General features: G+C 30.9%; 6 protein-coding genes across 9 annotated transcripts; 3 read left to right on the forward strand and 3 right to left on the reverse strand.

The window, feature by feature from the left end:
* Window positions 1-5,557: 5,557 nt before the first annotated feature.
* LOC111634635 (membralin-like) lies at window positions 5,558-65,935 on the reverse strand. 2 transcript variants are annotated; one of them, XM_023379468.1, is made up of 11 exons: window positions 65,769-65,935; window positions 56,472-56,706; window positions 45,215-45,479; window positions 41,742-41,852; window positions 39,285-39,407; window positions 32,863-32,966; window positions 24,777-24,834; window positions 9,770-9,850; window positions 9,546-9,678; window positions 6,126-6,225; window positions 5,558-5,863 (listed from the first exon to the last, which is right to left on the reverse strand). In XM_023379468.1, the coding sequence occupies exons 2-11, from the start codon at window positions 56,688-56,690 to the stop codon at window positions 5,648-5,650; spliced, it is 1,410 nt and encodes a 469-aa protein (XP_023235236.1). In that variant the 5' UTR covers window positions 56,691-56,706; window positions 65,769-65,935; the 3' UTR covers window positions 5,558-5,647. The 2 variants fall into 2 exon arrangements, with proteins under 2 accessions (XP_023235236.1, XP_023235235.1); XM_023379467.1 differs by having other exon boundaries at window positions 9,770-9,853; window positions 65,769-65,929.
* Window positions 65,936-67,294: 1,359 nt separating this feature from the next.
* On the reverse strand, window positions 67,295-72,644 carry LOC111634666 (torsin-1A-interacting protein 1-like). The gene is made up of 3 exons (XM_023379499.1): window positions 72,461-72,644; window positions 70,924-71,052; window positions 67,295-68,404 (listed from the first exon to the last, which is right to left on the reverse strand). Exons 2-3 carry the CDS (start codon window positions 71,047-71,049, stop codon window positions 67,490-67,492), a joined length of 1,041 nt encoding a protein of 346 aa, XP_023235267.1. The 5' UTR covers window positions 71,050-71,052; window positions 72,461-72,644; the 3' UTR covers window positions 67,295-67,489.
* A 1,450-nt stretch (window positions 72,645-74,094) lies between these two features.
* On the forward strand, window positions 74,095-78,314 carry LOC111634662 (torsin-1A-like). Its single transcript, XM_023379495.1, has 5 exons — window positions 74,095-74,280; window positions 74,825-75,099; window positions 75,872-76,047; window positions 77,542-77,681; window positions 77,769-78,314. The coding sequence occupies exons 1-5, from the start codon at window positions 74,223-74,225 to the stop codon at window positions 78,023-78,025; spliced, it is 906 nt and encodes a 301-aa protein (XP_023235263.1). The 5' UTR covers window positions 74,095-74,222; the 3' UTR covers window positions 78,026-78,314.
* A 1,118-nt stretch (window positions 78,315-79,432) lies between these two features.
* On the reverse strand, window positions 79,433-82,659 carry LOC111634653 (excitatory amino acid transporter 3-like). Its single transcript, XM_023379487.1, has 9 exons — window positions 82,477-82,659; window positions 81,937-82,407; window positions 81,642-81,684; window positions 81,524-81,575; window positions 80,700-80,880; window positions 80,397-80,630; window positions 80,126-80,320; window positions 79,920-80,054; window positions 79,433-79,856 (listed from the first exon to the last, which is right to left on the reverse strand). The coding sequence occupies exons 1-9, from the start codon at window positions 82,527-82,529 to the stop codon at window positions 79,619-79,621; spliced, it is 1,602 nt and encodes a 533-aa protein (XP_023235255.1). The 5' UTR covers window positions 82,530-82,659; the 3' UTR covers window positions 79,433-79,618.
* A 3,445-nt stretch (window positions 82,660-86,104) lies between these two features.
* On the forward strand, window positions 86,105-90,418 carry LOC111634663. 3 transcript variants are annotated; one of them, XM_023379496.1, is made up of 2 exons: window positions 86,105-86,333; window positions 89,438-90,418. In XM_023379496.1, the coding sequence occupies exon 2, from the start codon at window positions 89,438-89,440 to the stop codon at window positions 90,038-90,040; it is 603 nt and encodes a 200-aa protein (XP_023235264.1). In that variant the 5' UTR covers window positions 86,105-86,333; the 3' UTR covers window positions 90,041-90,418. The 3 variants fall into 3 exon arrangements, with proteins under 3 accessions (XP_023235264.1, XP_023235265.1, XP_023235266.1); XM_023379497.1 differs by lacking the exon at window positions 86,105-86,333 and adding an exon at window positions 86,544-87,709; XM_023379498.1 differs by lacking the exon at window positions 86,105-86,333 and adding an exon at window positions 88,935-89,095.
* Window positions 90,419-92,890: 2,472 nt separating this feature from the next.
* LOC111634652 (torsin-1A-like) lies at window positions 92,891-99,488 on the forward strand. The gene is made up of 5 exons (XM_023379486.1): window positions 92,891-93,211; window positions 95,881-96,146; window positions 97,746-97,921; window positions 98,284-98,408; window positions 98,480-99,488. The coding sequence occupies exons 1-5, from the start codon at window positions 93,013-93,015 to the stop codon at window positions 98,734-98,736; spliced, it is 1,023 nt and encodes a 340-aa protein (XP_023235254.1). The 5' UTR covers window positions 92,891-93,012; the 3' UTR covers window positions 98,737-99,488.
* The last annotated feature ends 40,630 nt before the right edge of the window (window positions 99,489-140,118 follow it).

Here is a 140,118-nt window from a genome sequence, read left to right on the forward strand (position 1 = left end):
CTAGAACAATACTCAGTCACATATTCTTCCTTTTTATTAAAACAAGTAAAATAATTAATAATAAAATGGATAATTCATAGTTTAAGACGAACTTTTCACCTTAAATTTTATCCCTGAGGAGTCTGGAGAGGGATGCCAGAGTGGGAGAGAGATTACAACTTTATAAATCTTTTATTTTCAAAATCTAAAAAGTATGTACTGTACAATACATACATAAAATACATACATAATTTTTATTAATTTGAAATAATACTTCTTACCTTCATCATTTATTTTAGATATTTAGACATAAATAATTCTCAATTGGAGGGGTTTTTCTCAGATTTAGGGTTTGGAATTAAGACCCTATTAAGAACTAGAATTCAAAGTTTGTTTTGATGTACTGTACACTAGAAGTGGGAAATCCAGATCCTCTGCTGGAACTGGAACTGTTGGAACTGATCCGAGTGTGGAACCGTTAAGCTAGGTGGGTGTTCCTCGGAATTGCTTAGTCTATTGGACTAGACCGTCCCTCATCAGTTTTACATAGGATATAAAACGTTTGCCTCTCTCTATTCTTTGTTTTTTTGGTCGATCTACTCCAAATTATTCTTGTTTAAACTCGGAATCTGTGGAAAATATAGACTATTACGAAATGCGGACACCCCACTCTTCCCTCTACACTTGGGTAACGTTTAGCCATTTTCTTGATGGGACATATCTGTTGATTACTAATAAAACATATCTGGACACTCGGTGTGGAACTGTTCCTCGTAGTTCCGAGTCCGGAACGGTTCTTTTCGAACTCCTATTTAGTTCATAAATCTCCCATTAAAACTTACCGGAATTAATTTTGAATTTTTCTGACATGCGTACATAACGCCTTTTTTTAAATATAATTTATAATCTGTGACATGCGCAATAAGCTATTTCTGTAATTTTGAATTATTAGGCATGCGTGTTAAACGAATTTTCAAAATTTTGAATTATGACACACGCGCAGTACTTGGCTTTTTATTTTGAATTATCTAGCGGCTGTAGTCGATAAATTGCGTGTTAAAAGTTTAAAATAATAATAATAATAAAGTACATTTTCACTGCGGTATAAAGCTTATACAAAAGTTTTATAGGAATATCGTCTTATATACACTTTCAATTACGTAATATTTACATCAACTGTGACGTGAAAGACGGACGGTTAAACAGTGGAATAAAAAAAAAGCGGGAATTGCATTTCCGAGAAATCTTGACCCGAGATGATAAGAATATCAGTTGTAATTAATGAAGACGTAAGGGTGAACGAGTCAGTCGACATGTCGCGTGTCTGTCTGTGACAAGCAGAGGGAACTGCCCCTAGGGACACACACATACACACACAGTCGATGATTTAGCAGAGTGGCGGTCCGCCAATAATAATACTTTGGTTGGCCGCAACAAATATTGATGCACCGACTGCCCCTTCCATAAGGTAATGACAGCGATGGGACCCGACTTAATGAAACGCCTATCGGCCTCCCGCTCCGTCCACGAGGGCGGAGGAGCGCTTTAATTAAATAAATACACATTCGCCCACGCCCCAATCTGACTTTAGCTGGAGTTTTTACGGTTAAGATCGATGCTCCTTCCCAATGCCGGCCACGTCACGTGACGGAAGAGGCCAAGCGTATCGGCGATGACAACCCCCGACATATAGAAGGTGAGGCGGAAAGACAGCGTGTTAATTAAAGGTTACGCCTCATTGGCTCCCCTCCTCGTGACCCCGTAAGAGCAAGCGAATTCTCGTTAATTTTACTTCTGCCGGGGATCCGATTTTGGGATTATCGTTCTCGCTCGTTGTAACTAGCCGGACTCTCCGTACAATGAGGAAACCAGTTGTGGCTCTTCGCCCCCTCCGATAAACGAAACGTAACGTGCGGTTTATATATGAGGGGTTGGCATTTCGTTCTGTATAACGGCTCGTTACGTATTGGTAAAATGTATCGTACATATAACATTAAGATTTATGCAGGTTCGTATTTTAGCGTACTAATTACCAAATTCTTTCTAGGCAGATCTTAGCAAAGTGAGAGAAAAATTGTGGATTGGTTTGATGGAATACGGTAATGCAACACAAAGGGGTGCCGCCCGTGGACTTTCTACGAGAACACAGCCCCTATTTGGGTGTTAGACACGTGGAGAAAAGTCGGAAAACCCCACGTGGCCAGTCAGTTGATCAAGCCTCCTCCGACCAGAACTTCACTATAATAATGCATATTCTGAGACCCATGGTCAGTGTTTTGTCCATTGGGTCACTGGTGGGAGGAAAAATTGTGAAGTTCGCTCTTTTTCATAAGAGAAATTATCAGTTTACAGATTAATCACGCTTAAATACCGAACAAGCATCCAAAATGTTTAACTTATGAGGTCATTTTTAGCCACTAATTATCAATATCTTACCTAGCTTATTGAAGTAAAAACAATATACGATACTTCGTATAGGTCTGATTATGATATTAAGGTCAAAACAAGGAATTTTACGTAATTAAATTAAATTTTCCGTCAACATCTTTAATATCCTTTGGCTTCGAATTCCATAATGGAAGTACTGTATGTCAACGATCCAAAGCAAACTGTATAAAAATGCTGACGTAAGGACTTTTTAAATATTAAAAATATTAAAAAATCTAAACACTGGTGGTAAGAAATAAAGAACCACACCACCATAATTTTCTTAAGGTGTTGTCTATACTCTCACAATTAAGAATAATCGTCCATTGAATATTTGATTCCTAGTTACATGTGCCTAATCTTATACAGGAACATTTATTGTTCCTAATTAAAATTAGGAACAAGTAGCACTTAAATATAGTTATGATTACATTCCTCCAGCAATTCGAAACCGATACATACGTAAACTATTCTACAACATAACGTATATCAACTACATCATTGTCATAATGGTTTTCGGAGACCTCGCTACATTGTTCCTTCGGAATAACGAAACAGTTGAGGTTTACGTTCCTCGCAGTTCATAAACTCCAGAAAGATTGGTTTATTCATGACAGTTGGTTATGTCTCTATGACAGCTCATCATCTCACACTGGCTCGTACTAGACACGAGGAGAAAAGGATGAAATATTATCGAATTCGAGAGTAGAGACGAAGAGAGGATGAGGATACCTCCGACCAGAACTTCACTATAATAATGCATATTCTGAGACGTTAATTACGTCATCGCCTCACCTAATTGTAGATAAGGAAACTTATTTCGAGCAGGAAGATCATTAAGAAACGTCCTTCAGGAGGCCGACAGGGAGACAATTAGAAAAGTTATTTTTTCCGACAATAATGATAAGGCGGGACACGGGACAACCACTATTGATTACTAGTGTAATTTTAAATGGAAGGCGGGAGTTATTTAATTATATAAATATTCACAGAGTGTGGCGATGAGGAATAAATCCACGTGCTGTAACCAAGCAACTGAACACACTTGCACGGCTCGGCTTCGTTAACTCTTGGTCCGAGTTGGGAAAAAAAGGGGTAACCCCTTCAATTAAGAGCCGTGACGATGGCACAAAAAAAAGTTAAAAGGTGTCGAGGGGCCACTTTGGCACATGGCAGCAGATTTTCTCGATTAACAGACAATCTAATCTACCCACTGAATGGAGCAGAGCGTGAAGAGAGATCTTATCTCTAGGAGAGCCCTTGTAGATAAGAGCCGAGTTCAAAGGTCGAATGGATCGTTGATCTGTATGATGATAACCCAACCGGTTGCGATATAACGAGTGGTTCAGCTGGGTTAACGATAAGCTCGCCATATGCTAGTTTCTCACACCCACAATACAGATTTTGTCCATAGATATCGCATATCGATTTGTAAATTGGGATAGGGCATTTTCCCGTCTACAACCCTCCCAAAATAAAAAAAAAAGTTTCTCGCCGAGATCCCGTTTTTAGCGACTCTTTTCCTCGCTTTAAAATTAAGCGCAACGAGAAAATTTCGCCTTAACATGCGTTAAATGAAAGTAGATAATTAAAGGAGGATGTACGCTCGTAAATTTGGTCCACATCCTCGCATTTTGGAAGGCAAAAATTGAAAATCAGTTAATAAGTCATTGCATGCTCATAAAGCGGGATGTAATGCAAGGAGCAGCGGGATATAGTGATGTGAAACAATTAGAAAGCTGACAGTTCTCTCTCTCTTAATTAACTCGCAGTTAATTAAACGTTAAGTGATTAACTTCTTCGTTTTACTCCAGACTAAATAATCGCTTTGCATCTAAATAATTATTATTCGGTTAAAACACCACCTACAACGAATATTCTACCCAATTTCACCCCTCTCCAAACATTTATTAAAAATTGCTAAAGTGAAATGTTCTAAGTTAGAACGAATTTTAGTCCATTAGAGTAAGAAAATCCTAACAAAATTAGTGTCTTGCATGTAGAAACGTTTCTTAAAAGTTACAAGAGAAGTCCATAGAGATAGAGAGCTACAAGAGAAGTCCATAGAGGTAGAGAGCTACAAGAGAAGTACATAGAGATAGAGAGCTACAAGAGAAGTACATAGAGATAGAGAGCTACAAGAGAAGTCCATAGAGGTAGAGAGCTACAAGAGAGAAGTCCAAAAGTCCATCACGATAAGAAATTCGAAACGAAAACAATGTTTTACAATGTAGAAACTCTGAAAAGTTACTCTGAAGACATTTTGGATGGTGCAGAAAAGCTTTCATGTAGTGTTTACGCTACTTTAGTAATAAATGTTTTCTGTTGGATTTCTACGAGGGAAGGTTTTAATTAGCATTTTATTTATTTATTTTTTTCTGTTTTTCTTCTCGTCGGTCAGAGAAACGCAGAAACAAAGACACACGAGCGATGCAACAGAGGAACGTGATCTGGCAGGCGCCCGACAATTCCCGGCGGAAAAGCCCAATAACAAGCAGAGTTTGCACTTTGGTAGCTTCGCTCGGGCGACCTAATAGAAGGACGTGAGCCGCATGCCAAAAACGTGCATTTTCATTACATACCCGGGCAGCGACTCTACCAAAATTATTCATCCGTTCCGTTGATTCCGGTGACTGACAGTCGGAACCCCCAAGCGGAAAGCGCGGGAACTAGAGGCGGTTTGTTCGAGTCAACATCATGATCCGGTCCTTGTTGACACGAAGTGGCGAAGGACCCCGGTTCCTCGCTTAATAACCGGATCCCGATCGATGACCGGTGTTAAAAAAAAAAAAAAAAAAAGTCGCCCGCCGAGGGAGGAAAGGATGTGTGCAGCGGGTTCGAACCCCGGATTTCGGAAATGGAAGACGTGCGAGGGGGAACGAATGTCGCCGGATGGGAAAAGGACCGGCTGTCGGAGCGGGCGCTACACAGATTGCAGAAGAGACGATAAAGATAATATATAATCCGCGAGGTAGATTGTTAATAGAGCATACACCTGACAAGCATTACGGGTCTCCCCATCTCGGTTCTACACGGGAGAGGGCATTCATTGTGTGACGACGATGCCGGTCGATGGACATAACCACATTGGGTATTAAAATAAATACCAACTCAATACGGGGGTTCCACCAAAAAAAGACCTCACAGGAACTTATAATAATAATAATAAACAAGGAGAATAATCTTTATTCTTCAACAAGATGTACAGAACTTTTCTTTTTTATTTAAATAAATCTTGGAACTAAAGTTGGGTTGGACGGGGCTCAGCATCCCTCTCCTGCTCCCGATCTTCTCGAACTGAGTGTTCGTGACGAGGTTCGTCGGCGGGCCGATCGTCCCTCAATCTCTGTTCGATCAACCTTCCGATGAGGATGATGTTGTGTAGAGGAAGCTGAATGGCCCTGGCCTGGATGATGGCCGGAAGCTCGTACCGGTGGAAGAAGTAGAGCATGGCGTGCTGCAAAAGGGGGGGAGAGGAGATTCGCTTAAACAGGATATATGGTGACGGATGAGTAACGGCGGAGGGAATTACAGAAAAACACGCCCTTACACCCATCCATTTGTCACATTAGCCGTCCTAATCTCTCTGGCCTGACTGACACGTGTCACCTAATGAATACAGATCCGCCACGCCTAATTACGACGTCCCCCGGTGACGGGACGAGTCAGTCAATCTCCAGAAGCAATTAGCGGCGTAACGGGGTGAGGGGGAGCCTTACCTGAACGAAGAACCAAGAGGTGAGCAACGCCAGTCCTCCGTAGTGCCCGTTGAATCTGCAGTTGTAGGCGTAGAAGGCGTACATGTACAAGTAGAAGAACCTGCGAGAGAGAGAGAAAGTGAAAAGGAAGAGAAAACGGGGGAGAGGCTAAGTGATTTAGAAGTAGCGGACGTTACCTGCCGCACTATATCATCGAGGCCAGACACGTCCGCGTAATTGTCCCGAGATGCGCCTAGTAAATCGTTATTAGCGGGTGACGGTGGATAGAGTTTCGTGGACGATGTCCCCACCAATAAATACTTTATGTCTCGGCGGGTTGCGAGGCCGGTCCATCGTCTCGACATATTTCTGCACTCCGCGGGGACTATATTGGATGTGCAGCGCCGTAAAGTTGCGAGGGGCCCCCGCCGACGCGCGCAGACCTGTTACTTTGTAAATAAGGTTTCTCCCATTTCTGCCGCTTTTATTTCTCCTCCTCCTGACAGCCTGTTTTCTGTCCGGAGATGAATGTGCTGCGCCTCCTCTTCGCTTTCTCTTTTCACCCACCGCAACGGCAACGATATACCAAATGTAATAACCTGTTCCGCGCCCTCTCGCTCGCACCGTTTGCCCCACTTCCTATTCCAAACTACCTAAAATCCTCATCATTTTCAAACACGGTTTTAAATTATGAAATTTTCTCGTTTATCAGGGACTAAAACCGGAAAAAAGTCTTCCTGTTAATTTGGCCTGCTCTAAATCTAGATCCTTGTAAATCCGATCCTGTTGTTTACAACAATCTGCTAAGATTCCATGGAATTTCTACCATTCTCCAGGGTTGGATCTCCTCCGTTAGAGGAGATCGGATACGATTCGACTCGAGATCCGAAGGGAGGAAACAAAGTTCCAACTCCTTCGAGGAAGTTACAATTTGCATCGGCATTCGCACTCGAACAAACGTTGATTAGGAAGGGGCATTACGCGGATTCTCGAACCGCAAAGGGGGAGAAAGGGCGCGCTATTAAAGGGAGGTTCCGTCGGGAATGGAAGAGGAGCTACGCCCCGAACGGCCTTTCACCGGGTCAACAATAGGGAGAAAATTAGCGGGTGCCGGTCTGTTTACCCCGGACGTCGTCGGGGAGTAAACAGAGAACAAAGAGAAGGACAAAATGGCGACCGTCCGGGCGATTAAGAGGATCTGTAGCGGAAACGTCGAGTGAATCATCGGGTTAGTCGACTTAATCTGTTTCTTTGGATAACGAAACAAACGATGCCATCTTTTTCCATTAGAGCCTGACGTGCCGTAATACGGAGCCGACTAAGCGCCTAATGGGAATAAACTGTGTCCGACGCTCTGACGTCATTTGTGATCAAATAACCGTCTGAGCCGCGACAATTCCGCTTGACCCGGGGACCGTTCGTCCACTCGCCACGTTCCCCGTCGCTCCCCCTTCCGGTAGACGTCGGATCTCGACAAATCCCCCGAATTAACCCGGCGCAAAATGCTCCGCGTGCCTTAAAAGTGGCGTTTCCCTTCCGCTGCCGTCCCTCCCCCCCGTTTACGGCCCGCCCCGGAGAGGGAGAAACGGTCCGAATTTCCATCCGGATCTTTAATGGAACGAGCCACTAATGGCATTCTCCCCTTCCGTTCCTCCAAGTCCTCCGCGTCACATTTAATTCGAGCGCTCTGCATTTTGATTCCGAAGCATTCGATATTTCCGTCCATGAATATTTCAAGTGAGTAAAAACGCCCGTCGCGCCTTTTCCTCCCCTTCTTAAATGATTAAGAACAACGGGAAAAAACGTTTTGCCCGTAGCCAAAAGAGAAAATGAGTTATTTTCCTTTCGCTTTACATCCTCGGACTTGGCGTAAATACGGTAATGTGCGCTGAGAAGCGATATACCCCGCAACGGAACCCGACAAAATCCTTTTTTCTCGCACGCCCGCTAACAGGGGTGCCGGTTTTTTTTCTTCTTCTTCTTTCTCCTTCCCTCTTTCTAAATTCCGAAGTCTCCCATAATTTTTTCTTCCTATCTACGGAAAACTCATCCACCTTAATACTATTTACTGGAGGCGCATCTCTTTTATAATCAATCTAGCTACAAATTTATCAACGTTAAGTAGAACGGTTTACTTCCAACAAATTTTCAATATCCTCTCTCTAAGTCCAAGTATTTATATTAAAGATTTCCTCTCGGATATATTAAGTAAAACTGATACTGATCTTGAAATTGTGTCAATCTAATCATAGCATTCTCTTAATTGCATCTCCCTGCCTGTTACTTGCTGGAATTAGAGAGCTTGGAAAAAGGCTGCAAATTAAATTATACCTTCCCATTTTCGGGGAAAGATTCACTTCTGAGGACTGAAATCTGAATATTTTGCAAATGGCCAAGTAGGAATTCAGTTTATAATTATTTAAAGTATCATTTTAAACATTGTTCCACTGAAAACCACTGTAGATGTATTAATTTGCAAGCATCATAACAGATTAAATGGTAACAATTTCAATGCATTTCTAGCTAAACATGCATCTATTTCTGTCTAATTAATTGCATCAATTGATCGGTGAATTATACTTAACTTTTTTCTTTCTCCGTTCACAAAATACCTCATTTAAATTAGAAAGAAATATAATGGCCCAACTTCTGTTAGATCTGGTGCCAATTAGCTTATTGATAATACACAACAGCACCAAATTTTATGTATTTTATCAACGGCAAATGAAGCAAAATGCATACATAGCGTTTCAAAATATTACACTTAACTTACTATATTTCTTATCAGAAACCGTATGTTTCCCATCGATTAATTGAACTAATTGTCAATACTCGGACAAAAATGCGCCCGGCGAGTCTCCTTTCAAAGAGGAGATTGGTATCTCTGGACGCTAGATTAGTATTAACCGATTGCCTAAAAGTCTATGTTTGCAGGCTATCGGTCTTGTAAAGGAAACGAATGGTGTGGTTGTTTATTGTGACCAATGGATATTACCTTCTCCATTACTGCTTTGACCCAATAGAGGTTAATAGAGTCGACAGACCCAGTGTCGCTATCCAGTGGAAAAAATTAAGAGAAATTCATCCTAATTGAACCAACTGACTGTCTTTATTTGTGTAAATTAGTAAAAACTTTTTAAGGTGAGATAAAGGTGCAAACCTAACATCAAACTGAGACAAAAATTTTTTGTATTTTTAACTAAACTTGCACTTATTTACAATAATATATCATAATTTTAAATACTTTCCTTTCATATCTTACCATGAAATATTTGTTCTTACTTATAAGCCCAACCAGAAATCCCTCTTCTATGGCACTTTAATTCATTAAAGTAATAGTAATTGAATGTTAGCCGTTTAAATGTCTAATGGGCCCGGCAGCGGAGTCGAATAAACTCTTATTCAAAATGTAATTGGCCGAAACCCAAAAATAAAACTTACCTTAACCAATAACGCTTGGTTATGTTCGTGTGACAACAAATACTATCGTATTGATCCGCTATCCACACAATCAATATAACGTAAAAAGCCGTCGTGTTGTCATTAAAGAATTCTGACATAATAGCTTCCGTTCCTGAATAATTAAAAACATTCATAAATTTTCAAAGTACGGCGTTCAAAATTAATAACTATTCAAGTTAATGTATTTCGAAATAAATACTAACCGACCAGCGCCAGAATGACGGTAAGCAAAGGTACTATTGGAAAAGTGGTGGTGGTATCAGCTTCCAATGTGTGGAGTAAATCTACTGTAAGAAGAGAGTGTTTTAAAAAAAATTATAAAAAAAGAAATAAATAATAATTTAATTACATAATTAATTATATTAAAAATTACATCTCAATATACAAGTTAGAAAACTCTTTCTTGAGGATTTATGCAAGGGATTTAAAATATAGTTGAATATCATCAGACTGTATGCACGTAAACATTCATACTACACTAAATTTTATATGAAATGTATGTAAAAATATATTTAAAAAATTCAATTAAATAAATAAAACAATGCTCGACAGATAAAAATTAAAAGATTAATGTACAAACAAATATCTTTATTCACCTTGATAAACAAATCTTACATGTGTCTAATGTAATAAATATAACTCAATGTTGCACATTTACCTATCACTTATAATGGCAATCTGTCATTTCCACTTTGAAATCTCCCTTGCCCCAAAGCAATCAACTGCCAGATAATGAAAATGTCATTATCCATTCCGAGTGAATTTGAAAGAAGGAACATAAAGGAAAACTGATTGTCGACGAAACGAGAGAATCTATCCGTAAATGCTTTTACGGAGATACTCGGAAGCCCTATGCGGGGCGGACGACGCGGTCTCTTAATCGGCGGCCGCAGATTTAAGCCAAAGCATTAGCGCAAATTAAAAAGATAGCTAGGGTCGAAGAAAACGCCCGAATTTTCGTTTGCGCGCCGGCATCGATTCCGCAGATTCGTTACATAAGAAAATAAATGAGCAATAATTTTATTACATTCTCTGGAATGAATCAATTATGAAGTCTAATCTAATAGTGCAAATGTAACATCTGTCACTATATGCTCTTCTCAAGAAAGTTAATGAACCAATAAGAATTCCTATCACATTCCTATTTGGATGGATCTATTCATCAAGTTCTTTCACAGAGGTATTTGCCCTATTAGCAGTAATACCATAATTTACATGTATCATCAATCAGATTTTTATTATTGTTTATTTAATGTAAAAATAAACATATACTTTTCCTTCTGGATAACTTTAAAGTATTTTTACTATGGAATATTCAAGTTTCATATCTCTAAAGCGTATACAAAATTAATTAAATTCTTAAACACTATTATTATAAAGAAATAATTAACAAATTTTTTTTTTGTAAGTTTTACAGGATGCAATAAACTACGTTAAACTTAAATTAAAATGCATGATGTGTGTTAAACCTATATTCGTAAACTGACATCAGAAAAATAACAATATTGGGATATAAATTTCACATTTGATGACATTTCCTTTATTCTTCACATTAATTTTAGTTACTGTTTGAAATATATGTCAAATCAATTTCTTTCTTTCCATTCTTCCCAATAAAACCAGGGAAAAACATAAAATAAGAAACAACTGACTTCTCAAATCGATATGATTTTACTTTAAATGGTTCTAAAATCAAACTACTGTTAATATACAATTTAACATAGAAAATAAATAATTATATATTATATAAATTATAGAAATCGGGTAAAATTTTAAGCATTTTAAATACTAAAGACGTAATTATCTCAAAAAAGTAAAATAACCATCTTTATAAAGAGAAAATTTTTAAAAAATGAAAGAGGGAGAAAGATGTCATCAGGGAGGAAGTTATAGGAAGGGTGCCGGGTTTCAATAAACCCTCATCAAAATTAAAGATAACCTAGAAGATAGTTTATTGAAAGTCAACTCTCTTCCTTTACTTTCCTCCCACTCTTCCAGGTTATCTTTAACATGAAAGAGAAGGAGAAAGATGGCAGAGTTTTAAAGCAACACCATAATCTGAGAAAGAAGATATTCTTTCTTTAGCTTATTCTGTTTCTATATGAGATAATTGTTTTTAATAAATCTCCTCTTCTTTCTTTCCTCAACTTCTCCTGTTAGGAGATAGAAACATTTTTTAAAGTTTATAGCATTTTGTTTTATTTTACAAAATCATTAAAGGCTAAATTGCGCTAAAAATGTAATTATTTTATTCATTCCTGAAATCTCTAATCGCCGTATAAATAAGATAAAAATGTTTAATTAAAATATACATCGAGACTTCTAGTGCAAATACATGACACAACCCTGCGTTAAAAGATTATACCGACTAATAAACTTTAAATATAAATTTGAATATTTGAAAGGTTGCAAAACGCTATAAAAATTATATTGAAAACTTCAATTTTGTATGTTATAAAAGGATCGTCCTCAATGAAGTCATGAAAATAATTAGAAAATTAAATAAGTAAAGAACTGATAATTAATGTACCAGTCGACCCCCCTATAACATTGTTGATTTTTCTGTTTTAATATAAAACGGAATAATCAACAGTGTTATAGGGGGTTGACTGTAATTTCATTAATTTAAACAATGAAAAGAACTACACCAAATAGGTCTTTAACTCACTTAGAATTTTTTTTATAACTTGTTTATTTTGAGAAATGTAAAAGAATGAAATAAGCCACAATTTAACTACTACTCTATAACAATATAATAGAAAAATACAGATTATAAATAATAGCATAAAAATTACAGCTGCAAAATAAAATGTAAAGCAATGGTAATTAAAGATTACGATATTCTACATTTTCTCCCTTTCAAATTTTCAATTACTTTAGTTTTTTTGGTAAATAACAATACTTGGAAATGAGGAAACTTAAGTTTATGATCTCGGTTAGATTTCTATTGATTTCCTAAATTATTTTAAGTTATAGGAACTTTGATTAAGTTTATCTCCCTTCTGATCTCTTAAAGAGTTATTGCAGTCATTAACAATTCACCTTGTGTATATATAAATAATGTATTCTATATACTCTCATTAATTGGCTGTTTAAATGTAAATATTTAATAGAACCTTTTCTGTATTACATAGTAATATGCTTTGTATCCATTATACTCCATTAGTGTCACAGGTGTTTAAAATACATAGAAAGTATATGAATTTTATACTAGTATTAGTAATTTTTTAATTAATCAATAACAAAGAAATCATCTAGTTAATGTATGCCAAACAAACGTTTTCTCGATAAAGGCGACGTGTGCGCCACTGGATATTTATCCAGTGACACGATGATGCTTTTACCGAGAATAAGTAAATGAGAAAACAAAACATAATCTTTTCGTAGAATTAATTGTGTAAAGACAACTTTTGTGCAAAAAAAATTACACATTTTCATAAACATAAGTGATATTTGTACACGCAACAGATTACTTCTGAATTACCTTGTCTTCTCTACTTTTTCCTCGTGTTTTATACGCAAGTTACAAAGAGCCAAAAGGTTCCGCCCTGACCTAATTTACTTGAGAAAAATAAATATTTTGTATTATTTCTTGATATAGCTTCCTTGTTTGTAAACATATTTCTTACAATCCTTTAATAAAGTTTTATACCATTATAAAAATAGTCCAAGTCCTTCTCTTCAATTAGAGACTTCATTTCATCAGTCTTGAATTTTTCCTCCTTACAAATCTAATTTCAATTTTCAGAGCAAACAGTAATTGCTTTTGGCCAGACCAGCACTGTAAGGTGAGCGAATTAGTCGAATGTTGCATTTTTGAATAGCAGCCTTTGTACGAACTGATGTCTGCATGGTGCATTGTCCTGAAACAACGTACTACAAAACAGCTTACTATGTCTTTTTTTAATATCACTCAACTGATGCATTAAAAAAAAACATAATATTCTGTAGTGATGGTGGTATTGCATTATTTTAAATCACTCATAAGAATCCTCTCAGAATCCCAAAAAATTGTAGTTGTGATCTTCTTTTGAGAATGAATCATCTTTGTTTTCCTGGGCCTTGAAGAACCAGAAGAACCTTGACGTCATTCAATTGATTCTCTTTTTGATAGAGGATCATGATAAAAAACCATAGTTTAATCCCTACTAACAATTGAATCAATTACTTCTTTCTTTTAGCCTTCACAAAGGCATAAAAATTCTCTGAAATATCTCACTAACTGTTCTTTTCTGGATGGCTGAATGTCTTACAATCAAGGTGGCATCCTATTACTCTGGGGATCCAGGATTGAATCAGGACAGGTCAAAAAATCCCCAGGAATTTTTCAGTGGTCTGTCTGGGTATGTCAGGCCCCATCCCTCATCACCCAACTGCCCTGTTTTGGGATTGGCCGAATGCATAATGGGTTTGCTAAAAGAGGTTTTCTTAGTTCACATAGGACAGAAAGAGTTTAAGAAATAAAAAAATAACTGTTCTTTTTAAACTGAAGAAAGAAGTCTCAGTACATATCATGTACTAACCATGCTTATTTAGGATCATTGGACAGTGGTTTTTGATATAGCAATCTTACTGCTAAATTCTTAGTCTTTAGTTGTCTCTCTTTTAAAACTTTTTTCATAATATTGACTTCTACAGTAGCCAACCAGTAAGCTTTCCTTGGCATGGCTCACCTTCAAAGCACTCTCTTCCTAATTGGAATTGTTTTGTACATTCTTTTACAGTAGAGTATGAATAGCGCTTTGCTAAACCAAAAGTCTGATTTGATATTGGGCTTGATACCAAGATTCATTTCATATATTCATAATTATTGAACATCAAGAAGTAAAAGTCATCAAAAAGCATTGAGTATATAAAAAGGATGTGAAGATAAGTTTCGAAACTTACAGTAACTATGCCAATGCACAATGTCAACTGTAAATTCACAATGCAAAGAATTACACATCTAACAATGAATCTACATAGTATTTTACATACTACAAGTACCAACAGCACAATTCCCTGCTATTACTTTTGTACTGGCAAATTGTTCCCCTAACCAATTCATTTATATTTTATTCAACGCTAAAATAATTAGGAATAGAAATGAGTACTGCACGCAACACAATAGATGCACCTTATTTTTATATCCATCCGAACCCAATAATGAGAAATTTTTCTTATTCATTGCCATTGTCTGATCTCCCAAATACATGTACAGATCAATGCCAATGTTTAAGTCCATATTTGTATGGCTTTAAGCTTGCTCCTCTGAAGAATTGATTCCGAGAGTTTTCCATTCTAAGAATAACAAATTTTGGGAATTTGAAATTTTTGTTTTCAGCAGGATCAAAATGCTGTTATCTATTCATTAGTCTGTTCTAATAAATACCCCAAAAGTTGAGTAAATATGGGAGAAATAAGCTTCAATTCGGGGATCGGAAATCTTAACATTTTTGTCAAATTCCCAGAGCCTCCTGGAGAATCCAGCAAAATTGCCAACCTATCTGGCTTGTGGAGCCTAAAACCATTACCGTGTATGAGCACTTGTTACCGTTATTTTCAAAGAAGATAAAGAAGATGAAGAATACAATAAAGAATACTTTCAAACTAGACAGACAAAAACTGTATCAATCTACTTTGTGCCTGGGGCATTATCTATTCTGTGCATGTTTTTTTATCACTTCCTTTTGTTCATTATTTAGCTTTCTGAACAAAAACATAATATAATAAAATTGTGTTTCAGAAATATATTTTATTAACGAGAAGTAATTCTAATAAGCAAATCTGAATAAGAAATAGGTGCAGGCATATATAGTTATGTAATGCCTACAAATGGAGCAATTACCCCCTTGCTCATGCCTTGTCTGATATAACTAGAGCAATAGCATATATAAACAAATAAAGAATGCTCTATATAACATTATAAAATTTTTCTATTATTATAAATTCTCTTCTTCTATAAGATCATCTTCTGCTTAAGTATTTAAGACTCGTCATACACAAATGCAAAAAGCAAGAAAGTATTTAGCAAGAAGGTTAGCTTAAAGAAGAATAGTTATACAAGGACAAAAAGTTTAAAGCAAGTTATAAATTCTCTATAATATGTAAAGCCAGTGAAAAATCACTAAGAGATAATGCGCGACTGAAAATTAATTAATCAGATATACAAAGTTAGTACGGAGTATAGGATATTTACAAATAAAATATTCTGACTACCATTACACTTAAATAATAATAAACCAAGTTAAATTTAAAACTAGAAAGTGCTTCCCTCTGTTGATAAAATTATTTACTATTTTAAAATCAATAATCTTCTAAACTACCATATAATAAAGATCTTCGAACTTTTTGTTCAAGACGTTTAGACTGATAGTTTGTTTAAATAAAAACCTTTTATACTTGCAAAGTGGAGAAATTCATTTAGACAACATTACATATCAAATATGAAGATAAAACAGACCTGCACCTAAACTATTAAACATAAAAAATAGTAGTAGTAAAATAAAACGCTTCAGTTTATTTTATTTTTAACGTTACACTGCAAATATTTTCATATGGATGAATTTAAAACATCATTCTACAGTAGTCTTATATTGTGCAAGACCACAAAAGTATAGACTGGAATGTTAAAGACTTACTATAAAGTATAACAAAAATGTGCAGAGAAAATGTCACAATCTGAGATATAACCTAATTTTACAATACAATTTATTAATTAATTAAGATATTTATTTGTCAATTTTTCGAGCATGAATGTATCAAGCTCAAGTGCCGTAGCACAGCTTCAGGGAAGAATGTATGCTAAGCTTTGCTCTGTCCAAAAAAACATTCTTGATATAGTTAATACAATATGGTAATATATGATATAACTCCTACATATAATTAAAATTAGATTATTATTATCTATATATAAACGTCACTGTAATAAAACTGCATATTTATGTTATATTTCATCCATAAAAGTACATTAATCTTAGCAATAAATAATTGTGCGACTATAATACAAGAATTCTTCATCTATACACAACTGCTTGGTGTTTGTTCATCTGGCACTCGAGCCACCATTCATGATAGTCCTTCAAAAAACTAATGCCTCAGTTACGAGGAAAAGTATTTTGAATAAATAGTTAGATCTAACAAATAAATTTTTTAATATTAATTAAATAATAACAAACAGACCTTAAACTGAGTGGAAATTTTTTATATGCATACATTTCCAGCTAGTCTTTAATAGCCATCATCGGACATGGACTTTATATTTAAATATTTATTCAAGCAGATGATGGCTACAAAAGACTAGCCAAAAACGTTTGCATGTTACAAAGTTTCCGCCGAGTTAAAGTACATTTGTTATTACTTCGATCGTACAATGGCTCCAGAGCTAATATTAATTAAACAGATTTCATTCTAATTATTAGAATTATTCTCAAAGAGTCTATTGTAGAATATTATGATAACTTTAAAGGTTTTTGATTTCAACTTTTTAATTAAAAATGGAAATATATAGTGCAAGTTAAATGAATGAATTATGTTATAAAAGAGTTAATTGATAAATAAGGTCTCCATTTTTATAAAATTTGGGAAGCGGGAGAATAATGTGATTGTTTTCAAAAGTAGTAAAAATCATTTATTTTAACTGTACATATTGATTTTTAAACATAATCACCATTTAGAGTTAATGTACATTCCAAACATTCAATCTATAGGTACTGTACATTCCAGTACACATTAGTCTCAGCCACAACTGATGGTTGACAGTTTAATAAGCTTTACTGAAATGCCCGACAACCTAACAAGATGGCAGAAGCTAACAGCATTGTATTGGTATTTGCAAACTTATTTTCTCAAAATAACTTTCAGTTATTATAGACAAGTAGTTAAAAATGGTATTACAATAATATAACTGTGAAGGTGGACATATATTTTTGTCAGAGCTCATCATATCTGTGGCTCGAGGAGGGCCGTGTGCATTGGTCGCTGTGCCAATGAACTCTTGGGTGAATATCATAACACCTTTTAGTATGTCGCAGTTTATCAATGCACTGTTTGATGCATACTGAAATATACCCTATTATTGTATTCTGTTAAACATAAGGTTGGAAGTTTTTCTGCACTGATGCAAAAATTCTTTTTATACCATGTGGCACCACTCAACTTGTTCTGTACATCATTTTCTTTGAAAAGCCAATGCATTAACAGCAGTGTGTAGCGTAATGAATAAATCTCGAGTCTTTCTTTCAAAGATCCATAACATATTCCGTGTACAAAAAAACCTTTATGATTTTTCCTCAATTCTCAAATGGAAGCTTGAATTCCAGCATCCATCAAAAAGTATTGACCTTTTGACATCTCATTTTATTTTGGAAACAATTAGAAGTCCAATGATGCAAGATCTTAGAAAGAAAATGTGGAATAACCTGTAACTTTAGATTCTTAAGAGTTCTTGAATCATCATGCTAGAAGAAAAAACAATTCTCCTTGGCCTTCAGCAGATATTAATTTCTCTCGAGTGTGTAAAGTTTCACAATACTTAACTAAATTGATCATTTCTCCTTTCCCATGTAACATTTCAACCCTAAAAGTTCAATCACTGATTGCTGCTTTATATAGAACTAGAAAAACCAATTTATGTTTAAACTTGATTATTGTACAATAGTACAATACAGCAAACTGAGACTGCGCACATACTGAACTGTAAACTTATGGCTATTAAACAGTGGCAAACATGTATTTCTAAGCCTGCAATCCATGGAACACTGGAATTGAATACCTTATTCATTAATCAACCTTATAGTTATTGCACAGAATGAAATGATAGAGAAATGAAAAATAAAAAGACATGTTGAATGATGAGAATGAGCATTATCTTCTATCTTTCAAAGTACGTTATTACAAAAAAAATATTTTTCTTTAACACATTAAGAAAATCTAATTAATTATTCATTAATTAAACTACTAAATTTAGATTAAAGTTCAACGGTTAAACTTCTATCTTGTCCAAAAATTAATAGAATGCATTCACATGGCAAATCAACCTTCATCTTTCAGATAAAATTATATTTACTAAATTATAAAAATTTAAAATAAAAACAGACATTAGTTATATTTTTTTAAATATTTAAATTATTACAAATTAGAAAATTGAAATAACTTGAGATTTTTCATAAGTAATATCTAAATTCACAAATATGTAATACCGCCCTTGGCTTGTTTCTTTGTTTTATTAAGTTATGGCAATGCAACACTTGGGCGATCTGCCTAGGGGAATGTCTTCTGGGAGGTATTTTTAAGGATAACTGGCCCCTATTTTGGCATTACAGACGTGGAGAAAACCCAGAAAACTCCAAGTGGCCAGCCCATCCTGGCGAGGCATGAACCTATGACCAAACGGGGTGACACCACAATGAGATCTCGCACCATCTCAAAATCTTCCTACGGCAGCCTCTGGTTCAGCCCGTGAAAAAAGTTCTCTTTCCAATTCGGCCCGGGGGCAAAAACTGTTGGCCACCCCTGCACTATAATATAGTAATTCCCAAACTGGAGATCTTAGACCAGTGCAAACAAACATTAAGATGGTATCTACTAAAAGACATTTATTTTCACAAAAATATAGCATTAAAATCATAAGTTTTGCCATAGAACATCATTTATTTTTGATACAAAAACATGTATACAAGTTATTTTTCCTCATTAAGTGCATTCAAAATACACATATGCATGACAGTATACATATGGTATACAGGGTGCATAGTAAGTTCCTCATATGTGTGAGCAATGTACAACATACAGCAGAGAGTAAAAATGCAGTACAAAGACAGGAAAATGAGAATTACACATTTTATAAATAAACATAGAATAAATGAATGAGCGCACACAAATGAACATATGAGAAATACACATTTTATCATCTGTGCTTTCTATTCAAACTATTTTTTTGTACCAAATCATTCATACATTTTGTACCGAATCGTGGTGCTCTACAACTTTGTAATCAACTTTTTTCCAGTATTGCACATTGTTTTCGAGACAGAAGTGGTAATTTCCAAATTTTACCACAAGAGGTACCCCGAGCAGGCTCGTCTCGAAGCGCATTGTCATTAAACTGTAACTGTAAGTCACAGTTTAACTTATCTATCTGTGTTCATTAGTTATGTGAGTGTATAAAGACTTTACTAAGCACCGTGTATATGAGATTCTATAAAAGAGATGATCAAAATAGAAATAAAACAAGATGATAATATCAATATACTACAGAAAACATGATGACAGATGATTAATATTACTAACTCCAAATATTATAACATAGTATCTTCATACAAATCATAGAAAAAAGTTAAATTATATAATACTGTAGTTAAAAAATAAAAAGAAACTTATAAACTAATATTAATAGAAAATTCTTTTACTTGTTATAATATGCATAACGAATTGGCAATCCAACTGCAGCAAAATACTTCTAATTTTACATTGGAAACTAACAAAAGTTTATTAATTAGCATCAGCAACTCATAAAAATAAGCACCATTATCCGATAATTAATTAACCTTCGAAGATTCGAAGACGAGACGCTATATTTAATTAAGGTTAATTAGCGTAAGCTACACGCGCAAATAAAATTAAATTTAAAATATTTTAAAACTAAACTTTTATACATTTTAACTAAAGCAACAAAGAAAATAACAAAAAAAAACTTTCTTTAGCTGTAACTTTTATCTAGAAATTAAATTTACGGCTTAAAATAATCGTAAGTTATTTCAGCAATAACTTTTATATATTTACGTAAAAATAACTATAAATATTAAATAAATATATAATAAATTTTCAAGAATCAATTTTTTTAATAATCAAAGATTTATACATTATAATTTAGTATAAGATTTATTAGATATTATTATTATTATTTCAGTTTTTTAATGACTCAAATTAAATTTTCTTATTAACATTAATAATTCTGCTTCTTGCCCTTATATTATTATTATTATTTAACTTATTCTTACATAAACAAAGACTGTTGTAATTTATATTTCAGGGCTTATCACACACAAACGAATTAGTATTTGAAAATGATTTATTCCACTTTATTTATAAAGGCTAACGAATATAATTTACAGTTATTACAAAAATATTACAAATTAACTAAAATGCATTTTGGAACTTGGGTTCTCTCTTCGGTTAGATTATTATTACAGTAGAGCCTCGAAAACTCGGCCTAATGTGGACCGAAGGGTGGCCGAGTTTGCGAAAATGCCGGGTTATCGGGTATGGGGTTAAAAAAGGATAAGTATGGGTGTTTCCTCAGAAAATATTGTACTGTACTTGTATGTATTGTTTGCTTGTAAATACAACAGAGAATAAACTGCCCAAATACCCTTAAACAAAGGAAAAGTACGTCCTTTATGAAGGCAAAGAGCCTTTACTACATGAAAATAAAAATTAATGAATACACTGTATACAGTAATTTACCTAATAAGACAGACCCCAGAAAAATACTTTATGAGAGCTTTTATACTTTTATAAAGCTGTCTATAATGAAAATTAATTAACTAAGGATTTTTTGCCCTGCCAAGGTGTGGCCGAGTTATCCGGAGTGCCGGGTTATTGAGTGCCGAGTTTTCGAGGCTCTACTGTATTATGCGTAAGACAAATTTCGTAGGGTACTGCTCTAATTTTTACAAAATTTATTTGTTTTTATGTATAATTGTAATAGTCTAATAATCCGTGTGTGATAAGAACTTTGTGTGTGCAACGATCTTCATAAGAATAAGTTAAATAATATGAATTTTTTATTTTAGCATTAATTAAACATATAATACAATGTATGTTTAATTAATGTATTATTCTACAATGTATTATAGAAGTCTACAAAATTATAAAATATTCACAACGTATGTTTTGAATTATCTGAAATGCCGTTCTAAGCTTCTTAAAAACAAATCTAAAGAAAATAAAACAGTCTTCAGCCTCAAAGTAAACGAAATTTAATTTAAAATTTAAAAGCAGCAAATTTTTAAAAGTTTTTGTTCCTTAAATAGAAAGATAAAGTAAGCATTTATTTGAAAAAAACCCATTTTGTTAAGTTATGTTTTGACCCCGACTGAAAGTAAATTACCAAAAATTTGGAATATAGACGATGAAACTCTGATCCAAATTTTAATAAAATATATCTTTTAAACAATGACATGTTTAAAATAAAAGTTATGAGTTAAAAAAAATGGATAGTCTCTGCCAACTGGCAATCAGCAAGATATTATATTGATAAATGATCATAAAATCAGTACAATGACAAAATTGTGAAAATGTAAGATTTATCTGTAATGTAAGTGAATACTTTCATTCACAATTAAATCCTTTGGGAGCTACAGAATACAGCTCCAGTAGATTACTCATATTTATTTATTTATTTAACATATATACATTGTTTGAAAAATTTATTAAATTACTTATTGAATAATAGCCATTGTTGTTCAGTTTTTACCTCATTTGTAAAAACAAAACATTACAAATTAACGATCAAGAGTGTGAAGTAGTTATCCAAAACTAAAAATCCTCAAAATAAACAAAATAGAACATAAATAAATGGTAATAAACAGAACAAAATAGGGTTCCTCATCACAAGTATCATGGTTAATACAATGAAGTATTGATGTCAAACTTCAATATTAAACATTATTTGACTTTGGAATTGAATCAGAATAACTCATATCAAACAAAATGAACTAGCAATGATACAATTAAATGACAGTTTAGTTGTGTTTTTTTTTTTTTAATCAGATTATGAAACATCAAAATATCTATATAAACATAGACTACAAAGCAATTATAAGAAAGCTAACAACACAGAACAAAACAAAGATATGCCATTATGCAATTGACACTATGCCAAGAGTAGCATAATACCAAATGTCATATGGTCTGTACTTTAGTATACAGTAGAACAAACTTAAACTGCGCTATCATAGCTCACTGTTACAGCAATGTGTAAAATATTCTCTATTGTTTCAACAACTCAATTGACACAAAATACAAAAAGTAAATAGAAAATGCTTTTTATAGAAAAATACTTCCATAAAATTCATTTTTTATTTATTTTTCATATTTTGGATATTTTGTACTGGATGATTTAAACTGGATAAAAAGAACTTGTCTATTTAACATTTTGATAGCATTAAAAAAAACCTAAAATAATGGCAAGAAACATAAAAATACTTTACACAAATCATTATATCTGTATTGTATCTCTACAAAAGTCTAAAACCACTCCAATAAGTACAGAACAATAGTTACAGTGTCTGTTTAAACTACAGCATCTAAATTATTGTTCATCTAAAAATGGTATACAGTAATTTAAATACATCTGTATCTAAATTACTATATATTAGTTTTAGACTAACAAGCGATATCTACTTTTTATATGCTATTACATACTTTTCAATAAATGTTATATGACTATGATGGCCAAACTGGAATTCACAAGCCCTATGCTGCTCTTCTGGACCCTTACTGCTGACCAACTTTGGTGCTATTCCTCTATATATATATATATATATAGTCTACTGATTATATATAAAATACTGTTCCAATACAGAATGTAGCTCTCTCTCTGTCATATTTTTGATACATGGTATATGGCTCTTATTGTGAAAGATTTGGTCAAACCTGCTATATAATGTCAAATGTATAAAAATATTTTTGTAGTTTAATAAAACAGGATATGATTTATTTTTATTATAGCCATTATATAATGTAAAGAATAAATTTTTAATAGTATAAAATAGGTCTAGGCAATTTTTCTACAGCGAAGAGCCGCACAGCNTAGACAAAACGGGTTTTAACAAAGACATTGAGTATAAACTAGTTTCAACTAGACAAAACGGGTTTTAACAAACACATTCAGTATAAACTAGTTTTAACTAGACAAAACGGGTTTTAACAAACACATTCAGTATAAACTAGTTTCAACTAGTTAAAACGCGTTCTAACTAAAAACGGGTTTTGACTGTAACATATATATATATACATATGCTTAAACATTTAAATACATATATCAAAAAGAAACAAAAGTAAATAAATATATACATGTAAACAATAAAACTTGATGATATGACATGACAAGTGATTCAGACGCTGCAAAGTGAAGAAAACAAAACGCCTTCTCTTTTGTGAAATCACCATTTTCATTTATGGCACTTCCTAGAGTTAGACGAAAAAAAATTTGAATACAGATTGGACAAAATTTGGGTGGTTACTCTTAATTGGTGTATGTCGCATACTTCTCAGATAATAATTAACATAATTATAATTTAAAATGGTAACATTATTTATAGAAGGCCTTTATTTCAAGCATATTCTCATTGTCATTATATTAATATGTAATGATAATATGAATAGTTTACATATTTATTGTTTTTCTTCTCTTGAAGCTTTAAGTAAAAGTTTATTTACACATAAACTTTATTTTTTGAAGCATTAGTTGTTATATCCAACATTAAATAAGATAGATAGATGTAAAGGGGATCAATACAAGCAATTTTGCTTCTATGAACTGGGTTACCCAATATGACATACAGATGGGATATAGGTTCCTAAAGTTCTTCGCTGCCATAACTGTTTTTGCAGACCTATGTAGCATGCGTCTAGTGTGAGAAAGCCTGCTGTCATTGTTGCACACCATGTTTTGTGCAATAATGACAGCATAGGACTAAAATAGCTTGTATTGACCCCCCTCTATCACTCATTTCATATTGTCAATCTAATTTATTAACACTTCATATAATAAAATTCTTCTTCAGACTGCTTGCTTTAGAATACTCTTCTCTGAAAACTGGCATACATTTTCTATTATAATTGCACAAAATACTATATTTTTCTTACTGACAATCTTAGTGTCGCAACAAATAGTTCAAATTTCCACGAATAATACCTCAATTATGTAACTCAATCCATGAGAAAGCAAAGTTTAGTTTATGATACTTCCTTAACAGCTAATGAAGTGGTTTCAGGAATCAATTATAATTGTAAAAGTATGTCTACATTATAGAACAATATATGCATTTGTACAAATAAATTAAAAGAAAGTTTCAAACTGTTCTAAATTAACTTTATTTGATGTATTCTTTTATTTGAATGTAATAAAAAAAGCAGGAAACAATTTGAGAAAAAAAAATTCTTAAACTTTGCTATTATCGTCATCGTAAAAAAAAAAAACAGCAAATTAAATATATTACTTACCAATAAATACAAATACTTGATGATGAGAATATCTTAAGAGCATGGATATAGCAAGAGTCTGTAATTAAATATACATAAAATCATAAAGTTTATATTTTACATAATTAAGATGTAATAAAATTAAGCTACTGCATAACAAACTAAATACATTAATACAAAATTCAAAGTATTAATACTGGAACAACTAACATCAAAACTATACCATTTATACTTTTCCAGCTTGGGTCATATTATTTAAAATAAATAAATAAATGTTTTCAGTTTATTCAAAAACCAAAAATGTTTGTTTGTTTATCTTAAATAAATCCAAGGTAGAAAAGTTTGAAAGGTATGGTTTTGATATTGATACAAAATTTATTTCACAGACTCCCAAAAAGTAAAAAATCAGTACAAACTTTACAGTCCACTTCATTAGCTGTGTAGTTTAGTGCTTCTTAAACTGAATAGCACCCCAAAGTGAGTCAGGTAATACAAAGATTTGGTAAAAACCATCTCAGAAGCTGGAACAGGATATAAATACTCACAGACACAGACTGATGGAATCAGTACAGAAGGTGTCTGTGAGTATGTAAAATTTTGTATTACATGTAAGGAGTTGATTCCAACCAGTTTAATTTTGTTTGGGAATTATTTTCTTATTTATTTTTAGGCATTTTATTCTGTTAAGGATAGATTACTGCAGACAAAATTCCAAAACTAAAAACAAAACTCACTTTACTACAACAACTGCCAAGGGCAAATCAAATGCGCCATCAACTCGAAAATGACATTTAAGGGGAAGACTTCTGAAGAGAAGTTAAAACAATGATCTCCCCCCAAATTATCACCAAAAATTTGAAAAAAATTATGAGTGTGATGACATGACAAGGAAAGAAAATTGCTAGAGTTAAATAAATGCTAACTGTAAGTATATAAATATGCTCAAGTGGGCGTATCAACGTAACATTACCATCCCAGCACTATAAGAAGAGAGATGTGCTGTGAATAAGACGAGGAAAAGCTAAGGATCGAGAGAGGTTAAGGAAAAAGACTTTCAATTTGGATAGCAGATTAGAAGTTTCTTCTTAGTGAAGGTTAGGCAAATTAAATGTAAGATTATTTTGTGAATTTCCTGTATATAGCACAGTTTCATATTTCTTATCAGTTCTTGTGGAGATAATTTAAGATAATTCTAAGTTAATTTTAAATTCCCCAAGTGTCAAGAAAGTTTTTGTATACACCTTGGTTTTGTTTTGATTAGATAAGGTATCTTTTTATATTTGAATTTTTCCTAACTTATTTCATATTGTACATTGTCAGTCAAAGACTAATAAATAGAATTTTTTCATTTTTACATATAGTAAAGTAATTATTTCAGGCTTTTTATACATTAACAGATTCATTTGTATTTTGTTTTGCTCATTTAAAAGTCCAGGCCAGGCAATGACTGACCCTCATTTTTGGTTTACGTAACACACGTTAGGTAATTTATGGGCTTCCGAGAAGTTAGACGTTTCATATGTGTTTATGCAAAGTGGTGTTTTCAGCAAAATCAAGATATCAGTCAACTCTAAGAAATGTTGGAAGATGTCCTATGACCCACAGTATCATATATTCAGCAAATATATAATTATTTATGTAAAACAAAACAAGCACATCCATCTCATTAGTATGCAAATTTTCTTTTGTCTTTAAATGGTAATAAATGATAAATTAATAGAACTGTTTTGGAATAAATTGTTTTATGATTTATCATTAGTGATTTTGTGTATACTGTACATCTATTTTATACACCTATATAATGGGTTTACATAAAATTTTTTCCAGTAAATAAAGGTAGTAAATGGAAAAGGTTTAAGAAGGCCAGGTCAAGTATTTTAGAAGAAAGCCTACTTTATTTATGTTACATCTGAGATTTAGTTTTGGGCAACTACTTTACATTCCCAAACGTAAAAACAAGATTCTAAAGCATCACAGTCTGTCTTTCTGGTGAACACTATTAATTAACAACATGATAACAGACATCTGGAATAACTCAGACCAATAAAATCATTGCATTAACAAGCTTAAATCAATTTGTTGCATCCAGAGTTTATTGCCAATAGGTGAAACGAGAGACATGTTTAGAACACGTAAATGAGGTAGATGGCGACCAAGATGTCACTACATCAGATTAGTGTAACTGGATTGGAGTGAAGTAGTGGAGTGGAGAAAGGAAGGCATATCCTATTGACATGATAATTCCTATTAATCATACAAGTTAATGTATGATTAATAGGAATTAGTTCATGAAGAGTAATTTTTGTTAATTTGTCATCATTTTGTATATGTTAGGCTCAAAGACTGAAATCGCTCATTGAGCAAAAAAAACGACCACAACATGTTGTGGTCATTTCAAAACAGCCATGAAGCGAAATTCCGATCATAACTGTTTGTAAAACCAGCCATGAAGCGAAATTTGTGTTGTGGCATCTGTAATAATGGCCACGTGTTGTGGTCAAAATGACCACAAAGCGAAATTCACGTCATGACTTTCATGATATTTGACCACTACACATTGTGGTGATTAAGAAAAGCAATAACACATTCTGAACGTTAGCTGATGCAACTACGATACAAAGGATAGGTTGTAACTTGTCAATGGGCGTATTGCAAACACTTGCGGAGTTTTATTGTGTTCATTCTTGACCAGTGCTGCCATTTCTAGGGTAATTAACCTTTTCTAGAGTAATTTCAACCTCTCAGAGTAATGTATCGGGTAGTCTTATATTTAGGGTAAAACTACTCTGTGTTCTGAAGCTATTACTCATTGGTCCACAAGTTTTGCTGGAAAAAGTTTTAGCCTAAAACCATTCTGTTTTTCCCTATAACTGGAGGGTTTTAGGATAGGACAACAGAAACTAAAGATTTTTATTTAGTCTTTATTTAACATCTTTATTTAATTCAACTGAACTAAATAAAGATGATAGAACACCAAGTGTTTGAATTTATTACACTACATAGTGTTTAAGAATCAAATAAGAGTCACAGCATGGTTTCAGATTATCAAAAAGAAGCTAAAGAAATAATGCAGATCAATGCTAGGTACTGTACATGGGTGTACACTGTACAGTGATACTTCAGTTTTTGTTGATAATCTGTCCGAAAACAATCGGTGAAATCTGAAACGAGCAATAACCGAAGTCAACGAAACTGAGGCATTACTGTATATTATACCAGAGTAGGATTTCGCTTTTCTCAACCTTCATGCCATTAAGCCATTTGCACTCTCCATATCAGATGTAAATTAATACCTCTGATAAAGCCTAAAAATCCTAAGACATTTCAGTTATTAAAATATTCAAAAGCAATGAATTAAGAATTGTTCTGATTATTATTTCACAATAATAGTACAGGGATCTGCATCATAGAATCATTTTCCTTACTTTTTTTATTCGAGCTCGAGCTCGAAGAGTTTTCTCAATTTAGGGTAATTTTCTGCAGTTAAAATTGGCTTGATTGTTTTAGTTAGGGTGCCTAATGTTGATAGGGGACGTGCAGCTCCCAGAAATGTTTTAGCTGTTGTTATGAGCATTAATCCATTAGGTCTCTATCAGTTAGGAAACAAGGAAAGTCTTCTTGATCAACTTTATGCTCATAATGAATTTAAATTTCTAGGAAAACTTGTAGAACTAATGTTGTTTGGAATTAAAAATTGTAAATAAAAATGTTTCGAGCCTAGAATCAATATTTTAAGGTTACAAATCACTGTGCATCATATGATTCTGCTAACATTCAGAATGCGTTATGGCTTTTCTTAAACACCACAACATGTAGTGGTCAAATATCACGAAAGCCACGACATGAATTTCGCTTTGTGGTTGTTTTGAGTTAGCCACAATGCGTTGTGGTCATTCTTTTTGCTCAATGAGTGATTTTGGACTTTGAGTCTAACATATATACATTGTTTGAAAAATTTATTAAATTACTTATTGAATAATAGCCATTGTTGTTGAAAAATTTATTAAATTACTTATTGAATAATAGCCATTGTTGTTCAGTTTTTACCTCATTTGTAAAAACAAAACATTACAAATTAACGATCAAGAGTGTGAAGTAGTTATCCAAAACTAAAAATCCTCAAAATAAACAAAATAGAACATAAATAAATGGTAATAAACAGAACAAAATAGGGTTCCTCATCACAAGTATCATGGTTAATACAATGAAGTATTGATGTCAAACTTCAATATTAAACATTATTTGACTTTGGAATTGAATCAGAATAACTCATATCAAACAAAATGAACTAGCAATGATACAATTAAATGACAGTTTAGTTGTGTTTTTTTTTTTTTAATCAGATTATGAAACATCAAAATATCTATATAAACATAGACTACAAAGCAATTATAAGAAAGCTAACAACACAGAACAAAACAAAGATATGCCATTATGCAATTGACACTATGCCAAGAGTAGCATAATACCAAATGTCATATGGTCTGTACTTTAGTATACAGTAGAACAAACTTAAACTGCGCTATCATAGCTCACTGTTACAGCAATGTGTAAAATATTCTCTATTGTTTCAACAACTCAATTGACACAAAATACAAAAAGTAAATAGAAAATGCTTTTTATAGAAAAATACTTCCATAAAATTCATTTTTTATTTATTTTTCATATTTTGGATATTTTGTACTGGATGATTTAAACTGGATAAAAAGAACTTGTCTATTTAACATTTTGATAGCATTAAAAAAAACCTAAAATAATGGCAAGAAACATAAAAATACTTTACACAAATCATTATATCTGTATTGTATCTCTACAAAAGTCTAAAACCACTCCAATAAGTACAGAACAATAGTTACAGTGTCTGTTTAAACTACAGCATCTAAATTATTGTTCATCTAAAAATGGTATACAGTAATTTAAATACATCTGTATCTAAATTACTATATATTAATTTTTAACTAACAAGCGATATCTACTTTTTATATGCTATTACATACTTTTCAATAAATGTTATATGACTATGATGGCCAAACTGGAATTCACAAGCCCTATGCTGCTCTTCTGGACCCTTACTGCTGACCAACTTTGGTGCTATTCCTCTATATATATATATATATATAGTCTACTGATTATATATAAAATACTGTTCCAATACAGAATGTAGCTCTCTCTCTGTCATATTTTTGATACATGGTATATGGCTCTTATTGTGAAAGATTTGGTCAAACCTGCTATATAATGTCAAATGTATAAAAATATTTTTGTAGTTTAATAAAACAGGATATGATTTATTTTTATTATAGCCATTATATAATGTAAAGAATAAATTTTTAATAGTATAAAATAGGTCTAGGCAATTTTTCTACAGCGAAGAGCCGCACAGCAATGTTTTGACAAGAGAAGGTTAACTGAAAAACTAAAAACATCAGATTTTATATAAATTCTACTTAAAATTTAATTATATGCGACATTAATTCAAGTAACACAAATAATTTTTATTCCTTTTAAAAACGTAGATGACTTATTGCAAATTATTGATGACAAATACATTTAAGAATTTTGATAGTATGTGAGCCACACAAAAAAATCATGATTCAGTCCTTGGGCTGCAGATACCCCATGTCTGATATAAGGAAATACTAAGTTACTTTGAAATACACAGTATAAAATTAAAATATAATAAAATCTCTTTTGTATTTAATTTGAATTCTATTTCTTCCTATTATTTTAAGTCTGTTTTCAGTATTTGAAAACATTTTTCACAGCTGAATCAAAGAATTTTCTCTCCAAAAGGATGCGGACAGTTCAAAAATCTTTTTTTTTAAATAAATCAAAAGTTCTATCTATTGTATGTCAGTAAACTGTTTTGCATTTACTTCATTGTAGTGATAACATTTCATTTTATTTAATGAAATAATCAGTAAAAAGCAAAGGAAGAAAACATGCAGTAATTTAATTTATTATATTCAAAAAAACAATATAAAATTAATTACGATCATTATTTTACTCATTTTTTCACTATTGAATTATGAACATAAAAAGCTCACTTACAAAAATAATCATTATTGCAGCAGCCAAAATATACAAATAATATTCGTTCATCATTAAATTGACGAAGGTGTGATGCTCTCCGCTAATAACATTTCTTACAAATCCTAAATTAAAACAAAGAAGGGTTAAATATTAATTCTGTAAAATAAATCACTATTAAATACTAAATGAATCATTATATTATGTGTAATTTAAATTTATAAACAATTAAAAATATGAAAATATTCTGAATTTATAGGATTTAAAATCTAAATTAATTGTACATTTTTTCGTATATTTTTACGACTATTCTAAATCAAGATTCTGAACATCATCATATCATTTTAACATAAAACAGTAAAGTATTGTAATCAAATCAAATTTGACTTTTCACATTTTATGGAGATCGCAATGTTTTGAGACTCTGAACCAAGAAAACAGCAGATAAAACAAAAAAGTTATTGATGTGTATGTGTTGGCACCTATTTCATTTAATATCTCAGGAAGGGTAAAGATTAAGAAATGAAATTTGGCATAGTAACTTGTATATTAGGGACATTGATGTTATTAAATTTTTGAAAGGTGTTTTATTTAATATTTATGGGAAAGATCTATTCACATGTATTCATTGATTCTTTAAGAAGGCTGTTTAGGGGAAGGCAGTATATCAATGTTTTAGTGTATTTTTTGATTGTTTCAATGCTATGCACACTAAGATAGCCTGTTTTCCGTGTGCACCATGGATTTGAGGCAAGATTCAAATAAATGCTGAAAAAGTCATTCATAAAAATTTGAAAGTCAAACAAATACCTGACTATATTGGGCTATGTTAACGCTACTGTGAATAATTAAATGTTAAGTAATTTGGTGTAGAGCAGTGGTTCCCAACCTTTCTCATATGTCACAGGGGGCATCAGGATTCTTATTTAAAAAGTAAACTCCTATTTACATGGAAGAAGCCAAAAAGATCATTAACTCGGTTTAAAAAGTTCCCAAAGAACATGGCATTTTTTAAAGAGAAAAATAAAAGAACAGAAGACTTATCAACGTACATCTTCACTAGTATCACGAGACTTATCAACGTACAATGAAGCCACTTAACTTGTTCTTAGTAACAATGGAGTGGCAAGTTTAGATTCTAAACAGAAAAGACACTGAGCAAGGAAAGAGGAAAATTTAAAAAACTTCTTAGCTTAATTTATAAATAATAAGATATAAGAACAATTAATGGGCTTTCAAATTCACTATTAATAACTCATTTTTGAATTGCCCCCCTTAAAAATCAAATTGTCTCCCTGTCGGGAGTGTCCTCACCTTGGAAACCATAGGTATAGAGGTAGGTGTTAGGTAGCATCACTTGATAAATTTAATAATTATAATTAAATTAATACAAAAGTTACTCTAACACCTTATGAACGTGCAACCAAATTTATTAACTTTCTAAAAGACCTTTATCAAGAAAAAACTTTAAAATTCGAACCTAGTACATTTGCGTAAATGAAAAGCCTATTCGTTTATGCAAATGTACTAGGTTCAAATTTTAAAGTTTTTTCTTGATAAAGGTCTTTTAACAGGACTGAAAACGTTAGGAACTTAATAAATTTGGCTGCACGTTTACAAGGTGTTAGAGTAAGTTTTGTTTATTGAGAAATATGCAGTCTCGGATGAATTAAATTAATACTTTAATTAATTAATTTAGAGGGTTTTGGAAGAAAAGAATCGGCCCTAGGGAGGACTCGAACCCACAACTCCTGGGCTCTTAGTCTCGAGTTTTTCGTGTTGTACTCGAACTGACATCATCGAACTCACTCGTGTTACTATGACTCACATAATCGGTAGTCTCGAGTTAGACCCTTCGAGTGAACTCGAAAGGCGAGCGGAAGTAGGTCATATTCACTTGTTTATGTTTGTCGATAAGNATTTCATTTTATTTAATGAAATAATCAGTAAAAAGCAAAGGAAGAAAACATGCAGTAATTTAATTTATTATATTCAAAAAAACAATATAAAATTAATTACGATCATTATTTTACTCATTTTTTCACTATTGAATTATGAACATAAAAAGCTCACTTACAAAAATAATCATTATTGCAGCAGCCAAAATATACAAATAATATTCGTTCATCATTAAATTGACGAAGGTGTGATGCTCTCCGCTAATAACATTTCTTACAAATCCTAAATTAAAACAAAGAAGGGTTAAATATTAATTCTGTAAAATAAATCACTATTAAATACTAAATGAATCATTATATTATGTGTAATTTAAATTTATAAACAATTAAAAATATGAAAATATTCTGAATTTATAGGATTTAAAATCTAAATTAATTGTACATTTTTTCGTATATTTTTACGACTATTCTAAATCAAGATTCTGAACATCATCATATCATTTTAACATAAAACAGTAAAGTATTGTAATCAAATCAAATTTGACTTTTCACATTTTATGGAGATCGCAATGTTTTGAGACTCTGAACCAAGAAAACGGCAGATAAAACAAAAAAGTTATTGATGTGTATGTGTTGGCACCTATTTCATTTAATATCTCAGGAAGGGTAAAGATTAAGAAATGAAATTTGGCATAGTAACTTGTATATTAGGGACATTGATGTTATTAAATTTTTGAAAGGTGTTTTATTTAATATTTATGGGAAAGATCTATTCACATGTATTCATTGATTCTTTAAGAAGGCTGTTTAGGGGAAGGCAGTATATCAATGTTTTAGTGTATTTTTTGATTGTTTCAATGCTATGCACACTAAGATAGCCTGTTTTCCGTGTGCACCATGGATTTGAGGCAAGATTCAAATAAATGCTGAAAAAGTCATTCATAAAAATTTGAAAGTCAAACAAATACCTGACTATATTGGGCTATGTTAACGCTACTGTGAATAATTAAATGTTAAGTAATTTGGTGTAGAGCAGTGGTTCCCAACCTTTCTCATATGTCACAGGGGGCATCAGGATTCTTATTTAAAAAGTAAACTCCTATTTACATGGAAGAAGCCAAAAAGATCATTAACTCGGTTTAAAAAAGTTCCCAAAGAACATGGCATTTTTTAAAGAGAAAAATAAAAGAACAGAAGACTTATCAACGTACATCTTCACTAGTATCACGAGACTTATCAACGTACAATGAAGCCACTTAACTTGTTCTTAGTAACAATGGAGTGGCAAGTTTAGATTCTAAACAGAAAAGACACTGAGCAAGGAAAGAGGAAAATTTAAAAAACTTCTTAGCTTAATTTATAAATAATAAGATATAAGAACAATTCACTGTCAATAATTCATTCTCAAATTGTCCCTATGGGGAGTGTGCCCCACGTTGGGAACCATGGATCTAGACGTGCGACTAAATATTCAGATGGCACAACGCGCTGATTGGTCAGCTAAATGACGTCAACCTACTAAAATCGGAAATGTTGATCGATCAGCCTAAACTTTGTATTGTTGTTGTTGTTGTTGTTGTGAGAGCGGGCAGACATTATATAACAGTTATAGATATTTCATCTAAAACTTGATAAAAGGCACTTATTTATAATTTCACTAGCTCTTGTATCTATTGACATTAATTGAAAATTTTGCAATAATTTTAACATTAAACTAAGTTACGTGATAGCAAAGATTTTAATGCCGAGACATTTTTAAACATCAAGAAGTAACTTTTATCTGTTTTGTATTTTTTTTAAGCTTTTTTGTACATTTACTTTAATAATAAAATAATCAAAAACAACAAATATAAATTGCGAATTAAGTTTTTTTTTCTTACATTCTTTATTAGACAATACAGTATTTTTAACCTTAAAGAAACTTGTATTTAATGTTATATATATATATATATATATATATTATAACAGAATATGCTAAGTGGAAATGCAGATTAGTTAACAATTAATATATATTTTCACCTAAACATAATTCGTACTTTTTAATGCATAATTGTTAAAACATTTTAAATAATAAGTTATTTTTTTCTACAAATTCTCTAATCCGTTGGTTTGCTTTTCAAATCAAAAAAAACTTAAATATAGACACTGGATATATATTTTTCTACGCAACCAGGTATACGGCACATACAAGGCATCTAGAAATAGTTTTCATTAGTATGGTAATATTATTTTAACAAAAAACAAAAAGGATTAAAAAAAATAGTTTACTATGAAAACATTACAGTACAAATGTAACATTACTTTTTCCCGACACATATTGATAAACAATTTCCACGATGAAATGTATGGAAATTCTTATTTATAACATATATAACTATTACATTCAAAGGAATTTACGGTATTATTGATTGTTAAATAATTTATACAAGAATTCTATACTTTTAATTTGAAAAATGGTCATACAAATTTGATTAAACATATTTACAGATATATTCATGATGAAACTGGATACATGAAATTTCTGTAAATTTGAAAAGTATTGTTTCTTAACACACAGATGTTGAACTGACATTCAAAAGCACAAAATGTCTATTGACAGAAAGAACTGTCAATTCTAACTAAAACATTTTTTAAAAAAAATTCTGATAGGAGTGATCTATGGAGAATATTCTTTATTCAAAATTGTTCAACAACTTTTACATTTAAACTTTATAATTTGTTAAGCAAGATTTGTGAAAATTTCTTTTTTAAAGGTATACAAAACTTCGTTAATTTTATTGTTTCGTCTAACTATATTAAATGCATGTGACAAATTCAAAGAATATTCTGACTTATCTTAATTATAAATTTCATCGTTTCTCGAACTTTTTATGAATAATATTTGTAACAAAGTATAAATTTTCTGTTNTGTGTGAGATGGTACCACGTGACACCTTCAACACGTTGGGAGTTGTAACACGAAAAACTCAAGACTAAGGCCCCTGCTTGTGTGTGTGGTGTGTTGCCAGTTATGTTACTCAGACTTCTTCAAATCTTCGCTTCCAATAATTATATAATTATAATTGTTAAATCTTCTAAGGTATTATAATATGTAATAATCATCAAATTTATCAAGAAATGATGCCTAAAGCTTACCTCTAAACAAAATTATTGAACATTTAATTATTAATAGTAGCATTAATGTGGCCTGATATAATCCAGCAATTGTTTGGCTTTAAATTAATAATTGGGTTTTTAGATGTTTGTATTTACAAGAAAATTTTTGAGTCTAAACTCAAATCCATTACACCAGATATTGTAGTATTCTTAACTTTTTCAACTATACATCCTTAATAAACTTTATTAACCAATATGGGAAATCTTTGGCAATCCAAATCAATTGGAATGAAAGGCGGTTTCTTTTCTGTTAGTTTTCAATATCAAATAAAATGCTAATTTTAACTAATTTTTATATGCACCAAGCTACAGGGGACCATTTCGAAAATACAATATATTGCTTATAACAGGGTGAATAGTAAAGTCCTAATACACTGACACACAACAAATAAAAGACAGTAACAAATGCAGCACAAAGACATATGAAAATAAATAACACACACTGTAAATAAACATGCAAAAACTCATTTTATCATCCATGTTTAACATGCACATTAACATTTCAAACTTTCTATTCAAGCCACTCAAATACACAGAATGTCCTTTCATACTAAACCTGTCATGCTCTACAACTTCATAATTGATCTTTTTCCTGTATCGTGCAGCATTTTCAAGACAGGAGTACTAACATCCAAATTTTACCACGAGAAATGACACAAGTGGCCTCATTTCATAGAATGTAGTCACTTTACTATAATTATATGTCATGTTTGTAACAATAGCTATCTGCACTTATCAGTTACGTGGAACATAGTAGCCATTATGAGTTTGGTCAGGGCCACAATGGGGTGGTCTGGTGACGAAGGATAAGGCCAAACGTATCCAGACAAACCACCCCCAAAAAATTCCTCGGGTTTTTCAAACCCATCAGAATCCAATCTCAAGTCCCCAGAATGGTAAGCTGCCACCTTAACCTTATACATTTGGCATTCGGCCACTTTAAAAACAATAAAGCTAATAAATTTAACATAAGATTTTGAAAATAAGGCAATTATTTTTTTAAGAATTCCTAAAACAATAATCTATTAAGAATTTTAATCCAGAATTAGAAATATTTGCAGTACTGAACTGATATAAATTATATGCATTAAAAACAACTCAAAATATTGTCTAAATGTAAACCAAATATTCCAGATTTTTTTAGATAATATAAAATTCTACAATTTTTTAATTCAATTATTATTGTTAATTTGGAATAAGAGCTAGATGACATTCCCCAATTCCAGAATGTGTCTGAAAGTCTTTAGTCAGCATGACAAATCACTTGTTTGGTTGTATGCCAATATAAATTACATATATAATGCATTCAGAAGTGATGGAGCAATAACCTGAATGATATAATTAGTAACTTATCTGCCTAACATATTACTAATTACGTTGTTTGGGAAGAGTTGCATAGTTTTAATTTAAGCTCTAGGTCAATATTTTCTTTCAAGATTTAAATTTAATTTCTTGATTAAATTAGGGCAATTGAAAGAAAATATACAACCGGAAATAATAAATAAATTATTTCTGAGTCAATATTTATATTCAATTAGAATAATTTAATTAATTAAATGATTTCTGACTATTAAATTTAATGCAAACCATCATCTATTACAAATCATAGTTATAATTAAATTAATATGTATAATACAATCAATCTGATAATTACTTCAAATATCAAATGAATAGACAGATTCCTTTATTGGGTTAATAAGGCTAAATAGACTATATATCATATACCATGATGGCATATATATATGTCATACCATGGGCATATCATATGCTGGGATTAAAGTATAAGCTGAGTGAGCGATGAGGAGCTATGGGTGCAAGTCATCTCCAATCAACATCATAAATGACCTGTATAGTTATATCTAAATTAGTCATTAAATAGATCAGATGGAAGTCTGAATACTATAACTGGCAATACATCTGCACTGTAAAAATTGTAGGTTCGAGTCTCACTCTGGGCCGATCTTTTCTTCCAGAATATTCTAAAATAAATTAAATTATTTACTTATAATTATTAAAATCAATGGACAATGGTACCTAACCGACCTANTGCGAATTTTTTATATGCGCTTTTCTGTAGAACGTATCCACCGCATAAAACGAGACCTTACAGTATTATTATATCCCATGTAATTAGTATATTAGTATATCGCTATTAACGTACTTCGCGTTGAATTCTCATCGATGTTAAGCCTAACAAATTTTTTTTTAAAATAATAATCGTCGCTATTGTGTCGTTAAAAATTATTTTTAAATTATTTTATTGCTTACACAACAAACAACCATTCATAATTAGAAAATTAAGTCTCGTTTAAATACTGGCATCCCTTTTGTGGTCGAGCCAGTGGTGCCAGCTAAAACACCAAAAATTTAACAAAAATAATATTAAAGGAGCCAAGACACAGCCAAATATTATAGTGCCGCATCACCAGCGGACAATTGAATTTGCCAACTAGAACATGGTCGGTTAACCAATGTGACGGTTGATCGGGGGTCAGATAATCGATGCTCTACTGTAATTATTTAGCATTATAACGCCAATCAGTGTCTGGATATTTTTCAATCTGACATTCTTAAATTAAACAAATCTTTAAATTTACTAATTAATAGCACAAAAACTAAAGTAATGATTTATAATTTAGTGAAAATGTGTACTAATATTAATTTATATATAGAAAATCAATGCAATACAAAGTGTATGAAATATGTCACTCTTTTTAAGCTGATGTAATATACAGCAAAATTATTAATATGACATTGCAAATTGCTTATATTTGAATTTTAAAACTGGTGTATGTAAATCAGTTTTATGATTTCACATAGAAAGTATATTGAAGATGTGTTGCATTTCAATGGTAAGTCATGAAAAATGCTTTCAATGAGACAAGGAATGATTTTAGGCATAGGCAACCTAAACTTTTGCCTAAGGTGATATGTTTATATGATCCTCACACACATACAAATACGTGCTTATTGATACCTGGCCTTAATCAGCAGTTAAAATTAAATATTAGCTAGGATCCAGAAGCTAGTGAAATGTGAGTATCATGTCCCATACTTCTGTTGCAATTTATAATAATTTTCTAAATAATATTATTACGATTATTTAATTTAATACATAGAATATATAAATATTTTAAAAATATAATAAAAAATAATCAATGTCAAACTAAAATGACAATACTGTTATTTAAAATAACATAGAGTAAATTAAAAAACAAAAAAGAATTTTAAATAGGCAATGCTTAAATTACTCATTTAATGGAAAACATGACATTCTAAAACATATTCAGTGTTAAAATTGGCATCTCTTGCCTAAAATATTTAACATTTTTGAGATTTCAATTTTTCTGGTAATATACTCAGCATCCTTTACTGTTGAGAATTTATTCTTTACAAATAATCAATAAAGATTAAAGCTTTTAAAGAACTACACATATAATTTTACCCCTTTTTTCTTCTTTTTCTGCAAGTCGTTTCAAACTAGCCATCAATACATCTTCGTATCCAAGATATTCATCTAATAGTAGACGACTAAACCAGTCTCCGAAACAATTTTCCTTCTTTGAATCTAGAATGAAAAAAATTAATTTTCGAATAATTCAATTTTGTGAGTAATTTAAAATCACCACACTTAACATTACAACAATGCAAATAATTATAATGATAATTTTAATTTTTTTTTAAATATGAATATACTGTTGAACTCAGTTATAACAAACACAGATATAATGAGTTCATAAACACCAAAAAAATTTTAATTTATGCATATTTCCATACATTTTCTCATGGTTATAATACCCCATGGATTTACTGAGCAGATTTTCTGTAGCTATGCAAGCACACAAACATTCTTCATTGTTTAAGTAGTAAGAAATGTGATACCGAATTCTTGGAAGAGATAAAACTGAAAGGGTTACTCAATTTTATGAACTGCATCAATTACAGGCCTATTTATCACTGACCTTTCTTTTTTGAGACTATCCCCTCTTTCTCAACTGGCTTCTGGACCTACTCTGCCAGTTTACCTAATCATCAGTACAATTGTAAAATTATCATGTAATCTAGTTAGAAATGAACCCTTCTACAAGAAAGATATCTATGAAAAATATGAAAAAAAAAAATTTTTTTTTCTCTCAGTTTATGAATAAGTAGAAATTACTTGCAAATTAAAATGTGGTGGGCTGACGAATTTACAGTTTAATAAAACGTAAAAGAGACTAAAAATGTCTTCACTTTTTCGTCTGCTGCCATGTACTGTACATAACATCCTTCAAGTTAATTTCAGTGTACCCTTGCTGAATTGTTTTTTCACATTCTTTCACAAGCATTACCATATGCAGCAATGCCTTTCTGTAATATCGTTTGAAGCTTTCAATGACCCCTTGGTCCATCAGTTGGAAGACTGAAGTAACATTGGGAGGTAAGTAAACAACTTTAAAACTTTCCATTTTCTCTTTCTAGTGAAATGTTTGAAGGATGACTTGGGGCGTTATCAATCAACAACAAAACATTTCCAGTATTCTCAGTTTTAAGCTGATGCTTTTTGACTTCAGACTTTTTCAAACGTTCAGCTAATTCAGTATCAACCAACAATTTTTCATCCTGGATGTCCAATTCCCTAATTCCATGCCTAGATTTGAAATGCATTAGCCAACCAGTACTCACTTGAAAATCAGCATTACCCCCTAGTTTCTTTTAAGAGCTTTTTCATAAATCAAAGGGCCACTTATTGGTTGTCCTTGGCTATGTACCTGCATGAACCAAGTGTAAACTACAGTGTCCAAATCCTTGTTTTCTGCCATTTTCATGGTTTTTCTGTGCAAGCTTCCATCCTCACTATCAAGTAACTTACAAATTTTTTAATGTCTATTATTGTGGTTTTTCCAACTCCATATTCCCAAGCTAAGCTTAATTTACTAGCACCACTTTTCAACTGATCTATTATTTTAAGTTTATCGGAAACACTGAGAACGTGTTTACGTTTAGTCGCCATTGCAAATGGTACAACTACTACAGATAAAATCTGTTACAAGTGTAAAATTCACAGATCCAAAATTTATATCTCTGATGAAAATGGATTCCGATTCAGCACAACACACAGTCCTCAGAAAAATCCACACAAAACAAACCACCACTCATAATCAGAAAATTAAGCCTTGTTTAAATACTGGCCTCCCTTTCATGGTTAAGCCAGTGTTGCCAGCTAAAACACGCAGACATTTAACAAAAATAATATTAAAGTAGCCAAGACATAGCCAAATATTGTAGCGCCACATCACTAGCAGACATTTGAATTTGCCAACTATAACATGGTCAGTTAACCAATGTGACGGTTGATCGAAGGTCGGATAATCGATGCTCAACTGTAACAAGATCTTAATATGCTTCATATATATATATATATATATAAATCAAGTGTATACAGAGATATTGTGATGCTCTAAAAAGATCTACAATCACACAAGGAGTCATTCATTGTTTAAGAAGCTTCTTTACTGTCCTGTGGTTTTGTCAACAATGCATTTCGGGCCAAGTCCCTCTTCAGTTTGACAGAGATTATAGACAGGTGGAGTAATTAACTAGTAATATTATAGTGTGATTCGATGACATACAAAATGATGATAGTAGTAAAATCTATAAAAATATTAGCATGTATATAATCATTGGGTTCCATGTGTGTGATAATGGGAATGTGAAATTAAAAAGAGAAAAAAATATGAAATGTACTAAAATGTATGTAAAAGAATTATTATTGATAATTCCTTTACATACTTTTGAAAAAACTAAAATCTACAATTCTGTAGCTATTAAAAATTATAGTTCAACTTACAATAATTTGCAATAGATTTTTTAGATCATAATTAGCCATAAATTTTGTTTTATATCATAAATTATTACTTACTTAAGACAACAACTTTAACAGGAATGTTTAATCTTTTTCTGGCACTAGGAGAAAGTCTTAAAAATCCATATTCCAAAGAATATTCCATTATATATTCACTATTAGACCAATCTAAAACAAATAATAATAATAATCTTTGTGACACTTTGAAATAAAACTGTTATAATCACAATTAAAAAAAAAAACTAAGAATTACTCAAGAAAATCAAAATATTCACATCTTTTTTAATTATCAACTAAATTCTATTTCATCTTTTCAACATTGATATTATCCTAAAAACATTGTTTCTCCAACACTCACTCAGCATTTTAATCAATATTTTACTACTTTCGTATTCACACAATGTTTAGAATATATTTTTAAATACAGTAGAGCCTCGAAAACTCGGCCTAATGTGGACCGAAGGGTGGCCGAGTTTATGAAAATGCCGGGTTATCGGGAATGGGGTTAAAAAAAATAAGTATGAGTGTTTCCTCAGAAAATATTGTACTGTACTTGTATGTATTGTTTGCTTGAGAATACAACAGAGAATAAACTGTCCAAATACCCTTAAACAAAGGAAAAGTACATCCTTTATAAAGGCATAGAGCCTTTACTACATGAAAATGAAAATTAATGAATACACTGTGTACAGTAATTTACCTGATAAGACAGACCTCAGAAAAATACTTTATGAGGCATAAAGATGTCTATAATGAAAATTAATTAACTAAGGATTTTTTTGCCCTGCCAAGGTGTGGCCGGGTTATCGAGTGCCGAGTTTTCGAGGCTCTACTGTACATGGTCTTCCAAAATTAATGCTACTATTTTAAATTACTGTAATTATGTTAATTATTATCCAAGAAGTATGCTAAGTACATCAATCAATAGAGCAGCTGTCCAAGTTTTATCTCTCATCTGCCTTCAAATGTCTTGTCACCTACTATTTCTAGGTGCCATAAGTAAAAATGGCAAATGTCAACAGAGAAAATATTTTGTGTTCTGCAGTTTGCAAAGTAAAAATCACTCCTCATTATGCAATACAAGTAATGCAGGGCTGAAGAATACAGCTCCTACAGCCTACCTTTGTAAACTTCAGAACAAAAATATCCCTGTTGCAGAGCTTTCATTTTTGTTTGCAGTGCTTCCAAGAGGTAATACACAAGATGTTTGAATGTAGGAAAGAGATGAAATTTGAACAGTGATTCTACTGTTTGATGTACTTTGCATACTTCTCACTTGTCAGATAATAATTAACAAAATTACAATAATTTAAAATTATAGCATTCTTTATTGGAAGACACTGTATTTTAACAATATAAAATATTAAAAAATGCAATTTAAATAACAGATTTTAAAATAAAAATGCATTCAAAATGTTAAAATCAAACAAATGCTTTAAGATTCTTTAAAGTAAGATTATTTTGCAATGATACTGTAAACAAATTCCTTTATACTATAAAAAATAATAAAATGTATGAAATTATCACCATACTATTGAAATTTAATTCATCACACAGTTAAAAATATTCTTTACAATAAAGAAATTCATTGAAATCAATATAACAATACAGTGATACCCCGAACTTACGCGATAGGCGGGACCAAGCGATAACCGTGTAAGTCGAATTCGCGTAAGAGTCATGGTATAATTTCGCAATTTGACAGATGTATGTAAGCTAATAAATGTTCTTGTTAATCTTATCACGTCTTTTGATTCGTTCACGGTTACAAGAAATTACCACATAAAGTCTCTCAAGTCTCCATAGACATAACAAACACAGAAATAAATAACACAAATAAAATTTTAGCTATGTGTCGATTCCATGCAACACATCCGAACATGTAAGCTGAACAATAGTGCGGGGGGAGAGAATAATCAAGGGTTGCATGGCGCTCAAACAAAAGACAAATTCACAAGATTTGAAAATCGCGTAACTCCGGGTTTGTGTAAGTCAGGGTAGCGTAAGTTGAGGTATTACTGTACAATATATAACAAACATTTGTGTAAAAATCTCAAGACCATTAAATCCAAAGATGAGACTTGTTTTCAAAATGTTTAAAACACTGTTTCAGTGATCTTCTTTATTGTAAAGCATATGCTTATATTTATGTATGTTGTCAGAAAATTACGATAAAGTTATGTAATTTCAAGTTAAATCGTAATAATATATAAATATATAATTTTCTTATTACAAACTGATGACATCCAAAATAAATGTTAAATTGTAAGGTCATGGTAAAAATGCAAATGCTCAAATACTTAAACTATAAGTTACCAAAGATTAAAAGACCATACAATTCAATCTCTCTATAAAAATACCAAATCTGTAATTTCTGTTAGGAAACAACCATTACTTAGTTTCTAACTCTGGCAACCAGAAAAATTTAAATCGCAACTGTTAAACCTCAGTAATAAAAACCTTACAGGATTAAAACTAATTCCAAAGTTTATCATGGATAATCATGGATATAACTAAATTTTAATTTAAATCCAAACAAGAATAAAAATTCTTAATCAACTCTGTCACAAGCCAGCATAAAAAACATCCTTCAACAAAAATTAACTTTAACACTTCATCTTTTGAGTCATAAACTTCACTTCAATCACTTAATATAATAACTGTTATAAATTCTATCTCAACTTACAAATGTATTCTTTGTCTTTGTATGAGTGGTATATTATCTTCAGTCACCTATGCTCATTTACATTTACTTGTTTAACTGGAAGTGAAGCTAAAATAAGTAAAATTTACTATTTATTATGCCATCATTTCACGGTAAAATTCTTTATAATATTCTTTACAGTAGATACTTGATCTAACAGATTGAGAAAATGGTTGACTGCTAACTTATTTCAAAAGTTTATTAAATTAAATGCAGTTTGAAAACATAAATAACAAAATTATAATGCACAGGATGCATTAAAATGTTATTATAATATGATGTAAAATGAATAGTTTGTGTTCACTGACCCAATCTTTCAGCAAGTACTATTCATGAATAAAAAAAGGTTTTAAATTTGTCCTTAAGAACAGAAATTGTCTGTTAAATCAAAGGTTTACTATACTTTGTACTACTGTTGACAGATTTTGAATAGAGAATATGAAGAACTGTATGCATTATGCATATTTCTTTTAATCATACATTATGCTTACTGTGAGCATTCTTCTGAAACATATGTATCTCAAGTTTGTTTGAAACTCTCAATACATGGGCCGTAACTCTTATAAATGATGCTCTAATGTTATTTATTTTAACTGTCAACTTTAAAAATTCCTTATCAACTTAAATACAGATTTTATTTATCAGTAATCTCAAATAAATTTATAAATTGTATGTAATATATATTCAATTCTGTATAAATTATATATAATATATTCATCTTGTTTATATTAATTGAAATTAACTATTTAATATAAACAAGATGAACCAAACATTACAATATTGATAAGATTAATTGAGAGAAATAAACAAATTGAAATATTCCCACCTTTTGAAGGAGCAGAGCTATCTATATGCGTAACTAAATCCATAAAAACGGAAGTGTAATTTAAACCGACAGAAAAGTCCATCGATTCCTCCGGCGTTATTAAATTGTCATTGACGACGAAAGCTTTGTCGTTATCGTGCCGTACGATTTCGATGCGCAGGATCCCATCTTTCGGCCAGTTATTGTGCAACTCGTCGAGACATTTGATCGGTGAACGAATGAAGGCAAAATGAATATAAATTAAAATAAAGAAAGATACCAATGCCTGAAAATAAAATTACAAAATTTTCATTCATATTTGAAAACTAATAAATAATAATACATTTTTCTATGTAAATGCAATATCATATTAATATTTTATTATTTTAAATGTTTAATGACTACTACATAAAATCTTAATTAATCAAATTAGTAAACTTAATATCAAATAGAATAATAATAGAAAAAAAAAAGTGTAGAAACAAGTTTTAAATGTATTAATACATGTATTTTTTCTGTAGTCATTTTTGACTTCCTTTTCTTTGTATTTTGCCTCCACTGATTTAAATAACTCCACAATTAGTTCAGATTAATGAGACTTTGTCTAGAAGAGCCCTAGCTTCTTTCCTTATTACTTTCCCAACTCTGTTATAATAAATGGAAAGTATAGCAATTGGAATATCACTCTCTTAAAAGCAAACAAAAATAAGTCAGTAGTCTTGATGAAACATGACTCATATATCACTATGCTACAAAGATATATTGCTGACACTCAATTTGAAATGGTTGAAAAAGACTTCATAGAGTCCAAGAGTTCCAAGATTTACACTATTCCACTGGTTGAATTATTGACATTGGATAAGGTGACAGTAGTCTTGCCAGCTGTGCCTCAACTATTTGCCTATACAAAAACACACAATCAAGGAAAGCAGTTAAGGACCTCCTAGACAAAGCTAAATCGCCTACCCGTAAGTTGGAGCAAGTCATCCATGAACTCCAAGTCATGCACTTAAAGGGATGTACCAATTTACACTAACCAATTCACTACAGCTGATAAGAAACTCTGCAACATTCTTCACAATTTGCCACTTTCTGGATTACTATATTAGATTTTAAAGCTTTATTATCCACCCATCAAACAGGAATCTTTTTGAAAAATAAGAAGTTACATTAAACCTGAAGCAGACTAGTGAATGTACTCAAAAACATTTGAAAATCATCTACTTCACTGCTGGAAAAATACATAGGTTGGCATAGTTGAACATGGAATCTTGTTTTTGCAGTTTGCTAGACTGACTGAAACAGAACTCCTCCTAACTCTAGATAACTATGGGTTGGTCTAAGAAAGTTTCCTGTAGGTTAATACACAGATCCATATATTTACATAGGCATACATATAATGGTATTTGCACATCTTCATTTTACACACAAAAAAAATAAGCATTGAAATCAAATAAAACTTTATTAGTGTGAACGTAGTTACAATAGTTTTGTGTTTGGTCTCACACTTCATATTGTGTTGCTCCTTACTTACATCAGGCTAATTTATTCTAGGTTCACCAAAACCCTATTTCATTCTTATCCACGAAATGTATTTCTTATGTTGTTCTTTATGTTTATGTTATTACTCATTGCTTTTATTTAGTTGTGTGATTGTTAAACTTGATTTCTGGTTTTTATTTCAGCTCACTATTCATATACTTACTTGTTACTGTCTAGTGATATGTATTTGTTATTTTGTATATATTTACATGTTTGTATGATTCTTATGTTGTGCATGTTACTAATTTTGGCTCTAATATAACTTCAAAAGCTGGAACAGTTCAACAAACACACCCAGATGCTTTTACGTATTGATGTATTGTAATACTACTTCCTGCACTAATGTTTACTAACTGTTTTTTACTTATAATTTTAATTTAACTTTATTGAAGTGTAAAATGCTCATTTCAAATGTGCAAGTTTGTTTAAATTTAGGTAATAAAGCTTGTTGAATCCTTTTATCAAACATACTAGCTCATTTAAGTTTAAAAATATTTTTTGAAACATAAGGACTCCACTGTCTCCAAAACCTCATTGCAGTCAGGTTAGAATGATCCAAATTCAGAAGGTGGCAGTTGGTAAGAAATTCAGAAAACGATCATCCTGCTTTCCTCAGCTTGATGACGTGGCCTTTCTCAAACTCCATCAGATGTGCATAACGTGTTCAACTGCATCATGCAGGCTTGTCCAGCATTCAAAGACTTTGAAAGAATAGGAACATTGAAAATACTAAACACAATGATCATCATCAAAACTTTTTATAGAATACAGTAATACCCCAAACTTACGCAATAGGTGGGACTGAGTGATAACCACGTAAGTCGAGGTATAATTTCGCAATTTGAGTAAAATCCAAGTCAGATGTATGTAAGCTAATAAATGTTCTTGTTAATCTTATCATGTCTTTTCATTCGTTCACGGTTACAAGAAATCACCACATAGAGTCTCTCAAGTCTCCATAGACATAACAAACACAGAAATAAATAACACAAAATAAATTTTAGCTATGTGTCGATTCCGTGCAACACGTTCGAACATGTAAGCTGAACAATAGAGTGGGGGGAATGAGTAATCAAGAGTTGCATGGCACTCAAACAAAAGATGAATCGACGAGATTTGAAAATCGCATAACTCCGAGTTCGCGTAAGTTGGGGTAGTGTAAGTCAAAGTATTACTGTATTGCAATAGTGATTTTAAGAAACTCTGTTCTGTGTAATAACAAATATACTGGATTGTAAATGTTTTGGGTATTAATTTTTTACATTAGCAAGATAGAAAGAAACATTACACTCAATGTACAAGCCACAACAATTCAAAAAATACACGAGTTCCAGGAAGAGAAGTACTGTACATTAAAAGAAAGGAATCATCCAAAAAAACAGAATAGTGTAGTCTACCAAACTAAATCAAAATTAAAAATGAACAAATTATCACTAATTAGTGATACCAATGCCAATGTTAATAATAATTAAATTATTGACTAAATATCAATTGTTAATATTCATGTTATTGGGAAAAGCTGGCAAAATTATCAAATATTTAAAACAAATATTAAAAAAAATTAAATGTTTAATAAAATACTGATTATAATTTGAACATTTTTCATTATTCTGTAATAAATTTTCAAATTAAATGAGAATTTATAAACTTTAAAAATAAATCTAGTCACTTTTTAATACTTTAAGTTAATCAAATATTTAACAAAAACAGTTTAAAAATTACATCTCCACATTTAATTGAGTCTAGTTTTATTCCAAAACTTTATTTATTAACCATTATATTTATTCCTTGTTATACTTGACCTAAATTAATTAAATTTACGGCAAGACAATTTCATTTACGGCAAGACAATTTCAATTGTCAAAGAAAGGAAAGGACATTTTAGCATTTCCATTGACAAATGACACTTACTTGTTAAATTTTTGGATCGTTAACTGCAGTAATGGCTCGAATATGTTAGGAAAGAGTAAAAATTCTAAAATACTTTTGTGTATAATAAAAAAATGCACAGCTGTAAGTAAATTTGTGAAAAATAAAAATAATATTAAAGACAATTTTCTGTGAAATTTGTGTCTTGGTCAGTTACGAAATAAATTTAAAAGTATTAAAAAAATCTATTAAGAATTATTGTAGAATATAGTACAGCTGAAGTAAAATGACCAGATCCTGAGATGTAAAAATCCACATCAACATGACATTGAATGAGTCATGTGATTGCCAACTGGTGGTTTTCTATCTTTGTGGCATCATTGATGATGTTAGAAAGCTAGAATAATCTGTAACATTTCTCACAACAAACTGGTTATGGCTTTAGTCTGTTAAGCTACAGAGCCTGGGATAATGGTAATTTTAGAGAAAGCTAAATTAACAAAAAATCTTCAATGAGAAATGTATAAGAAGAATAGAATCAGAATTACATAAAGTCTCCATAAAGAGAGTGTGTCAATTGCCAGACTGTGAAATGTTATCGGCAGTGTGGCAGATATTTTATGACAACCCACTAATTGGATCATAGCAGCAGGGCTGTGGAGTCGGAGTCAGGAAAAATGTGTCGATTCCAACTCCGACAATGGCATCTTAAATTAAATTAAATTTTTTTATTTAAATAAAAGAAAATTTATTTTATATTTATTAATTTTTTAAAAATGTTTTTGTATTTTGTTATAAATAATTTATTTTAAATACAAAATGCAACAATTTATTTATTAAATATGTATCAATAGTTTTCTTTGTAGTATTTGTATTTAGTAGTAAAATTATTTTGACCCAATTGAATTTGAATATGTTTGATTCATTCCTTTATTATCCCTGCTCTAAATAAGTACTCTATTTTTCTGAATGAGCCAGACTAATTGATCAGAGTATATATTGTATTTTTCTTTTCTGAACAATGGGCTGCTGGTGGGCAATAAATTGCCAATTGAGCTACTGTTTCTATAAATAGTGTTAGTTATGTTAGTTATTTACACATACAAGTTATAGTGTAAAAATTTCAAATTGAAATTTTTACACTATAACTTGTATGTGAGCCATCTATTACTTACAATTTATGCAGTGAATAGTAGCTAATTTTGAATTCAAAAATAGCAAATTTTTTGAGACAGTTTAAAATTAAAAGATCATATTAAAGAGTGGAACAATTCCACTTAATTTGGAATGTCCGGTAACTTTATGTTAAGGTAATAATTTGTCTTAATCTCCTGAAAAAAAAGCATTTTTTCCTCTAAAATATTTTAACAGTTTTTAATGAAAATAAAGTGTAATTACATACTAAATTCAATGAAGAATTAATTAAAATTTTCAGTTACTAAACTCAATAAAACTGCTATTTATATTTAATAGCAGTTTTATTGAGCTATTATAAAGACAACAAAAGAAATATATATTTAATTAGAAATATTATAAACATAATTCCATCTTCAAGAGATTTTTTATTGAACGAAATGCAAGTTTCATATATAGCACATTACAGGGCAAAGCAAAGATATTTCTTTATCGTATAGATATGATCCATTGAAAAAGTAAGTAAGAAATTACGACAAATGTTTAATTGATTATTATAAAATAGCATATAGAGGCAAAGGCAGTCTTCATATAAACATGTTATTGTGATAGTCATCTGCCATATGTATTTATTTGTATATTGTAGTTATAATTTATACTTTGTAGAAGTTTGTATAATGTAATGATTCCTTTCTCTTTTCTCTTGTTGGTCTATTGTCTAAAGAGGTAATAAAGACAGCAGGGGTAAAGGTGGAGTTATATATGTAAAGTAGATGTAAAGTAAAGTAAAGCTAGCTGTAAATGGAGAGACATGTGTAAAAATATTTCTGGATAAAGTTATTTTTCAATGTGTGGATCAGAAAGAAGATAACTAGAACTTTGTGATGCTGATAATTTAAAACCTACAAGAAATTAAAATTGAACAGAAAGCAAAATTAAGGTTTTGAAAATCCACCAACAGGAAGAGAAATCACTTGACACCATACTATTTCAACATTAGAAAAACAAGAGTCCCAATATCACCCAGATCCACCATTTTGAAGTCAGAGGTACCTCTCTTTTGCTTGCCCTTCTTCACTTCTTCTCTCTCATTTGTATTTTCCATTATTTCTAGTTTTAAGTTAGTTTAAGACAGTGTTTCTCAACAGGGGCGATATTGCCCCTATGCGGGCATTTTTCCATGTTGAGGGGGGCGATTAGTAACAATTTATATTTTGGGGGACGAAACACAATTTTCTGGGCGATATAGTATAACATTATATTAAAAATAATTAGATATTTTATTTGTTATATCGTACAATAATTAAACAAATAACATTATACTAGTCACTAGTCTATTCAATGCAGTATGAATTTGGCCCACAGCATCAGAATTTTGAAGCGAAGGGGATGATATTACGTAATGGTTTTATTGAAGGGGGCGATACTACATTGAAGGGGAGGACAATTTGTTAGAGGTTGAGAAACACTGGTTTAAGACATCCCTAATGAGGCAATCACTAAACATTTGTCACAGTTATCGTAAGTTAATAACAGGATTGAAAAATAAACCTTTATTTCATATGATAATGACCTTTGTTAGGTTCTTTTGCTAGCTAGAAACATAAAAACTCTAACACTATTTTACTTAATTTCTCACTTATGTTTCCAAAAAGACAATAAAAATGTAATTCATCTAACTTTCCCAATATCTTCCTCAATAATTTACACTGTTTGATTTCATAATGAGCTAAATATAAAAATTGCAATTCTCTTCATTTAAATGAAGCTATTAAATGATGAAAATGTTTATAATATTTTTAATTATATAATTTTTTTGTTTTCCTAGATCTATTAATACATTATATCTGCATAAAACTGTGAAATATTGATGATTATCAGTAATGCAATATGTTAAGTAAAATTTTTTAAATATTGCTCACAATGTGTGTTACTTTTAAAAACAAACAAGACAAAGGCTTTAATTGAAACAAGTTCTCCATTTATTATTATTTATATTTTTAACTAAAAAACTGAACTTGTCCACTGACCTCAAACAGTTTCCATTAATTTATGAATGACCAGTTCTGATATGTGGAATGACTCTAAAAGGGTTGCTAGCGACTGGTTTGGGAACCTGATTTAAGCAATACTTTCCTTGTTTACATTTTAAGTATTTTGTATGCAGCTAAGAAAGATTTCAAGACCAAGTTTTTTGTGTTGGATCCAATAATTACATGGATATGTGATGTGTGTTTGTACTTTTAAAGAACTACTAAAAAAATATTTGCTTTAATGGCATTTTTAAACATTCTACTGAATGCTTAAAATATTTTTCTAAACATCTAAAGATGGATGCAAATCCAAAAGTGTTTCAACTTGTAATTTTTATGTTCTATTTTGATTTATGCTCCATTAAAGCAAATACTTTTCCTGTATTTTAAATTTATGGAGTTTTCTAACTATATATTTGCTTTATCCAAAATTACAAAATACAGAGATAATCATAAATAAAATGTTTCATCTTCATCAATTGCTTGACCGAACCATTCCATGGCCATGTGATACTCTGATTATCAAAGATATGAAAAATCAGCAGAATGGTTTACACATTTGTTAGCAGTCTTAGAAGAGAAGAATAATAATCAGAGTAAACATCACGTGACACAGAGATAATCCATAAGTAAATGCACACCCTAAATATGTGTGGGCAATATTAACTCCAAAATATACTGCCATATTGGAGAAGTGGACATTCTTCAGTGGATCAATGGATAAAACATCCACCCTGTTCATGGAGCTTCATCACACTGCCATAATGACCTGGAAGGAGTGGCAATACAAAACATCCATAAACTACTGTGGGTCACCCAATAAAAATCCCATCCTACACATCCAGAATCTGTTGGATTGTGCTGTGATGATATTCATAAAAACCTGCTACCCATGGAGAACTTTTAGGTTGTTTGCCTGCCAAGCAGACTAACATTCCACAGACCAATTTAGCAGAGATCATTAATTCCATGCCTGACTGGGTTAAGGCTTTGAAGAAAGATAGTGGTTGGACAACTACAGTAGGATTAATATATGCATACTAAAAACCTACAGTATGTGTCTATTTACTTATTGGTAGTCTCTGTAGTTTATGCACAATCTAAAAGCCAAACTGTGTATAAATTTGTCACTTAGCTAATTTTTAAACAATGAAACTAACAATTTAATTACAAATTAAACAATCGTGAAAATGAAAAAAAAAACACTCCTAAATATTTTGAAGATAATGTAACAAAAAGACTTCTAAAATATATTTTTAATTCACTATTTGTTAACTACTATTCTTTTCTCTAGTATTAATGATAAAATGAAACGAATAACAACTCTATAAATAATTATTACGCATGCAATTCTAAAATATGGTGAATCTAAATAAAGATAAAAAAAATAAATAAATTGTAATTATAATACATCCTTGCTGTGCAGAACATTATTATTAATATTATTGCTAATCAAAATTCATAGTAATCAAATGTGCATTAGTAAAGTCTCATTAAAACAAATAATATCTGTGCCAAAGCTAAGTTTAACTAACGCCTTGGAACAGTTCCCATCCATTTATACTATGAGATCTAGAATGTGTCAGGAGTGTAAAATAAAAAACAAAGCATTTACAATTAAATCCTGAATGTGTCATGAATGTCTCCCAAAAATAAGAAAATAATTACATATTACTCATTCATTCTATAATCCTTATTTTATTATAATAAACTTTCAAAATATTTCTCAATACTTAATTTTAATATATTTTATTATCCACTTGTAAAATATAACATAATTTTATTTATTTTGCTTCTCATATGCATTTTGAATGTTTCTTAATACAAACTTTAATGTAAGAATTACTTTAAAATCTTTACTGGATATATAACAGAATATTAGAGCTCATACAGGTAGAGGGAATGAGATATATGGACAAGATAATGAATAAAATGGTATTAAGAAGAGTGATAATGAACATATATGTAGGGTAACTTTCTACTCTGTCTCAAGGAAATGATATAAAAACAGATTAAAAGTAAATTTCATCAGATATATGTTGAGAGGATCTTCGAGAGAGATCAAAACTAATGAAGAAACCAGTTGAGAAGAGAATGGTTCAGGAACACAAAAAATATAGATACTGCACTAGACAAAGATAATAAAGAAAAATGTTTATTAAGAACAACCTTTATAGATTATGGCTTCATCATCACGATCACAGTCAAATTCCTAGGGTGGCCAATACTGCACTTTATAAAATAAAATTCAAATATAATTTATTATTATTTTAATATAGTGGTCGACAATGAAATAGACTGACGTTTGCATGACGACTGATGATATAACCGTGCAGATATAAATAATGCAAAGCATACATGTTAGGTTTCTGCATCAGAAAACATGCAAGTGCAAGCAACAGTTGATGGGAAATTTATCCATTCAAACAGAGAGAAATTCGTCAGTGGAATTTCATAACCACTATGATTGTTTCTTGTTTTAAATCATATAAAAAACAAAAACTTTAAGTTTGTAAACTTTTATAGTTTCCAAACCTCAGGCTTTATTTATGTTAACATCTTATGATTAAGTTTAAGGTTATACTTATATAACTCATTGTGAATGGTTGTATTAAATACCATCCATACAAGGTATTATGTTTATGCTTAATTTTTGTTGTGAATGGGCTTTTATTCCTGTACCATTAATTCTAAAGTGATAGTTATACCATTGTTTTAATTGTTAATGGAACTTTAACTAAAGAAAGAGATGAACACCATTTAAGTATTCATATTTAAATTAATTTTTATATACACATTTGTATATATTGTATTTATATACTAAATAAGAAAAGTTGTTTTAAATTAATTTCATTTTAATTTGAAAATTCTATTTTATGGTAGCAATACAATATAACTTTGAACAAAGGCATATGTTATCTACGAGACAGCTCAATTTGAATAAAATTGAAATAAATAAATATATATATCAAATATTTTTATGAATTTTTTAACACTTATCAACTATATGAAGCTGTCATAAAACATGCCAGTAGGCTCTTATGGTTATGAATTTACTCACAATCAGTATTGATAGGGGCAGCCAAATATCTGTATCATACAAGCAGTTAACAGTTTACAACCAGCCCTGATCTTAGTAATGTATTTAACTAAATGTTACTAGTAATACATTCAATCTAACTAACGGTCATTTATATATAAATAAACCTTAATCAGCTACAGAATTAACTTTAGCATGGTTTACTTATTCACATTTTACAGATTATTTTCATATCTATATCACTAAATGTCATCTATATTTATTATTTATTCTGTACTTTTCATTCCACACATTTCATTTTAATTGAAAATGATTTCTATTTAATAAAATAATAATCCTTTCTAATAGTAAAAACATCTTCATTCACGTTAAAAATTATATTACTGTACACATATTCAAAAAAATAAACCATTCAATTTTAAATCAGGATATGAAATACACAAGACACATTAATCAATTTTAAAAGAATATATTCAGGCCAAATATAAAACCATACATATAGTCACTTCTCAAAATGCATGTATATACAGGTTTTTCCCCTTGAACATCCCTAGTTTTAAACTCTTCTGTGAAATCCATTGGTTTATGTATGTAAATAAAATGTGTTGAAAAATGTCAATACTCAATTTCATGTGCATAAGCATCTACTGTGTGTGTACAATGCACATACATATATATATTGAAGAAAGATAAAGTGATTACTAAGCAGAACTAGCACAAAAGAAAGCATGGTCATGTGTATGAAAGGAGGTTGTGCAAATGAAGTTACAACACTTTTAGAAAAAAAAGAAAAAACAGACAGTGAAACAGCAAGTAACATTAAATTCCAAGACTCCCAAACTTACACTCACTCACATATAAAAAAAAAATTGAATTATGAATAAAAACTCACAAATTCTATATCGCTTTTTGTGTGTGTTAAAATTCATTAGCAAATATCTGTAGTATCAATTGAATTAATATGATAATGTATCGTACTAGATTTGAAAATAGTGAAAATTTGTTTCTGTGAGACACTTGAATTTTTAAATATCTCAATTAACGATAACATGTCGTAAGTTGTAATTAAAAACTATTATTAAGCAAATTTTATTTAGAAAATAGAACAAATCTTCAATTTCATAAATTTAATAAATTATAATTTCATAACAAGTCTATAAATGGGAAATGTGTATATTCCAGTATGCGTCAGTCTCAAACAAAACCAATGTACCGACGAACAGTTTAATAAGCTTTTACTGGAATATTTGGCAATCTAACAAGACAGCAGAAGCAATTTACACTTATCTTGACAAAATAGTAAAACTGGTGTTAATAATAAACCATAAAGGCAGTCTTATTGCTTCATCAGAGCTCTCCATATCCATAACATGATTAAAGTAATATCCATCAATTAGTGCACCAATGAACTCATAGGTGAATATAAGAAAATATATCAGTACATTGTGGTTCACCAGTATGCTGTTTGATGTATACTGGAATATACCCAATGTACAAACTCAAAACCATTACAATATTGGCTTTGTACATTTATAGATTCATTGTGCAGTTATAATTTATTAAATTTAAAGAATTAAAGATTTATTTCAGAATTAAAAAAAAATCAATAAGACAATCTTAACTGGCATATGTTATGTAAAAATCAACATCAAAATGTTACCTTCGATAAAATAATATATTCGAACAATCTTCTAATAGGCGGAGGAAAAATTTTAGCGTAAGTAAGAGCAATTTTAATGAATATAACATGGCACACTCTGTCCTGAACGTTCAAAACGGGATTGCGATTATTGCTGTTGTTTCTGTGTTGATTTCTTTCCGCACCCACCCACTGCCCATTGATCCCATGCTGGAGGATGATTGGATTATTTCTAGGCATTTGTATTTTTCAGGATCTGAAAGTAAATAAAATTTTCAATTAATTAACGCAAAACATAAAATTTAACTCCAATATTTTCAAATACTTTATTTCTAATTAAAATGTTTTAATTAATTTTAAATATTTAATATTTAAATATAATAAATATTCAGTTACAGGAAAAAAAACAGAAAAATATTTAAAAATAGAAAAAAACAATTTTCTTAAAGTAGCTTTCAAGGATATAATATTCTGTGGTAAATTTAACTTCATGTCATTAATATTATAAATAAAAAATAACTTCAAAGAATGAAACTAAAGTACAGTAATACGCCGAACTTACGCGATAGGTGGGACTGAGCGATAACCGCGTAAGTCGGGGTATAATTTCGCAATTTGTGTAAAATCCAAGTCGGATGTATGTAAGCTAATAAATGTTCTCGTTAATCTTATCTCATCTTTTGATTCATTCACGGTTACAAGAAATCACCACATAGAGTCTCTCGAGTCTCCGTAGATATAACAAACACAGAAATAAATAACACAAAATAAATTGTAGCTATGTGTCGATTCCGCGCGACACGTCCGAAGATGTAAGCTGAACAATAGTGTGGGGGGAGTGAGTAATCGAGAGTGGCGTGGCGCTCAAACAAAAGACAAATTGACAAGATTTGAAAATCGCGTAACTCCGGGTTCACATAAGTCGGGGTAGCGTAAGTCGAGGTATTACTGTATATTTTAAATTTTATTTTCAAGTTGATTTAGTTTCAGATTTTATGATACTTCACGGACAGATCATGAAACTCTGTTCCAAACTATCCACATAAATCAAAGTGTCTAATCAATTTTGAATCTAATCACTCAGTCACAAACAGAATCAACCCGCAATGGAATAACCGAAGAATTGGATTCAAATATAATCGAACCATTGCTTTATTATAAAATGTTTGCATCAGAACAACCCAATCAATAAATGAGAACGTCCAAACTTCTCACAAAAAACCAAAGGAGCTAATCAAATTTGAACACAACCCTGCATGGAAAGAGATAAATTACTGCACGGTCAAAAACTTTTTATTTTTGGAAAAAATAATCTATTTAGTTATTAAAAACTTTCAAATGCTCTACTTGTTCTCTAGGACAACTCACATTCTTAAAATATGAATACGGAATTTAGCAAAGTCAACAATTTCATAAAATCTAACAAATGTTATCAAAAACAAACAAAATTGTGAATACTTTGCAATGTTCTATATCATAGAAAATTTTATAATTTTTAGCTGTGTCATTCGTAAACAATGATAAAAATAAAATATTTTATTTCTTGAATAATACATATAAATGGCTGATATATTCCAAAACTATTTTTCCTTGATTGTTGTTACCGATGATGATAATTTATTTAATTTTCATACAAATGAAAATATTAAATATGTATGTATAAACAATTTACTTATGTGGACATACAACTTATTAAAAATAAATAATTTATGTTTCATTTTAATTATTAATTTTATCAGTAACAACAATCGAGGAAAAATAGTTTTTGCAATGTATCGGCGAAACACGATAGCCGTAATAACTTATAATTTTCTAGTAATAAAATGCATGAGTGAAAAATTGAAATGCAATAAAAATATTCACAAAATCAACCTTCTACTTTTCTGAATTTATTCTCTTTTTATTCATTTAATCTAAAGGGAACAACAGACTTTACTCTAGAAGTCTACAGAATTTATTGTATTTTAGCTGTAATTTAGATAATGAGGAAACTTCTTAAGCAGACAACTAGTGTATTGTCTGACTAATAAATCATTTCAGTAACTTTAATATTAAAAGTTCGGTCTCGGCAAAAGGTTGACGGCAGTGTTGTCTCAGCAGAATGTCCAATTTATGCGAGAATGTTAATGAGTTTAAATTGTTTTTCCTCAAAATTAAATTCCTTTAAGACAAAAAATATTATCATATTCCCTGATCAGAATTACATATTCTAAAGATTTTGCCAGCAACCACAAGATATATTCTACTTGGAAATCTATACTATAATCTTAAAACAAAAAGTTAGGCTTTAAGCTGAAAAATCATATTTTTTGGCTATAACTTTATTCAAAATAAAACTGCAGCAAATTTCAAGATTAATGTTTTTAATAATTCATTGGTACTTTCAAAATTTTTTCCTCTTTATAAGGCATAGCCTTTCTTTTGTGACAGCCATGAAAAATCTCATTCCTATCAGGTTCAGAATGACAATGGGTACATTCCAGTATGCATCGTACAGTGCGTCCATCGGTGATTCATAACGTACTAAAATGTGTTCCAATATTTATTGACAGTTCGTCATTATAGTAACTAATGTACATTGCATTCATTGGGCTATGAATACAATGAGCTCTGATGAAACAATATAGACACCTCATGGTTATATAAACATCACATTTTACCTTCCCAGCTTGTTATGTATATAATATGGGAAAGTATTGGAATTGTGTAAAATTTAACCCTCACTTTTTTAGAAATCTGCACATTTTGAGACCCCCCTAAACCCAAAGATATCAAAAATATGGAAGAAAGTTCTGTGGATTTTGTGTGTATGTCTGTTGAAGTGTTTCATTTAATGTCTCAGAATGGGATAATGATTAAGAAGGGAAATTTGGCATGTTAGCTTGTGCATAAGGAGTATTGATGCTATAAATTTTGATAGTTAAAGATTGAGGGGCTGGGGAAATAGAGGTGGGTCTACGTCATATCTCGAGTTGGGTCAGACTTTAATGACAAATTTACTTGTTATTATTAATAGAATTTACAACTTTTTATAAAATTAGTTTCTACCCTCAAAATTAAGCTTTTTACCATTTTATAATAACTAAAAATAGTTTTCTTAAAAAATATCATAATAGATAATGCCATATATAGTTTAAAATCTGTCTGGAAAGTAATGTAACTTGTTGCTGGATTTTTTATTACTTATCCTTATTAGTCCAAAGTCATTTTGATAAAATAAGTCTGCAAATGCAAATATGGCACTGTTTGCTTCTTCTGTCTTATGCTACCAGACATTCTGGTAAAAGCTTATTGAACTGCACTGGCTCGGCTGAGACTTATGCATACTGGAATGTACTGAATGAATAGGTAACAAGAGACAGGAACCAACATATACAGGTCTGATCATCCATAAAACTAAGGATCCAAATCCAAACTTAAGCCCACATCTCCAGGATTGACAGGCCGATACCTTAGTTAAAACCTGCTATCACTTTCAATTATTAATAAATTTACTCACAAAAATTCAATAATATTAACTTAACCAAACAAAAATTAGATTGTTAATCAGATCATTGCAGTGCAAGCTGTCTCGTGCATCTTTTTCAAAGAATTTGCTTTCTATTTTAAAAATATAGTTAATTAAATATTGATTGAAAAAATTTTTGAACAATTCACCCTAACCTTAACCTCGTGTCTTCAGCAATCTTATGTTGATAAACACTATTATTTTTCTTCCATTCATTTTGGACATTTGCAAACCTTCAAGTTCTTTTGAAAAAATTGTATTTGTAAAACTCTCAACTATTTGTTTATTCTATACTGAATGATGACCTCAGAAAAACTGACAACATTAGCATTCATCAATGTAAGTTTGATGAAAACATAAAATTAGTGTGAATTAAGTTATTGACTTCAGCTTTAAGCTCATTCATTTTTGAAAGTTTTGAAGATCTAAAAAATTTTTGAAAGGTAACATATATAATTTTATCCATATGCATTAATTGTTTAATTACATTGCTTGTTTTTGTATTTCCACTATTATAACTTTTGTGATTGCTAAATTTCAACAGCTATCTCAATGAATCCCAGCTTACTGAAGACTTTTGCTGAATCATTTGCATTCCACAAATACATCAAAATTTACAAACAATGATTTTTAATAAGTAAACAAAAAGAATATTCAAATTAAAAATAATTTCATGCAAGGATGTAAAATTTTGTGAATTTGTAAAAATCAACATATCTTTGCACCATTATAATAATACTGATAAACAATTGCTAAGTTTCCATAACAATAAACAACCAGAACTTTAGCAGTTGTTTGTTATAATCTGTAAAACTAATGTCATATCACTTGCAATGTCCTAAATATCAAGATGCACATCAGTGATGGAGTGTCTGCATTAGCATAAATATCCTCATAAAGATTCTCCAAAATCATTATATATCCAAACATTAGAAGCATTTGTCTAGGACAGGGGTGGCAAACCATTTTTGAGCCCGTGTGCCATATAGCAAGCATACTTAACTTTAAAGATGTTTATGTCAAAGTTTTAGGCTTTGAATAATATATTTAAATAAATTAAACAAATATTCTTTAATTAGAATAAATGTAAAGCTAATAGCAAAAGGATGATTGAAAAAGACAGAAGACAAATCAAAACCACATGATTCATTACATTCCAGATTTCTCCTTACATGCCACTTTGGGCATTCATGCTATAGATTTGCAACCCCTGGTCTAGGAAATAGGTTGAAAAATCAAGCCATTTCTTAGACAAATGCCAAACAGGAAAGGAAAAAGTTTTAGCCATAATCTCTAAGAAATAGGAAAAAGAAAGAAGACAAGGTATACTTACATCTGTACTGATAAAATATGAGAAATCCTGAACCATTATCATCCCAAAGTCAATTTTAGCTGTTCTATCAATTAGCTGAAATCAAAGTGAGGAGGGCACTTGCTTCTCCAACCAATTAAACTGGTTCTGTCATTCTCATGTATCCTGATCATTTATAATCATAAACACAATGGTCTTTATATTTACTGTCCATGGGTTACGATGGCTGCTAAAATATGATCTTACTCTTGTATTAATCCATTTTGTACTATAATGTCTGACTTTTATTTCAAAAAAATTACTTTATCTCTTCACATTTTGTTTGTTTTAAAACTAATATAATGAATATCATTATATAGTATATTATAAAAATAGATTAATCACAGTATTTAGTTCTAAAATCATCCACTTTTATAAATATATAAAATTTGAACATGTTTGACATTATAGAAAGTTAGTTTTGGAACAAGAATGATGTATTAAAATGTACAAAGCACTCGCACATCAAACGGAATTAATTCAATACAACTAATTGGAATTTCCTTTTATGGCACTAAAATTAAGATAAAAATACAAATAAAATTTACACAGCAAATCATATAAGATTAATCAGAAACCTGAAAGATAAAACATAGGCCTGTTTATAGGCTTTAATTGTCTCAAATAAGGTTACCCAAACAAAATTCTGTTTAGGATTGGATATGTCCTTAAACAGGGTGACATCATTCAAACATGGGGTATACTCTTCTTCTAAAATGTACTTGGCAAGTTCAGCGCCTTCGTCAACAGACTTTTGGTGTTCACATAGATGTTTTCTTATTTGTTTCAAAGTTGGCCCAAATAAAACTTTAGATAGGATGGGAGACTGGAATACTATAAATTCCAGAATGTCGTAACCCGGGCAATAGGACACCCAGTTCACAGCGTCCCATCCAGTGCCGGCCCGAGGCAAGTTTTAGGATGGAGCGAGATCCTGTTATGGCACCCCCTTGGTGGCCCCTAATTTATACCCTTTACTTTTCTTTAACACTGAGGCGCCACCTAAAACTTAGTGCCTGGAGCGGCTGCTCTGTTCGCCCTATGGTAGGGCCGGCTCTGGTCCCATCCGTAACTACTAACTAAAGTTGGGAAAGGTGCAAATGGTAGTAAACATGCACAAGTAAATTCCTAAAGAGCGAAACAAGTTTTAAAGTAATTTACAATATATAATATATCGAACGAAAGACAAACAAAAATTATAGGACGGTCTGTTGTATATAATAGTAGATGGAAATAAAGATCTTTGGACTTTTGCATATTTTATATCATCATCAATGCAACAGATAAGCTAATTCACAGGTCTACAGTTCATTCAAATATAAACATCAGCTTTTCATTGAACATCAGAAAAACCATTTAACTTCATAACTAATTTGATCCAAAACCGCGTTAACTTAGAAAGAGTAGAAACACGGCTAAAATGAAAAATCAGATAACAGTTAAAAATAGTTATTAACCATCAAAATCCTAAGATAAATTGAGGGCATACATTCACTTCGTGTGAATTAAGTTATTGACTTCAGCTTTAAGCTCATTCATTTTTGAAAGTTTTGAAGATCTAAAAAATCTTTGCAAGGTAACGTATATAATTTTATCCATATGCGTTAATTATGTTTAATTACATTGCTTGTTTTTGTATTTCCACTATTATAACTTTTGTGATTGCTAAATTTCAACAGCTATCTCAATGAATCCCAGCTTACTGAAGACTTTTGCTGAATCATTTGCATTCCACAAATACATCAAAATTTACAAACAATGATTTTTAATAAGTAAACAAAAAGAATATTCAAATTAAAAATAATTTCATGCAAGGCTGTAAAATTTTGTGAATTTGTAAAAATCAACATATCTTTGCACAATTATAATAATACTGATAAACAATTGCTAAGTTTCCATAACAATAAACAACCAGAACTTTAGCAGTTGTTTGTTATAATCTGTAAAACTAATGTCATATCACTTGCAATGTCCTAAATATCAAGATGCACATCAGTGATGGAGTGTCTGCATTAGCATAAATATCCTCATAAAGATTCTCCAAAATCATTATATATCCAAACATTAGAAGCATTTGTCTAGGACAGGGGTGGCAAACCATTTTTGAGCCCGTGTGCCATATAGCAAGCATACTTAACTTTAAAGATGTTTATGTCAAAGTTTTAGGCTTTGAATAATATATTTAAATAAATTAAACAAATATTCTTTAATTAGAATAAATGTAAAGCTAATAGCAAAAGGATGATTGAAAAAGACAGAAGACAAATCAAAACCACATGATTCATTACATTCCAGATTTCTCCTTACATGCCACTTTGGGCATTCATGCTATAGATTTGCAACCCCTGGTCTAGGAAATAGGTTGAAAAATCAAGCCATTTCTTAGACAAATGCCAAACAGGAAAGGAAAAAGTTTTAGCCATAATCTCTAAGAAATAGGAAAAAGAAAGAAGACAAGGTATACTTACATCTGTACTGATAAAATATGAGAAATCCTGAACCATTATCATCCCAAAGTCAATTTTAGCTGTTCTATCAATTAGCTGAAATCAAAGTGAGGAGGGCACTTGCTTCTCCAACCAATTAAACTGGTTCTGTCATTCTCATGTATCCTGATCATTTATAATCATAAACACAATGGTCTTTATATTTACTGTCCATGGGTTACGATGGCTGCTAAAATATGATCTTACTCTTGTATTAATCCATTTTGTACTATAATGTCTGACTTTTATTTCAAAAAAATTACTTTATCTCTTCACATTTTGTTTGTTTTAAAACTAATATAATGAATATCATTATATAGTATATTATAAAAATAGATTAATCACAGTATTTAGTTCTAAAATCATCCACTTTTATAAATATATAAAATTTGAACATGTTTGACATTATAGAAAGTTAGTTTTGGAACAAGAATGATGTATTAAAATGTACAAAGCACTCGCACATCAAACGGAATTAATTCAATACAACTAATTGGAATTTCCTTTTATGGCACTAAAATTAAGATAAAAATACAAATAAAATTTACACAGCAAATCATATAAGATTAATCAGAAACCTGAAAGATAAAACATAGGCCTGTTTATAGGCTTTAATTGTCTCAAATAAGGTTACCCAAACAAAATTCTGTTTAGGATTGGATATGTCCTTAAACAGGGTGACATCATTCAAACATGGGGTATACTCTTCTTCTAAAATGTACTTGGCAAGTTCAGCGCCTTCGTCAACAGACTTTTGGTGTTCACATAGATGTTTTCTTATTTGTTTCAAAGTTGGCCCAAATAAAACTTTAGATAGGATGGGAGACTGGAATACTATAAATTCCAGAATGTCGTAACCCGGGCAATAGGACACCCAGTTCACAGCGTCCCATCCAGTGCCGGCCCGAGGCAAGTTTTAGGATGGAGCGAGATCCTGTTATGGCACCCCCTTGGTGGCCCCTAATTTATACCCTTTACTTTTCTTTAACACTGAGGCACCACCTAAAACTTAGTGCCTGGAGCGGCTGCTCTGTTCGCCCTATGGTAGGGCCGGCTCTGGTCCCATCCGTAACTACTAACTAAAGTTGGGAAAGGTGCAAATGGTAGTAAACATGCACAAGTAAATTCCTAAAGAGCGAAACAAGTTTTAAAGTAATTTACAATATATAATATATCGAACGAAAGACAAACAAAAATTATAGGACGGTCTGTTGTATATAATAGTAGATGGAAATAAAGATCTTTGGACTTTTGCATATTTTATATCATCATCAATGCAACAGATAAGCTAATTCACAGGTCTACAGTTCATTCAAATATAAACATCAGCTTTTCATTGAACATTAGAAAAACCATTTAACTTCATAACTAATTTGATCCAAAACCGCGTTAACTTAGAAAGAGTAGAAACACGGCTAAAATGAAAAATCAGATAACAGTTAAAAATAGTTATTAACCATCAAAATCCTAAGATAAATTGAGGGCATACATTCACTTCACGAGTTTGGCCATGTTTACATAACAGGAAATACTCACGTGTCACTTCAGTTAACCTCAATCCACTAAACACGCCATTGCCATAATCGATAGGAAGGACTGTAATCTCTGTAATTGTTTATCGATAGAAAATGACCGTCGACACGTTCAGTTTGCGATTACACATCACAATACTCGCCAGAATAACGCGAATTTAATTAAATAAATGTCATTTCACTCGATTTTCACACTTTAATTCCTGTCTAACACGAGAATGGTGTATCAAAACAATAAAAAAAAATGGCTACTTAATTGTATAATTAATTCATTTCCACGTGATGAAAACGACAATTTTTCTTACATAATGATCCAATTAAAGGATCGATCGAACTCTATTTTTACATAAATACTAATCGAATGGCTTATAAATCGCCTTCTACGAATGTTATGAGGCTTTCTGGCGCCAATTAATCGCCATAATTGGAAAAAAACCTTACCTTTACGAGATAAATTTACTTTCGCTTTCATCATTCGTCTAACCCTTTTAAGTCGCCATAACATTCAAAACATTGCGCAATGCCCTCTAGCGTTAATTACGTAAATTATCTCTGGCGTTGTCGTCACTGTAGATGCTCCGTGGCGTTCGGTTATTTCTTCGGATTCCGTGACGTCAGAAGTTCTGGTAGTTTATGAACGTAAATCGAATAATATTCAAAATGGCGGATGTCTTAATTAGTTAAGTCCGGAGCCGAATAATTTTGTAACCCCTCCAATGTTAATATGTAAAAATAGGATGCGTTTAATTGGGGTTTGTAAGATTGAGGCCCCATTAACTTATAATACGTCACTAGAATTCACAATTGTCATTTATCACTGCTCAAAAGAGGTGTAAATAAATTAAGCGTAACTAAAAAAAATCCCGATCAATTGCTCAATTAAATGCTTTAATTAATAATTTACGATGACGAAAGTTAATTTATTTACAAACTTCTATATCTTAAAAAGATTTGTCTTGGCCACCGAACGAGCGTTACGCTGCCGAACTCGTAACTCTGTTACGAAGCAATCTTTCTCGTGAAATTACTCCCGACGAAGAGTAACTTTCTTTTAAAAAAACGCAACTTGTTACGCGAATTTAAATATACAAATCGTAACTTGAGGTAACGTGATCGCCGCATTTTAACAAGGTAACTTGTTACGCATATTTAAAATGTATAAATCGTAACAGCCCGTAACTGTGCTCCGCATTGTGATAAAGTAACCTGTCTGGCGAATGTAAAAGTGACTTGTGAAATAGTAATGCTCTAACCGTAACACAAGTTTAGAATCGTGTAACGATAATCTGTTACGCGAATGTAAATGTCAAATATTAACGTACTGTACTACGACTACGAGTAACGTTTATTAAGCGTACTTGTTAGAAGCGTAACGTAATGTGTTACGTTAATAGCACCGTAATCACAGCGTAACGTCATTACAACAACCGTAACGATAACGTAAGTAGTAAACTTTCTAATGTTACGTTAAAGAAAAAAATTATGGGATCAGAAGGTCACGTGCAATGCGTAACAGAAGGTGGCGCACGTGTCACGAAGAATCGTGAACCCCAACTCATCATTTCCCATATGAACACTTTATGCAAAAGGATCACGGCCAGTTTTCTCGGCCGAAGTATAAGTATGACGTGATAATCGACTAACGAGGGTGTCGTCACAATTACTTCAATTACACGCGTAATCCGTCACACTTACCCAGCCCTAAATATTACAGAAGTATTCTCTACATAATAAAGCGTCGAATTACTTAACAAGATTACTTTTATTTTAATAGTAACCAAGAAAAGTGCGAAAGTTTCCGGTGCGCCAACCTGACCCGATAGTACTCGTCGCGCCATCTGACGTCGTTCAAAAATGTTAATTATAATAAACGTTAAGTCAAATAAAATTACGAAATTCAATCATTTACTTAAAGTTTAATAAATCTATTTTATTCGTTTTTATTTACAAGAATTGTGCTTGGTTCGAAAATTTCATGTAGGAAACAATGAATTTTGAATGTAACAATGTCTAGTCATGAAAATTTGTCCTTTCTTGTGTGGCAATTTGAAAAATATGTAACAATGTAAATTATACAAAAAAATAACATTTTTGTGTATACTAAATAAACATTTTTATATATTTTGAAACATTTGTACAAAACGTTTTGCCGGGATGTGGCGTCACAGGGTAGCGTACTGCGTGCAGATCTGCGGAACCTCGTCTTCGGGGAGGATCAGAGCTACGCTGGTGGTGATTCTAGACAGTAACGCCACCCTCTTCTCTTCGTGAAGATCTTCCCACCTGCTATCCAGGTGCTTCCAGGCGATCTGGTCCATTTTCTTGACCGTGAGTTCCGAGCTTTCGACGGAGGCGTCGGTGGCGGCCGTCATCAGTATGACCACGTCCTTGTACGGTGCATTCTCGTGGTCGCAGTAGGAGTGCAGGATCATGGCCGAATCGGCCGATAGGGCGTCCAGTCTCTCTAGTAGAATGACGCGATGGTCGTTTTTGTCAAAGCTCTCTCTGAAAGTCGCGTCTATCTTCTCTTTCATGTCGCGGTCGGCGTCACCTTCCAGAGAATTCAGCCTCGGATAATGTTTTCGGTTATTAAACGATTTCTCTAAAGAAGATGCCAATCTGTTGGCCAGACACGAAGACGTCGGCTCGGCCCACCGGCTGGCCACCAGCAGGATGACGGCGGGTTGTTCGTGTCGGGTGGAGTTGATGACCGAATCGACGGCCGCGCGGATCACTTTCCAACTCCACTTGTTCTGTTTCTGGAATTCGTCCTGCAGTTGCTTGTAAAGACTTTTAAAACTGCAACTGGGAATTTGGCTGCAATCCAAACTATTCTTTCCAAAACCAGAATAATAGCAACCCAGCAAAATCAAACTAACAGCAGCTAAGAGTGCACAGAGATATAAGTACTTATTGTCAGCCTGACTTGTTTGATTTTTTTTAATGTTGACACGTGTACTTTTTGACACCTGACTTCTTTCATTTCGTCTAATGTTAATATTTTCACTTTTTGACAGTGTTACTCTGTACTGCACAGGAGGAGAATAGTTGTCGGTTGCATCAAGACCGTCTTCTTCCTGAAAAAAATTAAGGAAAAAACAAAATCGTTATATATCTAATCTGAATATCTGAACTAAAACAGTTATATTAATTAACATATTGTTAATAGTGGATAAAGATTAGATGACTCCAATGTTTTTGTTTTGGTTAAAGGGCCATCTAACATGGACATTTAAAAGTGGAATGTCATTCCACTCAACCATTCATGCCTGAAGATGATCAGTTAACCAGGTAAAAAATTTTAGTGTTATTTAAACTTTACCCACGTTAAAGGTGTGTCAATTAATTCCGCTAAATAATGATAGCAACTAGTTCTTTGTTATATTGATTATTATATTACAGTAACTAATGTTCCCTCTATTTTTTTTGTAGCTGAGTGGAACGTGTACTTCTCTGCTTGGCACATAAATTCTCGTACGCAACAACAATTCGAGCAGTGCACGGCAGTGCAGCTTAGAGGGAACATGGTAATAATTCAACATCTGGCATCTTTACAAATACCGAAAGCTCCCAATAAAATATAGTAGTGCATTTCAAGCAATTATAGGAGGACATTGGGAACAACAGAAGGAGAGGAAATAGCCTATATCTCAGCAAAACAACCACAAAAATTTGAGATTCCAATCGAACCTGGGCCTTCAAAATGGTAGAATGACATCTTTGCCACTTTCAGAAATCAAATTTTGATTGGATCTCAGATTTAGATTAATAGTTTGTTAGAATAATCACACGACCAAAGTTATTTCATGTAATAAGGCAATCAAAATTGTATTTTAATAACCAAAACATATTACTGTAAAATATCTGCAACATTCTCTCTTCATTATATCACTCATTTTGACATATTGCACTTATTCTTTGTCTTCCAAACATAAAAGTGCTTTAAGCAATTTTTAAAAATATTGGTTGCCATCAAATTTCTATCCAACAAAGAAATATTACCTTATTCCAATCACTGACCTTGAAACTATCATTGTATGAAATACAACCCAGACCAAAGCGAGTTGGCATGGAGATGGAAATAGACAAAACAGGTGGACAGATACATTGGTTACATTACACCATCTGATATATTGCTCATTAGGTTTGTTGCCAGGCAGGCATAATATAACTAGGGGATATTGTAATATATTTTTGTCATCAATAATGATTTATATATATATATTTTGTATACTAATATACAATAATTTTATTTAAAATACACTAGAAGTTAGTGGCACACCCAGAGAGGGGGACAAGGGGCCCTAGCACCCTCCAAAGAAGATAAACAACCACTAGAAAAGTTTCCAAAAATCTTATCCTAATTAAAATTCATTTTTTATTTATATTGTGTTGTCTTCTATTTCTATACTACTTACGAATTAGCAGTTATAAATGGTGGAAATTTTGACTGAATTTGCATTAACAATTGTTTTATCCATTCAACTTGGCTCCCTCAAGATTAAATCCTGAATGCTCCACAGATACAAATATACAATAAATGTCATATGTCAGCAGTCACCAACCTTTCTGACCTCACAGACCACTAAATTCACAAATTTGAATCCCTCAAACCATTATCATGAAATTTTTAAAATGATACAAACATCTATAGCAAGGGTCACCAAACTTTTATCACAGCGGGCCACATAACAGAATGACGAGTGTGGTCCGCATAACCATTTTGTTCAATACAGTACACTGAATACACAAAAAATAAAGACAACCAACATATTTATTTAACAATACACAAACACGATCGTTGCAGCAAGCTCGTAATCGCTTTTGTTAGAAACTTCATTGCAGGTACTTATACAAAAAGCACTCTAATATCCAGTCGCAAAAAATCGCCAAATTTTTTATTTCACTGATTTTCCTAAAAAATTTACTACTGTTAGATGCAAAAATCATATTGGACCACTTCTGGCATTTTTACTTACACTTACTATGTAAAAAATTAAAATAAGTTTATCTACAATCTGTGATATTTCCATATAAATAATTATATTTTGGCTCATTTGTGGCACAGTGGGGCAGAGGGCCGGATGAGCTGACCTTGCAAGCCATAGTTTGGTGACCCCTGATCTATAAAATAATGATCATAAAATTTCTGTTTTACTTTATTAATATGAACTTCACTTGTTCGATTAAAACAAATTAGCGTAAAGTTTGTTGCTGTTTGTTTGAGATAAGTTTATGCTTTCTTGGCTTTTCCATAAAGGACAATTGCACTTGCAACATTATTGATTATTGTTGATTGATTATTGATTTATTGAAAATCATTTTGTGTTTGGTTTTAAATTTGAATAAAAAAATCTCCAACAAGTGAAAGGAACCAAAGTATTTTGCATTTCTTTCATAATACATTGCATAACCTTCAGTTCACCAATGTCCAAATTTCTCCACAGACCACCAAAATTTTCTCATGGACCACTTGATGGTGACTGTTGTCATATAGTATAACAAATTATTTTATAAATTCTTTCAATTGTAATCTCTAAAATTCTAACCAAATTGAATAATAGTTCATTATAAAATTTTTATTAATTTTTCTTACATTTTCTGATAATTCTTCACCATCGCTATTCAAATCTTCATCATCTGTTTTCAATTTCGAATGTTCGTCAGCAGGAGAATCATTGCTTCGTAAAGCACGACGTTTTGTTACTTGGTTCATTCTCATTCACTAATAAATAAACAAAATTTGATATATAAAGCTAAAATATCATATAAAAAGTACAATATTCTCACATAACTAAGTTTAAAACTATAATTCATGTAAATAATCAATTAAAAAATATACAAATTCATTCATCCTAATTTATTTTTAATCTAGAATGAATATAAAGTAGAAAATTTAGTTAATTAAATTATCAATAATTTTTCTGTATATGCAGTGATATATTTTCAAAAAATTTTGAATATATTTAAATACATTCAGACATTATTTGACTCCTTACAGCTAAGAATTAAAACTTAAAGTTACTGTTAAAACCCATTAATTTGACATAGGATATACATTAATTAGAAATTGGCACCTCAACTTCGGATCCTTTACTCATTTCTCGAGTGAATTTTACAAGTTCAAAGTTCGATTTCATTAATTATTATTATGTTTTGACATTTTATGTATAACCTAATGGACTTCTTTAGTAATAAGTGTAAACTTTATTCCTGATAACATTTACATAATGTACATGTTCTTGCAATTCTATAGATATTTATTATCCATTGGACTTGAATGTATTATTGTTGCAATATATTTTAATGTCTCTTATTATTTTTTTAATGTCAGGGATAATTGTGAGTCTATCATAATTAATAAAGAAAACTTACTATTACTTACCATTTGAATATTTTGAAACGGTACAAATGCAGCAATTAGGAACCCATCAACATTTTAGACCAACAACAAAAGAGTAAAAAATGATCAAAGAAATAAAATCCAAGTGCGATCTATCGCAAGATATTTAAATAGTTAAATATGAGGAGCCGTATCTACGGTATACGTTACCAATTTTCTGTCGAGTATTATATTCGTATAATGCAATCTGCATTCTTTTATACAAGTCGACCCCCCCTATAACACTGTTGATTATTCCGTTTTATATGAATTCCATGTTGTATGAGTCACTTAGATTTTACAAATATGTGTGCCTGGCTGTGAACGGCTCATGTATTTGTAAAATCTAAGCGACTCGTACAACATGAAATTATATAAAACGGAATAATCAACAGTGTTATAGGGGGATCGACTGTATTTTTAATATTTACTCTCATAAAACAATAGACAAATACATCTTATCATTTGATGAAGGTTTTATGAGAATATTAACATATTTAATCTGCTTTAGATTTATATTTTTCAAAGTTCATCTATAACATTAGCATCTCAGCATCCTCTAACTCATCATCCTCATCCACATCATCAACATTATTGTTGATGCTGTGGATGAGGGTGATGAGTTAGAGATGAGTTGGCATGATTCTAAATAACTGAAATTAAATTTCAATTGTTTTGAATTTATGAAAGAAATTATACATTTTTAATTGAAATCACTGCATATTTGTGGTAATTGGATGAAGTAACTTACCTTTAATTTAAATAGGAATCAGAGCCGGCTTTTAAAAAGTGATTGTTAATTAATACAATATTATTTACAAAAAGCAACAATTAACTTTCGCATAATCACTAATCAATTCGAAGTGAACTGAAAGCTTCCATCACCTGAACTAACATTCTACCACGCTCAAAGTTCTTCCAAAGGTCTAGTGGTGACATCTACTGGCACTTTATAATGTAAAAAGTTTTTTTTTTTTTTATATCGATNTAAATTTCTGTCTTTAATTAATTAAGTTTAGGCGGCAGCCTACTGCCCTGGGAACCCAGGATCGAATCCAGACGGGTCGAAAAATTCCAGGATTTTTTTGGGGTGGTCCGTCTGGATAAATCAAGCCCGTCCCTTACGCCGGGTAGTGAAAGACGGGGCTTGATTTATCATTATGGGTTCTGGCCGAATCCATAATGGGCTTGATTAAGGTGTCCTCTTACAAGTTAGTGCTCACAGGGTGAAACCGGTTTTAAAAAATTAAGAATGATCATTTGATTGTGAACCAGTGAACCGTAACTTGGCAGGTGCAACAGGTGCACCCGCACAGGGTCCACTTAGAAGGAGGGCCCAAAATGCATGTATTTGTATTATTATTTTCGCAAACTTAATTAATTAAGGGTCCTAAATGCAAATTTTTGCACAGGGCACAGGAATGGCTAGTTGCGGCACTGTTGTGAACATTAAGTATTACATATTTCATTACAAGATATTTCATTACAGAGAGACTTGGAACTTAAAATATATTCATCGGTGGCATCTTGCGAAAGTTCTTTATTTATTTTCGATGAAGCGGATATGATGCCAGCCGAATTAATTGACGTGATAAAACCTTACGTGGATAATTATAATGATATCGAGGGAATAAATTTTAGAAGAGCAATATTCATTTTTCTGAAGTGAGTAAATCTTTATTCTGAGATTTCTTTATACGGAATGGTCGCGCATTCCTATGTCTTAGATTGTATCCTGAATCTCTTAATAAATATCTTAAGTGATAATTCGATGTACGTGTATCCGATAAGGTTTGGCTTTTCGAATTACAAATAACACTTGATAATTCATTCTGGAGCTTTCTGAAAATTTCTCAATTTCGTCTTATAACTGCTGAAAACCTAAACCTAACTGCACGGTAATATTTCGTGTGAACAGTTAATAGACATTCTAATCATCAAACTAGAGAATTTACAGAAAAAAAAGACATGAGGAATAATTTACATTTGCACGGATGAAGCGGAAAATACACAGATAAATTCTAAATAGCATACCATTGCAGGACCTCAAGGCGTCAGCTTATTGCTCTGAGGATCTTAGCAAATAGTCCAAGTGTAATCTGTTTCTCAGAGAAAGTGCTCCCTCTAGTGACGAAAAAATTAAACATTATTCAAAAAAATAATAATAACGCAGAAACATAGACATCATCTTCTAACGATAAAAACAATAAATCGTTTAATCTTTCTTGAAAATAAAACTAAATAAATAAAAATTTAAATTTTCAAATTATTTATTCGTAAATGAATTTAAAACTGTATATCTTTTTATTATTTTGATGTACGTACGATACGTTTATTACGCAATCTGACGCGAGACTGGTGTCAGCCGAGCGACAATGAAAACAATTAGAAAGATAATTGCGGTGTTATTTTTATTTCATTTGTTTGCAGTATCCGAAAGTTGGGATGGATTTGATGAAATACTTCGCTGGACGAAGTATATTGTGAATAAAGTTTATGACGGTATACATGATATGATATGTGCTAAAACAGAATGCTGCACGGACAATTGGAGAAAGGCGAACTTTTCGAGTAAGTTATTCCTTTTAAATAATTAAATTTAAGTAATTTTTAAGAAATATTCCTCAGTAATTTCCTTACAATTTAGTCATATTTAAGGATATAATTTTACGGTAGAATAATTTATTGCTATAAAAGGATGCGCCGCTTGAATTGTCTTTATAGACAATTACCGAAATATAGGAAAAAGTGTCTAAATAGTTTACTAACTTCCTTAATTTAAGATGTGTTTTGGTATTTTATTATTGATAAGAATTTATTTCGCGATTGTCCGTTCAAAAAACATGTAATTTGTGATGTGGTCGCGTGAAAGCGTGTCGCCTTCCGTTAATAAGACCCGAGTTTGAATGTACTTTCGTGATGTACTTATTGAAATACGTGGTTTCAATTGGCACGTACTCTAAAATAGAGAGGTCCACAGTTTATGAAACATAGTATAGTCTCGAATCATAAATTTTGGAAGTTTCTCCGATGCATTTCGCACCTGTAAAACGCTTTAACCTTTTATAATAAAGAAATTACTGTATTTAAATTTAAGATAACTTTGTTCTCGTAGATTTAAGTATCGCCTTAACTTCGACATTGCACGGGCAACACCTGGTCAAACAGATATTGCTACCTTCCATACGAGGCCATCTCATCGATAACGATCCCAAAAAAGCTCTAGTCCTATCGTTTCACGGTGGAACCGGCGTTGGTAAGAATTTCGTCACTAGGCTCATCGCCGAAAATTTGTACGTGCAAGGAATGAAAAGTAAATACTTTCACTTATTCATACATACCAGAGATTTTAAATTCGCTTCCGAACCAAACAAACTAAACGAATATAAGGTAAGATCGAATTATAATGTACTGTATTTACTTTTGTATATTTTTCGTTAAAATTTGTTTTAATATTGTATTTTATCCTCTCAACAGAAGATCTAACTTTGGTTTAGAAATTTAAGCTTAGTCTGGAGTTATACGGGTTGGGTGTCACCTGATATGAATATTTTCAATGAGATCATTCAATGCATGAATTCATACCCTCTAACACATTCAATTCGTTTGCTTCACAAAAAATTAAAAATTTTCTGCACTGTGTTGTAATATTGTCCATTTTTAAATTTCTGTCTTTAATTAATTAAGTTTAGGCGGCAGCCTACTGCCCTGGGAACCCAGGATCGAATCCAGACGGGTCGAAAAATTCCAGGATTTTTTTGGGGTGGTCCGTCTGGATAAATCAAGCCCGTCCCTTACGCCGGGTAGTGAAAGACGGGGCTTGATTTATCATTATGGGTTCTGGCCGAATCCATAATGGGCTTGATTAAGGTGTCCTCTTACAAGTTAGTGCTCACAGGGTGAAACCGGTTTTAAAAAATTAAGAATGATCATTTGATTGTGAACCAGTGAACCGTAACTTGGCAGGTGCAACAGGTGCACCCGCACAGGGTCCACTTAGAAGGAGGGCCCAAAATGCATGTATTTGTATTATTATTTTCGCAAACTTAATTAATTAAGGGTCCTAAATGCAAATTTTTGCACAGGGCACAGGAATGGCTAGTTGCGGCACTGTTGTGAACATTAAGTATTACATATTTCATTACAAGATATTTCATTACAGAGAGACTTGGAACTTAAAATATATTCATCGGTGGCATCTTGCGAAAGTTCTTTATTTATTTTCGATGAAGCGGATATGATGCCAGCCGAATTAATTGACGTGATAAAACCTTACGTGGATAATTATAATGATATCGAGGGAATAAATTTTAGAAGAGCAATATTCATTTTTCTGAAGTGAGTAAATCTTTATTCTGAGATTTCTTTATACGGAATGGTCGCGCATTCCTATGTCTTAGATTGTATCCTGAATCTCTTAATAAATATCTTAAGTGATAATTCGATGTACGTGTATCCGATAAGGTTTGGCTTTTCGAATTACAAATAACACTTGATAATTCATTCTGGAGCTTTCTGAAAATTTCTCAATTTCGTCTTATAACTGCTGAAAACCTAAACCTAACTGCACGGTAATATTTCGTGTGAACAGTTAATAGACATTCTAATCATCAAACTAGAGAATTTACAGAAAAAAAAGACATGAGGAATAATTTACATTTGCACGGATGAAGCGGAAAATACACAGATAAATTCTAAATAGCATACCATTGCAGGACCTCAAGGCGTCAGCTTATTGCTCTGAGGATCTTAGCAAATAGTCCAAGTGTAATCTGTTTCTCAGAGAAAGTGATCCCCATCTTTCTATAAACTCTCTATGGCAGATAGCCAGTTTCTCAGAAAGATCGGGGACACTTTTAATAAAAAACTGGCCCGTATTTAGATGTTAGCAATGTGAAGAAAATCTGGAAAATTTCATTTCACCAGCCAATTGGTGAGGAGCGAACTCAAGACCAAAACTACCAGTGTTCAGTGGTTTTATTCACTAGGCCACTGGAAAAGACTCGAGTTCGATCCGAGCGAGTAACATTCCACGATATGTTCATAGGCACAATATTTCGAGCCCTATTCTTCATCACACGGCCGCCTTATTGTGAAGATGGATGAACTCAACGCGGGTGTGGAAAAAGCTCGTTTTAGTGCCCACAGTAAAGAGTCAAATATTAAAAAAATATAACGTGCCATAAAGTTCATACGCCGTAACCAGCACGCATAAGGATTCTGCTCCATCCTGTGTAACCTTTATAAGTACTGTACATTTCTATAAAAACTTGAAGAAGTTTACAGATGCATGGATAGAAAAAAAAAAACCTTAAAGTAATACCCTATATTTGTATATACCACTATGTCTAAATACATTAATCTCTTGACGACAATTAAATTAAAAATACGTCTTGCTGCGTCTTCGGTCACACTGTTGCTCGGAAGAGAGTTACTCCCTCGGTGAGCGAGAGCGAGAAAGGGGTGGAATTAACACACACATATGTGGCGACTAGTTTCCAACAAAAGAGTTCAGGTAGCACAATTGAATAGGAGTCCGTACTCTAGACGAGGAGTCGACAAAAGGACGAAGGCACGTGTTCGAATCGGTCTTTTAAAACCTCCGAACTCCCTCTGGTGGCGATCGGACGAAGTGCGAAATTGGTCGCCACACATACATACACACACCTCCTTTACCATGTTTAAACATTGACTGACCGGACTGTTAGAAACAGTAGGACTATACAAATATGGCATACATAATCATAATTTAAGACCTTTTATATGATTGTACGATAGTTTCTCTGTATTGAAACAACAATCGATCGAATCAATTAAATTTTACATTTCCAGCAACGCAGGTAGCGAAGCCATCGAGAATTTAACTCGTCGAGTGTGGGAGAAATACAGAAAAAGAATAGACATAACCTTGAAAGATGTGGAACCTCTCATCGTCACGGATCTAAAGACCAAAGAAGCAACTAACGTGAAAGGTTTAGTATACAGTATTTCCATAGAATCTTCGGTAGATTTAAGTAGATCTTCGGTCGCCAATTATATGTTTTTGTATTAAATTGCAGTCGGTTTGTACGAAAGTAGCATCATGAAGAGTCACCTGATCGACACTTTTGTCCCCTTTCTGCCTCTAGAGAAGGAACACGTAAAATTATGTATAAAAGACGACTTGAATTCGAAAGGGCACGCGGTGGATCCGAAAGTAATCGAAGAAATTGCCGAAGAATTAAATTATTTTCCCGAAGGAACGACGAAGTTTTCTAAATCCGGTTGCAGAAAAATCAGCCAGAAAGTCAATATGAGATTGTTCGACGAATTGTAATTTTCTTTGACGTTGTTCATTAATTAGTGAGGATAGATTAATTTCCGTTTAAAATTATGAATTTATTTAATATTGTGCATTTTCTAATTTTTGTGTAATTTCTATTGTGTAATTTACTGATATGTCGGAGGGTTAGGACCCATCCCTCACCATCTCTATGAGATATATCACGTTCTGAGAACGAAATCGCAAAAGTCACGTGGTAAGAGGAAACCTTTTGTTACTTAATCTACAATTGAATTCATATGTATACTATCAGATTAATTTGATTGACATTAAAACATTAACAACCTCGAATGTTGTGAAATGATAAATAATATACTAGGAAACGAGACGGTTAAAGAGTACAGGATAGCTGTTATGAGTGTTCCTCTATTAGGGTGTCCTATTTTAGTTAAGTTTAGCCTATCCACTCCCCTTAATAATCAAATATGGTATCTAGCTCCGTCCTGAAAAGAAACCATGTGTAAGTTTTAAGTTAATATTTAAATTTTGCAAGTTTATTTTATTATAATAATTATAAGCACGTGGTTTTTTAATCTTATCTACCCCTCCCCTACTTAGTTTTTTTCTTATACCCTCCCTCTTTGACAGCCGGATGTCAGGGAGGCTAATGTAACAGCCCTACCTCTCTGAGGTTGCGGGATTGAATCCGGAGGGGTCTAAAAAATTCCCAGGAATTTTTTGGAGTGGGTCGTTCCGGATATGTCGTCATTATAAACGAAACACTTCGTACTTGAATCTATTAGCTCGGAATACATACACCACACTATGAACGTTTCTCTGTTATCACGTGACATGCTGTCCTCACCATATGCACAAACCTCATTGTGTGTCTGGCCGAACCCACTGTGGGTATGGATAAAAACCATCTAAATGCCCAGGAGATGAAAGAATCTAAATACTGTGTTTTGATCTGTTTTTTAAATGCGATATATTTTCTGTTTAATTTTGAAAATTATTGAAATTGCCAATACGAGTGAGAGAATTAGGCTCACTCATAATCGGTTCAGTTAACGTAAATAAAAAGAGAGATATGAAGTTCTGATCCGAATCCGGCTATGTATATTAGTAAGATAATCATCTACTATGGAACGGGTCGTTCAGATGAAAACAAGAAAATCCATGGTAAAAGATTGCACCTGGTGCATTCTTCCACTATTCTCTGTTAATTAAAGAACAATTCTTCTGAGGTTGAAGATAACACGGAATCATTTGAATGTGTTGAAGTTTTACCACGGCTTCACGTTTATAAAGTTCCATTGTAATGCCAACTCTTACGAGCAGTAACTTCTGTGATGCTTAGTGTGTGTCTACTATTTTATCCTTTTTAAATAGGTAGTACACGCATAATGAATTAGAAAACTCTTTACAATACACAACATACAGTAAAATTAAAAACACTTATATAAATCGATACTTTATAATAATATTAATTCGGATTATGTTAATTTAGATCATCAAATTTATGGAAAATTCTATAAATCAATATTTAAATAATTTTTTTAACAAGTCCAAAATGAAAACAATGCCAAAATAAGTCCTATTTTATGTGTTTACATTAAGAAACAGCACTTCGTTTTTATGATTTTGTTACTTTGAAGAGCCCATGGCCTTATCAGTCGGTAGGTCTTCTATCTCATCATCTTTGGCATAAGAAGGCGTAGAGTACCCTGTACTTAACTCTTCACGGTGGATTTTTTTATGATCTAATTCATCTTCGATATAATCGCTCACTGAAATTTCTTCCAATTCTTCTTGACATATATTGGCTACTATGGCGGAACCGTAAGCATCACCCAAAACATTGACCACAGTTTGAAACCTATCTCTGAAACAGAAAACACAAAGTTTATATTGAAAATTAATGGATAATAAGAGTTGTCTTACTTACAAGAACCAATCGATTACGAAGACAATGGCGACATTTTCGGCTGGTAAGTTCAAAGCTTGTAGAACCATGACTAAAGTGATCATCCCCGAATTTGGTATTCCCGCGGCTGCCACGCTAGAAGCCGCAGACATGACACTGCAAAATATTTCATTACGAGTTAAAATTATTGTAGAAATTTCAGAATATATCCGTTTGAAGAAACTCACACGACGGCGATAATTCCTCCCGAGTCGATTTCTATATTCTTTATTTGAGCGATGAATAATGCAGCTATCGGTTGAGCCAAGGCTAAACCATCCATGTTAATGGTTGCACCTATAGGAAGACAGAAGCTGCAGATTCTAGGATCCAAACCTATCTTATTCTTCAAACATTTGATGGTGATCGGAAGGGTAGCGGAACTGAGAAACCAAAAAATTAATCGTGTTATATAGATAACGGGTATAATTAATTGTATTTTATATTTAATTAAAATACCTTGAAGCTGTAATTAGAGCAGTTATAATCGCATGTAACATCCCTCTCATGAATGTAAAAGGATTCATTCTAGTGAAAACGAAGTAAAGGCAAGGTAGAATGAGCATGGAATGAATAAACAGGCCTAACAGCACTGTCAATACGTAACTTCCTAATTGCTCAACAATTAACATCACGTTCTCTGTTTCTACGATTTTTCCAATTATGATAAACATTACGGCCATAGGAGAAAACCTTAACAGAATCATTAAAATTGAAAAAATTAACCAAAAATCCTTTATAAAAGTTATCTTTAGAACTTACCAAATGAAGTGTTCTGCAATAATCATGATACATTCGTCGATACATTCGAAGAAGTTGAGAGCGGGTTTGGATTTTTCTTTCATCTTACTCAAACACATTCCTATCATAATGGCGAATACTACAAGACCCAAGATATTCATTTCTTGTATACGCGAAGATTTAAATTTCCACGAATGTATTTCTATAAAAATGTAAATAAGTCAGTTTCTATATTGATTTGATTGTCTTTGGGAATATTCAAACTAAACTATTTGAGCAATTATGAATCTGAAGAACATTTATTAAGAAATGAATTTGTTAAATCATGGCTATCAAATGGAAGACAAGAAATATTTGCAAAATGTTGACATAAATATCAATACAGTAGAGCGTCGTTTATCCGAAGGTCGTTATCCGAAACGTCGGTTATCCGAAGGAATTTCAGTCGACAAATTTCAATTTTCTCCAGTGCTCTGGCGCTGTAATCTTTGGCTATGTCTTGGGCTACTCAAATATTTTACATTTTTGTTACTAAATTAACTTCTGAAGTATAATTTTTTATTGTTTTTATATTTTTCAATATATTTATTTTGTTTGTACAAAATAAAAAAAATAATTTTTAACGATACAATAGTCTTCGTTAGGCTTAACATCGACGAAAATTCAACGCGAAGCGACACGCAACGGAGAAAAATTTCAACACGGGATAAATTAATATATTTTTTCGTACATGATTCGTTATCCGAAAAATAAGTTATCCGAACAACCCCAGTCCCCAATTGATTCGGATAAACGACGCTCTACTGTACTCCTCTCTCTCTCTTCTGTGTGTTGTAGAATCTCACCTGTAGAATTCCTAAGAGTTTCATTTTCTGGAGGAACAATCTCAGTAAATGTCTACAAAAGTAATAAAATGTATTAGAAGAAAAGTTCAGCAATGATTTTTGATCTATAGAAACTCACTTGAAAAATACAGGCTTCGATAATGTTGCGTGGTATCATATTCCTGAAAATAATGAAAGAAAAACAGTAAATCAAAATACTGATGAACACGAAAAGTGATTTCTAAAGTGATATTTCATGGCATAAGAAGGTAAAAAGTAGTGAATATTCTTGGAAACCACGACTTAAGGCCAATGCACACGAGCAGCAAAGTTAAGAGGTCGGTGCTTACTTAATTTTGTCATCAGCGTGAACCGACCTTCAGAATTTTCTGATTTCCAAGAATATTTTTGTGTGTCGTTTGCCACGTGCTCACCTTACAAGATCCAACAACTTATCTACAGTAAGACTAAAATGGATAACAGAATTTTGTTCTTTGACGTATGTATCTTCTTTGTGTTTTCCGGGTTGGATAACGGAAACCAGCACAACACCCAATGAAGTGGCGATCAGAGTTGTGCTGAGAAAAACGAGTATGGCTCTTACTCCTATTTTGCCAACAAGATTAACTTCCAGATTGCCCACAGCGGCTATGAGACTGGCAACAATCAGAGGGATGGTCAAAGCCTGCAACATTCTTAAAAAGATTTCGGCTGGAAAGTTAATATACATCAACCTCCTCTCGTCCCATTTTCGAAGATTTCTTACGCTCAAACCGATGACGATTCCGATGATTACGCAAATTATGGTCAGAATCGGGAGTAAGTTGGTACGAAGATACTCCTTGGCTTTAACTCTGGTTTGCGTCATTTCCGTGATTCCCACAGGAAAGCCTTTGTGGTACCTCCTGAAAATAAACATTTTCCTTTCTTAATCCATTCTAAATAAGATATTGCAATAATAAAATTAATCTTACCTCCCCCAAGGAAGGCTGAATGTCATGCTTTTTATCCTTTTTACTAACTTCATTTCGTAAGTAAAATTGTAGAATTAAATGTATTTAAACGTTCCAAACGTAACTTTTAATTTAAAAAAAAGAAAATGAAAAATATTCGAAAGGTTGTCGAATTATTCAAAATTCATTCCAAATTTAGTTCATTTGAATTGAGGAAGATGGCGCACTACGAGTGACGTGTAATTAATACATTTTGCGCCATCTGTTGGCAACATTTTTAAATATATGGTTACCTAATTTTAAAAAATAAATAAATAAATAATTAAGTTCTATTTTGCATAAAATCCTTGTAATTATGCATTAATTTTTATTTTAAAAAAAAACTTGCTTAATATTATTACAGTCTCCTGGAGGATACTTGTATCATTCTCATTCACACAATTCAATTGATCACGTTATATCCGGGTTAAGACGATCAAAAATAGCTTATATATTTCGCTTAATATAGGTTATATCCCAAATCTTATCTTGTTTCTACGTTTATTACTATGTTTTAATTTGTTTAACGATGCGATATAATGGCTTCTCAACCGACGTATCTATAAAAAGTTTATTTTTCTCGAAGAACAATGGGATAAATGGAGAAAAATAAATCTTTAATCCCTTTATCTCGGATTAAAATGTCGTTAGCCATATAAATCAATGAATAATTTGAATCCTGTTGATATATTTTTCTTCTTATAGATGTGAAAACATCCTCAGGAGTGATGATCCTCAGGACAATAAAGGATCTGTTTAATCATCCGAATCAATGATACAAGCTGTCCTTTCAGGATATTAAATCAATTCGAGGCCTTTTATTACTCCCAGGGATCGCAGTTTACTGATCGAGAAGTTCATTTCTAAATTATTTTAATGAATGACCCAAATAGAACAGGGGAAAGATTCAAAACCAAGTTATCGAGTGATGATTTTATCCCCGTGTAATCGATCGATCGACTGTAATCCACGATTATAAATCGATTATTAGTGACAATATGTCACACCGATCGTAACAGTTGATTCACAACAACTGCATATATGAGTCACGATCGATTGCCCTCATTATTTGTCATGAGTCACGTGTCTCCAGTGGCCACCTGGGTGAGCCTCCGAAATAGGTTATCCGTCAACAACGCTTTTTTAATGAAAAAATATGTCCACGCGTGCGATGACAATACGGCTTCTCCTACAGGCTTCCACCCCAACGAGCGGGGTCATCGTCACCGTGCTGACACTCTGACCTTCCAGACTTGGCGCCCGAGTCACACAATTGTTTTTTTTTCCCGCCATTTATTCTATTTTTTCAGGTCAGTGAGTGCCCGATCTATTTAAACCAATTCGTCTTCTTCAAATATTTGCCCTTTTGTTTGTAAAACGATAAACAGATACCCCCAAAACAATATTGCCCTACTTTTCAATACGTCCACCAAAATAGTTCCTGTTGAATCTACAAATGTTTCGCATTGTTTCCCCCCATTTTCTCATTTTAATGATATAATTTCTGAATGCTCCGATAACATATAAACGTTTTTCTTCGGTACGTGAGGCAGGAACAGTACTAGAAAAAGAGAAAAGATCATCCCCCTGTGTGTTCTATATAAGGTACGAAGTATATATCCCCCTCTATAAGACGTTTCCTATGCAAAAAAAAAAAAAAATGTATAAATTCTCGAGCACGTTCTTCTACTATTACGTCACTCTGACGTAATAGTAGAACTGTTCAACAATCAATAAAACTGTTCAACAATCAAACCATTTGTAATTGGTCAAGTTTTTTTTTCGTTTAAGTGACGTAACACATAAAAAAAGGCATTTTACGTAATAATTAAATCTCGCTTTTTCCGTAATTGAAACATTTTTGAAAAAATATATTGTTACGTAATTTCGACGCAACAGAAGAATATACAAAATTATATTTTCACGAAACGTGAGAAAATTTCACTTTATAAAATTTTATGTTTCAGAAACATGATATAAAAGAATACAGACAAGAACAGGAAAAACACATTACATATGCATTACTTTTATACTGTTCTATAGCCTATTCAACTATAGAAACGTGTTAAATAATAAATACATTTTTTAAAAATATTTATACTTAATAAATTTATTTAAATATATATGTAATTGTATAAAATTTTGAAATATAATTTATTTTATTTTAAAACACGTTTTATTTGCTTTTGTGTGATAAATAAACGAAACGTGTTTAAAGATATATTTACTTATTTGCTACGTAATCATTCTCCCTCCCCAGTATTAATTGAGTATTCTAAGAATTCGCAGAACAATCTACGAAAAAAATTAATAATGTTAATAAACTCTTCTCAATTTAAAAAAAAATTAAATTAATTTACAATTAAAGAAACTAAATTAAGTTTTTCGCGCGTATAAAAAGTTATTTCATTTTAAAAAAAAAGCAATTTATATTAATTGAAACGATTAAATTAACATAAAAATTAATTTCTCCGAGTCTTATCCCATTACATTATTACGTTTCGGTGACGTAACAATGAAAAAACTTTGTTTGACAGTTAAATTACTTGTAATTGGTCAACCCAGCTATAGAAATTATTTCGTTTGAATGACGTAACAAAAAGAAAAAATCCTACGTAATAATTAAAAAAAATTTTTTTAAAACTATTCTTACGTCATTTCAACGCAACGGAAATTGCACACATTTATAGAGAAACCGATCACTTTCGACTTGGTGACGTCACGAATGCTCTGTTGCGTCACAGCTATTTTATGACATCACGACAAATAGCAACCGGATGTCTTTCTAGTTTAGGCTGTTTTTTTTTTTTTCATTCTTTCTCTTATAAATTACATGTCTAAAGAGGAGCAAAGTTTTGCCTATCTTTCGCTTTCTATTGTTTTCTGTTACGCACGGGATGGAAAGAAAACAAAAATAAATATTTCTCTATTGCACGCTCGGGAACTTCTGTCCCCTGACGCATGACGTAATAGACGCATTACGTCCCAATCTTTCCCATCATCCCTTTCAAATTTACAATGCATGACCGACGATATCTCAAGATTAGTTTTCTGCGGTGTCTACGATCGGTCACTGACATTTTTTAGAGGTCAAATGTGGTTAAAGATGGTCTAAAAACTAAATTAGACCCCCAACACTCCAAAATGGCCGCTGTAATAATCCCTAGAATCAACAGAACGCACTCGATAATTTAATCCGAGGATTTATAAGTCTATTGTGCATCCATTTGATGGGGGAATACGTAAAGTTAGGGGGGGTTAAAATGTCACGTGATCGATTTCTAAAACTTTCTACTTAAATTAAACTAATGATTTTTGTAAACGTAATTTATTTTAATTAATCTCAAAATTGCAAGTAATTCATTATTTAATCTAAAATAAATCCTGTAAATTAATTAGCAGGGAAGATTGCCGAAAGTCACGCGCTCTCCTACTTAATTTCGAGCAATCGACACATTTCAAAATAAACCAATAAAAATGCCTGATTCAAAATCTATAACTTTCACTATCACTTTTCTTTATTGTTATTTACAATATTTAAAGAAAAATAAAATTTAATTCCCTCGATTGTGTATAACTCGATACGTAGACGTAACGAATCGTCAGATGTTGTACTAGTAACTGCAATCTGTTACTACTCTAATAACAGGTGGCGTACCTGCCAGGAGTCGGTCCACCCCCGCGCTGTCTGCTTTGGCGGCGAAGACAGTTGATCCACGAGTTTCGTTCGTGAGTGGATCAGCTCGTGGTAACACCTGACTGACTTTGGAAGCGGCAGTAACATGTAGTCGCTCTTCGTAACCCGGCGAAAACAACGTGCAACGTTAGTTTTTCTTCAGGTAAGTTCGTTAGTGATTTTTAGGATCCCTATACTTTTTTCTAATCCTTGCGCTTGTAGGGATCATTTTCTCTTATAAAATGATCCTTGGCACATTAATAAATTTCGGGTTAAGGTTTTTACAAGCGTGAAATTTACTAATTTTACATAAAATTGCGAAATTTGCGGTGTTTACGTAAGGTAGATGATAAGCTATTTCGTCGTCTTTTATCGTATTTTAGGTTCATAGGTTACTTTCCTGTACCCCTACGTTTTTAGTAAAATCTTATTCATTACCGGATACATCAGTACGGCAGCCAGTATGTTATTTAAAAAAAAAAAATAAAATAGAAATTTGTACGTGTGCTACTGTATGAAACCTTGAACAGAATTCTAATACGCACGTTTGCTGTGTTTTGTGTAACAAAGAATTATGCATGCTAATTAAACTTTCTTAAATCTCGATACGTGAACAGGCTTCTCCCAATCATACACGATGGGAGGAATTCGAAATTTGAGGCCCCGGAAATGAGGGGGGAGAGTTCGTTTTTGTCTGTCAAAAGCAGACAAAAATTTTTCCAATTTTGCCATCGGTTGTTTTCTCGACTAGTTTTTACACCCCGATATAGACGTAACAATAGCTCTATTCCGAGAAAAACTGATTATCATTGGGAGTGGTGACGTCAAAGAAATCCGGCTCGTTCTGACCTACTAGAATACAAGATACTTTGATTATTATTATTATTATCGCGCGTTTAATTACGACATACAAATTGAAGGTGACAAATAGACAATATGGCCACCGATTCTCGAAATTTAAATGTTCCATTTAACAAATAGCTTTAGTATTGTCTGTTAAAAGCCTATTGTTTGACCTCTATTGTCGAGGGTAGTTAGTTCTGGACGTCCATCGAGGGTCGTTCACTTCTAATATTGCTGGAACGGGGGCACTGGCCATTCTGTTCCGGATCCTCCCACGCGCTAAACTAGCCCTTGATTACTTTGTAGACATCTTAAAACAAGGCCCTTTTTTTGGTGTATATACAGTATATAACAATTGGCGATTCGCGATACTTTCTTCTGTCGAAACGTCGCGATGACATCATTCGTCTCGACACTCCTACGACACCTGGCTCGACTGGTTGGCCACGTGACTAGTAGGCTTTAGCACTACCCGTTACCTGTTGGAATTTTTGAGGTGATTAGTACCTTTCGTTTTCATTCATTGGTCGATCAGCTGATAGAAAACTCCTCGGAGCGTTAGATAACAGCAGTTATTAACAGGATACCTTTCTTCGTGCTACTATGTATCAGTTGTCTTATCTATTGTGATGTCAATTGTTAAGAATCTAAGAATTCCAAGCATTTTATTAAGTGAAGAAGCTTAAACTCCACAAAGTAAGCCTTTTTTTTTTGTCGTTTATACTCTACTAAAATTAACATTTTATATATCTTTTAAGGGTCTTTACTTCCCACAAGATTATCTTAAAGGTGTTTTCAAGTATATTTAAGGCTTCAATTCCTTCTTTTACTTCTAGTTTAACTCCTGTAACGTTTAAACCTTTATATCCTAAGATTTATACCTCATTGTTACGCGAATTATTTTTAGAAATAATTTTTGATAAAATTAATGTGTTAACCACTAAGGTTTCTTATTTAAGGAATGTAATTAGATAAAAGCAAATTGTTTTTCCCAGAAGGACAGGACATCAAAGTCCAGACAGCAAATTGAAATTCAACACTACAATCTACAATCGAAATCTATATCGGCTTACATACATACGAGAATAACTCAATTTTTTTTTAACGTAAAATTAGGGTTTATTCCCGAATTAATATACTAAAAACTCTTATCAGCAAGATTTAATTAATGTTTTCGTGTATAAAAACCTTACACGTGCCTTACTATGGTAGATATAAATAGGTTAACCTACAATTAAGAACCTTGAAATTAAATCACCACAGCTTCAAAGTTTAACACGTTTCGAGACATTCCAAAAAGAAAATAATCAACTCTTCGAACTTTAAACGTACTTATACGTCGGCTTTGGTCATTTTCCGATAACAAAAAGCCAGAAAAAATTTAAATTAACCAGCCGCCAATCAGAAGCGAATTTAATTTAAATTAACCAATGAGACGAAAAGGATTTAAAATTTTAAAATAGCCTCCGGCCAATGAAGTGATTTTTAAGATGGTGACGACAATTAACGATTCGGTTATTTTTAAAGGCCTATAGGTAAATTAGTGGAATGCGGTTTAATTAAAGGGAAGAGGCAATGACTCGTCAGCAATTAGTGTTTATCGCGAGGGGAGAGAGTGATTATTTCTATTTTGATCGTCTTTCCAGTTGGATGATCAGAATTGGACTCGAAGAATGTTTCGTTCCATAACTCAAGATTCAATCTGCTATTTCCTGTTGTTTTCGATTTTTTAAATGTTGTTTTGAATAATAAAACATGTTTTATATCTTTTATTTTTACATTAAAAAACGATTTCTCACGCTAATAAAAAAAAAAAAAAGTTGCGTGTTTAACCTGAAATTTATAAAGTTTTGCTTTCGAATATTCGTTGGCCAATAAAATGCGCTGATTTTGAATTTTCAAATAAACGAATCTCATTGGTTAATTTAAAAATTCTTCGTTAGTCCATAGTTTTTAAGTTTTTAGAGATTCTAGAAGAATCTAAAACCATAGCAGAGAATGAACTATATTATTCACAGTTAAATCATGTTTCAAAACCCGATCTATCTATAATTTGGCTCCATTGATCCTTGCTGTAGCAAAGTAATTATTTCCACAAGCACGATTATTATCCAAAGCGCGGCGTATCGCTTCGCGTTTTCGCGTTGCATCAGCGCTTCCGCCATGAATTTCTTGTTACGTACTGTATATTTCAGGAATTAGTAGTAATAATATAAAAATTAAATCTATTTTTGTGAAATATAATGCGAAGAGAGCAAAGTTAATCTTATAATTTGATTTACTCATAGTATATTCTAGCTAATTTGCATATCGCTCGGCGAATGCGGCGCGCCATCAAGAATCTGTATTGAAATCTGTAGCTTATTTTAATCGTTCCTAATAATAAAATATTTCTTCTAAATATTTATTATTTTGCTTTTTCAGATGACCATGGACAGAACGATTCCTCACGTGCGCGATATTTTCAACGGACCGGACATATGCCTTTATGATCACTCTCCTCAGACCAGGAGGAGGAAGAAGATCGAAGATCGATCCCCGGAAGAGGGAAGAAAACCTAGAAATACAAATCTTCCTTCTATTAATAATAAAAACTTGGAGGACTCAAACTGTAGTGAGTGGGAGGAAGAGCACAGCAAGATGCCATATTCGACTAAGACACTAACAGATCGGGACATACGGATTCTGGAACGTCACTTATCCATGAAGAAGACCATTCGCAAACAAATAAGTCGGAATCTGGCTCAGGCATTCATAGAGGACCCTCGGACTTCAGAAAACCAGAACGTGACCAGGAGTGCGGAGAAGAGCGTCACGCTAACTCGTGCCAAGATGGGCAAGTGCGAGCAGCCCTTTCTCTACATGCTGAGGGACCCACAGGAGGAAATCGATTCGGGCCACTCTAGTCCAATTCGCCACAGCGATTTCAGCGAAGACGAGGACGAAATCAAAAAATCCCAGAAGGAGTTACCAGAAAACAATAAATTCTCTTTTTGGAAGATGTTTTCGGGGAAGAAGAAACGATAGTTTGCGTTTTCTTTTTGAGATACACGAGCCGTTTTAAATGCATGTTTTATTTTTTGGTATGGGTTCGTCGCCCTCTTAATGTTGAGTTGTCGAATCAGCGTCACGTGATGCTCCAAAAATCGACTCTTGAGATCTCATAGCGACGTCTGTCGGAGACGTCTTGTACCCGTCCAAACTCGTTATGTGATGTTTTACACGCTCTGTACCCGTAGTGCGATTTCTCGGAATGAAATTTTTTTCGTGTGTGTGTGTTGTATTTTTCTAGTCGTAAATACTTAGCCTTGTTTCGCTAAGAGTTTTCTTGGTTGGGTGCAATCGCTATTTTTGTAGGATAATTTTTTTTCCCCAAATTAAAAACCATTTATTGAAAAAAAGAAACCAAACTTTCGCTCCACGTTTTAATTGTTTCGAGTTCATTTTATTTTTTCAGAAATACATTTTTGTGTAATGTAATTATGTGTTACGCTACGAAGAAAACCCAATTAGCGACGTTCCTGAGTAATTTTCGAACGTTGGCTCGACGTTCGTACTAGAAGAGAGGAAGGATAGAAAAAAAAATCAAAAGGTATCGTGGGAAAAATAATTATAGATAAACATTTTCCTATCGGAGATTCTGCCAACAATTACGAGAATCGAACGAAGTCGTTTCTTTGTTGGTCAGCAGAACGAGATTCGTCCCACAATGGATAATTACTCGGTAGTGAAAAAAAAATGGTAAATTAGATCAATGCACTCTATTTCTCATCTCGGACAATAGATGGCGGTAATTGTAATTAACCATCCGTGATTCGTGTTCAAAAATTTCTTAATTTCCATCGTACTAATGCGAGAGAAGTCAAAATTTGGAATTTACCAACGATAAATAATAATAATAAATTACATTATTAGTTTTAAATTGAAAATTAGTATCGTTTTTATCCTCCAGGTGGTGGTAATATGTTACGATCGACGAGGTTATGATAGAAATAAAATCTTTAAACAATTTTTTTATATCAATTGAACGAATTTAAAATTTTTCGATCGGTTGGAATAGTATAAATGTGACACGAGTAAATTTTTTTTCTCTACTTTCACTAACCGAACAGTACGGCTTTTCCGTCGATACTAGTGCCATCTGCCTGCGTACTCTCGAATCATGCGCCTAGCAATGCGAATGTCGAAATGGTAAATGAACCAATGACTCAGTTCGTTTCATATTACACGGAATCTCATTGGCTAACTGAGCAGCTTGCCATCTAAACCAGTCACGTATTTTGTACAAATTTCTTCGGTGGAGCTCGTGTTTAATTAAAATTGGCTGAGAAAAATAAAGTGTAAAACAATTTCTTGCGAAATTCCGCCCTTTGTGTGCAAATTCTTTATTTTTCTGGTGTCAACGTGTTCTCTACTTCAAAAATATGCTTGTGCATATATTTTCTACCAAATATTTTTAAAATACATAACGGAATTTTGATGCGATGTGGTTTAAAATTTGATTATTTTGAAAAATTAAACCCTTCAAACTCAGTTGTTGACCAAATTTACGAAGCCAGGAAAATGTTAGAATACAAAACATTCCATATAAGCAACAATAAAATATTTAATAAACAGTACAAATTCCTAAAATAAACTTTCGCCATTATTAATACAATGATCAAAATGGTTAAGGACAATCGTTTAGTCATTAATTTCATGTTTTATAATTAAATATTTAATCATTTTGATTATTATAATTAAATCGTAATTAATACTACAAATTACTCTTGCAGTAATTAATATTTTTTAAAAATGAATTTTAAATGTTTCTACATTGTTGCCAATTCAATGTTTTCGGCACTAAATCTAGTGTTTTTGATTAGTTGTTTAGTGTCCTGTTTGTTAAAAATTAGTTGTCTGAATTAACTAATAATAAAATTTGTATGTCAACATATAATTGAATGAAATCGCCCTGAGGTTGCCAAATTCCAGGTGTTTCCTGGGGGCACTTGAAATTTTCAGACTTATATATATATATATACAGTAGAGCTTCGATTATCCGAACCTCAATCATCCGAAAGAATTCCAGTCGGCAAATTTAAATTTTCGCCAGTGCTGTGGCGCTGCAATCTTTGGCTATGTCTTGGGCTACTCAAATATTTTGCGTTTTTGATACTAAATTAACTTCCGAAGTATAATTTTTTATTGTTTTTATATTTTTCAATATATTTATTTTGTTTGTACAAAATAAAAAAATAATTTTTAACGATACAATAGTCTTCGTTAGGCTTAAAATGGACGAAAATTGAACGCGAAGCGACACGCAACGGAGAAAAATGTCAAGATGGGATAAATTAATATATTGTTTCGTACATAATCGGTTATCCGAAACATCATCTTCCGAACAAACCCAGACCCCGATTGATTCGGATAATCGACGCTCTACTGTAAATATTTTTTTGTGTTTAACTTTTGGGGTGCATATTAAAACAGAATGAAGAATAGGCGACAACATTTTGATGTTGCCGAAAGTAAAAACCATTAAATCTGTAAATGTTTATTTCTGGAACGGAAAACTCTCGTAATAACATCTTCTGGCGGGAAAACTGACAGCGACAGGTTAATAGAGAGGTTGCGGCCGACATTTTCAACGCCATTGTCAAACTTCTAGGCTCTCAGGAAGGCGGCGCTGAACGTCCGACGTACGCGTTGAAAACGTCGGCCGCAACCTCTCTATTATAAAATGAGGACATTTTGTATTAATGCTATTGTGTACAGAAAACATATTTATTCTTAATATTACCACATTTAATTTGCTTTCTAAGTAAAGAAAATATGGCGCTTTTTAATTTAAAAAATTCTTTCATTCGGTTAGTAATAGTTGGCAACACTGTTGGTAGCATTACTTCCATCACGTGGTTTGTCAAGTTCGTGTTTACGTTTACTGTTTAACGATTGATAGATGGAGGAGAAAACGTTCGATTAGTGACACGTTACGTTTCGTTTTTAACGCGAAAATGAACTTGACGAATGTGATAACGTGTATTTTTCTTCTATGTCATTTGTTTTTTGCGTGTAATTGCATCGAACCAGTGTCTACCGTCGGTTATTTGAGTGCCGCCGTTGGAGTGTCAAGTATTTATGCTGGTTGGAACTTTCTTAAATGCAATATATACGAATGTTGCAGTAAAGAGTGGATAAAACCCAATTTCTTAAGTAAGTTATGCTTTTTAAATTAATCAGAGTATCCATTTGTATTAATTATTGTTACCTTATGTACAGGGTGGCTATACCCTTTATAAATTGTTTCCTTTCTCCATGTTTTCTGGCCATCATCATCATCCAGGATGGAAGGTGATGGCCAGAAAACATGGAGAAAGGAGTAATTGTTGTATGGAGTTTGAATATTCTCTTTCGTGTAAATGTCAAATACTTATTTTTGAGGAAACACCGTATTGGATTCGCATCTTACCTGCACCTACTGAGTTTCTTAGTAACCTTTAACTGAAGTATGGTGAGTATGTCTGGGCCACTTTTCTATTTAACCGTCCATACGCATTATTCCCAAATGCCGATTATGTTTGTCGAAGAATTATGGTAAATGTTTAAATGAGAGCTTTAATGTGATCGGTGGCAGAAATGAAGGAAGTACCGTGGGGACTTAAATTTTAATTCTTTTTTTGTGTCGACGGGTTTATTCATTTGAACTTTAAAAGTCGGTCTGTCGAACCATCTGCGGTATGATTGCCGCTCGTTAATAAAAGGTAGCAATTGTCCTTTACCCGAACGGGTCCGGTGCGACCGTAAAGGTCAAATTTTGGGGTGGTGCAAAGCCTTTTCGGAATGCAGAAGGCTTTATGCCATCCCAAAATTTGACCTGCCGCAATAAACTTTATTTGATTGATTAGAAGCCGTAGAATAGGGGAGAAACCATTTTAATTATTGTCGGTTAAAATCCGCGACTTAAAAATGGAGGCCGGCCCACATCTAGAATTGCAAGTAAATTGCCTGCTTTGAAATATGAAATTTCTGTTTCGTGTTATAATCGAAATGATGTCGGACAAAGAAAATTTTATATTCACTCCCAATTGTAATATTACAAAAATATCTGTTATTATAGAAGACAATTTACAATATAAGATATTGATATTATTTGCCAAGTAATTGTTGCGTATGAAGTGGAATTATATATTGAAATAGTTTTAGAAATTATATTTGGTACAATTAATTAAATTACTGGAACAAAGAACAAGTATTATCATGTTTTAAACAAAAGTTGTTTTGATACCAAAACCCATTTATTTAGAATGGTTTTGGTAATGAAACATGTAGCTGTGTTATAGTTAATTGCTTTTATCTCCTATTGTAATGAATTATTTTAAAATTTATTATAAATGTAAACTTTTATATCATTTAAGAAAATTACTAATGATGAAAGAGATGACTACTAATGGAACACACAAAAGTAATTTTTAGACATTAAAAACTCTGCTAAACACAAACTGTGAAATCTGAATGCATTTGACAGTTGAATTCATTAACTTTGTGCGTCCACTTTATATGGGTCTTTATCTAACGTTAGAGAGGTTGTGGCCGACGTTTTCAATGCGAAAACGTGTATGTTAGACGTTCAGTGCTGCCTTCTTGTAAGTCTAGAAGTTTGATAATGGCATTTGGAACATCGAGCATGATTCCGCCGACGTTCCAAATACCGTTGTCAAACTTCTAGGCTTACAGGAAGGCGGCGCTGAATGTCCGACGTAAACGTTTCTGTGTTGAAAACGTTGGCCGCAATCTCTGTTATCAACTTTGTCATAAGTTTTCATGGAGGATCATTAATTTTGAAATAAATTTAATATATAATTGTACTCATTGATAAGTTTAAAAATTGTTTTAAAATTAAAAGAAACAGTTTATTTTAATAGAAACTCAATTGTTTTCTATTAAATGAACCAAAAAAAAGGTTAATTGAACTAAATGTAACTTAGAACAAAACTGAAAAGTTTAAGATGGGAACAAAAAATTTGTCCAAGGGTTGGAAGGAGACTGTATCTGTGTGTTTCTTTTGTACTAACATTATTTAATAAAATAATACAATTAAATATATATCAGGGTTGACTGATAAATAGGCTAAGATATTCTATCACAATATTCTTCAAAGTGTTGATATAGAAAAATGTGACCCCTGTCATTTTGTGGCTGCTAGTGTTGAGTCTGTATCTACAAAGTCTTAAGTTCCATCATTGTGTAGCAGTTGAATTGAACACAATCTTCATTCCGTACAAAGCAGCGATTGGTGATTGAATTTTCAGCATTAGGATACTTGCAAAGAAAGAAACAATCTATTTAGTAAAATATTGTGAAACTCAAGACATTAAACTTCATAGTTAAACTGGAAAGAACTAACTTTCTCGTGAGTGTGATTTTGTGTTATGCACACACAATTTAAGATGCTTAAGAGCTCAAAGTTACGGTCGACTCTTCATTCCCCTCACGGCACGAGTTAATATCATTGGACTTCCGATTGTCCCCAAAATTAAAGGCATCGTTGAAAGATGGGTGACAAAGTTAGCTGCCATACAAATGCAGACGTGCACAGAATACAAAAATCGAATATTTAGAATAATGCAAGACTATAAATGGTCGTTGATAAATTTAGATTTATTTTCAATCAGTTTGACATTTAAGTTAAATGAATTTGCTGATTTAAAATTGATTGTTTGATACATATACTTGGACGCATGATTGGTTATTATTGAGGCATTGCCTCTTTGGAAAGAAAAACAGAAGAGTTGTAAAATATTTTTTTTAAATGTCAAGAAATAACCTTGTTAAATTATTTTATTTTTTGCAGATTTCATACAATATGAAATTTTCTTTTGCAGACATGAGCAATGCATTCAATTCCATGCTACACGGACAGCCCCTGGTAAAGCAGGTGGTCCTTCCGTCCCTGAATGGCCACTTCAAGAACAGGGATCCGAAGAAGGCGCTGGTCCTGTCCTTCCACGGCTGGGCAGGCACGGGGAAAAATTTTGTCAGCAAACTGGTGGCAGAGAATCTGTTCACCAAGGGAATGAAGAGTGGTTACGTTCATTTGTTCATAGCCACCAAACACTTTCCATTTCCTAAGAAACTAGACCAGTACAAGGTAAGTTTCGTACCATAAACGTGATATTGAATGTTGTTCTAACAAGGATGATTATGACATGGTCCTTAGAAATTCTGATAGAAACATTGATTTGAACTTTTATTGAACAAAGTGTGCTTTTTAACTTGTATGACTAATATAAAATACAGATCTTTCCACAATCTAGTAAACAAGTGGAAATCATTGTATATCTTTACCGTAATATCGGTAGTTCGTTACAAACACATTATTTGGAAATCAAGATTTTACCAGTTCTAGAATCATGTAAATGTTGCTAAGTAATATGTACTGAATTCATTCTAATAAAAAGTACTATAAATTTTTTGTCTTGCAGCTGCACTGTTAGAATTAATGACATATAAAAGTAGTGCATTGAAATTTGTAACAGTTTGTCTCTTGATGAAAGTACTGTGCATTTATTATAGTTCATATACATTTCTGTTCTAGCTACTGGTGGTCTATGTTTGGGTTTCACTTGTATGGTAGGTACCGTACGTGTCAAAATCGGAACAGGTATAGGCCAAAATCACTATAACCTAACAGCAAATATCACCTTTTCCACAGATTTCAAATTATACAGACTTGGAGTCGCTATTGTAGGTGCAAATTGTTCAATGGTACAAATGCAAGGAGCGTGTTCAATTATTGTAGCTTTGCCAAATGTGATGATATGGGACATAACTGGCATTGCAATTGGTGCAAAACACAGACTCAATCTTGATTTCTGTTGTTGCTGCTGCTGCACCAATTTCCAGAAGTGTGCAAATGCTGCATTAAAGCATTTCAGTTATCTATGATTTGTACTTTATCGCCATAAAATTTCAGGTTATATTACAAAGGTAATCCGAAAAGTAAGGTCTCTTATTTTTTTAGAAATACAAAGAAATGTTTATTTTCAATAATGTTTACATCATTTAAAGCTTGACCATTTATATATTTTTCTACATAATTCCATTTTGGTCGATGCATTTTTGTAGGCGCTGTGACAGCTTTTGTATGCCCATGTCATGTTTATCCAATTGAAATTCGTTGCCAATTGATGGAAGTCTACGGCGAGTCGAGCATGGATGTTAAAATATCCACAAGTGGAGGGGAGTTTGCAGCTGGTCGTACTGAAATTCACAATGAAGAAAGACCATCAATTTCTGACGAGACAGTTACAAAAGTTGAGCAAACCCTTCATAAAAATCAGTAGATCACTCTAGATGATCTCAGCATTTTGGTTCCTGGGTTTTCCCCGAAGCATTATTCATAGGATTTTAACGGAAAAGTTTCAATATCAGGTGGTGTGTGCAAGATGGGTCCCATGACATGGCAGTGAGTTGGTATGACATGGGCATACAAAAACTGTCGCAGCACCTACAAAAATGCACAGACCGAAATAGCAATTATGTAGAAAAATAGATAAATGTTCAAGCTTTAAAATGATGTAAACAATATTGAAAATAAATTTTTCTTTGTATTTCTAAAAAAATAGGAGACCTTTTGGGATTACTCTCGTATATAGAATTAAAATTAGGAAGTGATTTCAAAAAGTAGTTTTCAGAAAATGCAAAAGTATCTCACTGGCATATGTTTTTGTTTTTTATTTTTGCATAGCAAGAACTACAGAAGAAGATAGAGAATTCTGTAAAGTCATGCCAGACCTCACTGTTCATTTTCGACGAGATGGACAAGATGCCGCCTGGACTGATTGATGCCCTGAAACCCTACATCGACTACTACCACGATGTGGATGGCGTAAATTATAACAGGGCAATTTATATTTTTCTGAGGTGTGTTTAATTTTTTTTCATGGGAAAAAAGGGTGGAATTTTCAATGCAATCTGTCAGTAATTGTTGTGCAGTATACAGAAACAATTTTGTGGCAAAATACCTTACATTCCTGGAACTTACAGAATAATTGCCAAATCTTGTTGTTAGTTTTCTTGAGTAATTTTTACCATAAAAGGCTTTCTCTATGAATAAATTGCCTTTCCAGCACATCTTTGAAGCAAATTGTTCCAAATTTTCTTGGAAAAATTTCCCTCAAATGCTCTCAATGGCAAAAATGAGTTTCTAGTAATGAAATTTTGAAGATTGCTGAAGTTATTTATTTTGTTTACAGAATTTCTATAAAAATTTCTTACATTTTCAGTAATATGGGCAGCAAGGCAATTAACAACTTGATGTATAAATTTTGGAAGGATGGAAAAGACAGGAATGACATCACCATGAAAGACATGGAACCTCTTATCATCAAAGGTGTTTTCAATGAAGAAGGTAAGTTTTTGTCTTTGAGTTTTCAAAGTTGCTTCATTGATAAATATTGTTATGATACTGTTGTACAACAGGTGGCTTTTACAAGAGCGAAATCATCGAGAGGCATCTGATCGACGCCCACGTTCCCTTCCTTCCCCTAGAAAAGAATCACGTGAAGATGTGCATCAGGGACGACCTGGTGTCGAAGGGCCTGGAAGTCGATCCCGAATTTGTGGACCGTGTGGCGGACGAACTGGACTACTATCCGGAAGAGGCGAAGATCTTCTCTGTGTCGGGGTGCAAGAGGATAAGTCAGAAGGTCGACGTGATGAAGGCGGATGAATTTTGATCGTCCAAATTCAAACCAATTTTGACTTATTTAAGAAATTTAATTCTTTCAAAAATGGCACATGGTTTCTCCTAAGAAAGAATTCCCACAAATCTATGTAAAGAAATTGCTTCTTACACCAGTGTTTTTTTGTTAAAGAAAAATACCCAACTGATATGAACACATCTTTTACTAAACTGTTAAACGTAAATGCACGTGTTATCATAATTTGAAATTTTGTGTGAAATTAATCGTGTTGCAGCTCAGAAAATCAAAGTGGCACATCTTCGAATTAATTAGTCGTAGAATTACTGCAAAACAAAAATTGTATGTATGTAAAAATCACGAGTAGAGACTATAATTTCCATAAAGTTTACATTTCGACCATTGAATTCAACAGATTTGTCTCTCTAATTTGCAGGAAATGTTTTCACGTGAGACTTGCTTCACACATCTCAATTGATCTCGATTGACAAACTAACCTGCCAAGGTTCCACACAATCACGGGCAATGAGTACCTTGCAGTTCTGGGGGACTCCCCAAAAGAAAGCTTTCTAAAACTTTTTTACATCACTGTCTTTTGATGTGTAAAGTGGAAACAAGCCTTATTTTATTAGTAGTAAAGATTTTTACAAAAAATGCTCTGCCAAGCAGCCAGAAGATCCCCAATATCATGAATCGACTACCACGTAAACAGTGAAAAAAACTTATCCAACTGTATCTATTTTAATACAAATTAAGATGTCTGGAAATAAATATAATTAATTATAAAATGTTGTTCCATTTATTTGTTCCTGTGCAGTATAAATTAATCCAAAAAACATTTGTTTCCCGTTTTTTCTACATGTATCAATGCCTTTAAACTATTGCTAGCAAAGTGTGAAATGTGTAGTGTTATTGAATCATTTGCTTATAGAACAAAAAGGTTTTCGACTAATTAAAGGACAGAAAACAAAATTCTAAATTCTCGCTCTAGGTGTGTAATTTGCTACTTTTTAATCCGAAGTGTGTCGATCCGTATAAAATTACTCTTACATATTCTATCTCCAGTTTCCGACAACAGATGGCAATATATGCCAGGCTAAAACTACAATCGAAACAGATCGATCGTATTTGCTCTTCGACCGCCATATTTGTTAGTCCTGTCGAATGATCAAACTTCGCCTAGCGCAGTCAAGAAGTTTTTAATTTAAAAACTTTACCCGAGAAGAAGCCTTATCCATTTACGATTCGTTCCCAGACTTTGTCATTTAAAAGTCGATTTTCGTAAATTATATAAAAATGGGGACGTAAATTTACGTACAATCAATCCGGGGTGAAGGCTGATATCGTTCGGCAATTGAGTAACAATGTAAACACCAGTGTAGTGTAATGGCGCGTGCTGTAAACAATGACCTCCGAAGGCAAGAATACTGGTGACGAAGAACAATGTTAATATAATGGAAATCTTTATCCCTCGATATACTATGATTTAAACATCAAGAGCTGCCTATTTTAATTACGGAAAAATAATAATTATATACTGTCCTCTCCTGTCTTTCCCTTGTATATTTGGAAACAATACAACAAAATTTACCTGAGTGTAATGCATATACCATACAAATCTATTGGAAATTTGGCTAAACAAAAAAATGAGTTAAGAGTCTATTCATTTCTATAATTGATGAAAACACAAGAAATATAACGATGATTATTGATTATTGTGTTTAAAGAAAGATGTAAAGACTATAATTAACATTCACCTTAAGTTCAATGATATTTGGTAGGATTTCTTATGGCAAACACTGCGTAGATTTTCAATCATACCCGATTATACAAACTGACGGGCCTAACATTTAAATAAAATTTTACTAGATTTGCAAAAATTGGAACTTAAACTATAAAACAACAAATAATACAACAGAAAAGAGGTCATTTAGATTATAAATACTACATTCATCGATCGATTCGGGGATATTTTTACCGTAACGAGACAGATGTTACGGCAAAAATAACACAAGAGTTGTCAGCTTACCTCCAATTAACTGGGCAAATTTGACAAGCAAAAACACAATGCCATCTCTGTTTATAGGTATGTTAATACGTAAACGCGTCACACTACTTTCGCTTCTATTAGATTAACGTAAGAATAATTACTTCTAGATAAAACTTTGGACGGTTTGCACTAATTTTAACTTAACTCGACACCTTTTAAAATATTCTAACGTAACTCCAATCAGTTTTCCCACACTTTTCCAAGCTATTAATCACGCCAGTGTCGACACTTTGCGGGTTTCGCCCCCGGGTAACTTTACCGAAGTCGATTTATGGTTATTAACTTTCCGCCACACGTGTTATTTAGCTTAAGGTTATTTTAGAAATTTTCCACTCGGAAGACCCCTCTCGAAATGATGAAGCGAAACGACAACTTTCTGTCTGCTTATTTTTTTGATTTTTAATCAGACTTGTATTAATTCAAGTTTAAAACACAAGTTTCTAGTGTAGTAAGGTTGAATTAATACTTTAAAAATTGGCAATTCTGAGAGGAAATTTCACTTCTAAGCGAGTACAAACTTGTGTGTTCTGGCACAGAATGGTTTTTCGTGGTATACTGCTAAAATATATTAATTTTGTGCATCTGTAAGGGTATTAATGTTTCGTAAAGTAAATATTCTGCATCTAATCCGTTTTCGTAAAGTATTAATCCGGATTATGTTCCGTATTACGTGTTATTTTTCGCTCGAAGAGTTCGGAAAATGCTGTTTGCCGACAGTTATAGATCAAATTTTTGAAAGAACCAATAACCCGATATTACTCGAGATTGAAATCCTGTTCGACCGGAAACTAAGCTCTCTTTTCGATATTTGGAAAGGCGAATTTTCCTTTTTTCTCCCCGTTCTCTGCCAGTTTATAATTTGGTCATCTTAACTTCCATTAACTTCTTATTGATTGTTTAAACAATAATGCGCTGGTAAAATTGATAAAGTTTCTGTGTAAACGTACGACTTTTTCGTTTGTCTCCACCCGAAATTTATATCAAACAAAGAGAATTTAACGATTGGAAGGAAGTAGTGTCGTAAAAATCGTGTGAATTGCCCCAGCGACCACTCCTATTCATTAGGGAGAAGGCTGGTCAATTACTGTAAGTTCGATATCTATCATTAGTGGGCCTCTCCCAGTGTTTCTGAACGGTGTAGAGCGATAAAAACAGCCAGTTTAGAAATCTTCAAAACATTTTTATTTATTGGGCAGTACTTTTACATGTAACTAAGGCGACTAAAAGCGATAATGAATGGGCTTGAAACGTTGCTATAGTAATTTTCTATAAAACAATTTTCCATTTAAACGACGGACATTTTCTTCTTCTGCTATATAACAAGTAGCTTAAAAATTTCAAGTACGTGGACAGAATCTATTTAACTAAAAGTTAGCGTGGCAGACAGTTCTTTGGAAGTTTAATCGACGGAACCTGTTGTAATGATGGATCACGTATAAACAAACAAGAATTTCCTTTCTTAAATGGAACGTATACCCGTTTGTGGTTCTTTAATATCACTTTGGGGAGGGGGACTTTACGCTTCCTTTTTCGTCGTTAAACATTTCTTTGATTTGCTAAAAATTATTTTAAAATACTGATATGATGGAAGAGAGTGATTCCTGCCTTCTGATGTTTTAGTTGTTTCCATTTAACGAAGTAGTCTACGGTGTCTTGGCCCATCCTAAACTGCTTAAGAGTTGGTGTGGAGCGGGTTTACAATGTCTTAGTTTAACTTGATAATGGCAGTCCATAAAACTTAGTTTTCTACAAGTTAATTTGTTACACAATTAAATTAACTTGCACAGCATTTAATGGGGCCATCTCACGCCCATTAACTATCCAAAAAGGAGAAGCGGTGTAGGTAAAATGCTTCCGCTTATCCAATATTCAGTTTTAAAATTTGACAATCTAACAAGACAACGTTTTACAGAGTTATTTTGTTAATATATATTAGTCATATAATTTAAATTTACCTTTACAAAAATTCTAACTCAGATGGCCCCCTCACAATTTCAATTCTAAGACACATATCTGAAAGAAAATATTACGCCATTAGATTTCAACAATACAAATTCAAATTCTTCAATACTATTTTGTAATGTAACCATGCACTTCTGCTCTAAACAAATGCAGATAACTAGTACTAACAATATGCAATGAAATGACTTTTTTGTAGTAATAATTCTCTTGTTGATTTGTGATATGATTAACAATTTACAATTATTATTATACAAACATACATTCTGATGAAAACACAAATATCACAGTTGGAAAAATAAGTAACTATGCATTGATAAAATTTCAATGAGATGAAATAGAATTTGATGGATTCTAAATCTAAATAAAAGAAAATAAAAAAAGGAAGTTTTACTTTTAAATTACTCTGTCATCAAAATAATTCTGTTTTAAAACTATTATTTCCATTGATTAGTATGGAAATAACAAAAAAATATCTAACTATAGAATGTCAAAAATATCAAATATGGAAGGTGTATACATCTGCCCAACTAATTGCTCCAATTATTGCAATTTTAAGCAACCATTGGTTAACATACTTAACTATATTTATGTGAAATAAATCTATAATAATAATAATAATAATATTAATAAGCCGTATTAAACTGGCAGTTGTGCATTTTTTTTCTTTTGTATGATTAACAAAACATAAGATATTAACATGAATTTTGTGTTACAGCAATTTTTATCTGGAACTAGAGCATCCTGCAAATCTATCTTGCGATCTTTTACCATTTTAACAAACTTATTGAGGGTGGAAAACCTTATTCTTACTACTAAAGCAGATAAAGTTTAGTCTAATCAAGTATAATTCAATTTACAAAAACAATTTAACAGAATTATTGACATCTATAACTATATACAAAAGAAATGCACATTCTATAGTTAAATTACATGGCATCATCTACACAGAATTTCGTGTAGAAACAAATAATAATAATAAAAATTGACATAAATAACAAGAAAAATTTTGAATCTCATTTGTAAACATTCTTTACAGTATTATCATTCATTTATAACATTTTTTTTTTATTATAAACTTGCTGTAGGGCTTGAACTGGATGTGGATGTGGCCGAAGTAACTTCATTAAGAAATCATTCAAATCTCTGCAGATATGGAAATTCATCATAATCTCTCTCCCTAGAGGGGGAAAAACCACAAAAATATATCTTATCTAGTAAAAATATCATAATGTAATGAATATCTTACTATTAATAGTGATTTAATAGGCGAGTTTCAAGTTCATACATAATGCAAAACTTTAAAAATATTTAAAAAAAAAAATACATGTGAAGTTTGAAAAAGTTAGAATGACACATCATTTAAAATTAAGTGAAAATTAGATTCTGTTTCCAGGAATTTTTCTAAGTAATAAATTTAGTGTGTGAAAATATTTGGGATTAGTTTCGACATTGATATTAAAATTTAGAAAATTGAACCTTTACATATAATGTAATAATTGGAAAAAATCCTCCATTAATTGGGTGTATAGTTTAAGGAGAATGTGAAAAGTACAGTACATTGTACATGATAAGGAGAATGGAAATAAAGGCATTGTCTATGTGGACTTTTTAGTAGTATTAGTGGTATACAAGATAGTTTTACTAGTACAGTGGAACCTCGGTATACGACCTTAATCCGTTCCTGGTGTTTGGACTTATACCAAATAGGACGTATACCAAACCAACCTTTTCCATAAGAAGTAATGTAAAAATGATTAATCCATTCTCATGTAAAAAAAAAAATGGCTGGCTTTAAACACCTCGCTTTCCTCGCTAGTTCCTGCTTGATTTTTCATGAAATCAGCATGTTTCCTTTTAGCTTTCTCGCAAATAATTTCTTCTGATACGCTGTCGCCAGCGCACCGTTTTTCACTTATCCAAAGCAAAAGCAATTTCTCGACACGATCTAATGTCTTCGATCTCTGTTTAGAAATTGATTTAACCCCTTTCGCAACGTTAGCAGATTTAATAATGTCTTTATTTTTCACGATTGTCGATATCGTCGTTCTCGGAATACGGTATGCAACAGTTAAATCTCGAACACGCGTGCCACCTTCATATTTCTCAACAATCTCTTTTTTCAGTTCCATTGTCATTTTTTTATTTTTCTGTTGCCTTTTTGCAATTCATGATTAATAAAAATAATAAAATGTTACTTACAAATTAAAATCAGAGAAAATTTAACAAAGTTATAAACCGTGGCATCGCGAACGTCTAATCTGGTCTAGTACACCGATAGTGCTACTTGTTCATAGATGGCGCTTATAATTGAATTAAGTCGTATACCGAGCAAAATTTGTTTCGTCCAAACAGGACGTATTCCGAATTGGACGTATTCTAAAGTAGACGTATACCGAGGTTCCACTGTATTAGTGTTTGTTCTATAAGCCTATTTACTAGTCTTGTGAATAAATCGTCAGTTAAAAAATTACTGTAAATATTTTCTAAGTCATTTTTTCAATGTCAGGGATATATGAACTATTCTGCATGTAATTAAACATGGCTGTACAAGTAATTAATGGATAACTGCTTTGTTATATATAAAAACAATTTCATTACATTAAACATTATTTCTTGAAAGAAGAGTAAAATATAGCCATTAGTAGTGCTGCAAATGTTTATTAAACCTCATCTGAACTGAACTGTTTAAACATTTCTGACATGATAGAACTACTAACATTACACAGGGTCCACCAAAAATAAAATTGCAATAATTTAAAGTGGTATCAATGCTAACTATTATCTAAGAATATTGTAAGGTACATTGGAAAACTGTCCAAGTTTCACATTTGCCAAGTGCATTTTCTCAACGTACACACCTCACATCACACGTGCCATGTGAAATGAGTCCAACCAATACTGAAATTCTTCATATGCTTGCCACAGCATATCCATTGTCACTCCTATCACAGTAGCCACAATTCTACAGCTCCTGTAGATTACTTCTGTTAAAAGACAAGTGATTCTAACTCTGCAAACTGCAGAATGCAAAATGTCTTCTCTATTGCAGAGTTGCCATTTTCATATACTACACTACCTATTAGTAGTAGACAACAAGTCATTCAAATGCAGATGGGAGACGAAACTTTGACAATTACTCTATTGATTGGTGAAAGCTACATAATATTTAGCATAATTACAGTAATTTAAAATGGCAGCATTCATTTTGGAAGACCCTGTATTTTAGTTATATTTGAGTCAATCATTTAACAATATTTGTACACCAACATAGTTGCATTTTTGTACTGTCTTCATTCATTCGTTAAAGTGTTATTTTTTTATCTGCATTTCAAGTATTTTAATAGTTTCCTGCCTAAAATATTTGAGATATGTGGATAAGAAAGTGAACTAAAAAAATACAAGTAATGGTAGAATGCAATTTTGAATGAATGGTTCAAATTTAGAATGCAAATGGTTGAATGAAATCGAAAAATCATTTAATATTAAAAATATGTGGCTAATGAAAAGCTTATTTAACAAAAGTTCAAATTTGAAAGAAACAAAAGTTTATGAGAGATTACTGGATATTGTCATCATTATTCTAAGATTATTGAATTATTCACAAGCTAAGTGTCATTAAAAAATTGGAATTTTTGCTTTGATATCTTTACAAGATTTTCTCGCAAATAAATTCTATCTTTGTGGATTTTAAATTCAGATTATTGTATTAGGATTGGTATTCAAAATATTTGTAATTTGATTTGATTAAATTACATAAATACAGGATATTATATAGGAAATATATAAGAATATAGGATATAAAAGAAAGGTAAAAGAATATGATAAATATATTACTATTTTTTGCATTATTCCTTATATCTTACTTTACATTTAATTATTAAAAATTAAATTCAGGATACTGAACAAAGTAAGTAGTACAGTATCTATCCAGTTCACATTTCAATGTGTTATAATTTTTAAAAAAGAAAAACTAAATATTAGAGTATAACCAGATATACTTCAAATCTAAAGTTATTCTTACTCAATTTCCAATATTCTTCTCCGTCTTCTCCTCAACTGGTGATGAGAATACTGTCTCACCACCATGACGACAGTTATATTTATTATTAAAAACCCCACGATGCCGCACACGGCGCCGAGAATCACATTGGACGACTGTATTGTTCGATTGCTGTTTTCGTCTTCCGAAAAAAGACCGTCTCTCGCCAAGATGTTATAATTGCTTTTGTATGGATTGGATGAAAGAATATTTATGTAGTTCTGAGAACTAAGTTTGGACCCTGAAATAATAAAATATTTTGAAATATATAAAATGCTGTATTTAAATTTGTTTTAAAATTAAAAAAGCCAATAAGATAATATTTTTGCATACTTTGTGGCCGAAAACAGAACTGAACAGCAAGAAAAATAAAAAAAAAAAACCAACAAAAAAATTCAATTTATATTACATTACAACTTAATTTTATATATTGCACGACAACGTTACATTCCGCAGAACGCTTGACAAAGTGCCAACACATTAATATCTGGTCAAGAAGTGCAGAAAATCCACAGCTATTAAGTTAATATTTATCTCTCTATGTAACTTTTATAAAAAATAAAGAAAGTTATAGTTTCATCTGATAAAAAGTGTAAGCGAAAGTACTTTCATTCAATCTTTTCCGAGAAGTGGACGACCGTCTCCACTCCTCTTAATCTAAAGGAGTGGTCCGTTTTTGATAACATTAACAATTTATATAAGTATCTTGCTGAATGAATTGAATTTTTTTCTATTTTAAATTGTTTCAAAACAGAAATTTGAACGACTTTACAATGATTTTTACATTTTTTTAAAACAGTAAATTAAATTAATTATTTTGAAAAAAATTAATTACATTTAAGAAAATTCTTTTGTAAACTTTCTAAGAATTAATTAATTAACTAAAATCAATTTGTACATTTTACAATTTTTTATTGATAAAATGAAACTTAAAAATATTTCAGATGAAACATTTCGAATTTAATTAACATTTACTGTAACTTTCAATGTGTTCTAATTTTATACGATCATAAAACTTAATACTATAATCTATCAAACTTTAAAAGTAATCAGAACAGTAATATATCAAGTTCAATGTAAGCATTTAAAAAAGTTATACACTTAAAACAATTTCAATGTGTATTCATTATTGCTTTTTAAAATTATTTCTAAATATAGATTTAAAATATAAACGAAATACCACTGAACTTTATAGACTTACATTTGCTTTAAACAAAAATTTGGTTTATATAATTAACTTTAGAGTATTATCATAAAGTACATAAAGACAAAGGTATTTATGGTAGTTAAGCTTATTAGGAAACTGCTGTTGTATTAAAAAAAATAAAACTCACTCATTATTTTCCTCTAAGTATTGATTTATAGGATTGTCTTCTGGTGATGCTTTTGATTTTAAACTCCAGTTCGACAAATGTGTGTTCAATTTTCGACAGTACTCCAAATGTTTATTTTAACTTTTCTATTCGATAATTGCATGTTTATAATTAGAATTTTGCAGCTGTTCTTCGAACATACTGTTATAGAAATTGAATATTTTGTTTTGGATCTAAGCTATTCCTGATAAAGATCTATGGACTTGACAGAAAATGTTTGAACGTCTCATTACTTTCGTTGTTGGACTGACCTTGATGTTCATATGTGGTTTTGTATTTATACTGTCCACTTCTTATTGATTTAAAGTTACTACAGATATTTCCAACATTTGACTATATTAAAATCCTAAATAATACCTTTTATAATAGTTTTTATTAAATTGAAATCTGCTGAAATCTCATAGTTGTCATATTTATTTATACTGTATGTATATATATAAGTTATATTACTTATTTTGGTTGTTCAGAGTGGAAGGACAATGCCTCTGTCATGTCACCCATCCAACCAAAGTGGTGATAGGCCTTCTATTCTTAGTCAGGAATATTGAATAGTATGGGCAGTCCATTCTGGATACGTCATGCCATATATCAAAAGTCTCAGTAATAATATGATAAATAATACACACACGAACACCTTTTAAAATTCTCGCAGGTAAACATTAACTGAAAGAGTAAACTAATCATTACATGATTGTTGTTGCATTAACAGAACTTTGAATTTATACAGAACTTTAGGACAATGATTTTAAACAAGATGGTACATAACTACAATTAGGTTAACTATGGGGATTTAGAATTGTATCAAGGCTTAAAAATAATTCTATGATATACTGGAGGATAGATGGTCATAGCTTAGCATGTTTCCTGACAACCATCATGATGTACAGATATCACTTTGTGCATGTATAATGATAATTATACGTAATGCAATCAGTTATCATTATACAAGTACAAAGTGGTCTCTACATCATGACAGTCATTAGGCTATGACAATCTATCCTATGGTATCTCATAGATTTCCAAGAGAATAATGAACTTAATCAGAGTTATGTTCAGTGTCATTAAAAACTGGTGTTACAAATTTCTTTGTGAATTCAAACATTGTATTATCGTAACAATGACTATTTAACATAGCCAAAAACATTAAACTTTAGCTGAACAAGTAAATCCTTTGATGGAATTTTAAAAAAAGGTGCTTTGAGTGTTTTAGTTGTCATGCCATATTTCATCATCCTGCTGCCCTTATTGTGGGCCTAGTAAAATTAATTATGAGCATTAAAAAAAAAATACCTCCTTAATGCCCAAGTTCATCTAATTAAATTTTATAACAAACAATCATAATTTGATAAAAAATTATTTTATATGAGTACATATTTGCTAATGATGATCTGTACATACAAATGAAACTAAAATATCTTAAAATAAAGTAGTTGAAGGCCATTTAAGATTTTTAAAGCTATTTTATATTCTGAACATAATCATTTAAGCAAAGTTGTAAGCCTAGTAATGAGAGTATAGAAAAAAAAAGTAATATGTAATAATATATTAATCATGTATTACTGCATCTTCTCTGCACTTTAATTACTTTCCATTAAAAGATTAATCTTAAAATTTAGCAAAATTAAATGCCTGTAATATGTTGAATTTCTTTTAAATTTCAGTAAAATATATATAAAATTATGGTAGTTCACAAGATTGCATTGTAATATTTTAAATTATACACAATTTTTTATAAATATTAATGACATAATCTCAAAACTATAACTGGAACCTGTTACTGGTATTCCTCGTGGAAAAATACAGTATCACAAATGTTTTTGATAGACTGTGTTTTTCCACAAGGAACACTGGTAACAGGTTCCAGTTATAGTGTTGATTTCATCCCTAGTGTTAAGGTGATGTTGAACTTCTTATTTGACATAATTTCAATAGGCAAAATTATTTTATTTTGTAAATATTTAAGTATTTATTGTAAATAACCAACAACATAAATCCATAAAATTATCCAAAAATTAGTCCTTAACTTTATAATGGAAAAGCATATGGTCTCTTTTAAGCAAAGCTAGAGAGCTGGCATTTTTGTTTTGCCAACTCCCAATCCTTAGTATTTATTTAAATTATCTGGCATTCCATTGCTAACTTTTAATTCATTAGTGTAATTTATTAATTAGCAATGTATTAATTAGAGTATTAAAGCTATATATTTACTTTATTCAAAAGACATAACAGAAAAAAATTACAAAAATTTACAATATGGCTAATAGGTACAAAACTTCATTGGAAAGTAGAGATAATAAACAAAACTCAGTTATTTATACTGTTTTTAAAATCACTGTTATTCAACTGATTTTTTTCTAACCAGCAAAAAATTTAAAATTTGCCTGCCAATCACAAGCATAATTTCAATTTCTGCACATTATTTGGGCGAGAATTCAACAAAATCAGAAAAGGTTTAACTTCTGATTATGCAATCACAGTTAAAATTTAAACTACAAACAAATGAAATTAATTTACAATAAATCTCAATTCATTAGATTGGACTATTAGATTAATTAACTTCATACAATTTAATTTCTTACACTTAAAAATTGCCCAACTGCTTCTAATTACGAAGTATATAGCTAGTTAAGAAGTTGGAACAGACACCGACTCCCCAGCGCCACTCTTAAATCACACTTTGGTTATAAAAAATACTTTTGTATCTTCAGTTTAAGTTTGGATATAATTAAAATCTAAAATTCAATACCAAAAATAAGCAATAGATCACTAGAAATCAAATGTTTTCAATCTGTTCATAAACTATCATCAGGATATACTTACATTAATAAACATAAATAATTAATACATAATAAAAATTATTTTACTTTCATTTCTAATATTAAGAAAATAAATAATGAAAAAATATTCATTATAGCAACTACAGACAGTGGTTTATAATCAATATAAACCAATAGTTCTATTTCAAGTCATTGGATCAGAAAATACAATGATATATTTTGAAGATATCACCAATTTTCTCACTTTTACACAATGTCCTCCAGCTATTTTATAAAATTTTCAGGTAGAATAAGTCTCAAATGACTTTGTAGAAATTCTATTGAAATCTACGGGCACTTCAATATTTTGGAAACTTTCGAAAACACTTCAAAAACAATTTCTGAAAAGATTATTAAAATTTAAAAAGTTTATGAAGTTCATTGAAAATTTACAAAGTACTCTGGCATTCATGCTCTATTACTAAGCTTAAACGACAGTTATTTTAAATATGAAAATTTGTAGATCTAATTTTAACACAAACTGTGTTTAGACTGTCTATAAAATCAGCACATTAAATACATAAATTTTATTTGATAAAATTAAGTTAAAATTCTTTAACCTTTCAAAGTTCAAAGTGTTTTTTTTTTTTTTTAAAGGAACATGCTATAAGAAAAGAAACAATGCCATAAAAAAATATTTTTAATAAACTAGAATTGAAGATTCATCCAAGGCATTCAAATTTGTTTTCATTTGAACAAAATTGTATGGTATAAAGTGGCATAAGAAAAAAAAAGACAAAACACCAAACACTTTGCAGAAGTGTTTTAATTTCATTACTTTTTTTGTAAGAAGAGAAGCATTAGTCTATATTCTCATTTGTTGTTGCTATTTCTTATGTTGGATCTTACAATACCAATTATTTGAAAAAAAGTTTCCTCTCTTTAATATAAAAAGAGAATAATATTTCTTAGATTTATTATAATCTAAGAATATCTGATATAAATTTTATACATTATCTTTGGTTATGTTATATAAACAATATATTATTTTTATGTAAAGAAAACAGATGATAATGCATTTCTGACAGTTTTGATTAATAAACATTTCATTTCAAAAACTTTTATTCGGTGATTTTATATTTTGAAACATTTTTAAGTCAGTAAACATTTTTATATTAAATAAATTTTCATATATTATAATTTCAAAATATCTTTGAAAGAACAATTATCTTTTATTGATGATTTATAGATCAAAAGACTTAAATTCAAAAAGATTCTTATTAAGTGTTTATATCATTCTTTTTAAAAAATATATTTCTAGAATTTATTCCTTTTAATAAATAGTTACATTTAAAATTTAATTCTTATAATAATTTATTTATATAATATAATACACAGCTGAAAAATTGCCAGAAACCTTTTCGACATACAAGTATGAAGCAGTTTAACTAAGCTATTGAAATTATCAATATGTTTATATTGCTTATTTACTGTAAAAAAATTCCCTGGACAAGAAATATTCAAACAAATAATAAATAAATAAATAATATTTTATATTTGTATAAATCAATAGAAAAATTTTTAAGAATTTTTATTTGCCAAATGAAACTGCACAGTAGCTAATAAATTTATATCAACAATATAAAATCCTTATGAGGAAAATTTTAAAATTTCTTACTGGTTAAACCTAATTTATTTGCATACTAAAATTGATTACAGCTTTTGATTTGAAATAATTGCAAAACATCTTATCCATGATATATATAGTTAATTAAATGTTAAAACAAAAATTTCAGATTTGTATTACATGAAGAAATACTACCTAAGTAATAAATTTTAAGTGCTAAACAAGTAGCAGTTGGATTTATATTTTAAAACTTGAAATTCAACTCATCATTGTTTCTATCCTAGTAATGATGAGATTAGACGAGATTATGGCATAAAACTGAAAGAGTATGCCGTATTTTTGTCAAGTTTATCATAATATTATTTAAGTAACATAAGAAATTTATAATTTTGAAGATCTGGATGTTATTTAATTAATTTAATTAATTAATTAAAACTATTTTTGAGGTGAAGCATTAGTGAAAACTTTTTTAATCTGGCTTATAGAATTGACTTTGTTCTCAAAATGTGATTGGTTGATTTTGATTAAAATGTCATTTTACAAGAGACAAAAAAATTAAAAATGTAATAAAAATTGGGGATCCATAATATTGCTTTCAAGATACAAGATTACTAATAAGAGATTGTGCAACTTTTTTATTCTTTTTTTTTATGCTAGTGGCAACATCACCGCAATGTTAGTGACAAGTGATTGAAGTGACTATCATAGATGACCCCAAAACAATATTGACTTGCTAGGGCTTTGACTCAATTCTTAGTTTGCATTTGGACCAAAAATAAACTGTGCCTAGTCAACTTACATTCAAAAACACTGAAATTTTAAACTAAAAGTTCTTAGAAATTGCAGTTTATGTATTGTCCCTGATAACATAAATTATGTGAAAATTATGTTTATCTGGCAAATGGAATGGTGACTAGCCAGAGAGCAGTCCCCAAAAAAGAAAAAAAAAAAAATGTTACTTGGTGAAAAAGAGTATCGTAGAACATGAATTGGTCTTACTTTGTTACTGTTAAAAAGTTGCTTGAAAACTCAGTCATAGAAACTCTGCATTTTTTTTATATTGTCAGTCATCCTTTCATTCTACTCACACTAATTAATACTGAGTGGAAATATAGCACCAAACTTTTGTTGAAGTACCTTCTAAACAATTCTCCAGTAGCTTATTATTTTGATAACGACTAACGTTTTCAATCCTCAGCTGGATCTTGTTCAGGTCAAACATAAACGCTGCGTTTTAAAAAATGTTCTATTAAGTGAATGCATCTATGCATCTCCAGGTTAAATTAGCTGCATAATGTCATTGTTATAAAGTGGGATACAAAACATTAAACCCATTTCAAATAGTTATTTCTTTAAACTTTAAAAAAATTTTTAAATTTTGATATTAATTAAAGTGGTTTAAAGTAATATCTTCCATGTGTAGAACAAATGTTTTTCGTCTTTGAAATTAATGCTTCTCCCTTGTTTTTTGCTTTTATAAATTTCCAGTGATTCTAAAGCCCTAATGTTTTCCGGTTGTTTGGCTCTCTTAATTAATGATGGCAACATTCTGTAGATCAGCTTGGATGTTACTGTCTGAGGCATAAACAGCCAAGTGGTGGTGGTGAGCTTGTTGTGGTTGATATCATAATTATGTTCAGTCAATCTCTTTTGTAGAGAGCTTTTATGTTTGACCTGAAGATCCAGCCGAGGATCGAAAACGTTAGTCATTACAAAATAATAAGCTACTGGAGAATTATTTAGAAGGTACTACAAAAGAAGGTTTCCTTTCATTTCTGATTGGTGCAAAAAAGTTATAAGTGAAAAAGTAACCTGGCAAATAACTTTCTATTTTGGCAAATGAGTTGGTGATTGCTATAAAAAAATATAGAGCAACCCCTGATTATCATGTTTGCCATCACCAATCTCTTAAATTTATTTTTGGAATGTAAAAACTAGTAACATACTACAGATATTCGCTACAAATATTTTGTTCTAATATTTATATAATTATGTTAATTTGTAATAATATTTATTGTTTAAAATTCCAGATGAAACATCAGCAAGACTATACNAAATTTAACAAAGTTATAAACCGTGGCATCGCGAACGTCTAATCTGGTCTAGTACACCGATAGTGCTACTTGTTCATAGATGGCGCTTATAATTGAATTAAGTCGTATACCGAGCAAAATTTGTTTCGTCCAAACAGGACGTATTCCGAATTGGACGTATTCTAAAGTAGACGTATACCGAGGTTCCACTGTATTAGTGTTTGTTCTATAAGCCTATTTACTAGTCTTGTGAATAAATCGTCAGTTAAAAAATTACTGTAAATATTTTCTAAGTCATTTTTTCAATGTCAGGGATATATGAACTATTCTGCATGTAATTAAACATGGCTGTACAAGTAATTAATGGATAACTGCTTTGTTATATATAAAAACAATTTCATTACATTAAACATTATTTCTTGAAAGAAGAGTAAAATATAGCCATTAGTAGTGCTGCAAATGTTTATTAAACCTCATCTGAACTGAACTGTTTAAACATTTCTGACATGATAGAACTACTAACATTACACAGGGTCCACCAAAAATAAAATTGCAATAATTTAAAGTGGTATCAATGCTAACTATTATCTAAGAATATTGTAAGGTACATTGGAAAACTGTCCAAGTTTCACATTTGCCAAGTGCATTTTCTCAACGTACACACCTCACATCACACGTGCCATGTGAAATGAGTCCAACCAATACTGAAATTCTTCATATGCTTGCCACAGCATATCCATTGTCACTCCTATCACAGTAGCCACAATTCTACAGCTCCTGTAGATTACTTCTGTTAAAAGACAAGTGATTCTAACTCTGCAAACTGCAGAATGCAAAATGTCTTCTCTATTGCAGAGTTGCCATTTTCATATACTACACTACCTATTAGTAGTAGACAACAAGTCATTCAAATGCAGATGGGAGACGAAACTTTGACAATTACTCTATTGATTGGTGAAAGCTGCATAATATTTAGCATAATTACAGTAATTTAAAATGGCAGCATTCATTTTGGAAGACCCTGTATTTTAGTTATATTTGAGTCAATCATTTAACAATATTTGTACACCAACATAGTTGCATTTTTGTACTGTCTTCATTCATTCGTTAAAGTGTTATTTTTTTATCTGCATTTCAAGTATTTTAATAGTTTCCTGCCTAAAATATTTGAGATATGTGGATAAGAAAGTGAACTAAAAAAATACAAGTAATGGTAGAATGCAATTTTGAATGAATGGTTCAAATTTAGAATGCAAATGGTTGAATGAAATCGAAAAATCATTTAATATTAAAAATATGTGGCTAATGAAAAGCTTATTTAACAAAAGTTCAAATTTGAAAGAAACAAAAGTTTATGAGAGATTACTGGATATTGTCATCATTATTCTAAGATTATTGAATTATTCACAAGCTAAGTGTCATTAAAAAATTGGAATTTTTGCTTTGATATCTTTACAAGATTTTCTCGCAAATAAATTCTATCTTTGTGGATTTTAAATTCAGATTATTGTATTAGGATTGGTATTCAAAATATTTGTAATTTGATTTGATTAAATTACATAAATACAGGATATTATATAGGAAATATATAAGAATATAGGATATAAAAGAAAGGTAAAAGAATATGATAAATATATTACTATTTTTTGCATTATTCCTTATATCTTACTTTACATTTAATTATTAAAAATTAAATTCAGGATACTGAACAAAGTAAGTAGTACAGTATCTATCCAGTTCACATTTCAATGTGTTATAATTTTTAAAAAAGAAAAACTAAATATTAGAGTATAACCAGATATACTTCAAATCTAAAGTTATTCTTACTCAATTTCCAATATTCTTCTCCGTCTTCTCCTCAACTGGTGATGAGAATACTGTCTCACCACCATGACGACAGTTATATTTATTATTAAAAACCCCACGATGCCGCACACGGCGCCGAGAATCACATTGGACGACTGTATTGTTCGATTGCTGTTTTCGTCTTCCGAAAAAAGACCGTCTCTCGCCAAGATGTTATAATTGCTTTTGTATGGATTGGATGAAAGAATATTTATGTAGTTCTGAGAACTAAGTTTGGACCCTGAAATAATAAAATATTTTGAAATATATAAAATGCTATATTTAAATTTGTTTTAAAATTAAAAAAGCCAATAAGATAATATTTTTGCATACTTTGTGGCCAAAAACGGAACTGAACAGCAAGAAAAATAAAAAAAAAACCAACAAAAAAATTCAATTTATATTACATTACAACTTAATTTTATATATTGCACGACAACGTTACATTCCGCAGAACGCTTGACAAAGTGCCAACACATTAATATCTGGTCAAGAAGTGCAGAAAATCCACAGCTATTAAGTTAATATTTATCTCTCTATGTAACTTTTATAAAAAATAAAGAAAGTTATAGTTTCATCTGATAAAAAGTGTAAGCGAAAGTACTTTCATTCAATCTTTTCCGAGAAGTGGACGACCGTCTCCACTCCTCTTAATCTAAAGGAGTGGTCCGTTTTTGATAACATTAACAATTTATATAAGTATCTTGCTGAATGAATTGAATTTTTTTCTATTTTAAATTGTTTCAAAACAGAAATTTGAACGACTTTACAATGATTTTTACATTTTTTTAAAACAGTAAATTAAATTAATTATTTTGAAAAAAATTAATTACATTTAAGAAAATTCTTTTGTAAACTTTCTAAGAATTAATTAATTAACTAAAATCAATTTGTACATTTTACAATTTTTTATTGATAAAATGAAACTTAAAAATATTTCAGATGAAACATTTCGAATTTAATTAACATTTACTGTAACTTTCAATGTGTTCTAATTTTATACGATCATAAAACTTAATACTATAATCTATCAAACTTTAAAAGTAATCAGAACAGTAATATATCAAGTTCAATGTAAGCATTTAAAAAAGTTATACACTTAAAACAATTTCAATGTGTATTCATTATTGCTTTTTAAAATTATTTCTAAATATAGATTTAAAATATAAACGAAATACCACTGAACTTTATAGACTTACATTTGCTTTAAAAAAAAATTTGATTTATATAATTAACTTTAGAGTATTATCATAAAGTACATAAAGACAAAGGTATTTATGGTAGTTAAGCTTATTAGGAAACTGCTGTTGTATTAAAAAAAATAAAACTCACTCATTATTTTCCTCTAAGTATTGATTTATAGGATTGTCTTCTGGTGATGCTTTTGATTTTAAACTCCAGTTCGACAAATGTGTGTTCAATTTTCGACAGTACTCCAAATGTTTATTTTAACTTTTCTATTCGATAATTGCATGTTTATAATTAGAATTTTGCAGCTGTTCTTCGAACATACTGTTATAGAAATTGAATTTTTTGTTTTGGATCTAAGCTATTCCTGATAAAGATCTATGGACTTGACAGAAAATGTTTGAACGTCTCATTACTTTCGTTGTTGGACTGACCTTGAGGTTCATATGTGGTTTTGTATTTATACTGTCCACTTCTTATTGATTTAAAGTTACTACAGATATTTCCAACATTTGACTATATTAAAATCCTAAATAATACCTTTTATAATAGTTTTTATTAAATTGAAATCTGCTGAAATCTCACAGTTGTCATATTTATTTATACTGTATGTATATATATAAGTTATATTACTTATTTTGGTTGTTCAGAGTGGAAGGACAATGCCTCTGTCATGTCACCCATCCAACCAAAGTGGTGATAGGCCTTCTATTCTTGGTCAGGAATATTGAATAGTATGGGCAGTCCATTCTGGATACGTCATGCCATATATCAAAAGTCTCAGTAATAATATGATAAATAATACACACACGAACACCTTTTAAAATTCTCGCAGGTAAACATTAACTGAAAGAGTAAACTAATCATTACATGATTGTTGTTGCATTAACAGAACTTTGAATTTATACAGAACTTTAGGACAATGATTTTAAACAAGATGGTACATAACTACAATTAGGTTAACTATGGGGATTTAGAATTGTATCAAGGCTTAAAAATAATTCTATGATATACTGGAGGATAGATGGTCATAGCTTAGCATGTTTCCTGACAACCATCATGATGTACAGATATCACTTTGTGCATGTATAATGATAATTATACGTAATGCAATCAGTTATCATTATACAAGTACAAAGTGGTCTCTACATCATGACAGTCATTAGGCTATGACAATCTATCCTATGGTATCTCATAGATTTCCAAGAGAATAATGAACTTAATCAGAGTTATGTTCAGTGTCATTAAAAACTGGTGTTACAAATTTCTTTGTGAATTCAAACATTGTATTATCGTAACAATGACTATTTAACATAGCCAAAAACATTAAACTTTAGCTGAACAAGTAAATCCTTTGATGGAATTTTAAAAAAAGGTGCTTTGAGTGTTTTAGTTGTCATGCCATATTTCATCATCCTGCTGCCCTTATTGTGGGCCTAGTAAAATTAATTATGAGCATTAAAAAAAAAAATACCTCCTTAATGCCCAAGTTCATCTAATTAAATTTTATAACAAACAATCATAATTTGATAAAAAATTATTTTATATGAGTACATATTTGCTAATGATGATCTGTACATACAAATGAAACTAAAATATCTTAAAATAAAGTAGTTGAAGGCCATTTAAGATTTTTAAAGCTATTTTATATTCTGAACATAATCAATTAAGCAAAGTTGTAAGCCTAGTAATGAGAGTATAGAAAAAAAAAGTAATATGTAATAATATATTAATCATGTATTACTGCATCTTCTCTGCACTTTAATTACTTTCCATTAAAAGATTAATCTTAAAATTTAGCAAAATTAAATGCCTGTAATATGTTGAATTTCTTTTAAATTTCAGTAAAATATATATAAAATTATGGTAGTTCACAAGATTGCATTGTAATATTTTAAATTATACACAATTTTTTATAAATATTAATGACATAATCTCAAAACTATAACTGGAACCTGTTACTGGTATTCCTCGTGGAAAAATACAGTATCACAAATGTTTTTGATAGACTGTGTTTTTCCACAAGGAACACTGGTAACAGGTTCCAGTTATAGTGTTGATTTCATCCCTAGTGTTAAGGTGATGTTGAACTTCTTATTTGACATAATTTCAATAGGCAAAATTATTTTATTTTGTAAATATTTAAGTATTTATTGTAAATAACCAACAACATAAATCCATAAAATTATCCAAAAATTAGTCCTTAACTTTATAATGGAAAAGCATATGGTCTCTCTTAAGCAAAGCTAGAGAGCTGGCATTTTTGTTTTGCCAACTCCCAATCCTTAGTATTTATTTAAATTATCTGGCATTCCATTGCTAACTTTTAATTCATTAGTGTAATTTATTAATTAGCAATGTATTAATTAGAGTATTAAAGCTATATATTTACTTTATTCAAAAGACATAACAGAAAAAAATTACAAAAATTTACAATATGGCTAATAGGTACAAAACTTCATTGGAAAGTAGAGATAATAAACAAAACTCAGTTATTTATACTGTTTTTAAAATCACTGTTATTCAACTGATTTTTTTCTAACCAGCAAAAAATTTAAAATTTGCCTGCCAATCACAAGCATAATTTCAATTTCTGCACATTATTTGGGCGAGAATTCAACAAAATCAGAAAAGGTTTAACTTCTGATTATGCAATCACAGTTAAAATTTAAACTACAAACAAATGAAATTAATTTACAATAAATCTCAATTCATTAGATTGGACTATTAGATTAATTAACTTCATACAATTTAATTTCTTACACTTAAAAATTGCCCAACTGCTTCTAATTACGAAGTATATAGCTAGTTAAGAAGTTGGAACAGACACCGACTCCCCAGCGCCACTCTTAAATCACACTTTGGTTATAAAAAATACTTTTGTATCTTCAGTTTAAGTTTGGATATAATTAAAATCTAAAATTCAATACCAAAAATAAGNAATTTCTTCATTCATTATAAGACTATTAGTAAACAATTTACAGATTTTATATTACGATATATATTTATATAAATATGCATATTATATATATATATACACACACACACAAACAAATCATTGTTATAAAATCTTCTATAAATACTATAGTCATTAAACAATCCAAAATTTAATTATAGAACATTTTTATATTACAATAAATTTTTCAATTATTTAAATGACGTTTAAAAATTATTACAATATGTAACCTGTACACACACACACAAATATTTATTTTAATTTATGAGAGAGAGAAAAAAAAAAATTTTTTTTATTTCTCTTCTAGAAATTAAAACAAATATCAATGTATACTGTAGCTTTTATGGGTTAAATAAAAGTTTATTAAAAAAATTCCCAAATTTTTATCATATTTGTCATATACAATGCAATATTTGGAAAAACCAATAAAAATCACTTTTTACATTTAAAAGTTTCAAAAATGTATGTAATTACTATTTAATATGAGGGAAAAATCAAACACCTTTACCAAGGTTTAAACATAAATACTATTTATGTTTAAAATAATAAGCCAGGACATTAGAATTAAAGTTCGTTAAAATCATAAACATATACTATCCAAAATGGCATTTTCACTTGCTTTAGAAGAGTTCCTGGTGTGAAAAATGACAAGCGAAGACATCATTTTAGATAGTCTACATTCCTGATTTTAATAAGAAATAATGATTAGTTTCTTTTTTAACATGCATCAAAAGAAAGTTAAATCTTCAAAAATGTGTCATTAAACTGCAAATTAGATACGAATATAATTAATATTATGTGGTAATTACAAACTTAGATAATCTTCAAAATAAATAAATAATATTTTATATTTGTATAAATCAATAGAAAAATTTTTAAGAATTTTTATTTGCCAAATGAAACTGCACAGTAGCTAATAAATTTATATCAACAATATAAAATCCTTATGAGGAAAATTTTAAAATTTCTTACTGGTTAAACCTAATTTATTTGCATACTAAAATTGATTACAGCTTTTGATTTGAAATAATTGCAAAACATCTTATCCATGATATATATAGTTAATTAAATGTTAAAACAAAAATTTCAGATTTGTATTACATGAAGAAATACTACCTAAGTAATAAATTTTAAGTGCTAAACAAGTAGCAGTTGGATTTATATTTTAAAACTTGAAATTCAACTCATCATTGTTTCTATCCTAGTAATGATGAGATTAGACGAGATTATGGCATAAAACTGAAAGAGTATGCCGTATTTTTGTCAAGTTTATCATAATATTATTTAAGTAACATAAGAAATTTATAATTTTGAAGATCTGGATGTTATTTAATTAATTAATTTAATTAATTAATTAAAACTATTTTTGAGGTGAAGCATTAGTGAAAACTTTTTTAATCTGGCTTATAGAATTGACTTTGTTCTCAAAATGTGATTGGTTGATTTTGATTAAAATGTCATTTTACAAAAGACAAAAAAATTAAAAATGTAATAAAAATTGGNCTTTAATTACTTTCCATTAAAAGATTAATCTTAAAATTTAGCAAAATTAAATGCCTGTAATATGTTGAATTTCTTTTAAATTTCAGTAAAATATATATAAAATTATGGTAATTCACAAGATTGCATTGTAATATTTTAAATTATATACAATTTTCTATAAATATTAATGACATAATTTCAACACTATAACTGGAACCTGTTACTGGTATTCCTCGTGGAAAAATACAGTATCACAAATGTTTTTGATAGACTGTGTTTTTCCACAAGGAACACTGGTAACAGGTTCCAGTTATAGTGTTGATTTCATCCCTAGTGTTAAGGTGATGTTGAACTTCTTATTTGACATAATTTCAATAGGCAAAATTATTTTATTTTGTAAATATTTAAGTATTTATTGTAAATAACCAACAACATAAATCCATAAAATTATCCAAAAATTAGTCCTTAACTTTATAATGGAAAAGCATATGGTCTCTCTTAAGCAAAGCTAGAAAGCTGGCATTTTTGTTTTGCCAACTCCCAATCCTTAGTATTTAGTTAAATTATCTGGCATTCCATTGCTAACTTTTAATTCATTAGTGTAATTTATTAATTAACAATTAATTAGAGTATTAAAGCTATATATTTACTTTATTCAAAAGACATAACAGAAAAAAATTACAAAAATTTACAATATGGCTAATAGGTACAAAACTTCATTGGAAAGTAGAGATAATAAACAAAACTCAGTTATTTATACTGTTTTTAAAATCACTGTTATTCAACTGATTTTTTTCTAACCAGCAAGAAATTTTAAATGTTTATGGTTAAAATTTGCCTGCCAATCACAAGCATAATTTCAATTTCTGAACATTATATGAGCAAGAATTCAACAAAATCAGAAAAGGTTTAACTTCTGATCATGCAATCACAGTTAAAATTTAAACTACAAACAAATGAAATTAATTTACAATAAATCTCAATTCATTAGATTGGACTATTAGATTAATTAACTTCATACAATTTAATTTCTTACACTTAAAAATTGCCCAACTGCTTCTAATTACGAAGTATATAGCCAGTTAAGANTTAAAAAGTGAAAAATTCTTTTTTTACAATATCATTTTTCTTTTCTTTTAAAATGAAGGATATTTGTGACATTCCTAGTTTTTAAAAATGAAGTTGTTAAAAATATATGTGAATTTAAATCATTTTCCTTAAGAAATTTCTCATATTTGTTTATTTTTGCACAAATTTAATTTTTTAACTCTATGTTACTGTCTGAAAAATTATAGAATTATTCTGTTTTATATGAAACTTCATGAAAAATGTTTGTTTACAAAAGCTATTTTACAGTGTTGTATTGACCTGCCTTACCTTCTCTTTACTTTTAAAAAAGTTGTAAGATGTTATATACATTTTTATTACAGGGAAAAAAAAAATACTTTTCCCCCTATAATAAAAGAGATGGAAAAGGAGAAAACTGAAAAACTACATCTTGCTACTTCAATTTTGCAATTTTAAAACAAATTTAGTTAGTTCTCTCTCAGTTACTAGCAAAGGGAATTCAGTTTTTTGGGAGTGAAAAAGTTCAGATAAAAAAATCACAGAATATTCAAAGAAACATTTAATCCTATTTATCCAAACATGTCATATCAAAAAAACTGAATTTTCTTCACTGATAAACTCTGTGGTGTATGCTTTTTTATACATTGAAAATCACTCACATTTTTATAAAATATAAAAATAAGCTATAAAATGTAATTTAGCTAAGGAATAGTTACAAATAATAAATATTTGTTGTTATTCAGGTAATGTCAACAAAAAAAAACTGAGAAAGAAAACAAAATCCAAGTGAAGAAGAACAGGAAAAAAAAAAAAAAAAAGATCTCAGGAGAGAAAGTGAGAAAGTTCAGGAAGAACGATAATTAAGTATCAATAGCTATTTCTAATTTTAAAGATAAACATTAATAATCCAAATAGTATTATTTAATAAATTTTTTGGATTGATTCTGAGCAAAGTTCAGTGAGCGATTTTTGATATAAACAATAAATATTGTCAAAGAAACAAAACACATCTAAATATATAAAATTACTTGTCGTGACTGACTGACTTATTCATCATCGCCCAGAGCAAACTGCTGAACCTAGAGGTGAAATTTTGTACACAGTTAGGGTACGTCATGAAAACACACACTAAGAAGGGATTTTTGGAAATTCCTCCCCTCGGGGAGAGGGAGAAGATTAAGGCTTAACCTGAAGAATGGTTTCTACTGTACTATATTAGATGCAATTTTTTGTTTTCAACTACATTTAGTCTTCATTGAGTATTTAGGTGTATTAAATTGATAACATTTCAGACATTGTTATAAATATTTTTATATATTTTGATTTTTTAACCAAATGTTCAAACCGTTTTAAATTCAAAATTTGTTAATGCATATTGGTTCAATAATATAATGATCACAAACATTCCAGAAAATTGATCAAATTGAAAATAGTTTGATTTGATTTTCAGTAATTCTCATCATTCTCAGTGGTAGGTGTTATATAACAATTACTATGGTTGTTGAAATACTGAATATAAATGGGGTTTGCTTGCAAAATCTGCATGTGCAAAGACACAGGTAACAGCTAGTTTTTAAATAAAAATGAATCTATTATCTAAATGAATTTGCTAAAGTTTAATATAATAAAATACTCTAAAATTAATAATTTCATTAAAAGTATGTAATTCAAATTGAAAAAAATTTATTTCATTCATATTTGTGCTTTTTTTTCCTATTATTATTAGTAATTCCAAGACTATACAAGATTAAGAACATAAATTTCTGAAACATTTACAACCTGCTACAATTTACTTCCAGAAGATTTATTTCCATAAATTCTCTGGCTGATGATGATATACAGAATTCATTAATGTTACAGGAAATTACCTATCAAATCTTATTAATCTTTTATTGTTTGTATGGTTTAAAAAAACAAAAGCAATTTACTTTTTACCTATCACAGTCACAAACTTATTCACTCAGACAATATTGAATTTATTAAGTAGTTAATTCAAAGATTATATTCTGATTTATTCTATTTTGATAAAAAAAAAAGGACAGATTATGTTTGGAGAAGTTCAAATAATAGCATATTTAATTATCTTGAATAACATGAATAAGGATATATTACATAATTAATTTTAACTCAATAATAATATAGACAGGAATTTCCCTATCTATATTATTATACACAGAATAAAAGCAAATACATGAACAGTTAAAAAGATGGTGACAATGGGAGACTAATGAAATTTATACACAAACTTTAATGTTTCAGAAAGTTATCTAATTATAAATTTATTATAGTCATAATAAATTACAACATTTAAAAGCTATAAATTTATATACTCATATATTGCTAAAAATAATTTTATAAATGGATACAATTGTTCCAGTAATTAAATTTTGTTTAATTTATATCTTATTCGTCAAATATTTTATTAATTGATAAATTTTATTACTAGATATCTACTAATATTTTTCAATTAATGAAATATAATTTCATTTCCTGTTTTTACCATATTCTGAATAAATAATAAATTGAAAAATTACTCCCTACAAATACTGATCATTTTCCACTTTAATTGTGGAATAATGTCATTGGGGATTTTCATCTCAAATCAAATAAGAGCTTAAAAAATGTTTGTGTTTATATATTTAAATTAAAAAATATGATCTTATAAAACAAAGTAAAAAGAGAAATTTTTATTTTCAAAAATTAAAACTATGTTTTTTATTTATTTATTAACTTTTCATTTATAATTTATCAAGAAAGTATTTCATAAAATTCTGATGTTCAGGCATTTTTATGTATTGAATATTAAATATTGTGAATTGTTTTTCATTTATAAATTAAGCTAGGTTACGCTGTCATGCAAATTACTACAAATGAATGAAGCAAAAACTAACCAAAGCAAAATACTGTCCGCACTGTACTACTTGACACGAACTAAGTTAGGATATGATTTGTTAAAAAGAAAGAATTTGAATACTAGTCACGAAAAGTTGATTGGTTGAATGAACCAAAGCTCAGCAATAGTCCAGATATTCTGAAGTCCTAATAAACTGCTCGAGCATTCAGTGAAAGGGGATGAACTGGTAGTTTGTATCCACTTTGTAGCAGTTCGTATACCAAAGTGACCATAGCTTTACTTGGAAGCAAAAGGATGTTGCCAATATGAAATAAGTCTAAGTAAACATTTTGTATAGTCAAATAAATTTCAAGATTAAAAACATCTCAAAGTTTCACTTTCTTTGATTTATTTGCAACAGCTATAATGTGAAGAAAGATGAAAATGTTAAAAATGCAAACAAAAACTGATTCACAAAATGATAATGCATAAAATCTAAAATTGACAAAATAATAGTTTTTAAATTGATTATAGACCATATGTTAGATAAAACTAATTTATATAATATTAAAAAATTGAATAAGAATTAACTACATTTATTTTAAAATTACAATATTCAAAAATTTAAACTTACAGTAATATTTAAAAGATAAACAATGCCTATTTTTCTCACTCTATTTACATTACTTTTTAATAAATTTTTGTAATACATTCATCTTTCTTTAAATCTCTGTCTAGATCAGTAATTTCCAAATTGAACATTACAACTTCTTAAAGACTCAAGAGAGGAAGGCAGGGGGATATAATGTCAAAAGAAAAAGAGTCAAAAATTTATATTTAAACAAACAAACAAACAAACAAAAGAATATAAGAGTTAACCACTCTGCAGTGATCAATAGATATACCCATCAAGGGTGATCATGTGGCACTGGAGAATGTCTATATCTGCAAAAAAATTCACATAAAAAGGAATTATGTGACAATAAATAAAGATTTTTTCTTTACTAGACGTAACTGTTTAAAAATTTTTTCCTGAAACGAGAAAAACGTGTGGGAAAATTCTTAAAAAATTTCCCACGTTTATTCTCCACTACATTGTGATAGTGCCATATCTCACTATCCCTCTCTACAAAGGTTAAAGAGTGTCCCAAAATTTATGCAGGATTTAAATTTTGCACCATTTTACTCCCATTGGGTTGGAAGCACCATATGAAGTGACATCTTGTAGCAGTTAATTTATATGGAGCAATATACAATGGAGAAGCAAGTAATAAATAAAAAAAATAAAATACTTTCTTACTGGAACCACACAATAAATAAAATCAACACCTTTAAACAATCCAGCAAATCGTTTTTTAATACTTTAAAAACGCTTTCGAACGCTTTAAGCGATCATCATCAGTTAACTTTGTGAATCGAACGNCTTTTCATTTATAATTTATCAAGAAAGTATTTCATAAAATTCTGATGTTCAGGCATTTTTATGTATTGAATATTAAATATTGTGAATTGTTTTTCATTCATAAATTAAGCTAGGTTATGCTGTCATGCAAATTACTACAAATGAATGAAGCAAAAACTAACCAAAGCAAAATACTGTCCGCACTGTACTACTTGACACGAACTAAGTTAGGATATGATTTGTTAAAAAGAAAGAATTTGAATACTAGTCACGAAAAGTTGATTGGTTGAATGAACCAAAGCTCAGCAATAGTCCAGATATTCTGAAGTCCTAATAAACTGCTCGAGCATTCAGTGAAAGGGGATGAACTGGTAGTTTGTATCCACTTTGTAGCAGTTCGTATACCAAAGTGACCATAGCTTTACTTGGAAGCAAAAGGATGTTGCCAATATGAAATAAGTCTAAGTAAACATTTTGTATAGTCAAATAAATTTCAAGATTAAAAAACATCTCAAAAGTTTCACTTTCTTTGATTTATTTGCAACAGCTATAATGTGAAGAAAGATGAAAATGTTAAAAATGCAAACAAAAACTGATTCACAAAATGATAATGCATAAAATCTAAAATTGACAAAATAATAGTTTTTAAATTGATTATAGACCATATGTTAGATAAAACTAATTTATATAATATTAAAAAATTGAATAAGAATTAACTACATTTATTTTAAAATTACAATATTCAAAAATTTAAACTTACAGTAATATTTAAAAGATAAAAACAATGCCTATTTTTCTCACTCTATTTACATTACTTTTTAATAAATTTTTGTAATACATTCATCTTTCTTTAAATCTCTGTCTAGATCAGTAATTTCCAAATTGAACATTACAACTTCTTAAAGACTCAAGAGAGGAAGGCAGGGGGATATAATGTCAAAAGAAAAAGAGTCAAAAATTTATATTTAAACAAACAAACAAACAAACAAAAGAATATAAGAGTTAACCACTCTGCAGTGATCAATAGATATACCCATCAAGGGTGATCATGTGGCACTGGAGAATGTCTATATCTGCAAAAAAATTCACATAAAAAGGAATTATGTGACAATAAATAAAGATTTTTTCTTTACTAGACGTAACTGTTTAAAAATTTTTTCCTGAAACGAGAAAAACGTGTGGGAAAATTCTTAAAAAAATTTTCCACATTTATTCTCCACTACATCGTAATAGTGCCATATCTGACTAATCCTCTCTACAAAGGTTAACTAACAACACAATCTCCATACAGTTTCCTCCTTTGTTTTATAAAATTTCTTCATTCTGTCTTCAAACACTTCTCTTGCTTGAACTCTCAAAAGCAATCATAATGACAATACATTCCTTGGTTCATTTACTACTATGGGGCAAGAAAATCAGATTAAGAACAGAGGACTAAGATATTCAGGGTCTGTTAGTTTCAGAAAGTTCAATACAATGCACGGGATTACAATACAAAATAATAATTTACAAATTTTTTAAACAGGTGTATAGATTTTGTTTGAAATGTTAATAATTCATTGATCCTGAAAACATTTAAATAAATATTTGTAACTTCTTCAATGTTATATAATAAGTCACATACATTATTAGTNGAAACATCTGGAAAAACTAGAAATTCACAAGGCGCAAATGCGCACAAGCTGTATTAATCATAGGGATGCTGACGGATTGTCGTCGGCATGGAAATCCTTCTACGATGAGTGACGTAGTTTATGTAAGCGGGAAGATTATTTAAGATATTTTTATTGGATGCATATAATTTTTATTTTCTTTGTTTTAACTTGTATACTTCTTACAATTATTTGGGCTTGGTAAATGTTAACGTATATTTATGTAACCGCTTTTTGAAATTTTCGTTTTACGTAGTTTCGAAATTCTTCGTTCGATTCACGAAGTTAACTGATGATGATCGCTTAAAGCGTTCGAAAGCGTTTTTAAAGTATTAAAAAACGATTTGCTGGATTGTTTAAAGGTGTTGATTTTATTTGAAGCAAGTAATGATTATCAAAACTTATTACAAGTGTGGAAAAGTTTTGCTGCAAATGTGCATAAATTACATGGCATTGTTGGTTGGAGAAATATGTCAAATGAAACGACTGTGCAAAGAAACACTGATGCATGCCCAATGAGTGGCAGTTTACTGTGGATTTTAGACTGGTGGAACAATTGGAAAACTTTAAACTATATTTTTTCAAAAATGAAGCTGAAAATGCAGTTACTGTGAATGGTGTGCACTATCCCCGAGAAGTTATCAGAATTTTTGTGGCCTCATTTGGACAGCATGGATTTCAGTAGCAAGTGGTTCCAGCAGAATGGTGCCACATGTCACACAACACATGAAACAACCAAGTTGAGGCAGAAGTTTCTTGGATGACTCGTCTCACATTACAGTAATCAGAATTGGCCACCAAGCTCATGCAATCGGACACCGTGCAACTTTCTTCGCTGGGATTTGTAAAGTCCAAAGTTTATGCAATAAAATAAGAACAATTCCTGAATTGAAAGCAGAAATTTAAAAAGTTATTGATGAAAATGAGCTGCAATTGTGCAAAAATGTAATTGAAAATGTGTCAAAAGAATGTGTGTATCACGATGACATCTGTCAGATATTCTATTCCATATTTAATTGCAATGTTTACCCTTTAAAATGATGTAAAAACTTTGCCAATTAAAGAATAAATAATACGTTCTTAAAATTTAAATCCTGCATTACTTTTGGAACACCCTATATATGCACTAAAAGGTGATGGTAAGTCCTAAAATTTGAAAAACACTGATTAACAAAATTCAATCATAAAACTTGGATTTTTGGAAGTTACTTACTTAATCATTATTTTTCAATATATCTCAGTTTACATTAATGTTATCAGCTCATCAAAAAGATTTATTTCACATAAGTTTATATGAAACAAGATAAAAACGAAAACAGCCTGTACAAATAGTGATTTTATATGATATAAGAGGTCTTTCAATTACTGTACTATACAAAAAAATATAATTTATAGCATTTGAAAAACAAAAGCTCTGTTAATTAAATACATTATAAAATAATTTTTATAACAAAAGTATGAAATAAAACAGCAACAAATCAAAATAATTCGAAAATAAATCCAAAATAAATTTCCTATCATCGATACACTGTATAATTCTTTTAGTTCATAATAACACTGCAAGTAGATACACTTTTGTTTGATTCACCTGGCAAGAGATCAATAACGTCCAAATGAATTAGTGAAAGTGCAAGTTAAATAATTTTTATGTGAATAAAATTTGATTTATTTAGATTCAAACAAGAAAAATCACTGTTTAAACAATAACTTTATTCTATAAAATTGTTTAATTTAAAATTAAACAAATAAAATTAAGAAAATATCTTAGTAAAATTTGGACTGGAATATTTTTAATATTCCATTTTAAAAACTCATATGGTAATAATATAAGGAATTTATAACAAATTAAAAGATAATTAAGAACTTTTTGAATTTATCTTGTAGTTGAAGTAGACAAATTCTGTCTAGAAATACATAAAATCCAGATAATTTAAGATGTCCAAAATTTCATATATTTGTCACTTACAGAAATAAGAAATGATCTATACATATCAAATCAAAATCAAACAATTTATTAGCATATTTAGGAATTATTTGACTCTGTGAAAATAAATATAAACTTTCCCTATTATATCAACTGTGAAACAGACCATATAATTGGTTTCTTTGCTAACCTTCTTGGAGGGTAAAATATTTGGTGAAGAAATTATATAATCTTACTATCACAATAAAATCCATTTGAAATAGATCCGTATAAATTCCTCTTTCGTTTACAATATGACAATGTAGAAATTCCAAATTGAATTCTAAGCTTTCCACTGCCGTAATAATTTATATCTATATCTATATATATATATATATAAAAATGGACATGTGTGTTCCTATATTTTACTTTTCTGCAAAAACTACACATCGCACATGAATGCTGTTTGTATGTGGTGGTAGCCCCAAGTCTCCATTCGTGCACTAGGGGGGTTGCGTTTCGATAGCTATAAGGGTGCGGGAGATATTGGGCTGAAAGTGGAACCCAGCAAAGTGGGTCCTTGCAGCTAGTATATATATATATAACTACTTACAACATAAACTAACTTATAACCAACTCATTCAAAGATGCACATTAAAACAAATAATCTTACAAGGACTATACTTTCCTCAAATTACTATTATTCTAATCAAATAAAATATAATTATTTATATGTACAAGTGTGCAAAAGAACAGCATTGCAAAGAAACAGCAGCATGCATTTAGAATCAACTAACTAATTTGCATATCTTTCAAAACAAGTATTATATAACTTTATGATTCTTCAAAACCTTCTTAAAATTTACATTTATAATAAATTAAGATTATGCAATTTATATTTTACAATCTAGGCCAACAATGGCAAACCTTTTTCTGAAGGTAGGTCAGAATTAAAATTTACTGATTCTGTATGACAAGTCAAATATTTAATTTGACTAATTAAAAAATAACAAAAATTACAAATTTTACTTTACAAAAAATATATTATGTTTTTTTTAACTTTTACTTTATGTAAGTGAAAAAAAAAATTATAATGTGATTATAATAGAAACAAATATTTTATTTAATACAAAATCGGTTGTTTATTTGTTGCCGAGATTCATTTTTAGTAGCCTTTAAGGCTTTTCACAAAAGTTTTAGGACCCTGCTTTTGCACTAAATATGTAAAATTTTGAAATCTATCAACTTTTTTATAATTTATAAAAACCTAATATTTTCTAAACAATGAAATCGTCACATGGGTCACAACTTGCCATTCCTACTCTAGACTCAAATAAGGTTTCAAAAAATTTCTATCAAGAGGCAGAAGGAACAAGATTAAAGCTGTAAGAAATATAAATTATATTAGTTTTTCTGTCAAATGTATATGATCAATAATTATATAAACAAATAATATAACAAAAACAGAGCAAGTACTGCTTTCAAATGGCAATATTACAATATCTACTTCATCAAATTTAATATATAATGATCAATAATTTAAAAATTTTTTATGAAATTACCACAAAAGAATGAAACAAGTGCTATTTTTAATTTTTAAATTGTTTGAGAAAATTTACTTTTATTTATTCGGCATAAAAATTGAATTTATCCCAATAGATATATTTATATATCTGTACTAGTGCTATTCTCTTGAAAGGATAAGCAATGACACAATCACTGTGAAAGCATGCAACTGAAGTAAGATCAAAATAAATCCAAGAATGCATGGATTTATTTGGATCTAACTTCAATCACAAATGTCTCCAAGTAATCCCATACAAGCAAATTTCATTTGTCTCTCACACAGACCCGTCCAATTTTAGGTTCGGCTACAGGCGGGATTTTAAGAATAAAACCTGGCCGCAAAAGACTGTATAGAGGTTTTATATATTAAACGATTTAATAAAATTTCAATTTGTAATTGGCATTTTACTTCCAAATACATATATAAAGCATCTTTTGGAAAATGGTCAAACTTAACTTTAGGTAATTATATATATATATACTCATAGGTAAGATGTGAACTCTGAATGAACCTCATTCAGAGTTCACATCTTTCCCGTCAAAAGAATGTGTGTATCACGATGACATCTGTCAGATATTCTATTCCATATTTAATTGCAATGTTTACCCTTTAAAATGATGTAAAAACTTTGCCAATTAAAGAATAAATAATACGTTCTTAAAATTTAAATCCTGCATTACTTTTGGAACACCCTATATATGCACTAAAAGGTGATGGTAAGTCCTAAAATTTGAAAAACACTGATTAACAAAATTCAATCATGAAACTTGGATTTTTGGAAGTTACTTACTTAATCATTATTTTTCAATATATCTCAGTTTACATTAATGTTATCAGCTCATCAAAAAGATTTATTTCACATAAGTTTATATGAAACAAGATAAAAACGAAAACAGCCTGTACAAATAGTGATTTTATATGATATAAGAGGTCTTTCAATTACTGTACTATATAAAAAAATATAATTTATAGCATTTGAAAAACAAAAGCTCTGTTAATTAAATACATTATAAAATAATTTTTATAACAAAAGTATGAAATAAAACAGCAACAAATCAAAATAATTCGAAAATAAATCCAAAATAAATTTCCTATCATCGATACACTGTATAATTCTTTTAGTTCATAATAACACTGCAAGTAGATACACTTTTGTTTGATTCACCTGGCAAGAGATCAATAACGTCCAAATGAATTAGTGAAAGTGCAAGTTAAATAATTTTTATGTGAATAAAATTTGATTTATTTAGATTCAAACAAGAAAAATCACTGTTTAAACAATAACTTTATTCTATAAAATTGTTTAATTTAAAATTAAACAAATAAAATTAAGAAAATATCTTAGTAAAATTTGGACTGGAATATTTTTAATATTCCATTTTAAAAACTCATATGGTAATAATATAAGGAATTTATAACAAATTAAAAGATAATTAAGAACTTTTTGAATTTATCTTGTAGTTGAAGTAGACAAATTCTGTCTAGAAATACATAAAATCCAGATAATTTAAGATGTCCAAAATTTCATATATTTGTCACTTACAGAAATAAGAAATGATCTATACATATCAAATCAAAATCAAACAATTTATTAGCATATTTAGGAATTATTTGACTCTGTGAAAATAAATATAAACTTTCCCTATTATATCAACTGTGAAACAGACCATATAATTGGTTTCTTTGCTAACCTTCTTGGAGGGTAAAATATTTGGTGAAGAAATTATATAATCTTACTATCACAATAAAATCCATTTGAAATAGATCCGTATAAATTCCTCTTTCGTTTACAATATGACAATGTAGAAATTCCAAATTGAATTCTAAGCTTTCCACTGCCGTAATAATTTATATCTATATCTATATATATATATATATAAAAATGGACATGTGTGTTCCTATATTTTACTTTTCTGCAAAAACTACACATCGCACATGAATGCTGTTTGTATGTGGTGGTAGCCCCAAGTCTCCATTCGTGCACTATGGGGGTTNCATTCGTCAAACATTTCAATGACATGCCATATATCTCTTTCTACTTTCGTTGATTGCATAATTTTTACAATTATAAAGTATAATGCAGGATAAAATAGAAGAGTAAAATAAGAATTGTTTATATATATTTATTTTTATACATTGTCAAAATATATAAAATAATTTAAAGTAACAACGATTTATCAATATCAATCACGTCATCAAGAAGTTCCATTAATTTCCGTGAGATTTTAGAGAGAGGGCGATTCCCTCTCGTCTCACCTCAATTTTTGGATTAAAATCTTAAACGAGGTTATTGACCATTTCAGAGACACGAAACATTTAAAATTAAACTAAAATCTTATAAATTATCAGTCTTTGAACCCTTTCTGTATTAAAAGAATATTAAATTTTAAGAAAAATGGACGTAGTAGACAATTCTATATATCGTGTATGTTCGGGGGATCCGAGATCGATTCCCGTTTACACCCATTTTTTAAAATCATAATGGAGTCTGTTAGCCAAAACGTCGATCAATACTCATTAATCCTCATCTTTCTGCTATTATCAATGACCGTGGCTAACTTTTATAGGAATGATTGCGAATCAATTCCCGTTAATCTCTATTGTTTCTACTGTTGTAAATTGTAGTACGGGTGAGTCCGGGATCGATTCCCGTTAATGCTTTTTTTTTTATTTTTTCTTTGTTTTATTCGGTAATTCCAGTTATAGGGTGATTATTTTCTGTCTGTTATACAATTCCGGAGTGATTTAGAGCCTCAAATTACCAACTAACTTGTAAGCTAGTTTTTTTTTCTCAGTGTCATCCGGTCTCTTTATTGTGTTGTAATTTTGCTTCTTTCGTTGAAGCAACAGCTTTTGCAACAGTTAAAACTGGAATAAACCTGTTTATATTGAATAATTTATTAAAATATGAGTTAATAAGTGAATAAAGCATTGTATAAAGTGATTTAAAAATATGAAAATTTGCCAAGTTTTATTAAGAAAGTCACCTAAAATGTTAGGAAGCGCACTTTAAGCAATGGAAAACCTAATTAAAGTGATAATGTTGACAGATGAGAGAGGCAATTTTACTAAATTATCAAGCATATTTTATGAGTTTACACAAAGCGATGATAATTTACCAACCAACAGGCAAATAATGAGAATGAAACGAGTCGCTACACCCGCTTTCTTAATTTTATGAATATTTATAAACGTAAATTCCTCCATTACTTGTTTTCATTTTTTCTCTATTTTTTTCTCCAAAATTCGAATTACATTTTAATAAATAACTTCAGTAATTACTGGATAATTTATAAATTGTAATAAATTTTAAATAACTCAAGTTAAAAATAGTATGAGAGAAAATTGCACGCAGTTTTTTCGCTCATATGTCAAAGATATATTGCAACTTATTACGAGCCGTTTAAAATGACATTTAACTACACCTGTAGCTACTTTTTCTTTTTTTTTTTTTTTAATCTTATAAATTTACTAGTTTCTTGTATAATTTAATCTTTGAAAGGAGTTTAATGAGATTTAAAATTCTGCACGAATACCCAATGCAAATTTGAGATCACATACACACACACACACACACACACACTATATAGTAAAGTGGGCAATGCACACCTTTCACTTTAAGAATATATTTACAACTAATTTTCTCGACACAAAACTTCCATTTATTAGATTTATTTGAAAGTCAAGCATTTGTTTGAGGACCAGGCAAAGGGTCAAGGAAAGAATACGANTAAAAACTCATATGGTAATAATATAAGGAATTTATAACAAATTAAAAGATAATTAAGAACTTTTTGAATTTATCTTGTAGTTGAAGTAGACAAATTCTGTCTAGAAATACATAAAATCCAGATAATTTAAGATGTCCAAAATTTCATATATTTGTCACTTACAGAAATAAGAAATGATCTATACATATCAAATCAAAATCAAACAATTTATTAGCATATTTAGGAATTATTTGACTCTGTGAAAATAAATATAAACTTTCCCTATTATATCAACTGTGAAACAGACCATATAATTGGTTTCTTTGCTAACCTTCTTGGAGGGTAAAATATTTGGTGAAGAAATTATATAATCTTACTATCACAATAAAATCCATTTGAAATAGATCCGTATAAATTCCTCTTTCGTTTACAATATGACAATGTAGAAATTCCAAATTGAATTCTAAGCTTTCCACTGCCGTAATAATTTATATCTATATCTATATATATATATATATAAAAATGGACATGTGTGTTCCTATATTTTACTTTTCTGCAAAAACTACACATCGCACATGAATGCTGTTTGTATGTGGTGGTAGCCCCAAGTCTCCATTCGTGCACTAGGGGGGTTGCGTTTCGATAGCTATAAGGGTGCGGGAGATATTGGGCTGAAAGTGGAACCCAGCAAAGTGGGTCCTTGCAGCTAGTATATATATATATAACTACTTACAACATAAACTAACTTATAACCAACTCATTCAAAGATGCACATTAAAACAAATAATCTTACAAGGACTATACTTTCCTCAAATTACTATTATTCTAATCAAATAAAATATAATTATTTATATGTACAAGTGTGCAAAAGAACAGCATTGCAAAGAAACAGCAGCATGCATTTAGAATCAACTAACTAATTTGCATATCTTTCAAAACAAGTATTATATAACTTTATGATTCTTCAAAACCTTCTTAAAATTTACATTTATAATAAATTAAGATTATGCAATTTATATTTTACAATCTAGGCCAACAATGGCAAACCTTTTTCTGAAGGTAGGTCAGAATTAAAATTTACTGATTCTGTATGACAAGTCAAATATTTAATTTGACTAATTAAAAAATAACAAAAATTACAAATTTTACTTTACAAAAAATATATTATGTTTTTTTTAACTTTTACTTTATGTAAGTGAAAAAAAAAATTATAATGTGATTATAATAGAAACAAATATTTTATTTAATACAAAATCGGTTGTTTATTTGTTGCCGAGATTCATTTTTAGTAGCCTTTAAGGCTTTTCACAAAAGTTTTAGGACCCTGCTTTTGCACTAAATATGTAAAATTTTGAAATCTATCAACTTTTTTATAATTTATAAAAACCTAATATTTTCTAAACAATGAAATCGTCACATGGGTCACAACTTGCCATTCCTACTCTAGACTCAAATAAGGTTTCAAAAAATTTCTATCAAGAGGCAGAAGGAACAAGATTAAAGCTGTAAGAAATATAAATTATATTAGTTTTTCTGTCAAATGTATATGATCAATAATTATATAAACAAATAATATAACAAAAACAGAGCAAGTACTGCTTTCAAATGGCAATATTACAATATCTACTTCATCAAATTTAATATATAATGATCAATAATTTAAAAATTTTTTATGAAATTACCACAAAAGAATGAAACAAGTGCTATTTTTAATTTTTAAATTGTTTGAGAAAATTTACTTTTATTTATTCGGCATAAAAATTGAATTTATCCCAATAGATATATTTATATATCTGTACTAGTGCTATTCTCTTGAAAGGATAAGCAATGACACAATCACTGTGAAAGCATGCAACTGAAGTAAGATCAAAATAAATCCAAGAATGCATGGATTTATTTGGATCTAACTTCAATCACAAATGTCTCCAAGTAATCCCATACAAGCAAATTTCATTTGTCTCTCACACAGACCCGTCCAATTTTAGGATCGGCTACAGGCGGGATTTTAAGAATAAAACCTGGCCGCAAAAGACTGTATAGAGGTTTTATATATTAAACGATTTAATAAAATTTCAATTTGTAATTGGCATTTTACTTCCAAATACATATATAAAGCATCTTTTGGAAAATGGTCAAACTTAACTTTAGGTAATTATATATATATATACTCATAGGTAAGATGTGAACTCTGAATGACCCTCATTCAGAGTTCACATCTTTCCCTCCCAGTAAGTTCAAAAATAAGATTGTTTTGAGAATTACTTCTGAAAACATTCACTTTTAAATTTTATCCCATTTTTTGAGGGTCTCCAAAATTCCACACAAGACTAATTTCTGGGGCTATATCTCGCAAAGGGTCACATGTAGAGGTACACTTCGACTTTTTCACTCACACGGCTACGGTCTACGGCCGTGATAAGATCCTGTTAGTCTCATTCCGAGGCATAACTGTGCCCGCTCGTACACGATAAATTACCGAAAAGGGTACAATTGCAGTTCCGAACGACGGTCACCAGACATCCCGGATTATTTCTGACAGCAACGTAGCGATGAGAGGGCTCCTCTTGAAAGCGTTCCTACCTTTTTTCCCACCTTTTGAGCATATTTCTGTCACTGGCACTGTAAAAACACACGTCCCGTTTCAGTACCTTTCGGGAAGAACTCATTCCATCCCAAGTTTCTGTCAATCCTTGTTTGTACCTCCAAATTTTACACCCCCCCAAACTCCCAAGGTCATGGTCTACAACTCTAATGCCCCACCTCCTCATTCAGAACTGCACTTTAACCCCTGAAGAGCAAACTCTACCAAAAGGCATCTTATTAAGTAATCTCATCATGTAAACTGTTAATTAATAAGAATACAAAATGTTTGTTTACATATATTATATATTTGTATATGTAGAGAGAGGAGGAGAGATAATAATAATTAACTTCCCCCAACTTAATGCTGTTTAATATTAAACTAAATGAAGTTTTAAACAAGCTTAAATCAGGATGATGAGACTAACCTTTTAACGAATCCCGATTTGCGAAGGTCGTTGCTAACCGTATAACAATCGCGACTAACACCACAATATCCATTTCCAATACTTGTTGCTGATCATAACTTCTAAAGACGAATCTATCTCATTTATGACAACAAACATCCCAAACTCCTTCCTTTCACTACAACCTATTTCCTTACTGCACATGCGCCGTACTACTGCCGATGATACTACCTCATTACGCATGCGTCTCGAATTATCGTCTGCCTTTTTATTTTTTGTTTTTTTTATATTTTTTTTAAATTTAATAACTTTTAACTATTAAATTTTATTAAGATATTTTAAATATAAATTAGTATTAAATTATTTTAAATATTAATTCGAAAATAATAATTAAAGTTTTTTACTTTAAAGCTTAATCACGTGGTATAGGATTTGTGAATTTGTAGAAAAATTAATTATTTTAAAATTAGATTCGTTTCTCGTATTTTATAAATTATTTATATTAAAAAGCGAATTTAGAATAAACGAAATTTTTAATTTAAAATGTAAAAAAAATTTTTACCGGTGTTTATAATAAATAACGATTTAATTTACTAAGAAAATAAATTTCGAGTCGGTTAAATTTTAATTCGTTTATTATTATTATTATTATTATTATTTTTGGTTTTGTGAGTTATACTCGGTTCACACCGGTGACTGTGTACTATGCCGGACCAAAGTCAAGGCATAGCAACCAAAACAAAACTAAAATTAAATAAGTGTGTCAGTGTGTGTGTCTGTATATGAAAGTAAGAACTAATGAAATGAAAACAGTCAATAAAATATTTAGATATTATCAGTGTTTTTTTTGGGAGGGAAAAGGTGGTGGAACGCTCATCTATGGGCATTCTAGCAACATTACAAATTCCGAATTTATAATGCTGTTAGAATGCTTAGAATGCTTACTAGGGGCCGTCCCAGGCTACTAGTGAAATATAAAACAGTC

Source organism: Centruroides sculpturatus, unplaced genomic scaffold (genome assembly GCF_000671375.1).
Source record: "Centruroides sculpturatus isolate CEXI.00-Female unplaced genomic scaffold, Cexi_2.0 scaffold899, whole genome shotgun sequence".
NCBI classification, from domain to species: Eukaryota; Metazoa; Arthropoda; class Arachnida; order Scorpiones; family Buthidae; genus Centruroides; species Centruroides sculpturatus.

Excerpts from the sequence above, each read along its gene's own strand:
- LOC111634635 (XM_023379467.1), bottom strand. The coding sequence starts at position 56,690 with ATGCCTAGAAATAATCCAATCATCCTCCAGCATGGGATCAATGGGCAG. Across the intron at positions 41,853-45,214 it reads TAGCTCTGCTCCTTCAAAAG|ATTGGTCTAATAGTGAATAT; the intron begins GTGGGAATATTT and ends TATTTGTTTTAG. Across the intron at positions 39,408-41,741 it reads TGTTAAAGTTGTTGTCTTAA|ATTCAAAGAAGGAAAATTGT; the intron begins GTAAGTAATAAT and ends TTTTCATTCTAG.
- LOC111634666 (XM_023379499.1), bottom strand. The coding sequence starts at position 71,049 with ATGAGAATGAACCAAGTAACAAAACGTCGTGCTTTACGAAGCAATGAT. Across the intron at positions 68,405-70,923 it reads GTGAAGAATTATCAGAAAAT|GAAGAAGACGGTCTTGATGC; the intron begins GTAAGAAAAATT and ends AATTTTTTTCAG.
- LOC111634662 (XM_023379495.1), top strand. The coding sequence starts at position 74,223 with ATGATATGTGCTAAAACAGAATGCTGCACGGACAATTGGAGAAAGGCG. Across the intron at positions 75,100-75,871 it reads ACAAACTAAACGAATATAAG|AGAGACTTGGAACTTAAAAT; the intron begins GTAAGATCGAAT and ends ATTTCATTACAG. Across the intron at positions 76,048-77,541 it reads GCAATATTCATTTTTCTGAA|CAACGCAGGTAGCGAAGCCA; the intron begins GTGAGTAAATCT and ends TTACATTTCCAG.
- LOC111634653 (XM_023379487.1), bottom strand. The coding sequence starts at position 82,529 with ATGAAGTTAGTAAAAAGGATAAAAAGCATGACATTCAGCCTTCCTTGG. Across the intron at positions 80,055-80,125 it reads GGAGGAATTATCGCCGTCGT|TGTCATGTCTGCGGCTTCTA; the intron begins GTGAGTTTCTTC and ends AATATTTTGCAG. Across the intron at positions 79,857-79,919 it reads TTCGTAATCGATTGGTTCTT|AGATAGGTTTCAAACTGTGG; the intron begins GTAAGTAAGACA and ends TTTCTGTTTCAG.
- LOC111634663 (XM_023379496.1), top strand. The coding sequence starts at position 89,438 with ATGACCATGGACAGAACGATTCCTCACGTGCGCGATATTTTCAACGGA.
- LOC111634652 (XM_023379486.1), top strand. The coding sequence starts at position 93,013 with ATGAACTTGACGAATGTGATAACGTGTATTTTTCTTCTATGTCATTTG. Across the intron at positions 96,147-97,745 it reads AGAAACTAGACCAGTACAAG|CAAGAACTACAGAAGAAGAT; the intron begins GTAAGTTTCGTA and ends ATTTTTGCATAG. Across the intron at positions 98,409-98,479 it reads AGGTGTTTTCAATGAAGAAG|GTGGCTTTTACAAGAGCGAA; the intron begins GTAAGTTTTTGT and ends GTTGTACAACAG.